At 34.9% G+C, this 144179-nt stretch overlaps 2 protein-coding genes and 1 pseudogene across 5 annotated transcripts; 1 reads left to right on the top strand and 2 right to left on the bottom strand.

Annotated features, from left to right (window-relative positions):
* Window positions 1-1116: 1116 nt before the first annotated feature.
* On the bottom strand, window positions 1117-64085 carry Pggt1b (protein geranylgeranyltransferase type I subunit beta). The gene is made up of 9 exons (XM_027941099.2): window positions 63912-64085; window positions 55500-55618; window positions 44650-44717; window positions 35865-36016; window positions 34569-34701; window positions 28394-28439; window positions 10944-11128; window positions 5762-5870; window positions 1117-3836 (listed from the first exon to the last, which is right to left on the bottom strand). Exons 1-9 carry the CDS (start codon window positions 64049-64051, stop codon window positions 3655-3657), a joined length of 1134 nt encoding a protein of 377 aa, XP_027796900.1. The 5' UTR covers window positions 64052-64085; the 3' UTR covers window positions 1117-3654.
* Window positions 64086-67079: 2994 nt separating this feature from the next.
* Window positions 67080-94478, bottom strand: Ccdc112 (coiled-coil domain containing 112). 4 transcript variants are annotated; one of them, XM_071612196.1, is made up of 10 exons: window positions 94271-94478; window positions 84271-84392; window positions 80086-80207; window positions 76801-76890; window positions 75050-75125; window positions 74296-74686; window positions 71837-72040; window positions 70344-70439; window positions 69056-69174; window positions 67080-68849 (listed from the first exon to the last, which is right to left on the bottom strand). In XM_071612196.1, exons 1-10 carry the CDS (start codon window positions 94385-94387, stop codon window positions 68819-68821), a joined length of 1368 nt encoding a protein of 455 aa, XP_071468297.1. In that variant the 5' UTR covers window positions 94388-94478; the 3' UTR covers window positions 67080-68818. The 4 variants fall into 4 exon arrangements, with proteins under 4 accessions (XP_071468297.1, XP_027796896.1, XP_071468295.1 ...); XM_027941095.2 differs by having other exon boundaries at window positions 71837-72253; XM_071612194.1 differs by lacking the exon at window positions 69056-69174 and having other exon boundaries at window positions 71837-72253.
* Window positions 94479-99100: 4622 nt separating this feature from the next.
* Window positions 99101-101321, top strand: LOC139705903 (52 kDa repressor of the inhibitor of the protein kinase-like; annotated as a pseudogene).
* Window positions 101322-144179: the final 42858 nt, after the last annotated feature.

The following is a 144179-nucleotide window of genomic DNA, read 5'->3' on the forward strand; positions in this document are numbered from 1 at the left end:
CGTGTTTATATATTTTTATCTACTGGCCTTCTTGACTACTTCTCTCTCTCTTTTTAATCCTATTGTACCTGTCTTGTCCACCCTGGATTCTAATTTCAGCAGTTTTTTGCAGTGTTGTCTTATTACTTTCAAAAAGTACACAGTATAAAACCCAGGCTGCTCTAGTGTAACCATCAGACCTTATCATATTGCTTTAAGACTCACCTGCCTGCAGATGGGACTCTGTAGAACTCTTCCCCATTTTAGCATCTATTCTCAGGTGGCCCACTGCACTTTGTAGTGAGCAGCTCTGCATACTGTCATAGTTCTCTAACTTGCAAGGCTCAGAAACCAGCTGCCTTCCTCACAGATGGTGAAACCACGTGAGTCAGCGTTTTATTCTTTTACTTGTATTATCAGGTTCATAGGAATTCCCTGCCATCTAGTTTTGTAGACAGTGTGTCTGTGGCTACCCCAATTACTCTGTCTTCTTATGGAGAGATTAAAAACTACACTGCTGCCATCATCTTCCCTGAGTTTACATTCTGTTAAGACCTTTATTGTAGATTAGAGGCTTTAAAAATAATTTTGTGATTATGACACTATAATTAAGAATATGCTGTATTTCAGGCACTATGCTAAGTGTTTACATGTAACACCTCATTTAATTCTTAACCAATCCTGTAAATTAAGTTTTAATATTTTCCTCATTTTACCAATGGGGTACCTGGGGTCCAAGATAATGCTGAACTGGCAGATTTGAGATATAAACCCAAACCACCTGATTCCAGAGCATCTTCTCATTAACAATCCAATATGATCAGGTCCAAGAATTTTCAAACTACATACCTCTATTAGCAAAATTTCTACTTGAATTTAGGTTACTTATGAATAAGAGTCTAAAAAAAATCCTCAATACATATTACAAATCAAATTTAACACACTATAGATAGTAAACAGGTTAACAGTAACTTCTACTATCTTCAAAAACAAAAACAAAAACAAAAAACCCCCACCAAACCAAAAACTGCTAGAGAAGAGAAAATTTAGACCCTGGGAACAGTTATTTGAGTTTGATCTTCATAGTTTTCTTCTCATTCCACCACTACTTCTAAAGAACCAAGTATATTTATAAAATATTGTATATAATTTACTTTATTAATCAATACTTTTCTTGTGAATTATTTTTAAAAAGTTAGAAATAGTCTTTCCAAAACTCACAACAGCCCAGTATTTTTTGGTCAGTATGTTTTGGTGAAAAGTGAACATTCACTGGCCTCTAAAGTTTCACAAGAAACTTTGTCTCTCAGTGTGTATCAATTAGAATCATTCTATTATTAATATTCTTTTGCTATTAAATTATTCAAGGAGTTAGAAAATATCTAACAGTTTTATAAATGACTTTTACATTAGAATTCACTTAACTTTCATTTATGAATATAATTACTATTAGTACTTTTCTTATCTTCTAACCTTGTTAGTGACTCAGGAAAAATGTGGGATTTCTACATACTCATAAAGCCATTATATACATGTTATTTTAACTCTCAACCTCTAATAGATGACTGACTTTGAGATACGGATATCTTAAATTGTGAGGATTTAAAAGCAACTTGAATAACTCATGGAAGAATAATATCTTTTGATAAGTCTATTTTTTTCCCTACCACTGGAAGATTTTTTTCTTCCTTTTGTTTCTGAAGCTGGGGATTGAACTCAGGGCATCACAAATGCTAGACAAACACTGAATCACTGAGCTACCCCCAGCACTATTTTATTTCTAATAAAATACATCTGATTTTGCAAATTCCAGTTTAAAACTAAACATACCAATGATTCTAATAAACAAATCATTTTTCCAAGTACATGCTAGGTTTCCCTTGGGAAGGGTTATTTTAGAATATTCTTGAAATTAGGCAAGAAATTAAATAAATTGAAAATATTTGTAATTCTTAAAGAGAACACAACTTAGTTTTTATATTGATGTCTGTAGAACTAATGATTCAACTTTTATCATTACCAAGATTAACTTAAATCTAGCTCCATTAGTGAGATTTCCTTCTTCATATCAGTATCAGACTCATATCTCTGAAAGTGACTAAGTGATAGATGTGATTTATTGACAGGTTGACTACTAATGTAGAGTCTTTACAACATCACCTTTGTGATTAGCTAATTCACTGAATTAATACAAAGTAATGAACAAAAATGCAACTCTAATTCTTATCCTCTAAATGGTTACATTCCCCTGCCACTTACCTGAAAATATAAAAATATAAACTACTATGACTATGTATGGAGCTGCACCATTGAATTTATTTGGGAGGTTCTGTTTTTGCATTTAAATTTTTTATTTAATTTGAAAAAGCTAGAAAATTATTTCAGGTCGAATATTCCTTATCCAAAATGCTTAGGATCAGAAGTGATTTAGATTTTCATTTTTTCCCCAGATTTTAGAATATGTGCATATACATAATATCTTGTGAATGAGACCTAAGTCAGAACACAATGAATTTGTTTCATATATACCTTACATAAATAGCTGAAGCTAATTTTATACATTTTTACTGTGTTTATTACATTTTCACTGTAATCTGTCGTAAGAGGTCAGATAATTTTCTACTTGAGTGTCATGTTGGCACTCAAAAAGTTTGGATTTTGAACTATTCTAGATTTCAGATTGTTGGATTAGGGATGCGCAACCAGATAGTTTGAAATAAGAACAGCTAATAACACACTGGTGTCAACAAAAATTTTAAATGGCTAAAAGTAACTATTAGAAAAGTATAATTTTCAGTATCATGAATCTTAGAAATATAAACAGAAACACTAAATGCTTTTCCTTCTATATAAGAATGTTTTCTCCCCCACCCCTAGAAAAGACAACTAATGATATGAGATTAAAATAAAACATAACTGGTAGTCACACCAGCAATGTCTACATATACATAAAGATCCACACAGCACAAAACTTTCTCTTTCATAATCACAATTAAATTACTCTTTCCTCAGTTACATAATAGTTTTCTTAAAACAATCTCCCTTTAGAAAACTATCTTATTAATTAGGCTTATTTACTTTTTTCCAGTCATTAATTTCATTTATATTGGCCGCATACGTTTAATTGGCACACTTCAGAATAAGATAAAATAAGCCATTCTGTAAAAAAAAAAAAAAAAAAAAAAAATTATGGGATCATCTGTTTTCAAAGACTAATCCCAGATACTTAATTCATTAATGCAATTTTTTTTAACATCAGCAGTCAAGATTTTTAAATGATCATTAAGTCCTCAACTGAAGATTATCAATGCTATATGAAGTACAAACTTGTTTTGAAGATTTGTGTTCACTTTATATAAGATACAATTTGTACTAGGAGTTTTAAAAAAGATAACCTACATACATACAGTTAATTTACCTCAAAGAACTTCTTAGAAATATTGTATAAACATTTAAGAACCACAACAGAATCCAATGTGGTTCAAACTTCAACAAAGATTTTCTTGAAACCTAGTACAAAGGTTACTGGCTCAAGACCATTTTCCAAAGTGATATCAGTATGAGTTTTGATTGTAAGACTCTATCCCTTAAAAAAAGAGCACACTTGGTTATACATGGCTTTTAACCTTGAGCTACAGTTAGGCTACAAATCCCACCCCCCTAATCTAAAATCAGTCATGTGGAGATATGTACATTCTCTGAGCACTGTTTAGAGTCCTTGTTTTTCCAGCTTTGATGAAGATCTCTAAGGCGTTCAGAAGTCCGTGTGCTTACATTCAGAGCAGGATGAACTTTACAAATTCCACTTTCCTCCATTAGTGACAGGCCACAGATCCCAAAGTATGCATGCAAAGCATCTGAAAAGAAGACATTTAAAAAATCCTAACAGGCATCTGTACATGCTACAAAATATTTTAGCTACAAAAAATCTACATTAAAATTATATTTTAAGAAAGGCAAAATACAGTTTTTGAAATGCTTACTTTCTCAGTTTCAAAAACCAATTAAAACAAATCGGATATTAAAATATTTTATTAATGAAATTATTAATAACTAAGAACAGTTACAACAAGAGAAGATGCAATTACCAATATTCTCTGAGAACAAAGAAAGAATAGCAGTAATATAAAAGACCTCTCACTTTAGTGGGTTTTTCCTTTTGCTTATTACACAAAATGGAAACAAATGCCTGTCACTCTATATTAGAAAGGAAAATAAGTCTACCTCTGAATCTAAGCAATACAGCTTACCCTCCTACCTTTAAGTTTTAAGTACGGCAATTCTTAAACCATATACTAATATTGTGTTAAATCTAAAAATAATGCATTCTGGAATGTTGTCTCATATTTAATTCTTCTATTTAGGATTATGTCAGCCATTCTAAAAATATCTGACCTGACCACAAACAAGCAAGCAAACTCACATTCTATTTGGTTACAATAACAATTCTTTTGTAGTGGCCTCACTACACTTTCACATCTTCAAGGGGACACCAATCTTCTTAAAAAAAAAAAAAAAAGTGTAGAGACTGAAATCATTTGTCTCCTGGAGCCTTATTTAAAAAATTCTGGGGCTGGGGATGTGGCTCAAGCGGTGGCGCGTTCGCCTGGCATGCGTGCGGCCTGGGTTCGATCCTCAGCACCACATACAAACAAAGATGTTGTGTCCGCCGATAACTAAAAACTAAATATTAAAAAAAAAAAATTCTCTCTCTTTAAAAAAAAAAAATTCTGAAAAGCTCAGAACTGTGTTGTTGTGGGAACATTATAAAAGAACAGTTTTGCAGTGGCCAAGATTTTTTCTTATTTTTGAACTGGCCAGCATGTATGACATTAAGATCTATTAAACTTCAAAACATCTTACCAAATCAAACTTCATTAAGCATTACTGCTTAGTTTTATTCTGGCTTTATTTCCTATAATTTTCAGACTAGAAATATTAAGCTTAATTTCCTTTGTACTGTTATGTTATTTCATAGAGTTATTTTAAAATTATAAGGCGCACAAAGCAACAATGAGGTTCATTTTTTAGAAACTAGAAAATTGTTCCAGGAAAAAAGGTGAAAAAGAAAGCATGAAAGTGTCAGGCTCAGCTTCACATTCCTGTAATTCCAGCTATGCTGTAGGCTGAGGCAGGAGAATTTCAAGCTTGAGGCCAGCCTGGGGAACTTAAGGAAACCCAGTCTCAAAATAAAAATGGCTAGGGGATATAGCTCAGTAGTAGAGTGTAGAGTACCTTGGGGTTCTATTCCAAGTACCACAGAAAGGAGGAGTAAGGGAAGAGGCATAATATACATATAGAATAATAAAAAATAGAATCTTATATTAATTAAATTAAAATATTTACAGATGAAGTAAAGCTTTTTTTTCCCCCTCAAAAAAATTTTTAAGTCAAAAAGAACAGAACTTGTTTCAAATCTCAAATAGTTTCTTTAAAAAAGTCTTATCTGTAGGTGATGACACTACCTACTTTAACTTAATAAGGTAAAGATGTATTTACTTCATAATAAAAGTCACTTTTTACAAAAGTTCCTTCCATAAAAGTATATAAAAATCTCCTCATGTCAAATCTGCTACTAGACTTACTAGAACTCTCTGGTGTATAGGCTCTAGAGAAACTGTAATCAGAGACACGGTAATCTATCTGTAAAAAACTCAATAGTTTTATAAATTTTTAAATATTTACACAAATGTCCAAGTTAGCAACTGATCTTTGTAGAAAAGAAGTTAAAGATCTACACAAAAAATAAAAACTATTCTGTATTCATACAGAAAATAATTACCTGGATGACTATCTGGCCATTTGGCAAATCCCCCTACAAGGCGATCTTGAGTTGATAAGATGTAATTTCTATTTTTCTCAAAGTTAGTGTATTGAAAAATTTTCAGAAGCTGAAATGACAAAATTAATTGATATAAAACTTTTATATTGGTCTTTGGTTCACATTTCAGGTATGCATCATTTAGATATGCTTTTCTCTAGCTAAGGCTCACAGAGGAAATCTCAGGACTTTTCAGCACTTAAAATTAGTTAGCTACATGATCTATTTTTTTTTTTTAATCTTCTTTGCAAAGTCTACTCTCCTTTTATTGATTTGCTATTTCCTTCTCTGAACCAGGTGCAACTAGGCTCTTTGTACCACATTAAGCTACATTCAAAACATAACTTCCTCAATCTACTCAACATAATCAGCCATTTAAAAAAGAACTATTTTATCTAATCATATTTTAACTTTTCTGATAGGCTTTTGATCTATTTGTTGCAAATAGTAACTAGAACTCAAAATATTAAAAAAAAAAAAAAGAAAGCAAAATCATGAACCAGATGCTAGAGATAGTTTTATATGAGAAAAGTAAAAAATTACAGCTCTATAGTTAGGAAAGATAAAAGTGAGACAAATATGACTGCAACATAAAAAAACTTTGTAGCTTAATGATTTATGTCATGGATTTATCTTCTCTCTGAAGAACCATTAAAAAGGAAAAAAAAAAAAAACTGTGACAGGCACAAAGAAGTGGTAGACAGTAGGTAAGGGTTCAAGAAATTTCTGAAGATGCAAGTAGTTTCAAGTGTACTCATAAATCAGAGAACCAGGAAAGATATTAGTGACTGATGAACAAGGATTATTTCTCAAAAAAATACCTTTAAGAAAATTATAATACAAATAAGAAACAAACTTACATATTTTGATTCAATGAATAGAATATAAGGAAAGAGACTGACACATTTCTCATTCAGTGGCATAAGACTGACACATTTCCCATTATTACCTAAAAGAAGAAATTTATACTATGGGGGATTGGGCCTGTGCATGCTAGACAAGTGCTGTAGCATTGAGCTACATCTCCAGTCCAAGAAATTATAATCCAATACAGTACTTGCTTCAACAATGAACAATATTTACATTGTCATAATAGGTGTTTATTACTGGTTTCCGAAGTGTAGAATTTTACTTATAGGGAAAACACAAAAGATCCGATAGTAATCACACCATATGAATAGTTACTGAATGTGACAGTTTTAGAGGGTAGGAGGAAAGTTTCAGAAGTAAATATAATGTAGTCAACAACAATATGCTGGAAAAAAAAGGGAGCCTAAATCCTAAATATTTCATAGCTAAAAGAAAACGTTTAAAGCTGTTAAGAAATCAGCATAGGCTGAACATGGTTGTGTATGCCTCTAATCCCAGTGGCTCAGGAAGCTGAAGCAGGAGGATCACAAGTTCAAATCCAGCCTCAGCAACTTTTATAAGATTAGGCCCTAAGCAATTTAGTGAGACCATATCTCTAAATAAAATATTTACAAAAAAGGCTGGGGATGTGGCTCAGTGGTTAAGCGCCCCTGAGTTCATCCCCTGGTACCAAAACAAGAAATAAATAAAACCAGCTTATAAAGTTACAGCAATGTCCACAAAAACTACAAAAGAAATGTCTAAAAGTGGTTGCTGAAGTCACAGCAAAAATCTTCAAGAGACCACAGATGGGACAACTGAAACATTGAAAAACATATAGAGGGGCTGGGGATGTGGCTCAAGCGGTAGCGCGCTCGCCTGGCATGTGTGCAGCCCGGGTTCGATCCTCAGCACCACATACAAAGATGTTGTGTCTGCCGAAAACTAAAAAATAAATATTAAAATTCTCTCTCTCTCTCTCTTTAAAAAAAAAAAAGAAAAACATAAAGAATGAAAACATTAAAATATATGAGTTCACAAAGATATTACAAAAAAAAAAAAAAACCCACCCCATTTCATTGGAAAACTTGAGGGGATACTAGGGAACCAACCTACTATGCCATACACTATTAAAATTATAAAGAAATAATCTGCCTTTCTCTGTACAAACTATACTCATGTTAAGGTAAAATTATTTATAAAGGAATGTTAATAAATTTAGAAGGAATGATAAGACTATCACTGTTTATAATCCCTTACTGACACAAGTGATGTGATATATTCAATAGCTGCTAAAACCACTCCATAAGAGTTGATGGGTATCTAAACATTAACAATAAATATCCAAATGCAAATTTTAAGAGCGATTCTATTTATAAGCATTTAAAATAATTAAATAGTACTTAGAAATAGATCTAGCCAAGGAGATGAAAAACCTATGCACTAAAAACCATAAAACATTTCTGGAAGAAATTAAAGACCATCTATATAAATAGAAAGACATCCCATGCTCATTAACATTGTCAAGATGTCAATACAACCTTTGGATATCTATATATATATACACAATCCCTATCAAAATTCCAGAAGCTTTTTTTTTTTTTTCTTTTTTAATAAATGGGACTCAATCACCAAAATTCATATGAAACTGCAAGGGGCCCCAACAGCCAAAACAATCCTAAAAACAATGGAAGTTAGAAGGGGTACATTTCTTGATTTTAAAACTTATTACAAAGTTTTAATAATCCTCACCTATATGGTTAATTGATTTGACACGGATGCCAAGACTATCAAAGAGATGCTGGGAAACCTGACATGTAAAAGAATGACATTGGATCTTACTTTATGTCATGTATAAAAATTACCTCAAGATTGACAAAAAGACTATTTATAAACAACTACAACTATAAAACTATTAGGAAAAAAAACACTAGGAAAAATCTTTATGACTCCGATTGGACAATAATTTTATAGATGTCAAATTAAAAAACAGATTAAACTGGACTACATCAAAATTAAAAATTTTTGTTCATTAAATTATTATGAACAGAGTAAAAAGGCAAGTTGAGAAATGGAAGAAAAAAAATTCAAACCATATTATCTGCTAAGGGACTAACATGTAGAATAAACAACTCTTGTAACTCAGTAACAATGATAATGTTCAACATCAGTAATTACTCAGGAAAAATAAATCAAAACCACAATGAGATAACCACATCAGACCCACAAGAACCAACTGAATGACAACAACCACCACAAAATAGAAGAAAATGTTGGTGAGGATTGTGGAATACAAAACAGGGCAGTTGCTGTGGGATACAGTTTGGTGGGTCCTCAAAAAGTATGACCCAGCAATTCAACTCCTGGGTCTAACATTCCCAAATATGAAAACAAGGACTCGATCATATATTGTACAGCATGTTCATAGCAGCCTTATTCACACAACCAATAAGTGGTAACAACCCAAGTGATCATAAAAAATAAGCAAAATGTGGCATAGACATATAATGGAATATTATTCAGTCATAAAAAGGAACAACAATTTGATATAAGCTATAAAACATGGACCCTGAAAACATATGCTAAGTGAAATAAGGCAGATAACAGAAGGACAAGTAGTCTGACTCCACTTTTATGAAGTAACTAAACAGACAAATTCACAGAATCAGTAGAACAGATGTTAGCAGGGGCTGGGAGAAGAGAATAGGAAGTTATTGTTTAATGATTTAATGAATACAGAATTTATGTTGTGGGTGATGAAAAAGTCAGTACAGATGGTGGTGATGGTTTTACAACATTGTGAATATAAATACCACTGATTTACATACTTACAAATTGTTAAACTGACAAGTATATATATTTCACAATAAAACAAGTAGAAAAACAAAAAAATTGATGGAAACTTAATGGAAGAAATCAGGATGGCAATTTTGAAGCCCTCTGATAAAAGGAGAAATAAAAGGAGAAACCACCAGATATGTGCTTCTTGATATAATGTAATGGGAAATATATACCATCATGGATTGGATATTTAATGATAATAAGCAATTGTGGCTGATTTTTTGGATGTGATGCTACTAAGGTTGTGTGTTTTGGGTTTTTTTTTTTTTTTCTTCTTTCATAGTGCTGGGGATTGAACTTAGGGTCTTGTGCATGCGAGGCAAGCTCTCGACCAACTGAGCTATATTCCCAGCCCTAAGGTTCTGTTTTTTTAAAAAGCTGTTTTCATTCAGAGATTATACTGAAGAATTTCCAGATAATATATCTCAGATTTGCTTTCAAATAATATGGTGAATGGGAGAGAAATAGGACAAGTATGGTTAAAGAAAGACTAGTTTAGGGATAAATATTGATAATGGTTGATGGATATTTATACAAAGTATACAGGAAAGCATTATATGCAAATACCATACCAAGTTGTTATCACTTGAATTTTATTAAGATGGAAAAATTTCAAGTAAAACATTCCCCCTAGTTTTGAGTACTTTAAAAAATTTCCCATGATTAAAAAATAAATAAAACTAGCACATGTGAGAAATAGCACTAGAAGGAGAAACAGACATTATTTCTTTCATTTTAAATAATTTTCTGTTCTAAATTTGTTTTAATCATATACATAAATTTTGTTTAAGGGAAAAAATTAGGATATTACATAGAAGATGAATACAGACTATTTATAGATTCTAGACTATCGGAACTAGGTGATACTTCTTAAAAGTAAAAAGCTATTTTTAAGATACATAAAACTTACAGATATTTATTGGCTCAACAGCTTCATGGAATTAATATAGTAAACTAATATATTAAAACTAAATATATTAAAAGGTAGTAAAGATGGGAATATATGACAGTATACAGTCTTTAAATAACAAAAAGTAAAAAGAGGCATGTCAATGAGTTTTGGAAGACTTAGACAAAAATAATAACAGAAAAACTTTAAAAAAAGATAAATCACAGCTCATTCCTTGAAAAACCATTTAAGATTAGTAACTTTCCATACAATCTTTACTGATACCACTTTCAGACAGATGCTTGGACTACGTGGACCTCTAGTCTGTTTCAATAACAAGTCTTTTTATGACAGTGTAATTACTAGAAAGTGATAAGTAACAAATGCTACTAAACTTTAAGTAGGTAATAGACTCAAGTTGTTATCACTTGAATTTTATTAAGATGGAAAAATTTCAAGTAAAACAGTAGTCTAAATTTAATAGCATTTAATGCACATGACTAAGATCAAACATTTTTAAATTAACATGAAGTCCAGGTTTCTCATTTTTATTATTTTTCTTACCTTTAGAGTTGCTCCTACCCAAAAAGAATAACAGGTGTCCACGGGTTTATTAGGTCTCCCATGATAACCATTTTGTTGCCTCATTATGCACCATCTCTTTATTCTGTTCAATTCTTTTTCTGAAAAAACTTCTTCTAGTTTTCCCATTAGACATAGTGACGCAATGCCACAAAAAGTAGATCCTCCTGTTAATCAAAACCACACAATGCTAAAAACTTCAAATTAAATACCTATAAAAACAGTACAAAATGCCTGGGGAGGGGGAAGAGTTAAATAATTCTAGAAAACAGTGAAATAAAATTTAAGTGACAATTGATTTCAAAATAATCACTAAAGTCTTTAGTGTTAATTTGATGAAACAGAGAGAATTTAAAATAATTTAAAGCTACAAGAATCATTCTGATTATGAGAAAAAGTAAGACTCAGAATAAGACTAAGAAATTTGTTCAAAATTACATGGTTAATGGCAAATTTGGAACTAAAATCTGGCGCTACAAAGTCCCTGTCCAACTAATCACCTGAGTCTAACCTTCTATATTTGTGAGTTCTTTATCCATGGATGTAACCAAATGAAGATCAAAAATATTTGAAAAAATATTGTGCCTGTACAGAACAGATTTTTTTCCCTTGTCATTATTCCCTAAACAATACGAAAACTACATAGCCATTTACATTGCACTAGGTATTATAGTGTAGACTATTTAAAGTATACAAGGAAAGCATTATATGCAATTACCACACCATTTTATATAAGAGACTTGAGCATCAGCATTTGCAGAGATCCTGGAACAATCCCCTATTTGTACTAAGGATGACTGTACTTACCTTAGGAAATGAAGTCAGTACTTTTCTAGAAAAGACACAACACTTTCCATTGGCATTATCTCTTGTTAACTCCAAACAATTTGAAAATACTTATTTTCCAATTTATTCTAATTTCACCTAGTGATTTTTTATTAATTTCAAAAATTTAAATAGATAATATGTCTCATCTCTTAACTTTCAAATCTTGGATGTATTCTCTAAGGAAAAGTGAGTATCACCTCTAGAAAATCCAAGGTGATAGTGATGGTGTGTGTGTTGAAATAATGGGGAACAAAATCTGCCACATTGTGCTATGTCCATGAATGAATATACCACAATGAATCTTGCTTATATGATAATAACTGACAGTAACAATTATTTAATCTTTAGAATCTTCCCCAATTAGTTGAGAGATGTATTCTAGTCTTGAGTGAATTAAAACAGAAAAGCAAAACAAATTTATCATAAGACTTTAGAATAATTTCTATTAAACAACCCACAATCATATTTCCTTTTCAATGACTAATTTTAATTTCTTCAAGAATTATTATTAAAGATAAACAAAAGGAAAAAAGAGGCACTTTAAGTATTACTCTCTAAACTACTTTTTAGGATTCTTTAATGAAAACAGTCACAATTCAAAATAAGAACACTTTATTTTTCTCAGTTTTTGGAAATGGTAACTCTAGAAGTAAATTTGAGCTTTAAGTATCCAGATGCAATTATTACAAAGTCTATGCTTCAAGCTAAAATTCATTTACCAATAGGTAAGCCACGTTCCCTTAAAAAGGGTCTCTTGTTTTTGTGAGATAACAAGCAAGACCTATTTGGTAGAGAAAAGCGATAGTGATGGTGCGTGTACTGAAGTAATGGTGAACAAAATTATGCTATGTCCATGTATGAATATACCACAATGAACCCTGCTTATACATATAATCATAATGCATTACAACAAATACTATTACTACTACTAGAAGGAAGATCAATCAGGAAAGAAGTGCAAGTGGAATCGGGGAGGAAGGAAGGAGAGGAAAGAGAAGGTATTAGGGAATGAGACTGATCAAATTATGTTAAGAAATGTATGGATATGGCATAATGAATCCCACTAATATGTACAATTATAAACCAATAATTTAAAAAGTCTCATTTCACATAAAATTCTGAAAACTAGTTCTAAAGTGGTAGTTTAAAAGTAGAACATTAGAAGATGGTAGAAAAAAAAACAAAAACTAGTAACATCTCATTAATAAGTAGATTAAGAAATATTATTAAAAACAAGCATAAGAACTTACATAGGTCAATAAACTCTGCATACTTCACAATACTTCAAGATTATATCATTAAGAGTATAATACTATCATTAAAAGTGTAATACTACAGTATGTCTCATAACAATGATCTTAATCATTAAGGAAAGGTTATGCTCTGTTCATTCATTTTGCCTTAGTTGAAGACATTAAAAATTACTTCTTTAAGGCACATAACAATAAGAGAATATTAAAGAATGCATAAGTAAATGAATAAAAAAAGAAACTTCTCCAAGTGAAATAATTTAAAAATTTGCCATGTGAAGTGATATGCTGCAGTTGTGGAGAATTTGAAGAATACCACAGTAATAAAATATTTCAGTTGGAAGGAACCACAGGTTTTCTCCTAACAAACATCTAGTCCAGTTCTTCCAGGTGCAGGGTGAAGTAGGAACTACAGACCTTAGTTCTGCATTCTATGATCTACTGACATTTTAACAGTGTTCACAGTTACAGGTTAACTTGCTGGCATAAGGTTTTACAGCTCAGTTTTAAGCATTCTTATAGCATTTGCATATACTAAGATATTGAAAAGAAACCATGTCCTCTGAAATGTGTCATTTAGGGTAGTCAACAATCAAATGGCTAGAGAAAATGAAATAAATAAGACACATAAACAAGTACATCATTTTGTACTTAAACACCACATGAAAAATGTAAAGTGAAATAAATTCAAGGGAATTGAATGTTGAGATAAAATTAAGAACAACGAGATTCCACATTTCTATTCTAGCTTAAAAAGCAGAGATTTAAAAAAAAAAAATCAGGGCTGGGGTTGTGGCTCAGAGGAAGAACACTCGCCTAGCATGCATGAGGCACTGGGTTCGATCCTCAGGACCACATAAAAAGAAAATAAAGAAAGGTATTGTGTCCACTTACAACTAAAAAATAAATGTTTAAAATAAATAAATAAAAAATAAAAAAATCCATGAATTAATTTATCTGAATTTTTCTATTATAAGTCTTGAAAGAAAAAAAACAATTTTATCCCTAAGAAAGTAGTTAAATCCAATTCTTTCAAAGCACATTAAGGAATTCTAAAACTATTCTACCATAGGAACATCATTTAAAATCACCAGATTTGATGATCATGGTCTAGGTTATGTCTGTTTAGTTTTTTGTTTTGTTCCATTTTGGGGGAAGGGGTTACTGGGGACTGAACATAGGAGTGCTTAAAAATTGAGCCACATTCACAGCCCTTTTTATTTTATTTTAAATTTTGAGAGAGGGGTCTCACTAAGTTGAGGCTGGCCTTGAACTTGAAATCCTCCAGTACTCAGCCTACAGTTGCTGGGATCACAGACATACACCACCACACCAGCTCTCTTAAGTTTTTCTGACAAACTATAGCTAAGCGAGTTGGACAAGAGAAGCTGAAGAGAAAAACAAAATTAAAAAACATAAATAATTTTTGGGGAACAAGGAAGAAAAGCACATGAAGAAACTAGGTTATTATCAAACTGTAGCAGATAATTTCCAAATTTGACATTCCAGGCTAGTGATGCAAAGTGGAATACAGGATGACCAAGTCATCGAATGCCAATTGGACAACTATAATGTACAGGGGTACACAAAGAAAGACACGAATAAAACATGATTACCTTACAATCTAGCAGCAAAGATGAGGCAAATGAAAGTACCATAAACATGATATGGACCAAGTGCTACAGACATGAAAAAGGGAATAATTGCTCAGGAGCAGTTGGGGACAAAAGACAATGGGAATTTTATAAAGGCGACACTGGAATAAGGCATAGAAACGTCAAACTCTTTGAATATTAAGAAAAAAAAACAAGGAGAAGGAAAGGAAAAAGAATATTAGCAAAGTTGAAAAATGTGCAAATGTTTAAAGAATACATTTTCTCTAAGCCTAGAGTGTCTGGAGGGATCATTCATACATGGGTCTGTAAAGCTAGAAGGAAAATGAGTTCTGGACTAAACTAAGGGACCTGAACACAGGTAGGACAGTGCTGATGGGAAAGTATGGGTTTATTAAGTGGGTTATGACACTCTGGAATAGCAAAATCTCTAAGAAAACTGACTATAATTACTGTGGTGGTTTTTCAACTTTGTTAAGCAAGAATTATTTTTCCAAAAACCCCTTCACTGTATGATCTGAAGTTAGAAAAATCTGAGTGAGATATGTAAAGCAGAAATGAAGCAGCAGTCATTACACAAGTTGTAGATGAAGGAGATAACAACAAAGGCAGAGGTGCTAGCTTTATTTTTCCAAATTCTTCTTTCTTTGCCCTGGTGATACCAGGGCCAGATACAGGAGTAATAGCCCTCCACACTTCTCTACTTATATTCATACCCAGGCAGAGGAGATATCTGGCTTTCTAGGTTCCCCTGTATGGTCTGGCTTGTCCACCTCTGCCAGTGTTCATGATGGCTTGTAGGTAACTTTTCTCTAATCCAGACTCTTAACTACCCCTTGTATGCTTTTCTCCATCTTCTTCCATAATTGTGTAAAATTGTATTCCTATAATATATCCCTTATTATTTTTTTAAATTTAAAGTTGTAGATGGACACAATACCTTGATTTTATTTATTCATTTTTATGAGGTGCTGAGGATTGAATCCAGTGTTTCACATGTGCTAGGTAAGTGCTCTGTCACTGAGCTACAACCCCAGCCCTCCTTTATATTTTAATACTAATAGTGGTTTTGTTTCTCTGATTGAACTCATTATTGAAATACCTACTCTTAGAAAGCTGGTGTGAGGATTATGAATGGAAAATGCAGAACAGTAACTGCCTGCTTAATAAATAATATTGCTCTTAATCTATAGATCTGAGATTGTAAATTAGTGACCTATGGGGGTGACAACTGGCTTAGCCAGCAAATTGAAAACAAAAAGTCTAGAAAATAAACACCCCAAATCATGGACTGCTGGCTTCTCTGAAAAAAAATCAGTAGATCTGGTGGTTAGTTATTCCACATTGCTGCCTAGCACTAACAGGCTTGTGAGGAAGAGAAGAATGATGGTGATTATAAATGTCACCTTCCCAGTTTTCCATAGTGGCTTTATTAATTTATAATTCCATCAATAGTGCATAATGGTTCCAGTTATACCACTCCTAGCTACACACCAGAAGAGAATGAAGTCAATATACAAAAGAGATACCATATACCCACGTTCACTGTGGCACTATTCACAATTGACAAGTTACGAAATCAGTTGAGGTACCTGACAGCAGAAAAATGGATGAAGAAAGAGATAGTGTGTACATGTGTGTGTACACACACACACACACACACACACAAATGGAGTATTATTCAATCATAAAGAAAAAATGCAAAATGGAGGTCACTGTGTTAAGTAAAATAAGTCAGACACAGAAAAACAAGTACACGTTTTCTGTTTTTTATGAAAACTACTTGTAGGTGACTTTTCTCTTATCCTCCAACTAGTCCTGAAACAAACAAACCTGAAAGTAATAAGAGGCATTATTAGGGAAGGGAAAGGGACAGGTAGAAGAGGTGGCAGGGAAGGTAGATACAATCAAAATATGCATGTATGGAAATTTCAGTCAAACCCAATAATCTGTACAATTAATATAAGTTAATAATTCAAAGTGTCCAGTGTAAGATGCTAAAATGGTAGTATAGAAGACGTGCCTGGTGAGCAGATGGAAAGGGGACCATGCAGCATAGAGGCAACAAATGCAGATTTGGAAACAGTTTTGGGTGTCATGAATGCAAAGGATTGATGAAGGTGTCTCCTTCACTATGTGCCCAGCGTGCTATAGGCTGGGTGAATGTATCAGTAGAAAAAACAGGCAAAAATCTGTTTTGCTAAGGCTCAAATTAAGAGGCAAAAGGCAGACAATAAACAGTTAAATACAGGTCAGTCATAAAATATTAGTGATATGGAAAAAAATAAAGCCAGAAAAGTGATTAAAGAATGGGGTAGGGCTGGGGATGTGGCTCAAGCGGTAGCGCGCTCGCCTGGCATGCGTGCGGCCTGGGTTCGATCCTCAGCACCACATACAAACAAAGATGTTGTGTCCGCCAAAAACTAACTAACTAACTAAATAAAAACATTTAAAAAAAAAAAAAGAATGGGGTATACATAATTGGCTTGCAATTCTAAATAGACCATGTGTATGTGGGTGGTTAACAATTTTAAATAAGGGGCTTATAACAAATATAGTTTGAACCAAGATCTGAAGGATGTGAAGGCAGGCCAGGTATATGCTGGATATATAGGATGGGATTGGAAGATAATGTATACAAGGAAGAGCAAGAACAAAAGCACTGAGATAAGAAAGATGAGGATAGGGAGGGATAAGATGGCAAGACAGAGGTACCCAGCATTCCCTGGTTCCTCTGTGGAGTAGAACCAATGTAACAGGTGTGTAGCTGTATACTGAGTTCAGTGACTGTGGGATACTAACTATTGGAATCCAACATCAGAAGAGTAGAAACTTTGTAAAATCCAGAGACTGGCGACAAGAGCGTAAGAGAAACAAAATACCACAGCACTAGCAGCCTGGCTCCATGGGGGGAGGGGAATCTCCCCTATCCAGAAATGAAGATGAAAGACAGTCCCAGCAAGTTCTGTTCCTGCAGCAGCTGGCACAAGGCAGGTTTATAGCCTAAAGACACAAAGAGGTATGGTGTCTGCACAGTGGGTTGACTTTGGAGAAGGAATTCACTATTATATTTCCCTGGGAATTCCCAGGGTGCCATTGATGTTTGCCATATAGAGAAAAGACCTCTGTTTAAGTCAGGGCTGCTCTGGAGGTCAGAAATTCCTACATATTTCTATCTCTGGGACCCTGTGATCACCCCACTACATTGCCCCAGCAGGTGATTATGAGACAGACCTGGCTCAGTGGAGTAAACAATACAAACCTGCTAAAAGTGACAAATGGTGAGGAATAGGAGCTACAACTCAGAAAACAGTGGAGGGTGCCACCCTCTAGAAACAGAAGATCAGACAGCACAGTCACACTTGGTTTCCCACAGGTGCCAGGATTGAGGGCATGTGTGCCCTCACAGATCCTGCTATCCCTCTCCCAGCACAGAACTCTGTGAGGTCCACTATTGTCCTCTACTTGGACACCCACAGAAGATTGCTGTGGCAATCACAAATAAACCATACATAATAACTCTTGGGGTACAGAGACTGAGAAGATTAGTAGAGAAAATTGCCAGGAACTGTCTTTATTCTACCTTAAATGGTTCAGCAGGCACCTGGCTGAGAGGAATTTCAATGGGCTTCAGCCATGACTCACTACCATTCTACACCTAGTGGACACTACAACTGAAAGGTAGGTGGGGCGGGGAAGGGGTGACCAATGCCCCACCCACAAGATGCTCAGCCCAAGCAAATCCAAAGAGAAATTTTATTTCATTTAAACATGGATACTCTCAGCTGAAAGAATTTTTTCCCCCTGTTGTCGTTTTGTTGGTAGAGGATCTAGTTTTTTATTTTTTTGGCAGTGCTGAGGATCAAGCCTAAGACCTCACACATGCTAGGTGGGTGCTCTGATATTAAGCTACATTCCCAGTCTAGGTGAGAGCATTTCTGCCCAGCTCCAGCTCTGACCCACATTCACACAAAGCCTTGGTGGGCACTTCAATGTAAAGAATTGGGGGGAGCTGGGCGCAGTGAAGTACACCTGTAATCCCAGCAGCTTGGGAGGCTGAAGTAGTAGGATCATGAGTTCAAAGCCAGCCTCAGCAAAAACGAGGTGCTAAGCAACTCAGTGAGACCCTGTCTCTAAATAAAATATAAAACAGGGCTGGGGATGTGGCTCAGTGGTTGAGCACCCCTGAGTTCAATTCTCTGTACCCGCCACCCCCCACCAAAAAAAAAAAAAAAAAGAATTTGGAGGAGAAAAGCCCCATGCCATCCTCAGGCCTACATAATTAGGAGGGATCTGAGGCCTGATGCACACATGTGCTCAGTAGTAGCAAAGTGGAATAACACACATTTTGCTAATACTATACCTACATGGGTCCTCTGCATTGGTTGATCTGTACCTTGTTTGATCATGCCTTGCTGACACCACTGGGAATGAGTACCACAGAAGGGGGCTGTTGTTCTGACTCCTGCCCTCTCACATGAAGTACCTGACCCATGCCAATGTCAGAAGACAAACACTTCAGGCCCTTTAACCACAACTGGAGCATCCCGTAACAGAAACCTTTTTAAGTAACAGAACCAATACCAGGAATGCCTTGAAGAAACCCCAATCACCTAATGGGGCCACCACTCCTATTGTGAGACTAACCACCTCATACACACTGCTGCCAACAAATACCTGCCTGAATTCCTTGAGGGTTCCCACTCTTGCAAAACCTGCAAAGACAGTGGATCTCTATGACTCTGATATAATATTGTGACCAAACTCACTAATCACAACCAAAAAAGTTATGCTACCCAGCTAGAAATAACTCAACATTACACAACAAACCAATATCCCAGGTAACATCTTCTGAAGAGAGCTGTTTATTAAGAAGGACATCCTGTAAAAGTAGTAGTGAAATTCATCTGAATAGGTGCACAGATCTCAACACAGAAACACAAAAGATATGAAAAAAAAGGTAATATGACACTTCCTATGGTTTACAGCTCTCTAATAACAGTTCGTAGATAACTCAATGATATCCAACACAGATAAAAAGTTAAATAATTTTTTAAATTGATTTTATTTTATTTTTTTAATACATGACAGCGGAAGGAAGATAATGCAGTTGATAAATAAAAAATTCGGTCAAAGAGAGATTCTAAAAAAAGCCAATCACAATCTTGGAAATGAAGTCCTGGTTAAGAGAAAAAATTTACTTGAAAACCTCAACAACAGATTAGATTAAGTGGAGAAAGAATATCAGGACTTGAAGATAGACCTTTTAAAATATTGCATTAAGACACAAAGAATTAAAAAAATGAAGAAAGCATTCAAGATCTGTAGGAAACCATTAAAAGATGAAATATCTAATTATCAGCATACCTGAAAAGGAAGAAATAAAGTTTAAGGGCATAGAAAATCTGTTCATGATGTAATAGCAGAATGGTATAATAGCAGAAAATTTCTTATATCATGAGAAAGACAGATACCTGGTAGAGGAGGTCTTTAGTATCCAAAATAAACATGACCAGAAAAGAACCTCATTATAACATATTGAAGTCAAACTTTCAAAATTACATAAAAAAGAATTCTAAAATCTGCAAGAGAAAAGTGCCAAGTCACATTTAAAGACAAACCCATTAGACGAAGAGCAGATTTCTTAAAGGCCAGCGGGCAGGTCATGATGAATTTCAAGTCCTGAAAGAAAATAACTACCAACCAACTTTACTATGTCTAGCAACATTACCTTTCAAAATTAAAGAAGAAATACTTTCTAACATAAACATAAACTATGGACATTCATGATCAGTCTTACAAAAGATGCTTAAGAGATTCTTACACCCAGAAGTGGAAGAAAGGTAACTACCATTATGAGAGTATATGAAAGAATAAATCCCATTGGAAGAGTAGATACACAAATGAGAAAGAACTCAGAAATCTTACACTGACACAGTAAACCATCAAACCACAGAGTTTAATAAATAAATAAATAAAACTAGAAGAAAATTAAAAAATATGTCAATAACGAGTCCATACCTTTCAGTTACCCTGAATAATAGCTTTAAATCTCCAATTAAAGACAAGCTGACTAATGGATTAAAAAAATAAGGCAAAACAAATATGATGCCTATAAGGAAACTCTACTCACTAGTGAGGAAATATATAGACTGAAGACAAAGGACCAAAAAAAAAAAGGAAGAAAAAAGATATCCAAGCAAATGGAATCCCAAAGCTAGCAAGACCAGTTATACTTCTACCCAATAAAATAGACATAAAGACAAAAACAGTAGAAAGAAACAAAGTTTACTATATAATGATCAAGAGAGCAAATCATCAGAAGATATAATTACAAATCTCTATGCACTGTCAGTTTATTTATTTATTGGTTCTTTTTAATGTCATGAATTCCATGACAGGGGAATTCATTTCGATAAAATTATACAAGCATGGAATATAGCTTATTCTAATTAGGAACTCATTCTTGCAGTTGTACAAAATGGTGGGATTCACTATGGTATATTCATATGTGTAACGTAGGAAAATTATTTCATATTCATTCCACTGTCTTTCCTTTTCCTATATCCGCTCCCTTCCCTTCATTCCCCTTTGTCTAAGCTATTGAATATCTATTCTTTCCCACTTCCCCCTTATTCTGGGTTAGCTTGTACATAACAGAGAAAACATTCAACCTTTGGGTTTTGGGGACTAGCTTATTTCACTTAGCATGATAGTCTTCAGGTCCATCCCTTTATGGGCAAATGTCACAAAGTCATTCTTCTTAATGGCTGAGTAATACTCCATTGTGTATACATGTATCACATTTCTTTATCCATTCATCTTTTGAAGGGCACCTACATTGGCTTCATGCTTAGCTGTTGCAGAGTACCACCCAATTTTATAACAAAATACTATTAGGCCTAGAAGAGAGATAGGCTTGAAATTAATAACTGGGGGATTTGAATACCCTGTGTCTTACCAATAGATCATCCAGACCAAAAACAAAATAACAACAACAAAAACACCAGAGTAATTATTCTAAAGATCAAATGGACTTAACAGATATTTTACAGAACATTCCACTCAAAAGCTCCAAAATACATATTCTTTTCAGTAGTGCATGGAAATTTTTCTAAAATAGATAATATATTAGACCACAACATAAATCTTAAAAAATTCCAAAAAAGTGAAATAATAATGCTCATCTTTTCTGATCAAAGTGGAAAGAAAACAGAAAAAGAGAAATTGTAAAATTACATATAAATGGAGACCTCAACATCACATTTTTGAATGAACAGTGGGTCATTAAGAGAAATTAAAGAAATAGTTGAATCAAATGTAAATGAAAACATAGGATATACAAAAGCAGTACTCAGAAGGTAGTTTACAGCTATTGTTCACATTAAAAAAAAAAAAGAAGAAAGAAATGAAAGATCTCAAATAAATAATGATGCATCTCAAGATCTCAGAAAAGCAAGAAAAAACCCAAAACCAGTAGAAGGAAATAAAAATCAGAGCAGAAATAAATGAAATAGAAACTCAAAGAATATAAAGGATCACTGAAAGATTTGGTTATTTGAAAAAATAAACAAAACTGACAAATCTTTAGCTAGACTAAACAAATGAGAGGAAGACCCAAATAAATAAAATCTCACACGATACCACAGATATTTAAAATCACTGGGATTATTTTGAGAAACTATATGGTAGCAAACTGGAAAATCTAGAAATGTACAAAATTTTGGACACATATGACCTACTAAAACTGAACCAAGAGGATATAAAAAGTCTGAATAGATCAATAACACATAACGAGATTGAATCAGTAATAAAGACTCCCAACAAAGAAAGCCCAGGACTTGATGGCTTCACTACTGGAACATACCAATAATTGTCTTTGGGGAACATTCATGTTAGTGTCTTTAAAAAATGAATGTTCCCCAAACTATTTCACAGATTTCAAAGATAGGTAACCCTTTCAAAATCATTCTGTAAGGCCAGCATTACACTGTTAACAAAACCTGAACAGGAAGCATTCAAAAATAAATAATATAACTATAGACCAATACTCCTGATTAACATAGACAGAAAAATCCTCATTACACATAATACACAGCAAAGAAACAAGAGTGAAGAGAGAACTTACAGAATTAACTGCATACAATATTATTACATATCATGATTAAGTAGATTTCATTCCAGTAGTGCAAGGATTATTCAACATTCATAAATCAATAATCTTAATACATTACATGAACAGAATAAAGGATAAAAATTACATGATCATCTCAATAGATGCAGAAAAAGCATTTGATAAATTTCAATATCCTTTAACAAATTAGGTACATAAGATTTGAAACTCAACATGATAAATGATATACATGACAAACACAGCCAACATCACAATGAAGAGAGAAAAGCATTTCCTCTGATAAATAAATATGAAATAAGAGAACAAGACTGCCTACTCTCACTGCTCTTATTCAGTATAGTACTAGTTTTACCTAGACAAGAGAAAGTTTTAACCAAGCAAGAGAAATAAATAAAAGGCATACAAATAGGAAGGGAAGAAAGTCAAATGAGCTGTTTGCAAATATTAAGATTCTTTGCACAGAAAAACCTAAAGACACCACCAAAAGCCTATTCATAGAATAAATGAATTCAATAAAGCAGGGGGATATAAAATCAACATATAATAAAAAGCAGCTGCTGGTTATGGTAGTACACACCTGAAATCCCAGCAATTTGAAAGGCTGAGGCAAGAGGAATGCAAGTTTAAGGCCAGCCACAGCAACTTAGTGAGACCTTGTCTCAAAAAATTAAAAAGGGCTAGGGATGTAGCTCAGTGGCAAAGTGCCCTGGGTTCAATTCCCAATACCCATCATCCCCCAACTCCCTCCAAAAAACTACCCAAACAACAGCTTTACTATATACCAATACTGGCTGAGCAAGAAGAAACCATGACAGTGATCCCATTTACAATAACCTCACACACACAAAATACCTAGGAATAAACCTAAGGAAGTGAAAGACCTATGCAATGAAAAGTGGAAAACAAGGAAGAAAGAAACTGAAGATACTCAAAGGTGAAAAGACCTCCCATGTTCATGAAAAGATAGGATATTGTTTAAAATGTTCACACTACCCAAAGCAATTTGCACACTGAATGCAGTCCCCATCAAAATACTGATGACATTCTTCACCTAATTAGAAAAAAAAAAACCCTAAAATTCATATGGAAGCACAAAAGACCTCAAATAGCTAAAACAATCTTGAGCTAAAAGAGCAAAGATAGAGGCATCACAATACCTGACTTCAAGACATACTACAGAGTCACAGTAACAAAAATGGTATGGTATTGGCATAAAAACAGACCAATGGACAGAATAGAGAACCCAGAAATAAATCCACACATCTATCGCTAATTGAGTCTTCACAAAGATGCCAAAAACATATACTGAAGAAAGAACAGCCTCTTTTGACAAATGGTGCTAGAAAAACTGGATTTCCACAAGCAGAAGACTGAAACTTGACCTCTATCTCTTACCCTATTCAAAAGTCAACTCAAACTGAATCAAAGTCCTTAATGTAAGACCTGAAACTCTGAAACTACTAGAAGGGACACAGGCGAAAAACTTAAAAGATACTGGTAGAAGCAATGATTTTATGAACAGAACTTCCAAAGCTCACGAAACAAAAGCAAACATTAACAAATAGGATTACATCAAACTAAAAAGGTTCTGCCCAGCAAAGAAACAAGAGTGGAGAACCTACAGAATGGGAAAAAAATATTTGCAAGTTATTCATCTGACATAAGGCTTATATTAGAATAAAGAACTCAAAAACAACAAAAAATGAGTAATCAAATTAAAAATATGGGCAAATGATCTGAACAGACTCTTTACAAAAGAAGAAGTACAAAAGGGGCTGGAGATGTGGCTCAAGCAATAGCGCGCTCGCCTGGCATGCGTGCGGCCCAGGTTCGATCCTCAGCACCGCATACAAACAAAGATGTTGTGTCTGCCGAAAAGTAAAAAAAAGAAATAAATATAAAAAAAAAAATTCTCTCTCACTCTCTGAAAAAAAAAAAAAAAGTACAAAAGGCCAATAAAATAAATGAAAAATGCCCAATATTATTAGCCATCAGGGAAATGCAAATCAAAACTACAATAAGATACCCATCTCATCAAGTTAGAATGGCTATTATTAACAACAAAAAATAATAAATGCTGGCAAGGATGTGGAGGGAAAGGAACCCTTATAACACTGCTAGAGGGAATGTGAACTAGTAGCTACTATGCAAATGAAGTCAGCATATAAAGCAGACACCTGCATGCCCATGTTTATAGTGGTACTTTTCGTGATAGCTATAAAGGGAAGCAGCTCAGGTACTCATTAACAGATACAGAAAATGTAATGTGTGTGTATAACACAGAGAGTATTATTCAGCCATAGAAAAGAATGAAATTCTGTCATTTGCAGGAAAATAAATGGAAATGGAGGACATTATTTCACTATTAAGCAAAATAGGTCAGGCACAGAAAGACAAGTATTGTATTTTTTCTCTCTCATATGGAAACTGGAAAAAAAAAAAAAAGATAAATTCACTTTAAAAGTCCTGAAAGAAAAGGGATTACTGGTGACTGGCAAGTGTATGGGGGACACGAGATGCAGGCTAGGAGAAAGTAGAAGGGTGGATGGATATGATCAATTTACTGTGTTTGTGTGTGTGTGTGTGTGTGTGTGTGTATGGATATATTGCAATAAATCCCATCAATCTATACAACCAAAAATTTTTATTAAAGAAAGGAAGTTAAAAAAGAAAAAAGGAAAGATGAACTGAAATTAAGAGGTATGAGGAAAAAAACAAAGATGGTGAAGAAACCACATACAATTAATTAGAAAGTTGTACAAAAGGAAGATGATATTTCAAGAAACAAGCAGGGAGATAAACATCTTCCAATGCTTCAAAGAACAGAAGATGAGAAATAAGCAAGACATACTGGATTTGAAAAGTAAACTTTAAAAGAGAAACTTCTTAAGTTGTTGAAGGCTTACATGGAAAATTAAAGAGTAAGTTAGATGTGATGGCACATGCCCGAAATCCCAGCAACTCTGGAGGCTGAGGCACCAAAATAAAAATAAATAAATAAATAAATAAATAAATAAATAAATAAATAAATAAATAAGAGCCATTTGCAAAGATGAGCAAATAGTATTTTTGGATCACTTTTCCAAAAAAGGATTAACAATAAGAAAAAAAATGGGAGAAAGCAATCACCTGATTAGTCTGGCAAATTGCAGGGCTTCGTTTTAGGAAAAAGTTTCATTTGCTAGCATAGATAGTGCTGAAAGAGGGAAGAAAGGCTATGCCAAAGTCCTCTAGGGTAGTACTCTTTTCAGCCTCACTCACCTCACAATATATAAAGTATTTGAAAATACCTACAATTTATGGAGATATATCAGGATACTGTGGCATTCTAATTAGGAAACTCTTTTTCTAGGGATTTAAGTCTTGAACCTACCAAGACAAACATATAGATAAAAGGCACATATTAGTTTTCTGGCATGAACTGCAGCACATCATTGATGATCCTGATGGCTACAACCTACTCTGGTCAAACCAACTCAAAAAAATGACCTATATGCCTCAGGAAGATTTTTATCCTGACAGGAGCCTTCTAAGAGTATCATGTTTGAGCAGCCCCTCTTTCATATCCCAGAAGACATAATTCCAATTTCTTGGAAATAAAAGTGTCTATCCCACAGGTCTCCTGTGCTGGTAAAATGTTTGCCCAGCTAGAGTGTTACAAAGAGCATTACAGCTGTGAGCTATCTTTTCAGAAATTTTTAGAGTCAGCCTATTTTCTCTTAGTATCACTACAAATCATATGGATGAACCAGCAATGTAACTGTTAAGAAAACCGGTTAAGACTTCCTGAACAAAGTCTTTTTTTTTTTTTTGGTACTAAGGATTGTACCCAGGTATGCTTAATCACTGAGCCACATCCCCAGCCCTTTTTAATATTTTATGTAGAGACAGGGTCTCATTGAGTTGTTAAGTGCCTTGCTAAGTTGCTGAGACTGGCTTTGAACTCATGATCCTCCTGCCTCAGCCTCCCAAGCTGCTGGGATTACAGACATGCACCAACATGCCAGCTGGACAGAGTCTTTAAATTAAAGACTTAACTTTGTTAAAAATAACTTAAATAGTTAAGTCTTAAAATAACAAAGCTCTTTCGTGTAGGATAAGTCTCAAGGACAGTATGATACCAGCTTGTTAAGAATGATCATGTGCTGAAGAAATCAGTTCTCTAGTTATGACCTTTGACATCACAAGCTCAAGATAATTCCCTCCAGAAAAGAAACATGTGACCTATAAAGAGGCATGATGACCATCTATACCTGTGCAAAGCACCCTAAAACTCCCCCTTGATATTCTATCGTAAGCAGCTTCTTCCCTTTCCCTTCCTATAAATTTCTCTGATACCTACCACCTGACCAGGGAAGCAGATTTGAGCTTATCGCTCCTGATCTCCCTGTTGGTGGTGCAATAACACTCTTTTTGCAATAACTAGTGCCATCAGATGGGATTCTATGTGCTTAGGCCAGTGAGCCTTTGCTGCTTAGTATATCTATCACCAGTTCCACCTACAAGCAATCGTGTATAACTTCAATACATACAAGAATTATGGTGCCAAAATTACAGTATGATTTCAGAGGAAAATCCAAGATAGTCCTCCACATACCCCTAGTCACACACACCTACAAATATCTAAGTTGAAGGAAGGAGTAAAGATGCAAGAGAAGGAGGAGATATCTGATACCACAACATCCTGGTAGATATGTAAGGATATGGGGTCAAGGAATATAAAATTTTTATATATGTTTTACAGTTTACAAGCAACTTTCCCCTTTATTTTTTATAATCTAAAGAAAGACAATTATTCCACTCTGTTGAGTTGAAGAGAGGAGCCAAGGTCACACAGCTGGTGCCAGGATCATGGTCTAAAGACTGATCTGTTCTTCCTATTCTATTATGCTAGCATAGGGATCGAGACAACAAATGAGCATATTTAAAAACAAAACAAATAAAAAACCCCAAAAACCTGCTGTGATGAAGAGAAATCTGGACGACTCCTTTTTAGAAAAGGAGAATGCAAGTTTATTTACTTCTGAATGGCAACTTCAATTTCAGAGAGTTAAAACTATTGATGTGTTGAGGAACTTAATGAGTATCATCTCACTATTTGACTTCTGCCAAAAGTGAGGAAAATTTGACAGAAGAGACTATTTATGTTGTTATTAAACCTATGTTAAATAGCAAAATGTTTTATGGCTATGTCTATGGATAATTATATTAAGGAACAAAATTTTCATCTTTTCATTGAATTTGATTCATGTTCTTTGGTCTGGTCTTTTAATATTATGCCCGAGAAAATAACCTGCTGTTTTCTAACAAAGGTCAAGAAATAATCCCAAGATATTTTCGTGCGGCTAACACTTGAATAAGTCACTAGAAAATATTGTATGAACACTAGTTTAAATGATCCCTTAATGAATGTTGACCCAAGAGGCTTCAAATAGGTACAATTGTATCTAAAGAAAGAAGCAGGAAAGCGACAAAGAAGATAATAAGGCTACATCAAGGTCTGAGACAAATTTCAGATTGTTCAAAGATAGTACCTTTCATATTGGCTATAACATGATGCTGTTTAAAGAAACAAAAGAAACTGCACATTCATTTAAGATGTCTTACCATGAGATTCAAGTCCAGCTCCCTGTGCCAGCCCATTGTCATAGGACTGAAAAAGAAAAATATTATTTAGTTTAATAGGAAAAAAATATGGAATAATAAATGACTAAAAGTTGCCATTGTGGGTTTTGTTTTAAAAATCTTTTTTCCTCGCTTTTCCTTTATAACTTTCAAAATTTGCACTTTTCTCCACAGAGAAGTAGAAGTAGGCATTTTCCAAGTAACTGATCTTTTATTCACTAAGTCAAATCACTAAATGCATACAATTCTGAGACTAGATTGTTCAAAGATAGTACTTACATATTCAGTTTTTACCTAATAAAGCTCAAACCCCTCCTTCTTTCCCATTTGCAACTACATAAGAGTTGAATGAAAATATAAGGATTTTAGAGTCATAAAACTTTATAAGCATGAAACAAATCTGTTGGGACAGTTTGGACTTGCTGAAGGGTAAGAATTGCCTAAATTTCAATCTCCCCATATTGTTACAAAAATCAAAACAGAATAAGAATAAAATTACAAAACTCAAACCTTAGCAAAGCAACAAGAAATTCTTAAGCTACAGATTACCAATTGTCTATAGAAAAAGAAATATCAAATTTCAGCAACCCACCTGTCAAATCCCTGATATACTTTTTAAAAAAATTTATTATTTTTTGATTTTTAAAAAAAATGAGAGCAAAATGCATTAAAATTCATATTACACATATAGAGCATAATTTTTCATATTTCTGGTTGTATGTTCACACCAATTTGTGTCTTCATACATGTACTTTGGATAATGATGTCCATCACATTCCACCATAATTGCTAATCCCCTGCCCCTCCCTTCCCTTCCTACCCCTCTGCCCTATTTAGAGTTTGTCTATTCTTCCCATGCTCCTCCTCCCTACCCCATTATAAATCAGTCACCTTATATCAGAGAAACATTATTTTTTTTTTGATAGGCTAATTCCACTTAGCATTATCTTCTCTAACTCCATCCATTTACCTCCAAATGCCATGATTTTATTCTCTTTTATTGCTGAGTAATATTCCATTGTGTATATGTGCCACATTTTTTTAATCCATTCATCTATTGAAGGGCATTTAGTTTGTTTCCACAGTTTAGCTACTACAAATTGTGCTGTTATAAACACTGATGTGCCTGTGTCCCTGTAGTTTGCTGCTTTTAAGTCCTTTGGGTATAGAGAGAGGAGAGGGATAGTTGGGTCAAATGGTGGTTCCATTCCCAGTTTTCCAAGAAATCTCCATACTGCTTTCCATATTGGCTGCACCAATTTGCAGTCCCACCAGCAATGTATGAGTGTATCTTTTTCCCCACATTCTCGCCAACACTTATTATTGTTTGTCTTCATAATAGCTGCCATTCTGACAGGAGTGAGATGAAATCTTAGAGTAGTTTTGATTTGCATTTCTCTAATTGCTACAGAATGATGAACATTTTTTATATATTTGTTGACTGATTGTATGTCCTCTTCTGAGAAGTGTCTGTGCAGGTCTGTGGCCCAATTATTGATTGGGTTATTTGGGGTTTTTTGATGTTTACCTTTTGAGTTCTTTATATACCCTAGAGATTGGTGCTGTATCTGATGTGTGAGGGGTAAAAATTTGCTCTCAAAATGTAGGCTCTCTATTCACCTCACAGATTTTTCTTTTGCTGAGAAGAAACTTTTTAGTTTGGGGCTGGGGATGTCGCTCAAGCGGCAGCACACTCGTCTGGCATGCGAGCGGCCTGGGTTCGATCCTCAGCACCACATACAAAAAAAAAAACAAAGATGTTGTGTCCGCCGAAAACTAAAAAATAAATATTAATAAAAAAAAAACTTTTTAGTTTGAATCCATCCCATTTATTGATTCTTGCTTTTAATTCTTGCACTGTACTCTTTACAAAGCAAGAGTGATTTGTGAAAAATCACAAGAAAAATAAGGGGGGGAGGGTGGAGGGGGATTATGATAGGCCTGAAATTCGCCTAAAAAAAAAAAAAAAATCACTGCCTAAAAAAGAAGGCTCACCTAATACCAAAAACACAACAATTCTTGCTTTGCATAGTTCCAATATGTACAAATTCCAATTACCATACCTTTAAAACTAAAAATAATTCAACTTCAATAAGCGTATTAACTATAACTGCATAAATTATAAATTTTTTAGTCCGCATGTCATTACATAAATAACAGATATATATCATAACCAGTGACAAATTACAACCTCCTTTTCGAAGTCTGTTAGTAATTGGTCATTGCATACTGTTCAGTTCACATAGTGAGCATATGGCTGTACTGTTTTTTTGTCCTTTAATGACAAACTCACATGCTGTTTTACAAAAATGCATAATGAAAAGAAAGGATTAGCCACAAAAAAGATGAAAAGTACAGCAAAGAAATAAAAAGCAATAACATTGTAAATAAACATGAAATCAAATAGTTACAGAAGAAATAGTTGTCACTCAAAATTTGAAAATGCTGCTGCTTGAGAGGTTCTAGATATGCAATCACAAGAAACAAATGAAAGTGAAATATCAACATGAGTAAGGAAAGGGGTTGAGATGAAAAGGATAAAGATGTTCTAGAGAATTGCTGCTGGAAAAAATGCAACAATCTCAGAGATATTTCACAACACCGAAAACACAAAGAACATACTTAAAACTCTGAAATGTGGAAGGGAGTATGACTGTTGGCCTAGACAAATTAAAAATTGCTCACTTCTTATAATTACTTATGTAATGAGAAGGCAAAGTGTTGTTCAAAGAGAACACTTTAATTCTCATATTTCTAATGTTTTAAAATTACAGTGTACTAAATATTAATTTTATTATTAAAAATTCTGCATACATTTGTTCCTGACAGTAAGATTTTCATGTTTTGGCAAAAAAATTTTAAAGGTCATAGAACAATTACCATTTTCTCTACTGATGATTAAAATCACTTTGCATAATTTCAGTTTGCATGGTTATCATTATGGTTTGGTACTTCTATGCAAATCACGGACAGCCTAATCTGAAAGAGGCCTGGTAAAATGCAGCACTGAATATAGCGAAGGGATTTAAAATGATTCACAAGTCAAGGTGGCAGTTCTCAAAGGGCATGATTTTTGGTGAAGAAAGTCAAAAAGGAAGAGAGGCCCTCTGAAGATCAGGTAATAAGGAAAACTCAAAAGAACCCGAGAAACAAGAGAGAACCTCTTTTCTGCCAGAAAGAGCACAAAACACACAACCCTTTCCCTGCTACTAAAATGAGTTATCCACCTCAGAAATCATACTTAGTTGCATTAAAAAGTATGTAAAGTAGAAATTCTTTTAAGAAAAATAATCCATGAAATTACTAAACACAAAAGAACATACATAAAACTGAAATCCCTCACTTTTTTTTTTTCTCCAAAAAATGACAACAATGGGGAAAAAGAAACACCCAAAACCAGGCCTTCAGCCTGATTTTGTATAGATCTTAAAAAAAATGGTCCATTTCACTCATAATAAAAGAAATGCAAATTAAAAATACACTGACATCATTTTCAACCACCAGGATACAAAGATAAAAATACATTCTATTGGCAAGGCTGTATGAAAACAGGCATTTGTCTACATTGGTAGGAATACAAACTGGTCCATCTGCTTTGGAGAGAAAATGAGATATATCTAATAAAAGTACACATATATTTGTTTAGCTTTTGTTTTTGTTTTTGATACCAGGGATTGAATGCAAAGATGTATAACCAGTGAGCCACATCCTCAGCCCTGTTTTATTTTTTATTTTGAGACAGGGTCTTGCTAAATTGCTGAGGATGGCTTTGGACCTGTGATCCTCCTGCCTCAACCTCCAAAGCTGCTGGGATTATAGGCATGTACTACTGCACCCAGTTTGTATTTAGCTTGTGATCAAGCAATTCCACAATCACAAATTGATCCTGAAAAATACACCCCTAACAAAATACATAAACATACAAGCATGAAGTTATTAATTATAGCACTGTTCAGTGCTCTATATGTAGATTATTTGAAAAAACTATGACATATTTACCCACTGGAGTAATATAAAATTGTTAAGAATGAGGAAAATCTCGATGAACTGACAAATGATTTTTAAGGTGTACTGTTCAGTCTACAAAAAATAAACTACCCAAACAAACAAACTATAGTATACTATACTTCCAGTAAAAAAAAAAAAAAAAAGAAAGAAAATATACACGTCTTTTCATCAAAGGCAGAGAGAGAAAAGAAAATCCAAATATTAATGAGAATGGTTACCTATAGTAAATGGGAATAAGACGTTAAATCTGGGGGTTAAGAAGGGTTTGGAAGATGGAAATAATGAGTCAAACTTCTATGACTCTACCTTTTTTTGCTGTGACATTCAGAACCAAATTAATGCTTCATGTTAATAAACAAAAACCAACAAATTGGAGGGCAGGGTGCAGAATGGGAGGAATCTAAACAGAAACAAACTTAACTGGTATTAGATTAGAATCTGAAGTATGTATATGAACTTGTGATTTTTAATAAACTGATAAAAAGACACAGAATGTGTATACAGAGGGTATCTACATATGCTTAACTAAATGTATACATGTCTGAACTCTGCATGGTGAGAGAGGGCCTAAAAGCAACGATATCCCAATACTAATGAGCATACTTGGTATCCATATCCCTAAATATCACCCCCCAATACAAACCAGGGGTCCATGAAGAAATTACCGATTTCAGGGCTAAGACTGGGAAAGTAAACTTGGAATAACTGTGTCAGAAAGCAAAAGGTCCTTGAAGAATGAGGAAACATGTCAAAAGGGCATCGAAAATGAGTCAGTCTGAAAGGTTCTCATTAGTCAAATCTGAGACAATCCGAGCATTAAAGTAAATAATGGTAGTAGCAATTATATTTCACTAAATAAAATAAGAATCTAGAGTCCATGAAGTACCAAGAAATCAATCTTACTGCCTTTATTTCCAAATTCTTGATGGAAGAGATGAGGCATACTTTATTACGGAAGTTCTCATACACTACCAATAATAATCTAGTCAGTGTCATCAACATAACTCACCATACTTCTTCTAATATAGGTGATGGCCTTTTTCATATCCATGCCTGACCAGTTATTCAGTCAGTATATAGCAAATACAGGAAGCACAATACACAAATCACATGTCATTTTCACTGCCTTCATGAAGTAGTAAATGAAGGTAGTGAGGAGATTTTTCCCAAGAGAATTTCAATTACTATTTACAGAATAAATACTAGGGCTAGAAAACCATTAATGCATATTAACAACATTAATGGATAAAATACTAACTACAAAGAGAAAAATGTTAACTTTACAGAGAAACCAAGTGGGAAGAAATAAGGCAAATTAACATGGCTTACCTCCGAACACAATGCACTGCGAAGACAGTATTATTTCTGGACCATTCATGCCCAAAATGCATATACCTAACCTCCTAACATAAATCTCTCTTCCTTTTAAAAAATTCCTTTAAGGATCTTTTCTTTCTGTATCCACAGCTTTTAAAAATTTGTGCTATAGTAGATCCTATAAAATCTGAGCCACAGTTACATATTCAGTTAAAACCAATTCCATTCCTCTAAGAACTTAAATTTTCATTACAAAATACTAAAATGCCAACTAAAAGTTAAATTAACAGTCTTGAAAATTCTAATTTACAAAATTTAAAATCTTCATATTTGGGAAGCAAATATGGAAACCTGGAAAGCAGCACTTCTACTTCCCTCAGGTTTGTTTCTTCTCTTTTTAATTTTAATTTAATTTAAATAAATCAACAATATATTTAAAAATTCACTATTTCATTCACACTTCAATTTTATATTTGAGATGGAATAGAACAAAGAATAATTATGGCTGAGACTAAGCATTCCTTATTATCACCAATAAAAAGATTAAATTACACTGTGTGAAAGAACAGCATTTTTATTTTGGTATCAGCCTTAAAATAAACCTTGTGTTACACACACACACACACACACAAGTATTAAATTTTAATGGTCAAGGAGTCGATCTGCTCTTTAAGACTATTTCTATATAGTGTTCTGATATAAGAAGTACCAAGAAATCAATCTTACTGCCCTTATTTCCAAATTCTTGATGAAAGAGATGAGGCATACATTATTACGGAAGTTCTCATACACTACCAACAATAATCTAGTCAGTGTCATCAACATAACTCACCATACTTCTTCTAATATAGGTGATGGCCTTTTTCATATCCATGCCTGACCAGTTATTCAGCATATAGCAAATACAGGAAGCACAATACACAAATCGCATGTCATTTTCACTGCCTTCAGGTACAGCACAAAAACTGAAAATAAAACCGGTAAAGTGATACTCTATTAATGCTGGACTACAATTTTTTTTTTTTTTTTTTTTGGCAAGGGAGTTAGAAATACCTACTCTTGTGTCTTACAGAAATATCTATCACTCATTCAGAAACCATGTTCTACTTGTATTACATAACAGGATTATTAACCTGAATAAAATAAAATGATCTCTAAAATCAACATTCTACTCAAAGTTCTGGTTCCTGGAATACACTACCATATTACCTTTTTCCCAGATGCTACCATTCAGAATAAGCTTATTTACTCCTATAGGAGGCAAGCTGCAATACACTATTTTGAGAATTAATGGCAAAAAAAGTAGAAAGGAAAACCTGAGTCCTATTTCCAAGCCCATATTTTGCTTTGGGAAATTTCTTCTAAATGTATATACAGATAATTATTGATTAATCATATTGTTTTAACTGTTACACAGCTAATTAGTTTCTGACATGTAATAATATGTGTTATAAACAAAGATAAGGTATCAGTAATTGAGTTCTATAGTGAAATATTAATCATACATTCTGGCTGAAGTATTGTAGTATTTCCAAAATTTCACTTTATTCTACAGGTCTACATTAATTTTTTCCTTCATAAGGAGCAGTGTTTTAAAAAATTCTGACAGGAAAAGAAATATCAGTAGATGAGCATAAAGATGTAACAATACATCAGGATTTGTTTGCAAAGTCATCCTTAAACTGCATCACTTTGTCACTTTTGCAGACTTAAAAACTGTTTTGATTTAAAACTCTTGGAAAATTCTTTAGATACACTATATAATCTACCAAATAATGGTACACTATTTTTTCTAGCCTTTGAAAATATCATGTTCATCCATTTCTCCTATATCAATATTTTTAAGAAATATTCAAATAAATGTATACTTGCCTCCAAATATCAATTTTTCCCTTTAACAGGTAAATTAATTAAAAATAAAGAGATAAGAGTTATGCTATTATAAAATTACTTTTATTTTCATTCACAAAAAAATTCCTGGATTACTTTTTGGATTAAACACTTAACAATGTATTCAATAAATTTTAAGTAGTTCTAAGAATAGTACACGATCCTCTAAAGGTCTAGTTAGTATTATGTTTTTTTAAATTCCAAAACAAACAAAAAAATAACAAGAAATGACTCATACCTTCCATCTTCCAGCTGAAGGGCTCTCAAGCCTGCTAAGCAAGCTTCTTTATTTACTCTGCTTAAGTCATCTCCAAGAATAACTAAACATGAAAGGCCAGTGTAGGTCATTGCTATGTGGCCACTATCATAAGGATGAGCTGTTCCAGGATTCTAAATTAAAAATATATTAATTAATAAATTGAAATTAAAACTTATTTAATTAATTAGTTTGACATGAGGTGTTAATAAACAGTATAATTGAATGTTATATATACCAATTTGTATACACAACTGAGAAAAATAAACTTCCATTAATCTTCCCCCTCCAGTACTGGGGATTGAACCTAGGGACACTCTACCACTGACCTATATCCCCAACCCACTTTATTTTTTATTTTGAGGCAGGGTCAAGACTAGATCCTAACTAAATTGCCAAGGCTGACCTTAAATTTGTAATCCTTCTGTCCAGGACCTCTGAGTCACTAGAATTATAAGTGTGTGCCACTGTGCCCAGCAAACCTCCATTTTTATATAAGTCTCAGTATAAATATGATCACATACAATTCAGGCAACACAATATTTAAATTTATCTTAGACCCCTCAAAAGCTTTATGGAAGTAGTTATGATTCTGAATAACCCAAATTATTTGAACTTCATATTTAATCTATTTTATTACTTATAATTTAAGTCTTTTTGGGAAGGGGATTGAACCCGGGCCTCCCACATGCCAGGCAAGAGCCTACCATTGAGCTACATCAACAGCCCTTTTTATTTCATTTTGAGACAAGGTCTTGCTAAGTTGCACCAGCTGGCCTCAAACCAATGATCCATACCAGGCTTGCACATAGTCTTTTAAACAGAAAATATTTAGCTCGCCTGCCAGGTAGGGGAAGGGTGACCACCGACAGAAAAGGCCCAGTGGCCAGCGGCGGGACAGAGCTTCCAATCACTCCTGCAAGGTAGGCGGGCCTGCGACCCACCGGCAGAAGAGGAGCAGCCGCCTGCTGAGAGGCTGAGCCGCCCCCTCCCCCTGCGCCGGCATAGTAGAGGGAACTGGGACCAAACACAGAGCAGGCCCAGCGGCCTGATGAGGGGCAGAGCCGCCCCCCACCCCCCTCGCCTGCCAGGTAGGGGAAGGGTGACCACCGACAGAAAAGGCCCAGTGGCCCGCGGCGGGACAGAGCTTCCAATCACCCCTGCAAGGTAGGCGGGCCTGCGACCCACCGGCAGAAGAGGAGCAGCCGCCTGCTGAGAGGCTGAGCCGCCCCCTCCCCCTGCGCCGGCATAGTAGAGGGAACTGGGACCAAACACAGAGCAGGCCCAGCGGCCTGCTGAGGGGCAGAGCCGCCCCCTCCCCCCCGCGCCTGCAAGGTAGTCGGAACTGAGAGCACCATCAGAACAGGTCAGACCTGCAACCGAGAGACAGAACAGGCCCAGTGGCCTGAGGAAGGGTAGAGCCGCCCCCCCCCCACGCCTGCAAAGTAGGCGGACCTGCGACCCACTGGCAGTACAGCCCCAGAGGCCTGCAGAGGGGCAGTGCCGCTGCCTGCGCCTGCAAAGTAGGCAGAACTGCGACCACCGACAGAACAAGCCTAGCGGCCCGCAGAGGGACAGAGCCGCCGCCCGCGCCTGCAAGGACGGCGGACCTGCTACCGACTGGCAGAGCAGGCCCAGCGGCCTGCCGGCGTGGTAGGCACATTGCCCCAATTGGCGGAGGGGCAGAGCCGCCGCCCGTGCCTGCGAGGGAGACTTTGCAACTATACAAGACCAATATAAATATATAGGGGGAAAATTCAATAGCACAACAGTTTCACCAAGAAGAAAGGAACGCGAACAGTATGAAGAGACAAGGAAAGAAAGGACCACAAGCATTGCAGGTCAACTCAACTTTAGAAGAGGTAATAGCTGCAGCTGATGGAATGTCAGATAAAGAATTCAGGATATACATGCTTCAGATGATCTGGAGTCTCAAGGAAGACATCAGACAGCAAAATCAGACAATGAAAGATCACTTCAACAATGAATTACATAAACAAATCCAAGAAGCAAAAGATCAACTATACAGGGAAATAGAGGTTATAAAAAACAAACAAACAGAAATCCTAGAAATGCAGGAAGCAATAAGCCAACTTAAAAACTCAATTGAGAATACTACCAGCAGAGTAGAACACTTAGAAGACAGAACATCAGACAATGAAGATAAAGTATTTCAACTTGAAAAGAACATAGACAGCTCAGCAAGACTGTTAAGAAACCATGAGCAGAACATCCAAGAAATATGGGATAACATCAAGAGACCAAATTTAAGAGTCATTGGGATACAGGAAGGAACAGAGTTTCAAACCAAAGGAATGAGCAATCTATTCAATGAAATAATTCGAGAAAACTTCCCAGACTTGAAGAATGAGACAGAACCCCAAATCCTAGAAGCCTACAGGACGCCGAATGTGCAAAATCATAAGAGACCCACACCTAGACACATTATAATGAAGATGCCCAACATACAGAATAAGGAGAGAATTTTAAAAGCTACAAGAGAAAGGAAGCAGATCACATTTAGGGGTAAGCCAATCAGGATAACAGCTGATCTTTCAACACAGACTCTGAAAGCTAGAAGATCCTGGAATAACATATTTCAAACACTGAAAGAAAATGGGTTCCAACCAAGAATTGTGTTTCCAGCGAAATTAAGCTTCAGGATGGAAGATGAAATTAAAACCTTCCACGATAAACAAAAGTTAAAAGAATTTGCAGCTAGAAAACCATCTCTTCAAAACATCCTTGGCAAAACATTACAGGAAGAGGAAATGGAAAATAACAATGAAAACCAACAGTGGGAGGTAGGACACTAAAGGGGGGAAAATAATCAAAGTGGAAAACAAACCATGTTTAGTAACATAAATAAACAAATATGGCTGGAAGAACAACCCATATCTCAATAATAACCCTAAATGTTAATGGCTTAAACTCACCAATCAAGAGACACAGGCTAGTAGAATGGATCACAAAACAAGACCCAACAATATGCTGCCTACAGGAGACGCATTTGATAGGAAAAGACATACATAGGCTGAAGGTGAAAGGTTGGGAAAAATCATATCACTCATATGGACTTCGGAAACAAGCAGGAGTATCCATACTCATATCAAATAAAATAGATTTTAAGCCAAAGTTAATCAAAAGGGATAAAGAGGGACACTACATACTGCTCAAGGGAACCATACACCAACAAGACATAACAATCATAAATATATATGCCCCAAACAATGGTGCAGCTATGTTCATCAAACAAACTCTTCTCAAGTTCAAGAGTCTAATAGACCACCATACTATAATCATGGGAGACTTCAACACACCTCTCTCACCACTGGACAGATCTTCCAAACAAAAGTTGAATAAGGAAACTATAGAACTCAATAACACAATTAATAACCTAGACTTAATTGACATATATAGAATATACCACCCAACATCAAACAGTTACACTTTTTTCTCAGCAGCACATGGATCCTTCTCAAAAATAAATCATATATTATGTCACAGGGCAACTGTTAGAAAATATAAAGGAGTAGAGATAATACCATGCATCTCATCTGATCATAATGGAATGAAACTGAAAATCAACAATAAAAGAAGGAAGGAAAAAGAATATATCACTTGGAGAATGAACAATAGGTTACTGAATGATCAATGGGTTATAGAAGACATCAAGGAGGAAATTAAAAAATTCTTAGAGATTAATGAAAACACAGACACAACATATCGGAATCTATGGGACACATTGAAAGCAGTTCTAAGAGGAAAATTCATTGCTTGGAGTTCATTCCTTAAAAAAAGAAAAAACCAACAAATAAATGATCTCATACTTCATCTCAAAATCCTAGAAAAAGAAGAGCAAAACAACAGCAAAAGAAGTAGAAGGCAAGAAATAATTAAAATCAGAACTGAAATCAATGAAATCGAAACAAAAGAAACAATTGAAAAAATTGACAAAACTAAAAGTTGGTTCTTTGAAAAAATAAACAAAATCGACAGACCCTTAGCCATGCTAGCGAAGAGAAGAAGAGAGAGAACTCAAATCACTAACGTACGGGATGAAAGAGGCAATATCACAACAGACACTTCAGAAATACAGAAGATAATCAAAAATTATTTTGAATCCTTATACTCCAATAAATTAGAAGATAGTGAAGGCATAGATAAATTTCTTAAGTCATATGATCTGCCCAGATTGAGTCAGGAGGATATAGACAACCTAAACAGACCAATATCAATTGAGGAAATAGAAGAAACCATCAAAAGACTACCAACTAAGAAAAGCCCAGGACCGGATGGGTATACAGCAGAGTTTTACAAAACCTTTAAAGAGGAACTAATACCAATACTTTTCAAGCTACTTCAGGAAATAGAAAAAGAGGGAGAACTTCCAAATTCATTCTACGAGGCCAACATCACCCTGATACCTAAACCAGACAAAGACACTTCAAAGAAAGAAAACTACAGACCAATATCTCTAATGAACCTAGATGCAAAAATCCTCAATAAAATTCTGGCCACTCGGATACAAAGGCACATCAAAAAAATTGTGCACCATGATCAAGTAGGATTCATCCCTGGGATGCAAGGCTGGTTCAATATACGGAAATCAATAAATGTTATTCACCACATCAATAGACTTAAAAATAAGAACCATATGATCATCTCGATAGATGCGGAAAAAGCATTCAACAAAGTACAGCATCCCTTTATGTTCAAAACTCTAGAAAAACTAGGGATAACAGGAACATACCTCAATATTGTAAAAGCAATCTATGCTAAGCCTCAGGCTAGCATCATTCTGAATGGAGAAAAATTGAAGGCATTCCCTCTAAAATCTGGAACAAGACAGGGATGCCCTCTCTCACCACTTCTGTTCAACATAGTTCTCGAAACACTGGCCAGAGCAATTAGACAGACGAAAGAAATTAAAGGCATCAAAATAGGAAAAGAAGAACTTAAATTATCACTATTTGCAGATGACATGATTCTATACCTAGCAGACCCAAAAGGGTCTACAAAGAAACTATTAGAGCTAATAAATGAATTCAGCAAAGTGGCAGGATATAAAATCAACACGCATAAATCAAAGGCATTCCTGTATATCAGCGACAAATCCTCTGAAGTGGAAATGAGGACAACCACTCCATTCACAATATCTTCAAAAAAAATAAAATACTTGGGAATCAACCTAACAAAAGAGGTGAAAGACTTATACAATGAAAACTACAGAACCCTAAAGAGAGAAATAGAAGAAGATCTTAGAAGATGGAAAAATATACCCTGTTCATGGATAGGCAGAACTAACATCATCAAAATGGCGATATTACCAAAAGTTCTCTATAGGTTTAATGCAATGCCAATCAAAATCCCAACGGCATTTCTTGTAGAAATAGAGAAAGCAATCATGAAATTCATATGGAAAAATAAAAGACCCAGAATAGCAAAAACAATGCTAAGCAGGAAGTGTGAATCAGGCGGTATAGCGATACCAGACTTCAAACTATATTACAGAGCAATAGTAACAAAAACAGCATGGTACTGGTACCAAAACAGGCGGGTGGACCAATGGTACAGAATAGAGGACACAGAAACCAATCCACAAAACTACAACTATCTTATATTTGATAAAGGGTCTAAAAGCATGCAATGGAGGAAGGATAGCATCTTCAACAAATGGTGCTGGGAAAACTGGAAATCCATATGCAACAAAATGAAACTGAATCCCTTTCTCTCGCCATGCACAAAAGTTAATTCAAAATGGATAAAGGAGCTTGATATCAAATCAGAGACGCGCCGTCTGATAGAAGAAAAAGTTGGCTACGATCTACAGTCGGTGGGGTCGGGCTCCAAATTCCTCAATAGGACACCCATAGCACAAAAGTTAATAACTAGAATCAACAAATGGGACTTACTCAAACTAAAAAGTTTTTTCTCAGCAAAAGATACAATAAGAGAGGTAAATAGAGAGCCTACATCCTGGGAACAAATCTTTACTCCTCACACTTCAGATAGAGCCCTAATATCCAGAGTATACAAAGAGCTCAAAAAATTAGACAATAAGAGAACAAACAACCCAATCAACAAATGGGACAAGGACCTGAACAGACACTTCTCAGAGGAGGACATACAGTCAATCAACAAGTACATGAAAAAATGCTCACCATCTCTAGCAGTCAGAGAAATGCAAATCAAAACCACCCTAAGATACCATCTCACTCCAGTTAGATTGGCAGCCATTATGAAGTCAAACAACAACAAGTGCTGGCGAGGATGTGGGGAAAAGGGTACACTTGTACATTGCTGGTGGGACTGCAAATTGGTGCAGCCAATTTGGAAAGCAGTATGGAGATTTCTTGGAAAGCTGGGAATGGAGCCACCATTTGACCCAGCTCTTCCCCTTCTCGGTCTATTCCCTAAAGACCTAAAAAGAGCATGCTACAGGGACACTGCTACATCGATGTTCATAGCAGCACAATTCACAATAGCTAGACTGTGGAACCAACCTAGATGCCCTTCAATGGATGAATGGATAAAAAAAATGTGGCATTTATACACAATGGAGTATTACTCTGCATTAAATAATGACAAAATCATAGAATTTACAGGGAAATGGATGGCATTAGAGCAGATTATGCTAAGTGAAGCTAGCCAATCCCTAAAAAACAAATGCCAAATGTCTTCTTTGATATAAGGAGAGTAACTAAGAACAGAGTAGGGACGAAGATCATGAGAAGAAGATTAACATTAAACAGGGATGAGAGGTGGGAGGGAAAGGGAGAGAGAAGGGAAAATGCATGGAAATGGAAGGAGACCCTCAGAGTTATACAAAAGTACATACAAGAGGAAGTGAGGGGAAGGGGAAAAATAATACAAGGGGGACAAACGAATGTCAGTAAAGGGGGCAGAGAGAGAAGAGGGGAGGGGAGGGGAGGGGAGGGGAGGGGGGATAGTAGAGGATAGGAAAGACAGCAGAATACAACAGACACTAGTATGGCAATATGTAAATCAATGGATGTGTAACTGATGTGATTCTGCAATCTGTATATGGGGTAAAAATGGGAGCTCATAACCCACTTGAATCAAATTGTGAAATATGATATATCAAGAACTACGTAATGTTTTGAACAGCCAACAATAAAAAATTAAAAAAAAAAAAAAGAAAATATTTATAAAAGAAATAAAAATTTTAAATAACACAAATGTAAATTAAATACTAAAGTGTAATCATACAAATATTTTTAAAAAATACACCTGAAAAACTAAATCATTCTGTTCCTATATAAAGTTTAATTATTTGAATCTCTACTAAAACACTAGCACTTTGGATAGCAAAAAACAAAGAAATGCAAATAGAAACTCAAAGTACTACAATTGAAAAACTGGAAATAGTGTTAACTTGAAGTATGTAGATATTTAGAGTTCAAAGGGGTATTGCTTGCAAAGAACATTTTATGAAGCCTACGTTCTTACACAAGGACAATTATTAGACTAATAATTGGACAAAGATAAGAAATAAGACTTAAGAGACTCATTACCACAATATGGGTGGAATTAATTTGACCTGATTGAACTGTTTCAATAAAAGTAACTATGCTGATGTGATTCTGCAATCTGTATATGGGGTAAAAATGGGAGTTCATAACCCACTTGAATCAAAGTGTGAAATATGATATATCAAGAACTATGTAATGTTTTGAACAACCAACAATAAAAAATTTAAAAAAAAAAGTAACTATGAACAGTTATCAAATACAAAATGCGTGACTCCTTATAAGAAATCCTATAAAGACCTTGAGACTTGGCATTGTGATAGATAAAATCTGAATTAAAAAACAGTTATATTGCCAGGTGCATTATGCCTATAATCCTAGCAACTTGGGAGGCTGAGACAGGAGGATTTCAAATTCAAAGCCATCCTCAGGAACAGCAAAGCACTAAGACCCAGTTGCTAAATACAAAACAGGGCTGGGGATGTGGCTCAGTGGTTGAGTGCCCCTGAGTTCAATCCCTGGTACACCCCAACCCTAAAAAGTTATGTCAAATAATTCTATATGCCACAATACACATACAGTTTTATAATTAATTTCAAATATTCAGCTGATCCTACTAATTGGTTATTTTAAAAAGAACACTTAACTTGAAAAATGTAAAGTTTCCCATTGATTTCTCAATTAAGAAAGTTTTCCTTTCTGGAGGAAAGTCTGGAGGGTGGTGGTATAAATCATTTATAGAGAGCTTGCCTTTCAAGTTTCAGACTCTGGGCTTGATCCCCAGGACCCAAAAAAAGCAGGAGGTGAGGAAAAAAGGTTTATGTTTTGGTAGAATGAAAGTATATTCTTAATTCACCTTCCCATAGTCTCCTTTTTGTTTGTTAGTACTGCTTCAAATACTAGAAAATTAACACCATGACTTAATTAGATGACTTTCTTGTATAACAACTTTCTATGGTTTCCACACAGAATAAGTCAGTATAGTGTTTAATAAACTTTAAATCCAAGTGGTCACAAATTAGTCACAATAATAAGAGAGGCTTTAAAAAAAAAAACAAAAAAACAAAAGACATTTCTGTGTTTATGTAATTCTTACAGGAAGGGGGATACTGTTTTCCTTTAAGAGGTTTCAGTTTATAATATACATTATTAAATAGCATTTAGCCTGATTAAAACCTGGAAGCCTGGTTCTTTCTGAATAATTTCTTAGTCTTCTTTCTCACTAAAATCTTCCTACATCCCTTCTCCTATCTTCTGACCCAAAGAGAACTAACCTTTGATGGATTGAACGGAATACCCAGGTATGAAGAGCCTCGGAAACCACAGCGATTTAGATTTGATCCTAGAAAATAAAACATATTTTAAATACACTTTATTTTGGTAGAATCTAAAGCAGTTTAATTATACAATCTTTTAGTAGAAGAGTGTTTTAATACCAATCTTTGTCACTGTCTCCATTTTCATGCTAGCTAACGTTAAATGTTTACCATATGCCTTGTCCCTTCTAGGTGCTTTATGGGAATGCATTGAGGACATTCTATTAAATACCACTTAGAGACAAAATAGTGATTTCCTAGTATGTACCATTTATTTATAGCCTATCTCACTGTATACAAAATACTTTCATACTTCTGTATGACCATTTTTCATTTTCTCAACATATTCAATCCCACTATATATAGAAAAAGAAAACAGAAGACCAAAGGTTAAGACATATTCAAGATCAACACAACAGGTCTAGAATCCTAACTTCGCACTCGGTGTCTTTTACTTTTTCTATTTTGAATTGCTTTTTTTTTTTTGCAGACAGGACTGGGAATTGAATTCAGGGGCATTTTACCACTGAGCAATAGCCCCAGTCCTTTTTTTATTTTGAGACAGGACCTCACTAAGTTGCTCAGGGCCTCAGTAAGTTGCTGAGGCTAGCCTCAAATTGTGATCCACTTGTAATAGCCCTCTGAGACACTGGGATTATGGTATGAGCCACTACATCCAGCTCAGTGTCTTTTACTTTAACTGTTTATTTACATAAGAGTAAGCTAAAGGTACAAACTTCTCTAGAGCCACAGAGGAAAAATATGTACTATGTATTTAGTATTAGGCCACTGTTCTAGGTTATGGCTTTGAAGCATATAAAATACTATAAGTTAACACTTAAGTCTCTACTCATTCAAGGTATAGTTATTTACAATTTTTTTCCTGACTAAACATTTTCATTTTTCAAGATATCAATGGAATATAAGTTGGGAATTTAACAAAACAATTGCATCCATAATAATTATGGTTTTGATAGCTATCAGAAAATAATTCTGACAAAATGTATCAGCAGATAATTAAGAACTAATAATAAACTAAGCTGATTTTAAAATAAGCTCTGATGTGAGAAACTGCTTTCATATCTCTTATAACTAGTACCTGACTAATTCAGAATAACTGTTTTTCATTCTCCTGCTTCTTCAAATCAGGTACTGTACTTGATCCAGCTTTCTAGTCACTTATAAATTCTTTGGACAAATTAGGAACCACTAAATTTAAAACTCTACATCAACTATCTTCCCCATTAGTCTTTTTATTTATATAAGATATTTATAGTGATAATGACTTTAGTAAACATGGTTCTCTTATTTTGCTGATGACTTAAACTGGTAAGCCATTAGACTTGCCAATGTGTAACTAAGTCTTAAAAAACAACTATACACTCTGACCAAGTCATGATTTATATCTGAGAACCTACTTCAAATATAAGATCATAAGCACAGAAATGCTTACTGTAGTGTAATAATGGTGATAATCTAAAAATGACATAAAAGTCCAACATATCAAGTCTATCATGCTGTTATCTACTAAAAGGAACATTATGTTCCTATTAAAAACAATTATTAATAAAACTATACAGCAACATGGAGAAATGTCTATGATCAAAGTAAGAGAAAAAGCAGGATACAAAACTGTGTCTGCATTATTATTTTTATAATGTAGCAAATGATAAATTTTTCAACAAAGCCTGGAAGGGAATAAACAACACAATTTAACTGAGTAGGATGATATGAACAAGAGTGTATTTTGTCCTCTGTATTATTTACCATTTCCATAATCAGCGCAAACTCAGCAACTGTAGGCACTTACTATCTCACAGTTCTGGAAGGGTAGAAGTCCAACATAGGTTTCACCAGGTTAAAATCAAAGTGTTGGCAGGGCTAAATTACTTACTAGAGGCTCTGTAGGAACAATCTGCCTTCAAGCTCATTCAGGTTGTTAGCAGAAGAAAGTTCCTAGCAGATGTGGAATTAAGGTCTCTGGCTATGGGCTAGGGGCCCCCTGTAGTGCCTAGAGACCCTCTTCCCATTTCTTGCAAATGAATCCTTACCAGAGTCAGCAATAAAACTCAAATCCTTTCCATGGCTAGACTTTCTCTTCTCCCTTTCACTACATTTTCTATGACTGACTCCTCAGGTGCTCATGGGATTATACTGAGCCTATCTGTATATATTCATCTTCCATGAATAATCTCCACATTTCAAGGTCAGCTATTTAGTATTACCTTAATTCCCATCTGCGAAGTTCCTTCACAGCAGTTAGATTAGTGTTTGACTGAATAACCGGGAAAAAGAATCTTGTGGGGTTGCTATCTTTAGAATGTAGTCTAACACAGCTCCCAGGTTGAGTCCCTTTATACTAATGTTTTAATCACTCTCAAGTTGAATGAGGGGCAGTGTCAAAAAGTATATTTTCCTATACGATATAAAATCAGTCCCCCTACCCCATGCCACTTAGGATTGCCTTTCTAAAGATTCTCCTTTCAAGCTACCAACCTGTTCAAACTTCTCCATAAAAATCTGATCCCATTTCTACTTTTGATGGAAGAAATCTCTAATTCCATCTTTTGGGTCTGAGTTTATGCTCTCATTAGCAAGCTTATATTGATTCCCCTTCTGATTTTGACAATTCTGCAAGGTGTTTTAGAGGCATACATACAATAAAAATTCAATAAAATATTTCTAAGTAAAATATCACTTCTTTAGATGTAAATAAATAATGGCATTTGCTTGCTCATTTCTGAATTCAAGCGTGCTTACACTAATAACATTTTGAAAAGCAGAAATGGTAATGCTCAAAATGCCATCATAAGGGTAAGAGACTATGGTGTGGACCCTTGGAATCAAACTCAGAATCTTGTTTTTCCTAGCACTATGTTCTATGGGCATGTAGAACAACCTCTTTGAGTTAGTTTCTTCCATTTTGAGCTAGGAACATTGCAAATATAACTCTTGCAAGGTTCTTGGAAGGGTTAAAAGAACATGTTTAGATTGTACTTCAGCAGTGACCAAGGCTTAATAAACAGCAACCATTTAATATCAATTATATTTTATCAAAACTGAAACAGGAAGAATTAACAGCTTGTGTGTATGTGTGTGTGTGCGCGCGTGAGTGCCAGGGATTGAACTCAGGGACACTCGACCACTGAGTCACATCCCCAGCCCTATTTTGTAATTTATTTAGAAACAGGGTCTCACTGAGTTGCTTAGTGCCTCACTTTGCTGAGGATGGCTTTGAACTCCCAATCCTCCAGTCTCAGCCTTCTGAGCCAATGGGAATTAACATCTTTTATCACAATTTATCAAGGAAAATATCTTGAAAGTAAAAATGCCTTTTCTTTTCAAAAAAGGAGAGTACACACTAACACTATGAAAAAAGCATTTATAATCTTAAGCACCAGTCACGGTACATGGGAAAAATGAATATTTCTTGCCTTCTTCTAAACTGTCTTTGGACTACAATGCTAGAAAAATGAAATTGTTTATTTCAGTATAAATAACAGCAACAAAAAGAGATCTTAACACTTAGGGAATTTGACTAAATACCTAAGAACCCATGAAAAATTATTGATTACTCCTAATTCATTCTAATTAAATATTTTTGTAATGGTGCTTATTAAGAGGTCACATTAATTAATATTATACATACATATATATATATATATATATTTTTTAGTTGTTGATAGACATTTATTTTATTTATTTATATGTGGTGCTGAGAATTGAACCCAGTGCCTCACACATGCCAGGCAAGTGTGCTACCACTGAGCCCCAGTCCCAGCCCAAGAGGTAACATTTTTGCTACTTCAATATCATTAGGCACTCCTGATTCCTGTCAATGTCTGTCGGCTACTGGGCTAGCAATAGTTCTAGTAATCTTACCTTTTCATGATATTGAGTAAGGTATAAAAGCAATTCATTCTAATTTTTAAATGAATGCATACTCCAGGTTAAGTATAAACTTCTTTGGAGGTTATTAATAGCACCATCTAGTGTTCCTACTCAACAGCAGCAAAACAAAGTTCTTTTCTGTTGGATCTGTTTCCCCACCAGAATCAATGATAGATTTTGAAAAAAAAAAAAAAAAAATAGATTTTTGGGTTCTATTTACAAATGTGGGGCCTGGAGAATCATATTTTAAGAAACAATCAATAACCACTGATTTAATGAATGCATTCTCTACTTTCCAGTCTTTATAAACTAGTTCATGCAACATGGAAGTTGTTCTCGTGGCAATCCATCATTAAGTGACTTGCCAGACACTTGTAATATACAGTGGCATATACCTGTAATCCCAGTGGCTCCAGAAGCTGAGGCAGGAGGATCATAAATTCAAAGCCAGCCTCAGCAACTTACTGAGGTCCTAAGCAACGTAGGGAGACCTCATCTCAAAAATAAATAAATAAATAAAAAGGCTTGAGGATGTGGCTCGGTGATTAAGTGTCCCGGGGTTCAATCCCTGGTGCAATAAATAAAATAAAATAAAATAATCCAAGTGATTTAAGAAAAGTGAAAGTTGGGTAAATGGAAGAAGCAACAAAACTGAGAATTTATGCATGGATGCAAATGAGTATGTGTGCTTCTGTGTAAATAAGTAGAGGGGTGTATTATTGAAGAATATGATTTTAGCTATCAAGTCTGCACATGAAGGACAATTATTAAGCCGACTCCTGCCTGATGTCATATCTCACTTTAAAACTTAAGAGTTTTAAATAATAACCTCCACTGTATATCATGCATTATAAGGTAGTACACGTAGATATTCTTAAAAAAAATGGTTATACACTTATAGAATAAGAATTTAATGAGAGTTAAACAAGACTTATTTCAATCAAAGGAGTTGCTTTTCTTAAGAAGTAGTGTATTTACCCTCTCACAACTGTTCTATGAAAGATAAAATAAAAACACATTCAAATTATACTTAGGTATTTCAATAAATAAAGGGGAACTCTTGGTCTAAAATATCACCACATTATTAAAAATGGTGGTTGTGCTGTTTAAATGTAATTCAAAACCTGATTTGATCATGTTCTTAACTTTCTGATTTCTATTTTAAAAGTTAGCATTAAGCAAAAAGAATTCAAGTGGGGAATGTGGCAATGTAATTTAAAAATGGACATTAATGTTTTATGAATATATAAATAATTCTTCACATCCCCAGAAACATAAGATTTCTTTAAAAAAAAAATTTTTTTTAGTTGTAGATGAACACACAGTATCTTTATTTATTTTTATGTGGTGCTGAGGTTCGAACCCAGTGCCTCACACACATGCGAGGCAAGTAATTTACCACTGAGCTACAGCCCTAAGATTTCTTAGTAAGAGGTCACATCTTACTCAACTCCTTGTTTAAGAATGGCAAGACAGACTCAGATAAGGTAATTAGTTTTAAAAAATGATATTTTTCCATATCTTATTTTCTAGATATTCAAAGATTAATTTTAGGATCAGATCAATTAAAGAGAAGGTAGGTGACAAAACTTAAAAGTATTTCCTTCAACAAAATAGCACATTGAGAATTTAGAATTGCATGTGGGCTGTGAAGGATCTGTGGGATGTCCCATCAGACATGACTAGAAAAACTGAACATTTACCTTTTAATATTCAACCTGCTTATCTATTATTTCCAATCACTTAATACTAATATATTATGGGATTTCCTAATGAAAGATATCAGATATATTTTCTTTTAAAGCCATAAGACACCGAGTTCTCATGATAAAATCCGCATCTCATAGAAAAATAAAAAGCATCTACTGCATTTAATAAAAATACCAAAGAACTAGAAAATAGAAATTTCATTCCAGTTTTGCTTCTGACATTAATTAGCTGTGTTACTGTGGATAATATCTTTATTTTCCTCTGGAAAATATCTCTATTTGAGAAGGTATACTAATGGGAACACACAATTCCTAGCCTGATTCCTTGTGTTTCCTAAAACTTTCTCCTGAGGTTGATAAGAAGGCCCGATGCTCTAATGGTCTAACCACACACTTATTACCAGGTTGCCAGGAAGATCTTTATAATCCTGGAGTTAAGTGAAAACCAGGGTTCATTTTGATTAAATATTGACAATGTCTGAAGGTGTCATACATAATAGTCTCAACTAGGGACCTACATGCTTAAACAGTAACTAAAACAGCACTGAGACTTCGAGTCAAGAGCCTGAGATATCAGTTCAAGTCTATCTCAACATCTGTTTAAGAAAGGTCTTAGGCAGTTATCTATGTACTTAGCTTCTTAATTTCCTCTTTTGGGTGAGTGAAAGAACAAATCTGATTATTTCAGTGCTATGAAAATGATAAAATATTTTAAAATGTACATCATTTCTGCCATTAGCAAAATAATCAGTATTTGTCTATAACCACATAATTTTTTAGTTTCTACCTGTTTAATTTTCGTTGTTTTGAAGAGAGGTCAGGCTAAGGCTTTTTCTAACTTAAAATTTTAAATACAAAAAGACACTGTACACAAACAATGAAAATATATAGAAAAAATTAAAGTATCTTCTCTTGCTATATCCTGGCTCTGCGCCCATCTTCCTACCATCCACAAAATTTTTCTATGTATGCATTTTTGTTTTCCTACACATTTATACTCATAGATTATTAAAAAAAACACATCTTTCTCTCTTTTTATTTTTTTAAAAAACAGGGTCTCTATATTGCCCAGGATGGCCTTAAACACCTAGGCTCACATGATCCTTCATGTATTGACCACCCCTGCTCTTGTGCATGTTTTAAATTAGGATTTGATTATATATGATGGACAGAATTTTATCAGTACATATACAGATCTATCTCAATTATTTTACTATTATGCAGTATTCTTCACTGAGTTATGGTTTAATGGTCCCCCCCACCTTTTTTTGTACCAAGGATTGAACCCCAGGGCACTTAATCACTGAGCCACATACCTAGCCCTTTTTATTTTTTGAGATAGGGTCTTGGTCCCCGTAAATTGCTAAGGCTGGCTTTAACTTGCAATCCTCTTTCAGCCTCCTGAGCTGCTGGGATTATAGGAATGCACCACCATGTCTGGTTAACTGTTCTGCTTTGATGAACATTTATTTTGCTTCTAATTTGTTACTGTAACAAAATATCAAATAAACACTCTTCTTAGTTTCCCCAAAGTTAGTAACAAATTCTCATAAATTTGGTGATTTAAGCAACAAAGATTTATTCTCTCACAGTTGTGGAGCCCAGAAATCCAAGATCAAGTGTTGCTTCCTTCTGGAGGCTTTGAAGGAGAAATCATTTCATGTCTTCTGACTAGTGGCGGGGGCATTCCTTAGCTGTTGATGCATCACTCTAAACCACCTGTCTTAAATAGCCTCCCCCTCTGGTTTCATCTCCCTTTTCTTTCTCTTGTAAGACACTAGTCTCATTTCCAGATCTTTACCATAATTATATCTGCAAAGATTTTTATTCCAAATAAGGTTACATCGTGAAGTTCTGGGTGAACAGAACTTATCAGGCCAACGTTCAATCCACTATACATGAGAATATGTCAGATGGGATAAAAAAGAATTAAACTGCTAAACTGCATTTCAAAATTCTGTAATAATTTTTATTTCCACCAACTGAACATTAAAGTGTCTTCACCCCACATCTTTGACAACTCTTAAAAACTTTTGCTAAACTGATGTAGGTAAAAAATAATGTAATACCATTATTTCATCTGCATACCCCCAATTTCTAGCTATATTTTAATCATCTTTTCATGTATTTACTGATTATCTGTACTTCTTCTGTTAACATGCTGTAAGTTCTGTCATTTTCTAAAGGATGGTGTGCCTTTTTCTCTTTGCTCTTTAAGAATTCCTCCTGGTGTGGCTACTAATTTTGTTATAGCCACAATCTCCTCCATGTCTGTCACTTATATAAATTATTAACTTTCACTACAGAAAATTTCTAAATATTTATTTCGTCAAATTGACCAAAATTTCCTTTGGGATCTCCAGGTTTTGTGTAACATTTATGTTTTTAAATTCCCTAATTTTTTTTTTTTTTTGGTGACATCACAAAGTAGGACAAATAAAGGACTATAAATTGCAGAGTTTACTCAGTTTGCAAATGCTTTATGAATGAGAAAATATTTGAGGAGCCAGATAATGCTCTGGGCATTTATAATTCAGCTAGAAATAACAAATATTTTAAGTAGCAATGCTTAAAGGAAAAAAATTAGCAAAGAGCTTCAAACTGATGTAACAAATGAAAATGACAATACAACAGGAAATAGAATTTCTCTAATAGGTCTTCTAAATCACAGTAAATTGCAACTCTAACTTCAAAAGATTTTAAGCATTCAAAAGAAAACCACGCACTTTCTCTCAAAACACATTTGTGACACTCATTTCAAGAACTGCTTATAGTTGTTCATTCCCTTACTGCATTATGTGAAGAGGCCAGTTTATCATTACACCAATGATAGTTGTTTATATGGTTCCTAGCTCAGGGATTTTATGAAAAATATTGCTATAAACATTCTAGCACATATCCTTTTGGTAAACATATTTTCATTTCTTTGAGAATATACTAGGAGTGGAATTTTGGGTCACAGGATGTATAATGTTCATAACTACTGCCAAATAGTTTCCTTTCTTTTTTCTTTTTTGGTAGTACTAGTGATTGAACCCAAGTCTTTGTACATGGTAGGCAAGAGCTCTACAACTGAGCTACATTCTAGCCCTAGTTTTCCAAAGTAATTATAAAACTCCTACAACAATCTAAGAGTTCCAGTTTGTGGTATTCTTGTTAACACTTTTCATCTTTCCCTTTTTAAGCTATTCTAATAGAAATGGAACAAACAAAATTACTACAGATGCCAAACCTAAATAATAGTAAATCTCTTAGAACAAAGATTAAATAAATGAAAAAAAACCATGCAGTCTTTAAAAAGCAACAACAACAAAAACCACTTCATTTCACTAATAAAATGCTAGGGGGAAGTAAACACATACTAAATAACAGATCAAAACCCAGGTCAATCATGGAGTCACCAAATAATCTTTAAAATCAGAGGAAAATATAAATTCAGAAGATAGGAAACATGACAAGTAAGTGACTAATTATCTGGAAACTAATGGATGGCATAAATTCTCTCACTAAAATGTTATGATCCATATTATGCTACAGAGACAACTGTCACTTTATTTCAAGAGAAAGAATCAGCCGATTTTTAAATAAAAGCAATACTAAAGTATGTTTCAATAAAAAGTCACAGAATAGCTTTTTTATGTGCTACAGTGTAACTACTTATCTTCACTATGTAAAATACATTAAAGAAACTGTAGTCTATAATTATGGCATGTAATTTTAGGGGGAAAAAAAAACCAAGCTGAATTTGTAATACTATCTTACATCTGTGTAACACTGAACTTAAAAAAAAAAAAAAAATTCTAGACTTTCACTTAAAACTATGTAGAAAAAAAAAATCCTGGCAAAAATGGAAATCCATAAATTACTTCTTTATGCAAGTTACTAAGACTACGTATGACCGGTTTCAGCCACAGGTTCCTAGAAACTAAGGACTATATCTTGTAATTTATCACAAAACTCTTCTATAGATTTAGTTGAGTATTCTTAACAAAAAATTCAGTAAATCTAACTTACCAACATGTTGAAATCTATAACTACTGACCAAATTATCATATATACTTCTTCATGTAGTTGGTGGAAAGTGACTTATTTATATATTATTCTGAAAGATCTAGTTCTAAATGCTTAATTTTTTAACAAGAACTGGTAAATATGTATTGATTTTTTAAATTATGTAAAAACAAAAGCTATGAACTTCTAGAACAGAGTAGAAAGCTACAAGCTACATTCAAGGTCATCTCTCTCTCTCTCTTTTTTTTTTTTGGTCAGTGTTGCAATCAAACTCAGGGCCTCACAAATGCTAGGCAAGCAATCTATTACTGAATCACATTTCCACTCCAAACCTCTTTCTAAATAAAATTTTAGCTTACTTCTCCAAAGACCATTGGATGAGATTTATACAAGTACTTCAATCAATGAATCATATTTTGAATTGATAAATGCTGGCTTCCACAAGTAAAGTGGTGACCACTGACAAACTGCATGATTTCCTGAAAGTTTATTTGCTTAATCTTTTTTGGTACACATATAGTGCTGGAGATCACAAAAGCTAAGCATGCATTCTGCCACTGTTGGATCATTTTAAAGTTACACTTTCTAAAATGTATAAGTTACATCTGTTAGGGTTTTTCTTTTATACTTAAGAGAGTATCTAATAGAGTTTATAAAATGGGTATATTTAGTTTATCATGTAAATTAGGAATTTTGAAAAGATAATCAATTTTTTTTTTGTTTTAAGAAGTATAAAAATGAATGACATATAAGTAAGAGCTCTAAGAAACCATTTAAAAATGCTAGTTAAACATGACCAGAGACTGAAATAAAACTTTTTGCTTGCAGAGTTTTTCACTGAAGAGACAAAACGAATGGCTAGGAATGAAGACAGTGAATGCTACAGAATTAATCATACATAAACACTGAATACAAATAATCGGCAAGCAGTCATCAGTATGGAAGTGTACGAAATAATGCAGAGCTACAACTGTGACTCTCTAATCTCTGACGACTCTAAATTGTTCTCTCCAGAGATTACTGATTAGACTTGTTAGGTGTTGTATCTCAACAGAATGGGAATGCCACATTACAAGGGAAACAGGTATACAAAATCTGTTAATATTATATAAGTGAATATAAAATTTACTAGTTCAACACATGTTATGTCAGGTACAACTAGTCACACTAAAAATAAAATGCTAAAAACTCACTCACTGTCTTCTGTGGGAAGGACCTGAAGGGAATAAATCCACTCTATTATATCATCTTTGTTCACCACATCTAAGGAGTCCAACATATCCAGCCCGGAGAGTGCAAAAAATGCAATTGTCAACCTAAAAGAAAAAAATGTAAGATTCCACCTTAACTATCAAACAACTGAACTCTTTATGGCTCAAAAAAAAAAAAAAAAAAAAACTCATTTAACATTTAAACAATTTAAGCAGTACTCTCACTTTGTTAAAGTAAAATAATAAGATAAATTCCCCTCCCCACAGTTTACCTTTAATAATTAAATAGTATCAGTCAAATCTTTAGTTTTTTTAAAAAAGGGACCATTTATGGGCTAAAGAAACCAATCCTCAATTGAAGCACAAGTGAATCTAGCATATAAACAACACGAAGACTAAGCAGATTTAGTATAAATAAGCCAAAAACGTTAGGAAAGTGTATAAAAAGGTCAATTTCTACTAATTTGCCAAGCGGAAATGTGCTTTATAACTTAGGCTTACTTCTTAAGGAATATACCAATTATAAATGTGATTCCTTGTGAAAAAATATGAATTTTGGAAAAGAAGAAATACTTTAAATACAAATGCATTTCAACTCCATTTTTCCAGCAAGGAACATTATTTGATAAAATAAAAAACTATATGGCAATGCCATTCTCCTCCAAGACTGTGCACTAAATCAGAACTCTAAAACTTGTGCTTTTGTATAAAAGTCAGCATATTAGTGTTTACTTTTAACATAATTTAATTCCTTTGAAGTTGAGAAAGTCTATAATGTTGCTTGATTGAGCACCATTAACTCATTTCCACAGTTTAATATCTCTATAAAAGTTTATTTCAAATTATCTGGCATAATATTGTATACCAAAACCATCTGATGCATGCTGTAACATTTTGGGAAGGTCCCAAGAGAAAATTAAGCCTTCATGCCATAAGCCATCTGTATGTAATACATTAACTATGCATCTAGGATAGAATTATCTAGAATGGTATTACCAACTTTAAGAGAAATGAGCAAACATTCATCTCTTTTTAGAGCGTAATTCTCTCTCTGATCCCTGGTTTAAAAAAAAAAAAAGGCTGGCATCTACTAGGTAAGAGAAGAAATCACAATAATTTAATTCCAACTAAACCTAACAGGCAAAAACTAAAACCAAGGATACTGACATACTCAAGAAAAATACACATTTGGGAAAACTAATATTATTTAGAAACTATTAGCATATATTGGATACCGAACTAGAAAATTGTTAATGTATCAATTTGAATCTAACAACCCATTGAGATCCATCTAATTAAGGTTATTTACCTGCATAAGATCAGGATTAAATTAAGGGAAGTGGATCCCTTTTGTGTAGCAAACAGTGCTATGCTATAATTCAGAGATCAAACTCTGCTGTCAAATGAGCTACATTCAAATTCTAACTCGGCCAATAGCCACATGACTCTCGGCAGGATACTTTACCTTTCCTAAGTTTTAGCTTCCAGTAATGATATAAATCATCATTACACATCACAGAGTTATTGGGCTTACCTGTCTACAACAAGCACTCAATAAATAGAAACCATCATTATTGATGTCTATCCTAACATGGAGGGAAAGGAATAATAATAACCTTAATATTTAATCAAACTGTGTTACAAGCCTTTTCTCCAGGTCCTTGATTGGCAACCTTTTCCCCTAAAGGCAGGCTCTTTTCCAAAACAAAATGATTCTTTGGACACTGGGGAAACCTCTAACATAACAGCAACTGAGTTTGAAAATCACTGTTTGAAAATCACGTGTTTTATGTGAAAAGGTCTACTTTTTTGGTGATATTACTTAAAATATTTATTGTTAACAAATAAAAGACCTGAAATACTATTAATGTTCTCTGACAGTTTTAACAGGGTTTTCAGCTTTGGTATAACCCATAAAGTAAATAATCATGATTAGATAAAATTGATATTGAATAATATAGTTTATTAAAGCATTATTATAGAGAAAAGCAAAAGGAGGAGAGACATAAAAGTTGAAAAACCATGAAGGACTTGAGGTTGGAAATGGATAAAACAAAGATCTTTTAGTCAGTAAAAGCTATATAGTAAGAAAACATCCACGGGGGTATAGTTAAATGGTTAGTGTTTGCCCTGCATGCTGCAGACCCTGGGTTCCAACCATAGCATCTTGAAAAAAACAAAAGGCTATAAAAACAACTTGGTATTCTTTTCTAAGTTAAAAACTTCAGAAATTATCAAGACCATTTCTTTATTTTTATACTGAAGACAATAAAATCCAAAGGATTAAATTAGATTTCTATGCTTTGGTTAATCAATTAAAAGGAAATCTGAGTCTCAGTGCAGTATTCTTTCCCAAAGAGGTGCTTCTCAAAACTTCTGAACATTAGAATCAGCTTAAACAAACAAAAAAGGCTGAAACACCACAACATAACCTAAAAGTCCAGGCCTCACTTCACAACTAAATCAGAATCTCAAGGTGGAAGTTGAGGTCTGGGCACATTTTTGTTTTCAACTTCCCAGATGATTTGAATGTGCTGCCAGGTTTCACAGTGGTTCTTTATTAGAGCAAGGCTGCTAATCAAGCAACTACAGGAGGATGCTACTGTCATCTTTTGGGTAAAGGCCATGGATGCTGCTGAAGTCCTCCAACACCCAGGACAGGCCCAAAGAACAAAGAATTCTCTGACCCCTAAATGTGAACAATGCTGAGGATGAGAAATTCTATTCACACTGTTATCTGAAGGGTTAAATGATCTTTTGTTTTACTTGTTTCTGGAAGCATTTCATTTATATTCAAGTATCAAATATAATAAATCAGTCATATGGTAGTAAGGAATCTTAAAACCTTGCATACTTATTAAAGGCTCCTAAAAATCCAGTATTTTTAACTCAAGGTTGAAGGTTTAAGTAGAAACTCTAAAGTTTTTGGGATTAACATACCTACAGTGAATTGCTTATGTTTATAAATTAAGTCCCCATCACCAGGTGGAAGGAGGAGGAGAGAAAGGGGAGTAGCAAGATATGAAATTTATAATTATGTTATATGCATGTACCAGTATTTAGCAATGAATTCCACTATTAGGTATAGCTATAATGTACCATTAAAATACATAAATGAATAAATAAATGAAGTAAGGCCCCATCAGAAATGTTCAGTTAATGACTGGTACACAGAACCAAGAAGGTGCTTTGGAGCAAATGCCCAGCCTCCCTCTGAGACAAGCTGGTAAAGCATTCCTTTTCTGATAATCTCAGAATTCTCAAGTAGCCCTAAGTATTTGTGAGGGAAAGAATTAAACAAGTTGTAAGAAATACAAATTTATTTTTGACTGTAGGCCTCTGAGAGAAATAATATAGGGTTAATGGTACCCAAATGACTGCTACTTGGCATAAAATCTGCTGGTTAACCTAATTCTGTCCGGATGTATAGAGGAGTAATACTTGCCAATACATGCACCCAAAATCAGGTCAACTACATTATTTTTACTTTATTACTTTTTCTGGAGAACATTTGTTTCCTTCCTTTCTTTTCCTATAACTGAATCTCTGAGTTTGTAGCTTGAAAAGCTGAAGCAAGCAAGCCACATTCCATCCATCCCCTGCTCCTACTGGGAAATTTTTACACACACACAGAGTTTATCTTACCTGGGCAGCAAAGTTGCATTTCCCACCCTAAATAAAATCTGCTTCACCATTGAATCAATTCAAAGATGGGATAGATGAACCAAACATTTCCAAAAGACCTCATTTTTCAAGATTAAGTCTGGGTAATGGAAAAAAGAATTTAGTCACAGTGATATAAGCAGTGTGCTGCCAGGCCAGAGCAGTGAGTGACAATTTGGAAATATATTGAAAATACTGATTTATAGACGTTGATTAGCTTCCCAAACTTTGGATCACTTGCTTTGTTCCTTTCTGGTACAACCCCTTAACTTTCCTTTACTGGTATCTCCAAGATGGACTGTATTTCAGCATAGGTCTCAGGGTAGGGCTATGGCTAAGTCATACTGCAGAGTTCCAAAATTATAAATAAGCAGCTACATTAAGAAACATACATTAAACTGATAACAGTGTCCGTAGAGAGCCTTTAGAGGACACATTAAAATCAATCATGAAGTTAAAATACTAGCACATAGATGCCCCAATACTTTAAAATGAATTACTGTAATAGTGCATGATTTCTAAAATTGTAAGCATTATTCATTCATACTTTATAATGGCTGACTCATCTGTTAAATATGTTTAAGTATAGTCACACAACGTTAGAATTACTCAACATGCAAAATATCTTAATTACTCCAGAAGAAAGTTACTAAAAACTAGTATAGAACTAGATTTCATCACAAAAATGAATAAAGCTTCCTAACTTAAGCAAGTTCTATGATACATATATAGAAATCATTCCTTTCTAAATTTGCTCCTTTCTGCCTTTCTCCAAACCAGGTGATAGTTCCAATACTGGAATCCTGAGATGACAATTCCTTCTTCATCCCTTACTTTCTATTCCTATTTCACATTTCAGCACCTTCTCTCCTGGACTACTGCAACAGCTTCCCAATTGATATCCCTGGTTCTGGTCCTGTTTCACCCAAAATACTTATCATTCTCAAATCACATGATCACTCTGAAGTGCACATTTCTAATCATTAAGATCCACTGTTTGGTGAGTTTCCATTACTCACATGTGATATCAAATTTCTGGACAGGGCACACAAAGCCTTCAATGATTTGGTCCACGTTTACCTCTTTAGGCTCAATTCCTACTACACTTGCCTTACATTTTGAACCAACATTAGTTATCTACTCAACACCCAGTTATCTGCCTTAACTCTTACTGTCCATTTGCAATATATCTTTTGGTGGGGGGAACCCACAAGCAAATCACAAAAACACCAAAAAACTCTGGAATACACTCTAACAAAATTTAGTTTGGGAGTTATTTCTTCCAGGAAGCCTTCTCTGAGTTCCTCTCTTTTCAGCTTGAGCTAGTTAGGTGCTTCCATTATGCCCTGTGAATATTGCCATCATTGTATATAGAAACTCAAAAGTGTGGTCAAGGGATCAACAACATCAGCAGCACTTGGGAATTTGTTGGAAATGCAGCATCTCAGACACCACCCAGACCTATGCAATTAGAATCTGCATTTTAACAACATCTCAGGTGAGTCATATGCACATGAGAATTGGGAAGCACAGGTGTAATAATCTACTGAATACATTTTTCTCCTATCAGATAGTCTCAAACTTCAGCATACATCAGAACTACTTGGGATGCTTGTTATGATGCAAACTCCCAGGCCCATGTCTAACATAGTAGATCTGGGGAGGGGACCAGGAACCAGCATTTTTATAAGCACCCTAGGGCACTAAAAAAGAGCTTCCCACAATTATGCTTTGAAAGAAACACTGTTAGACTGTAATATAATGGATATAAGAGAGGAATTGAAAGGATATTGTAGTTGCAGAATGGTAGGCAGCAGAGAGATTAAACACAAGATACACAAAAAGTAGGTAGACTGTAAATGTGTCATAGAATAAAAACTGCCTAAACTTTTCCTAAAGAACAGCTAGGTCAAAAAAGCTTTATCTATACAAATTTTTATTATTCCAGTACAAATGGTAATAACTCAAACAACAAAAAACTCTAAACTACAGTCACAAAAAGAGCTGTTAATTGACAACGCTTACCATCTGAGGTTAGTCACTTAACTAGAAATTACCACTTTTCCAAGGTTAAAAGAAAAACCTCAGATGAAACAGCAAACACTATACTTATTTTCATGAAGCAAATGTCATTAGAAAAGTAAAAAATCATTTATTCTTGTCATACTAAAAGAAATAGGAAATGGAATAATTTTTCCAAAATACAGGGGCAGAAAATAATGTCTAAATATCTGGTCCAATATTTGCCTTACAAGTCAATGTTTCATATTTATCTGCAAAAAATAACTGAATAGAGAACACCTGAGTCATTGGCTTAACACTGTATTCCTGTTACTAGATACCTAGTAGTCATTCAATTAATGCTTGTGGAATTGAAGTGCAATACTAGGTAAGAATTGTGAGCCCCCCAATACATTGTTTTCATCTTAAAACTCTAACATAGTAGAAATTTTGTGATCAGTCACCTTTGCTTAAAAGGTTAAAGCTTCTTCATAACCATCTTAAAATCAATTATGAATCACACACATCACAAAAAGACCTTAATGATAAATGAAGGTAAAAACAGTACACAGGGAAAGAGAAACTAAAAAACCAAAACTAACTACAAAATCTGATACATTGTTACCTTTAAATATGGCTACTGAGTGAGCATAGGAAAACTAAAAATGATTAAAAAAATTCTATGCAAGTGACAAAACACTAAACATAAAAAGAATACAATTAATCCCTCTTAACCATTGCAACAATGGTATCTATTCTCTAACATACAACATTTGGTGTAGAACCTACTTAATAAAATTTTACAGTTTATTTAATAATTTTTAAGTCTGGCAATTTTTGCTGTTTTACTTATGTTGTGAGCAGAATTACACAACTTAATGCCAACATGCATGGTTTTGTATAAGCTGGAATTTTATAGATCAAACATAGTGGCATCTTGAAAATGTAACCACAGAGCTATAAGTAAGCAAAGCTGGACTATTTAAGTCACAATGTAACAAAAAAATATAATTTTTTAATCCAAATTCTCTGAGTTTTCATAAGATCAATCCCCATAAATTTGATCTATTAACATTTTAAAACATTTCATATCACTACCAAATGGACTAAGTTTTGGATTTCTTTCGTTTTGTGCATGGTGTTGGGGATTGAACCCAGAGTCCTATGCATGCTAGGCAAGCACCCTTACCATTGAACCCAGCCCTTGAAATCTCAATTTTTAAGGTGTAGATATGGGCTCTGCTAGCCAGTCCTACAGATGGAGAAAATAACATAAATGACATTATACCTTTTCAAGAATGTGTTTATCCTTCTAGGCCCAGCTCACATATTCAACAAATATTTCTTTACTGCTTATTATATGTCAGATACCATTCAAGGCACCAGTGCAATGCAGTCTCACAGGTCTTGGTGAGACGATCCAAATTGCTCAAACAGAAAGAAACAACAGCCAATGGCAAATATGGTGACCGAGCACTTGAAATGTGGTGGTTACTGGAATAGGGGAACTGATTTTTAACTTTGACTTAATTGACTCAAAACAAAACAGTAAAATGTGTCTAGTGGATCCCTTATGGGACAGGGCAGTCCCAAAGTGTTGTAGAGGTAAACAAGATAGAAAAAAATCCTACCTTCATGAATTTACAATTTGGTGTGACCCAAAGTTAGTAAATAAATCAACTAATAAATACATGTCAAGTGGTGATCACAGAGGCCTCTCTTAAGAAAACATGGATTAGGTACATGCCCTTCTATACGCTCCCATGAACTCTACACTAATATACAATTTTACTGGAACTTGTCTTATTTAGCTGTATTACAATACCTACCATAATATATATATATAAAACCAAGTAAAAGTTCTTTTAATGAATTTGTAAATTTTAACCAGATGAAAAACAGTTTTAAAAAATTAAATATATATATATATATATATATATATATATATATATATATATATATATATATAAATATATTTTTTGACCACGTGTGCAGAAGCAATCTGTAATTCCCCAAACTAACCTAGTAGTACAGTACTCAAAATACCAATCTGTTTCTTCTCATCCAGTCCCATGCAGTTCTGAAACCTCACTTTAAAACGCAGCAATGCGGAGCCAAGTATCACCTCTTCCTTTCGCTTTCTCAACCCCAGCTTTACTGTGAATCACATTCCTTAGCTAACTCTAACTTTACCAAAGGCAATTGCAAATTCACTTTAACGAAATGTTTCACGCAACACTGCACCTCTTTTGTTTACCATTGGATTTACAATTCCTGGAAAGTAAATTTCTACTCATACCTTACAGGCTCGCCACTGCTCCTACACACCAAAACTACATTTACTTCCAATTACGCGTTACTGACTACAGAAGAAAGAGAAGCATAGGAGCTTTGTGTTTTCCTTTTATAACATAAATAACGAAGCAAACTGAATCAAGGGATCTGGGAAACGAGTGAAAAGGAAGCTCAGAATAAACAAAAAATGGCTGTGTAACAAGACGGAAATTCAGGATTCCAAAAAACCTTCCACTTAGAGCTTTCCAAATCTTTCAGCCGTACTTCGGAGGTGCAAGGGTGACTGCAATTCCGCCTGAGACTGGTGGGAGCGGTCAGAGTCGCTGGACTGCAGTGCGGCCCCCTGCAGACGCCCAGTTCTCATTCCAGCCCCTCCTCTGCGTCTTTCCGAAGGGGCCGGGCTGCGCTGTACGCACTCCAGACTGTAACCACGAATTACCTGCTGGTCTCCAGCGAAGAGTAGCGCTCCGGCAAGACCTGAAGGCAGCGCTGGAAGAACCGCACGTGCCTGTCCCGCAGGAAATCCAGCCGCTCTCCCTCACCGCTACCAGGAAGAAGCTCATCCTCCGTGGCCGCCATGCTGCCCCGGAAGTGATGTCCACCGCGACCAGGAAGCAATATTCGTAAAAGGGTGATCAAACCCTAATGACCCGGATGTACTGGGTCACAAACCAACTAGATGGTGGGAGCCCTATACTGTAGACTGCAAATGTACAGCATTTTCTACTTTGAGCGCCCAGAGGTTCGCAAATAGTTAGGTCTTGTAGAATACAGCCTGTAAATTCGTTAAAACTTTGGTCCTAGTGGGATATTTGGGAGGAAGGGCAAGTACAAGAGCTTCAAGTTCATTTAGCCAAAGTACAGGCCCTAGAGAATGTTAAGAGGTAGATCTGAAAATAGGGATGGATCAGCATAAATTTGCTAATAGAGTCATTTTTGGGGGGTGCAGGGTGGGGGTTAACACATTTTTAAGCTTAATAGGGAAACTAAACCTAATTAAAATGGTGGATATAAACATGCTTTTTATGTAATTGCGAGCACTACAGAAGTTGAGATTTACCTAACTTTCTTTGGAATGACCAGAATCATTTAAAAATAAATGTATAAGGCTGGGGGTGTAGCTCAGTGGTGGAGCACTTGCCTTGCACCACGTGAGACCTTGGGGTTGATCCTCAGCACCACATAAAAATAAATGAATATTGTGTCCATCTACAACTAAAAAAAAATAAGTAAATGTATAATCTTCAACTTACCAAAGTTTGATGTAGTGATTTTTCAATAGAAATCATACTTTAAATTCTGACACCACCTCTCCACAACCCAGCTTAGCAATATGTAAGGCTGGGCCTAGGGTTGGGAGGCATAGTCAGTCAGGACCAACCAACACTCTTAGGGTATTAAAATACATAGTGTAATATTCATAGTAGTGCCAAGCTAGTATGTATCAAATTAGGTGTATTAATTGCATTAAAAAAGGTTTATTGGAATGTAATCCTATCATAGAGCACTTATATATATGCACTATACACACCTTACACAAAACTTACGTAATCATTTGTGAGACTGCATTTTTTTTCTTTCACAAATCTTACATATTTAACACCTGTGTCCAAGTGTCATCAGGAGTCATTGTTGCATCAATTCTCAACAGCAAAATAAGCTCAACATATTCTCCAATCAACCATATACTAAAGACAGAAATAAGGTGGTTCATTTTTCAAAAAATGGGGGTTTAAGTTACCTCTACTATGTACTTTTTCCTTTAAAGATTCATGAGGCAGAGGCTGGGGTTGTGGCTCAGTGGTAGAGTGCTCACCTAGCATGTGTAAGGCACTGGGTTTGGTCTTGAGCACCACATAAAAATTAAATAAAGGTATTGTGTCCTCCTAATATATATTATCATTATTATTATTATTATATATGATTCATTCATGAGACATTCTTGGGGAAGAGAAGGATCAAGTCTAAACAGCGTCTTTAAAATTAACTTTCTTATTAGAAATTTGGGTATACTTTTGTTAGCTTTCTTAGAAAATATTTTATTTAAAAATGTGCCTAATGGCTGGTGTTTTATTTATTCAACAATTGAAGGCTCCTTGAATGATTTTTGCTACTATTAACTACTTATTCACAGGCATTCCTGCATTTCTTTAATAAATAATGCATTGACAAACAGCATGATGGTCCCAGTGTTGACCTTGGTGCTTTGCTACAAATATAAAGCTCACAGTCCTTGTCCTTCAGTCATGACAGGAGTTTTCACTGTTATTACAATTAAGATCTCCCACACACGACATACAACACATACATAGATACCTGAAGATGTTAAAAACTGAATCACAACACTGATTTAATTTACTAGAATCAATTGTGCATGCTCTATACATGATTGGCAATTCTCATCAACATAGTCCTTAAATTAGGGAAGCCAAATATTTCATCTTGTTCTTAAGCTCAAGAGCTAGCAATTTAGTATGAAATTGAAGTAAAAGGTTGCTATGCTGGACTCACTGAAAGATATAATACATCTCCTAAGTAAGTAAAAGCCTTTTCATGAGTGACTCTGACTATACAAAATGTTTGGTATATGTACCACAGAATCTAATGCCACTGTACATAATTAACTAAGTACAGATAGCTCAAATCTTATGACACAGTATCTATAAATCAATATTATTTAGCCATTAAATGATAATGTTGAAGCCTGGTAGGGTGTCAGTGCATACCCAGAGAGTTGGTAGTCTGAGGCAGAAGGATCACAAGTTTGAGGCTATCCTAGATGACTAAGAGAGACCCTGTTTCAAAATTAAAAATAAAAAAGGGCTGGGGATGTAGCTAAGTGGCAGAATGTCCCTGGGTTCAAAAATCCCAGCACCAAAAAAAAAAAAAAGTTAAAATTATGTGGAAAATATGTATAATGTATTAAGTGATATGTGCCTCCATGTATCTGTTGTAAAATACATAGTTATATTTTAGAAAACTGTTGTCTTGGAATTATAGATGCTTTGTAACATTTCTTTAGTGTTTTCTTTCTAAACTTCTTATTAATATGCTATTTATTTATTTATTCTAATCAGTTATACATGACAGCAGAATGCTCTTCGATTCGTTGTACACAAATGGAGAATTTTTCACTTCTCTGGTTGTACCCAAAGTAGAGTCACACCATTTATGCAATCAGTCTCATTCTACCATCCTTCCTATTCCCATACCTCTCCCTTGCTCCCCTTTGCCCCATCCAAAATTCCTCCACTCATCCCATGCCCCGCCCCCCATTATGGATTAGCATCCACTCATCAGAGAAAACATTCACCCTTTGTTTTTTTGGGATTGGCTTACTTTGCTTAGCATGATATTCTAACTCCATCCATTTATTATTAATATACTTTTAAACCAGTGTAAGAAATGTATATTTGACATCTCATCAATGAACCTATAACTAAATACATTTTAGATTATGTTTATCTACATTCTTTTTTTCCCTAGTCTGAGGACTGAATTCAGAGCCTTGTGTGTGCTAGGCAAGCACTCTGCCATCCTACATTCTTTACGCAGGGATCTATATAACAAATTCCTCCTTTACTTCAAATTCAGTCAGAAAGACTGATTTTCTTCAGAGAAACATCCATACTTTATTAAAAATAAGTAAATAAATAGGTAAATAAAATAGAACAGGGTTGGGAGTATAGCTCAGTAGGGAAGCATGTGCTTAGCATGGTTGAGGCCTTGAGTTCAATCTCCAGCGCTGAAACAAAACACCCCAAAATAAACAAAAGCCACAAGAAACACATCAATCATAATGCTTAGCTTAGATGTAGGAAACTGAATGCTGCATTTGTGTACAACAAAAAGCAATGGAAGAAAGATTTACTTTTATGTATCTTGTAGCTGGTTCAGTTCTGTTGTTAAATTCCCTATCTTTCACATTTTATTTTTGAACTACTTCAAATCATCTAAAAGACTTATGTGGAACAAATAATATAGGTACAATGGACATTTCCAATTAAAGATTGTTTGAATTGGTTTTCTCATAAATACCAATAACTATACAATTAGAATTCTATTGCTAAAATTTGGAATCTACATACTTTGAAATATTAACTGGTATACTGGAAAAGGTTTTGACCACTATGAGTCATTTAGCCCATCTGTAACAAAATTAAAAGATACTTTAAGGGCTGGGGATGTAGCTCAAGAGGGGGCACGCTCGTTTGGCATGCACGGGGCGCTGGGTTCGATCCTCAACACCACATAAAAATAAAATAAAGATATTGTGTCCACCTAAAACTAAAAAAATAAATATTAAAAAAAGATACCTTAAGATAAAATTATAAGAAACAACTTTTTGGTAGTTTTATGAATACAGTAGGTTTCCTATAAGATGAAAACTAATTAGGGTTAGGATCTAAGATTTTATAATATGAAAAGTTGAATTCAGTAAAATTGTGTTTTCATTTATAAAAGTTTAGAAATTTAAAAATAAACTCTTTGGACCAATATATTTGCCTAGCAATTTTGAAACATTTTAAATGCTACCTAAAAAAAAGTATTTTAAAGCTGGCTTATTTCAGATGATATTTCAGAACAAAAAGTTCTATTTTGAGGCAAACAGAGCAGAAATAAAACTGCATTAACCAGTAAGATGTGAAAGACACAAAGATTTTATAAACATATGAAGTTCAGAGAGAGTGAATGGCAATTGGGAATAGCTAAAGGAAATCAAAAGGATGATAGCAATAATACAATTAATAGGGAATTTGAGGTGCAAGGTATATTTTAAAAGTATTCTCTATATAAAACAATGCATGCTTCAAACAAATACAAAATGTTTATTACACAAAAATGTAATAACTGACAAACTACCAATCTGTTAAACTTAGAAAAAAATACTAAGTTATTTCATAACTCTTCAAAAAAGACACTTTATATTTTTGTTACTTAAGCTAACTTACTTCAAAGTTATAAAAAATTACAAAATTTTGGTTTAAAAAATGTCTTTCTATGATTACCCCCAATTTATTTTGCTACACATGACAAAAAAAAACAAAATATCTTTGAAATGTTTTGAGTATTTAAATGGAATAAAGATTGAACATAAACTTATTTAAATAACTTTTACATCAATAACAGGCCAACATACACCTTAAATGTCCTCTTAGTAGAAGCAGGAAATACTAATGACAATGCTGCATGAAACTTAAAAATATCTCTCAATTCACGTACAGCACAATAATCAATCTGGCTAAGCTAGTACTATTTAAAGAATATGGTTAGTTATTCTCTTAGTATAACTGAATATGCTAATATCCTCAAAACATAAATAGCAATTCAGTTATCTCACATTTTCTATATTCCTTGTCTCCAGGTTGGAATAGCCCTATGAAGAAAAAGAGAAAAGCAATTACAAATACAAGAAAAAAATTTAAAGACCTAAACACATCTAATTACATGTTAACTGCTAAAAATGTGTATAGATTTACTTTATCAACCTCATAACTAAATATAATATAGAAATTGTATAAAATATAAACATGCAGCTATGAAATTTCTCTAAAGTGACCATCCCTTCTAACTCCTTTTTACCTATGTGGGATATGTAGAAGTGGCCCAGAGCCTGTTGGTCCTATATTTTTGGTTCGTTCTTTCCAACCTTTGGTAGGTTTGTAAAGCCTAGAGGGATCTCTACTAACATTATTTTCAACCTGCAATCAAAAGCAAAATAATGCCAGTTAACTTATATGAACTAAGTTTGTATTTCAATGAGTAAGATCCTTAGTAACATAACATAAAGCAGTTTTAAAAAACATACTTGATATCAGCTAAATGGTAATAAAACTGTTAACCTGTTCAGTAAACTTCTAATTTAAACTTCTAAAATAAAATTTGGACTACAGCAATTTACTAATAAAACATTAGTCTATTTTTTTAGTTCTATTATTTTGTTCTTTTTCTATTTTTTCTCTTTCTACTATGAGAAAAAATATAATTTTTTATATAGCTAAGTTTAATATTGATATAGCCAGACAATAAATTTATGATAAAGTGAATCCTCTGCTTAATCCTTAGGGGTCATCAATGTCTTTAGTTCTGAGTATTACCATTGAGATTCAAAATGCTCACAGCTGCCACAAGTATAAAAAACAGGTTCATATAGAAAGGATTAAAAGAACAGCAAGTAGGAAGAGAGAGATTTCAGGGTGAAAGAAAAGGTTACTTAGAATGATAGAGGGCTGGGGTTGTGGCTCAAGTGGTAGAGTGCTCGCCTAGCACATGTGAGGCACTGGGTTCGATCCTCAGTTTTAGGTGGATACAATAAAAATATTGTATCCACCTAAAACTAAAATAAATAAATATTTTTTTAAAAAGAATGTAAAATGATAGAATTCAAAAGATAGTTTTAAAATCATATGCCTGTTTTCTAATATATAAACAGGAAATTTAAAGTATTTAAGTATAAAAACCATAAGAAGAAAATATATATGATGTCAGTATGCTTATAAACCAAGGAATTAAGATAGGAGTGGGAGGGGAAAGGTTGATCAATGAATACCAATTTATAGTTAGGAGCAAGCGCTGGTGCACAGTAGTAGTCAATAACTGTACATTTCAAAAAGTTAAACGAAAGGATTTTCAGGCTGGGGTTGTTGCTCAGTGACACAGCACTTGCTTAACATGTGTGAGGCACTGTTTTCGAATTTTTCAGTAGTTTTGTCATAAAGAAATGAAAATACTTGAGATCGCTGTTTAACCTGATTTAACTTTACAGAATGTATGTATGTACTGAAATAGCACGTGGCACCCCATTAATACGTATAATTTTTACATTTTCATGTAGTTTCTTTAAAAAGAAATTAACCTCAGTTCACAGTACCTTTTCTTTTAATTTTGCCATTCTTCTTTGTTTTTCTGCCTTTTCATCTTCCTTTGCCTGTCTGTCTAGAATTTTCAATTCAAGTTTATGTAAATCCTAAAAAAAAAGATTATATTAAGAAAATGAAATTAACCTGAATTTGTTTACAATTTAGTTGTTGGAAAATAAAAATAAATTACCTTAACTATCAATACTCTTTCAATATTAACCTTTTCCAACAAAGGCTAAAAACTTTATTTGTTCTACACATAACTGTAACATGTACATCCTTTATGTATATTTTTAGGTGTCACTTTAACTTGTTTCACTTTAAGGTTCAACCTAAAATTCCTTTTCTCTCTCTCTCTCTCTATATATATATATATATACATACACACACACACACACACACACACACACACACACACACACATTTAGTTGGAGACAAACACAATACCTTTATTTTATTTGTTTTTATGTGGTGCTGAGGATGGAACCCAGTGCCTCACACACACATGCAAGGCAAAATGCTCTACCAACTGAGCTACAACCCCAGCTCAAATTCCTTTTCTTATAATACATAAGTTAAGCCCATTTTCATTTATCAATACAGATATGTCTAGTTTTAGATTATTAGTTTTCTTTTTTCTAAGTCTTTCATTATGTGCCATACTTAACTTTTTGGGGAGTGAGAAGGCATGAAATCTTTTATTATTCAGAAAGAATTTTATAGGTAGACTAAAAAAATGAACTAAAATTTCTAATATGAATGTATTTGTCTATTATTTATCTTTATACTTCCACTATTTTTTGCTTTATTAATGTTGCTGCTATATATTTTGATGCACATAATAATGCATAAGTTACATGCATAAGTTGTATCTTACTTGCACCCATTTGCATTTTAAAAACTCTGCTTTGTCTTCATACTTTTTGGACTGAATTCCACTTTGTCTTTACTAACATTTTTTCTGGTATATATTTGTTGAAAACTACCTACAGTCCTATCAATTAGCAATAACCTAAGAGTTTTTTAACCCATTAAGTCCCAAGGTTTCAATTCTGCAAATATAATTTCAAAGTTACCATAAGTGGTATATTTGCTGCTTAATTTAAGTTTTATAGGCGTTTCACATCTGGGATGATGAGACAAAATAGAATAAGTATATATCAAGTATCTATAGTACACCATGCTGTTACACTCTTCCAAAATGCTATTCATGGTATTCCCTCTACTAGGAAAGATTTCTCCCTCTAAAATCAACCCAAGCATCACCTTCTTTCTCTCATAGCTGTGGGAAATATCCCTGTATCCACCTCCTAAAGTTCTCTGTCCACACCTCAATCATTGCATAGTGGAATCTCCTAACCCACTAGATGTTAGATAGCATGGCTTACTTATTTAGTATGGTAATGTGAAGCACAGGTTTGATATATAAGACTTTCTCAACTTTTGCTTAATTGAATCTTGAAATAATACTTCCATGTATTATTTAGGAAATATATTTACTCACTCTTTCTTGAAACCTGGAAATTTCATCAGCAGCAGTTTTCCTTTTATCTGCCTTTTCTGCCTTTTCTCTTATCTCCTTTTCAAGCTTCAAAACTTCTTCCTGTTCTTTCTTCTGCTGGGTATAACTTTCTAGTAGTAATTTTAGTTTAAACTGGCGTTGACGTTCTTTCAGCTGCTTTTTCTCTTTCTCTTCCTCTTCTTTTAACTGGGAAGAAGCACATTTCATTGACATTTCTATACTTTTCTGTTTTTTCCAAGCTTCAACTGCCAATTTCTGTTTCTTTCTTTGTTCTTCTTTTTGCTTTTGATTATCGTCTGGTTTATTATGAAAGGGCAAAGGTATGTTGTCTACCTTTTCTTTTAACTTGAAAATTTCCTCCTTTTTTTGCTGCTTTTTACTTTTCCAATTCTGAATAGACTAGATAGTTAAAAAAAAAAAAAGACAGCAAAAGAAAAATGTTTAAAGTAATTTAAAATACAACTACAATTCCATCTTTCTAGAAAAAATAACAATTATAGGATGCTGAGTGCTTAGGGTTCTAAGTTCTGTTTTATTTGAACCAATAAATTTTTTTTCTACTTCCATTTAAAAATATTACCATTTTAAAACTCTGACTAGTAGGTCATTCTTTTGGCCTTCCTTTTCCTGTCTATATCCTTAGGTTCACAAGGACTGTACTTATTCTCCTCTTTACCTGCTCTGTTTTCATGGGCAACATCCCTTTCCTCTAATCATTTCACTTCTGCTTACAAATTCTTTTTCTAGAATAAGCCTACATTCTGAGTGATTTTTTCCCTGGTCAAATATCAGAAGAGGAATAAAAATGAGGTAGTTTAAGAGTAAAGAGCCCTGAAGTCAGACTACCTGGAATCAAATCTTGTCTTTGCCATTTACTAGATGTGACCTTGGATAAATCACTAAACTACTCTGTTTTCATTTTGCTCATCAGTAAAGTAGCAGATTATTATGCATGGGTATTGTGAAGACTAAATAAGGCAGTATCTGGAACCACAGTGCTTCATAAGTGTAAAAAAACAAATAATAAAATAGTTCAATATCTGTACATATTGGTTATGGAAAGATTATTTAAAATTCTAATGGCCTTCTCAATGCAACATAGGACATAACTGCTGCATTACCTTCCCCCCAAGTCAGGAAACCATTGTCATCTCATCATATACCATTCATTCATTAAATCCATATGGAATGTATATTATATACAAGGCAATGGGACAGTATCCATAGATGATTAGACAATACCAAATACCATTTAGTACAATGCACTCAAAGTGACAATCCAAAAAAATATCCAGGATTCATGACAATGTAAATCAATTCACTTCTGCCTTCAATGAGCAAATTTTTTTATGGAAAAAAATCAACTAAATTAAATAATGTGCTTACTGGGTAACTGATTTTCATGCAATCGCCTTATCTCATTGTAAACTAGTAAGTTTACAAACTAATATCCAGTTCATGGACCAAGTTTGAGCAGCATTATTCTTGGGGAGATACAACATGAGCATGCCATAGCACATCATTAAAAAAAAAAAAAAAAAAGTATAAACACCGTGTTAGTGAAAGTGTGAGGAGGACGACTATGTTTGGGTGGACAAGGAGAAGGCAGTATCTGCTCTGCGCAGATTTTGATAAGCTGAGCATTGAGGACAAAAGAATAGAGGCACATAAAGTAAGAACAAGATACTGGAGGGCACTGAAAAAGTTCAGAGTATGTCTGAAAATGGTAAGTTATCTTCATTCACACAAAACACAGGCTATACTAAAGGAAGTGGAAGATAGAAGTGTTAATCTTCTCTTGAGTCTCTAAAAATGACTTACAATTCAAAAATATTTCTTAAATTCCCTGAATCAATCTCCCTACATGCATTTAATTTAAAGGGTGGGGGGACAATGACAACAACAATGAAAAATGTAGCTATATGAATCAAAATTTCCTTGCTGCTCCTTAGGTGTGTCATCTGTTGAACAGACATGCATTTTTTTGTTAAACAAAACAAGTTAATGTTCATCAGAGCTGAAGGCTGCAAAAACAAACAAAAAACTTCAAAGAAACTTTTAATACTTAAAAGTACTTTCTCCTCTGCTTCTTGACTTTCTATCCAAGATAATGTGGCCTTTGCTGGTAAGATGATTTTCAAAAGTCTGGGTAGATCTGAATTATACAGTTCTAGGAAATGGACACAAAGTGTTTTGCCTACAGTTATTAGTTTTAATGCCCCTTGTGTAGTTTCTTAGGGGTAGAAATGTTTGGCCTTGAGGAAGCCCAACTGTAGTTCCATTAGGTAAAATTACTTCTTATTGGCTCAGTTTCATCTTCTGTAAGATAGGGTAAAAACAACTACAAACATACTTAACAGGGTTGCTACAAAGTTAATAATAAGTTTAGAACAGTGCCTAGAACAGAGAAACATACAATGAATAACAGCTATTATTATTACCTCTTTTTTTCTTTCCTCTAAAGCCAGAAATTTTTGATACCAATTCTCATGCTGTTGAACTTCATCCTGTGTTCTTCCTGGAAGGTATTCAAGAACTTCTTCCACAAATGCTGGCTTCCCTTTATGTTTGTTTCTCACCTTTACAAAGTTCTGGTGATCATAGTCATCCCAACCCCCTTGTCGCCCTCCTGTTTGCTGAAGGAATTTTTCAAAATCTACCACTTCTTCTGGAAGAGTACTTGGTATCACTTTGTCTACAGGAACTTTGCTTGAGATTGCTCTGAAAGCTTTCTCTGTTTCTGAATTACCCAAAGCCCATAAGTCAATTTTTCTTGATATGGCATTCAACTCATTATTCGTTGTTTTCTCTTCTTTAATAAGCTCTTCATATCTAAAATTTTAAAAAGTTGGAAGATAAAAATCAAACCATTTTAATATTCCAATTTCCCTCAAATTCAATTATTCCTGATTCTTCATATCGTCTTCCCTAATTGACATTATTAACATTTATAAATCTAAGCCTTAAGTTTCCTCAAAGATAAAAACAATCTTTCGATTCTTATTTGACATTTTATAGTGTCTAAATATGAATGAAAATTTCCTAAATAAACCCTAAGACAAAAGGAGAGGTGTTATATTGCTTTTGTGTAAGATTCAAATACAAACAACAATACGGTTGTATACAACAAACTAGCGGTGAGTTACTGAAAACTAAAGGTCCGTGATTTTATATTAAAATGAGCTTAAAACATACATAAGCCTTTGTTCTTCTTTAAAAGTATTAATTGCATTTTCAATTTCTTCCATCATTTCTCTGAGTTTTTCAACAACTGTGAAAAGAAAAAAAAAAAAAAAACAAAGCCATGAACAAATTATTTTGTTATATTTCAGTATAGCTGAAAATTAAGAATTTTGTCTTAAAAATTAAGACAAAAAAGTAGAGTGTTTCCCTAATTTAAAGATACTTCTTGGCCTAAGGAATTAATAAACCTTTGCTCAAAAGTAAACTTTTATGATTGCAATTTTTTATTACAAATAATTTTCCTATGCATCCATAGCATTAAATGTTGTAATTAATATTAGTTTTTACAAAAAAATTTCAAAACATACTGTTGTTTGACTTGCAGTTTTCATTTATTAAAATTTTGCAGTTAACAAAATATTGTGATTAACTTTTCACACACATTACTATCTCATTTTTTCTGTGTCTATATATGGCTACATCTATTGTAATTCATTTAATCCACTCTCCAATTGATATTCTTTTAAATATATACAATACCATAGTAAAAATCCTTGCATATATATTTTAGCACGCTCAAATAAGTGCTCTTAGAGAATAACTGATAAAACTTGAAATGCTAAACAGAAAAGTTTACAATATGCTAGATACTGTCATCTTGTTCTTCAAAGATGCTATACCAATTCATTGTTTCTGAGAGAGCCCCTTCCTATATACTTTTAACCATTTCCAAAATGAAGCAAAAATTTATCATCACTGATTCAGCTGACATTTTTGTGATCATTAATAAGCCTGAGCATTTTTATATGTATTTTGAATTCCTGTATACCTTATAATCTTATGCTAATTTTTCTATTAGGTTGTTTATCCTGGTTGCTCTAATTCTGGCATTCTACGTATATTATGGATGTTGGCTTTTTAAATTATATATTGTTAATACTTTTCTAATTTGTTTATCACATTTGCTTATAGGTTTAAGTTTTTTTTTAAGTACTTTTTTCTTTATATTCTGTTCTTATCCTTCTAAACATAATATGATTATAAATATGTTAAACCATGTTCTATTCCAATATTTTTGGTTTTATTAAATTTAATGAATAATAGCTACACTCTTCATAACACCATGAGAACTGAAAAAAATGAAAGTTTGAGTAATTTTCCTAAAATTTAAAATTACATAACAGATGACAGATCAAGGGTTTGATCAACATCTGTCTTAGTCCATAATCTTGAGCACTTTCCTTTATTGCTTTGAACCTTTGGAAATCAATGTTGATATAAACAAGGAGACAAGGATACAACTTTTTCCCCTAAAACTAGCATTTGCCCCAATACAATTGAACCTTTTCTTACATATTTGAAATGCCTCTGAAAGGTAATTATTTCAAAAAGCAAATGACAGAAAAAGCACTAAACCAGAAATCAGAAGTCAGCCTTATTTTTCCCCCTTAATTAACTCAATCTAAACTATCTGTACCATAAGTTCTCTACCTTACAAATGACAATAATATAAGGTATTCTACCTTATAATTTTTAAGGATTTGATAGCACTCTAAGGATTAAAAAAATAAAAAGCTTATATAAATGCCAGATACTACAGTTCTCCAAAATGACCTTATCAATTCCCAACCAATAAAGTAGGTATAGCTTCATTAATGCCAAGTAGGAAAATAGACATTTCATATTAGAAAAGTATAAATTTTTCTAATGAGCAAGAGGAAAATATTAATATGTAAAAAACTCTAACATTTGAATTTACTTACAATCAGGTGTAGGCTTCACATCTTTTAACTGATACTGAAGTTTCTTCACATTGTTATGTATTTTGGCCAATTGTTGCTGGATTTTTGCTCCTGTAAGGAAGAAATACATATTGTAAAATTACTTTGTGACAAATGTAGTTGCATTAGGATTCGACACATAAGACTGATCACAATCATTTAGCAAAAGATAGTGAAGAACAATTAAAGAATAAAAGATGTTTATATCAAAGTCATCTGAATATTTTAGGTACCTTTTCTCTAAATAAAGCATCTCTTAATTTTCTCCAATATTTAAAAGCATAGTGTGTTACATTTTATTATACACGTGTGCCAAGGAAATGTCTTTTTTTTCCTTCTGTGGAGACTGAATTATTGCACATTGTTTTAAATGCAAGATTAGAATCTTAAGCTTAGCATGTTTTGTTCTTTAAAATAATTTTTCTTTCTTTCTTTTTTTGGTAGTAGTGATTGAACCTAGGGGCACTTTACCACTGAGCTATATATCTAGTCCTTTCTATTTTTTATTTTGAGATAGTGTCTTGCTCAGTTGCTGAGGGCCTAAATTGCTGAGGTTGGCCTCAAACTTGCAATACTCTTGCCTCAGTCTCCCAAATTGCTGGGATTACAGACAACACCACTGGTCCTGGCTAAAAGCATTTTTTAACTTATTGTAATTTATGGAAATAGAATTTGCTCTTAATTATATTGTGGGAATACTAAAACTGTCTAGCCAGTACTAATTCTATGGATACTTACAAACTCCCCATTGAGGTTTAAATTAATCTAAATGCATTTTCTAAGACAAAGGTGAGTGATACCTAGTGGTGTCACTGTCATGCCCCTAAAGAGGTCCCTCAGGTGCCATTAAGTGGTTATCTATGATTCAGGTGCCAAGCTCAACCAAAGGAATATCCTGAAGTAAAATGTTAGGCCCAGAATAAAAGTCTGGAAAACAGGTTAAGACCATTTTCAAATGGTCTTGATCAGTAGTAGAAAGACTAGATTCTTCTTTCATATTCTTTTCTGAAGTAGTAATTTTCTTTAATACTTATTTTTTAGTAGGCTTATGTTGTAAATATTCATATTCATGGATACATATTCATATAACAGTAATATTATTATCTTATCAGCATTGGGTACTTTATGCACCCTCCTCTTTTTGTTTTTACAACTTTGGGGGGCGGTACCAGGGATTAAACTCAGGGGCACTCCCAGTGAGCAACATCTCCAGCCCTATTTTGTATTTTATTTAGAGAAAGGGTCTCACTGAATTGCTCCGAGTCTCACTTTTGCTGAGACTGGTTTTGAACTTGTGATCCTCCTGCCTCAGCCTCCATGGCCACTGGGATTATAGGTGTGCACCATTGTGCCCGGCTGTTTTTGCAACTTTTGATAAATGAGCATGAAATATCAAAAGACTCTGTCCTTAAAGGCACTCTATTTTATTTATTTGCAATGTTGGGATGGAACTCAGGACTTATATATACAAGGCAAGCACACTATAATTGAGCTATGCCCCCAGCCCTGGCAATTATTATTATTATTAATATTATTAATTTTTAAGTTTATCTACAGTCTTAGAGCCAGGGCTAATATCCAGAACAAGGCTCCGAATATTTATATGGCTTTGTTCTATTTTTTAATTAACATCTGAGTGTTCCATAAAAGACATTTTATCTCATTTATTTTATATAGTCTTGATCACTATTGAAACTTTAAGTCAAGAAACTTCTCTAGTAAGTTTAAATAATTAGGAAAGAATTTTTTGTTGTTTTATTAGCTTGATCAACTATAGCAAAAATCACTACAGGGCAAACAACCGTATTTTATTTATCCATTTGGAACTGATACTCTGCATAGCCAAAGAACAACAAAATATAAATTCAGGCTAAAACTGAGGCATGGATATTTGTAATAAGGAATAGGTATTTCTGAGTTATGATCTATGAAGTGGAAGTTTCTAAATCTTTATACTAAAACAACCCATTCCTTCCTCTCTTAGGTATGTATAAAGTCTTAATAACAAAAGGCAAAAACTATAGAAAAAGGGAAAATAAAAAGATAAAAACAAAGTTGTCTCTAAAAAGAGAAAACCAAGCGGCCTTTTAAAATGCACAAACTGAGATACTCTACTTAAGAACATAATCAAGGGGTTGGGGTTGTGGCTCAGCGGTAGAGTGCTTGCCTCGAATGTGTGAGGCACTGGGTTCAATTCTCAGCACCACATATAAATAAAAAATAAAGGTCCATCAATAAATAAAATAAATAAAATTTTTAAAAAAGAATATAACCAAGACATGAAAGATTAGCTTCCCACTTGCCTGCAAAAAAAAAAAAAACACTAAGAAATATTAATGAATATTAAATCAGCAAAGTCTAAATTTCTGTATGACTCAAAGAAGAGAGAACTGGAAAAGTGGCTCTCAATATTAGATCCTGTTGTCATTCCAATAGAAGAAAGGGAATGATTTGTCACTACCTGACAAAAGATGACTTCTAAAAATAGTATAATTTTGTATTGAGGAAGAGAAAAGTTAGTTATTAGGAATTTATTTTAATTGGTGATAAGAGAGTACCATGAATAATCTAATCTCTACATAGTAAGTCAACATGTTATAAATCTTAGCTAATTGATTGATAACCATTATTTTTCCTATAAGCAATGCTAAATAGCTTTTCTATTAAATAGATTTCTCAACATAAAAATTTAACTTTACAGGGTATTCTCATAGAATTCTTTAAGCCTAGCATTTACTATACAGTTGAAATGATTAATTTTCATAACCACCAATAGAACACATTCACCATAATCTATAAGGCACTTTCTTACATATTATCTCTATCAAGGTAGAAATGGTAGGTTTCAAAGTGCAGATGAGGAAACTCAGGTTTAAATAACTATGTGACATGCTCTCCTCATAAAGTACAGATTGTAAATTTGCTAATACTTACTGAGTCCAGAGGTCAGTTTATAATGCCAGGGTGATGAGCTAAGATCAGATAGCTCAGGAACCAATTTTTTTTTTTTTCTTTTCAGGAAATTTTAATAGCATTTACTAATTTGTCAACCAAAACACCAAAACCCTCTCTTTCCTATCAAATTGAAGAAATATGCTTAGAAAACAATCCAGTTAGAATGACTAAACAGTGACCTCAGAGAATAAACACATGTCACTAAAAAGACAAACTTACTACCAATACAGTCAATGCACAAAGACAAAGATAGGGAAAAACTGTAACTTTATTTCACTCAACAGTCTTTAGTTTATCATGAACTCAACTTACTTTCTGTTTTCCTGCTGTTAATCAATTTATTTTCCAATTCTTCCAGCATACTATGCTCAATTCTGAAGTCACTTCTCTGGTTGTAGAAATGACTGTGTTTATCTTTTTCTATGATAATAACTCTTTAGGAAAAGAAACAAATGGTATAAATATGATTTAAATATATTTTAACTGTTTAAAATATGAAGACACTCAAAATAGATTAATTCACTTAAAAAGAATGTAATTACTTAGATTAATGAGATTAAGGAGTCAAAAGAGTAGATAGGAATAAGTTCAACCAAAATCAACTGTATTGAATTGTTACTTAAATTATAAAAATGATAATTTAAGAAAATGTGGATATATGAATTTCCTTTGAAAATACACAGGACTTTGGCTATGGATTCCATTTCAATCTTGCTGGGGTCTGAAAAGGGCTGTCACTGCTTTTAGTAGTAGATACTGTTAACTCTGTAACCTTAGCCAAGTCATTAACCTCATTTGATATGACTCATCTCATGGCTAACAGGATTAATAACAGCTCTTTACTACCTAACAGGGCTATAATTAACATCAAATGAAATAAAGTATGTGAGGGATTTTTGTACAATATATAAATATGTACTATGGAAATTCAAGTTACTGATATTAATACTAAACTTCAAGAGGTAAACAATCTACAAAGACAGGAAATTTAGTATATTTCAAGGATATTGTCTTCATTCATTACAAAGCTTCTTTCATCTTATTATTGCTCTTTGGACTTAGTCCATCTATCAGTAAGGAGTTCTAATTGCTAATTTGAGCCCTTGGATAAAACAAAACAAAAGATATACTATTAAGAAATTTTTTTTTGATTGGGCAAAAAAATGAATTTTGTTAATGTTAGTTTTCTTTCTCTTACAAAGTGGAATATGAATATCTCTTCCTTAATCCTGGATTTAATGAATGTTGGGGTATCTCTGGCCATTGACTAATTTCATATAACTTGAGGGGCAACTATCAGTCTTTTCCACCTTGCTATACAGAGAAAAATTTACTATTTATGAGGCACAACAGGAGACTGCCCCAGGCCCTAAAGGCAGAGGGGATTATATCTCAGCATGTGTGTTTAGGAAGCTTGTGCTGTTTGTGAGAGGAGGCAAGAGGTGGAACAGAAAAGTTGAACAGACTCATTCCACATGGCATTTCTAACAGATTGAGGGTCACTACTGAAGTCCTGTGTGTTAAGAACTGGGAATCCCATGAAAGCTCTGGATGGGGAGCAGGGATAATATTATGATCAAATAGAAACGTCTGCCAAGGACATAGGATACAATATGATAGTGAGTTACATGTTGCTATTGCTAGACTAGAAATACTACCATGTAAAGACATTCAAAATGTACTAATGGAGACAGATTGCTAAACATATGAAAAGATGTTTAAACTCAAATTAGGAGAAATGCAATTAAAACTGTATCATAAGAACACTGCATATCTATCAGATTGGCCAAAAAATCACAAGTTTAAATAATATATTCTAATGGTTAAAACTGTGGGGAGACAGATCTTCTCATACATTGTAAATTGCCTATGGATGGCAATGCAACAATATTTACCACATTCATGAATTCATATACCTTTGACCCAGCATTTTCTCCTAAGAATTTATCCTGAAGATAAACTCACACACGTGCAAAATAATGTGGACCTATGAGGATGCTGCAATTAATTACAGCATTGTTTGTTACAACTTACACATCCAAAAATTTAGGACAGGCTAAATAAGTCATGTTACACTCAAATGCCAGTATATAATGCTGCAGATGTCCCATGTACAGAATAGGAAACCTCTCCAAGAAGACACTCTTTATAACAATGTTTTTATATAAAAATGTCAAACATGCCCACAAGTAGAGAAGAGTAAATTGACCCCTCATTTACACTCATGATGTGCCCCTCATAGCACGCTGACTCAGTAATTTTACCTCTCCTTTCATCTATTCTTTCTTTCCTTTGCTCAAGTATTTTGAAGTAAATCCTCTATGCAGTTTTTCTCCAACATACTACCATGTGCATCTCTGTAAATTAAGGATATTTGATATATATAACTACCATGCCATTACAGAACCTGACAAAATCAACAACTCCTTTGTGTCTAAGATATACTCTGAAGTTAAAAAAACCAAGATGCAAATCAGTATGTAGAGTATGCTACCATTTACATAAAAAGGGACAAATGTGAATATATATTTCCATTTCCTAATAAACACATAAAATCTGTGGAAGAATAAACAAAAAAAACTAGTACTACTGGTTGTCTGAGGGGAGAGGAACTAGGGGTGAAACTGAGACTTTCTATTGAGTACCCTTTGATATTGTTTAGAGTTCTGAGACATGTGAATTTATTTCTTACTCTAAGAATAACAGAATGATGAAACAAATTGTTTTTTCCTCAGTATTCAAGAAGAATCGAATAGAAATACATTGAGTTGCTGTATTATAGACCTTCACCTTTTAGTGGACATTATGCCATCTAAAAATAAATACAAACCAGAAACCCTAACTAGAGTCCAATTCTACCTAGAGTAATGCATTTTAGAAAAAAAATATAAATAAATAAATTGTATTTTCTTGAATTCTTGGTATTACAGAGATTATATTTACATTTTTCAAATATATTTTATTTTATAGTATAATAATAAATTATATTATCATTAACCAATGTGAACATGCTATATATTAGGTTTTCAGAACATATCCATCTGACACACATAGTGTTTGAACAACATTCTCCCATTATCTTTACCCCTAACCTTCACGCCCACCTCTGTTATCTACCCCTCTGGTCTGTTTTTATAAGTTCAACTCTTTTAGATTCCACACATAAATGAGATCATGCCATGTACATCTTTCAGAATTTGACTTGTTTCGTTTAGTATAATATGCTGAAAGAACAGATCTTACATGCAAGTGCACAGTAACTATGTGAGGTGAGGAATATGTTAATTAGCTTGATGGTGATAATCATTTCACAATGTATACATATATCAAAACATCATGTTGTATACGTTAAACATATACTATTTTTGTCAATTATAAAGCTGGGGGGGAGACAAGTATTATATAAGGGTAGTAAGAATTCAATCTTCCAAAGCTACAGATGGTGTAACTTTTCAAAATTCAAATAGTATATTTTTTTCACTGGTAGAATTTCTGAAGAGAACTGTCACTAATTCTGTTCCAGAGTCTATTCCTTACAATAGTTTCCTTTTCTTGAGTTCTTTGGTAAATGGATAGTGTCTAAATTCAAAGCAGTATGTTTATAAAAAACTATAGGGTAGAATAGGGCACTTTGAGTTCTAATTATTACCATTCTTCATAGTTACATCATGATGCTGCAGACAACAATGAATATTCAATGAATATCACTGCTTCTTCAAGGAATAAATACATATAGTATATACTAACATTTAAACAGAAACATAAACAGAAACTTCTCAATTTCATCATAATGTACAGAATAGATCTGAGAGGAACAGAGATCACAAGTTATTTTTTTAAAAAAGTTAACTCAAAAGTATAGATTTTTCATGAAAACTAGCAACTACTTGCCTCAATGAGATATACTGACAACTCAAACAGGCTTTCCTGAAGAACAGCACTGGTTAGTAAAAAGAACAGTGGCTTTCAGAGTGGCTGAAGCCACCCATAAGAGTCACTAAATCAAACATTTACCAACTAAATAACCTATGGGAAGATATTTACTCTCTATAATCACCCTTGTTTGCAAAATAGGAAAAATAGCAATTTAAATACATGATGTTTACTTATAAAGCACTTTCATACATATATATTTTAAACCCCCTCAAATTATTCACTTATTCAAAAATGTTTACTGAATGTTTACTTGCAGTTGTAAATTGAAAAGGTACTCAATCTGTTTATCTAATATACAAAATTTAAAAAAGCAGCTGTTTTGTTTTCCTTAAAATAAAAATTGAAAGTGGTAATAAAAGATAAAACAATTCCACTTATAATTTTTATATTAAATATTGTATTACCATTTGTCCATTCATATCTGCCACTTTCTTTGTTCTATTTAACTGGTGAGTGACTAAAATTTTCTAATAATATGGGATTTAGTAGGTGAAATTGAATTAATTTTATATTGTTCATAATAAATTTACTAGTACTGTTATTTGGACAAAACATACTTACTGATTCTTAAATTTTTCTGCTGTGCGTATGAATTCTGCTTTCTTAGTCCGACTAACTTTCTGCTTCCAATTTTGAAGCTGAAAAGGACGAATTCCACCCGAAGTACTAAAACAGCCATCATTCTGTATAAAAAATAACAAGAAATTATCATCCATAATGAAAGTAGTAAGAAATAACGTGAAATTATTTTTCGACACTAAAACATCAAATACTGGAGTTTATTGAGTTCGTTTTAAGGCTAATCTAATTTTTTTAAAAATACATTTTGTGGAAGAAGGAATTTTTATCTTAAAATGATAAATTAATAATAATAATAATAATAATAATAATAATCCAGAGATTATTTACAAAAAAGATCTAATTCATTTACCAGTCATTTGTCACCTATAGACTGAACACTATGTATGCTATGACAGGGGCAGCATTAGACACTAGGGAAACAATAAAGATCCATCCTAATATGGCCCCTCCTTAAAGTCTATTGAAGGGAAACAGATTTATAGAGAAAATATGAAACAAGCAATAAAAACAAATAAAAATGCACCAACTGTGATAAGTGCTATTAAGGAACTAGTATTAACATGGAAAAAATTAACCTAGGCTTGCTTTTCAGTTAGAATAGCTGCAGGGGTTCTATTTGAGGGGGTGACATTTAAGAAAGAATGGAATCAGCCATGCCAGAAGCAGCATGGAATGGTGTGCCAGGTCTACAGATCAGCTGTATAAACTTGCAAGAGCAGGAAAGACGTTGGCCAGTTCAAGCACAGAAAAGGCAATATGACATGAGATTAGTAAAGGTAGGGGGCTTGATGGGAGATGAAAGTCAACAGGGAGGTACACGCCAAACACACAGATGGGTTAGGTCACTGAGTGAATTTTACTGCAGGGTTTTGAACAGATAAATGCATGGTAAATTTAATTCTTTAAGAAAAAAATTCTGGCTGTTTTGGGGGAATAAATCAGTGGGAAGTGTGAGGGTGGGTGAGGCACGAATGGAAGCAAGATCAGTGGAGTAGCTGATGCAGCAACACAGGCTTGGAATGAGTGTCCAGGACTACCCAGGTGACAGAAATTAAAAGAAGTTAAGAACGTTAGATTTATTTTGAAGGTATAACCAAAAGGGATTGTTGAACAATGGGATGTGAGAGATTAAGAAAAACGGAAACATAGGTTCTATATTTCTAAGAGCAAGAACAAAGTAAAGAATTTAGGAAATATTTAAAAAGTTGAGATATAATTCACATACCATAAATATCCATTTAAGACATACAATTTGGTGGTTTTTAGTATATTCACAAAGTTGTGCAACCGTCATCACTATGTGGTTCTGAGATATTTTCATCATGCCAAAATGAAGTATTATACCCATTAACAGTCACTCCCCATCTCCTTCTCCCAGCTCCAGGCAAGCATTAACTTCATTTTCTAACTATGAATTTACCTATTCTGGCTAAATGGACTCATACAACATGTAACCTTTTCTGTCTGGCTTCTTTCGCTTAGCACATTGTTTTCAAGATTCATCCATGTGGTACCATGAATCTGTGCTCCATTCCTTTTTGTGGCTGAAATGTGATGCTTTATACAGATCCACCACATTTTGTTTACCAACTCATTGGACATCAGCTGATGGACAATTGGTTTCTTTCTACTATTTGGCCAATACAAATAATGGTACCATGACCATCTGTATGTGAATTTAACTTGCCTATTTTTGTAGTACCGGGGATTAATCCCAGGGCCTCAAACACGCTAGGTAAGCACTCTATCACTGAGCTACACAACCAACCGTTTCAATTCTCTTGGGTAAATAGCAGGATTTCTGGCTCATAAGGTAGCTCTATTTTTTAATTTCCCATTTAAAAATCTGGGTTGAGGGCTGGGGATATAGCTCAGTTGGCAGAGTACTTGCCTTGCACGCACAAGGCCCTGGTTTCAATCCCCAGCACCACAAAAAGACAACAACAACGACAACAAACAGGTTGCCCTTTTATTGTTGAGCTGGAAGCATTCTTTTTATTTCTGAATGTAAATATCTTACTATATATGTAATTGGCAGATTTTTTTCTCTGAGTTATCTATTCATGTCTTTAGTAATGCCTCTGATGCACAAGGTTTTAGTTTTCTGAAAAACTGCCAAACTGTTTTCCACAATGGCTGTATCCCACTAACATTCCCACTAACACGGCATAAGGGTTCCAATTTCTCTGTACCCTCACCAATTCTTGCTATTATCTGTCTGTTTTATTTTAGCCATTTTAATACCTGTGAAATAGCATTTCACAGTGGTTAATCTTTGATTAGTTCCTAATGACTAATGATGTTTCACATCTTTTTCATATGCTTATGGGACACTGCTCTTGAGGAATATCTATCTACTTAAATCTTTTCTCATTGTTTTAGAAGAAAATAACTTTAATTAACTCATAAACAATAATATCATGATTGGTTTGAGGCCACACAAACATTTGCATAGTCCTCAATTTTATACCATCTCAATGAACTCTATACATTTGGAACATCCTCTTCCATTGCCATTCTGAAAACTTCATATTTTCACTACCAGTTACATTTTTATGCTGAAGTAACTTGGTCATCAGAGCTGATTTTCTATCTCTTCAATTTGAATTTCTTGATTAGATTAGTCTATTGCAAGTCTGCACTGCCTCAATAACTCACTGAAATCATTACAATGGCTTAACATTACCTTGGTTCTAGGAATAATTCCCAAACTATTTTATCTCATAAAAGCAAATGCCACCAAATTGCTGCTGTTGTGCTTGCTCAGTTCCCCGGACTCCTGGTAAATAAGGTCACACTCTGAGGGCCCAGCATTATTTCTTCCACTATAGTCCTTAATGATGGTTGGCCCTATGTGTGCTGGACAGCAGTGTACATTGCCTCACCAAGCTGCAGTTACCAGATGGCATCAGACTTTGCTGGGAGGTGCAGCAGGGAGGTGCAGCAGTGGGGAAGTCAATGTTGCTGGTAGCAAAGCTGCTGGTGCCACCCAGGGAGCAGCTCTCTTCTGAGGGGTCCTCTGGCTGAAGGGCCACATGAGAAGTGTGACTTTGGCTTTCATGAAGCATTACATATGCAAAGTGGCGGGGTGGGGGTTGGGGGGGAGCCTGGGGTTGTGGCTCAGAGGTAGAGCACTCACCTAGCACATGCAAGGCCCTGGTTCGATCCTCAGCACCACATAAAAATAAATAAATTAAATAAAGGTATTGTGCCCAACTACAACTTAAATAAATAAGTAAATAGTGGCATAGAGTCTAAAAAAAACAAAGAATCTAGTGGCTTCTGCCTTTTCTCGTTTAAAAAAAAATAGGCTACATGTCATTTTATTGTTGAACTGTTAGAGCTGCTTATGTATGTTCATTTTTATGGGAGGGCACTATTTTAGATTGAGCTCCTACACTAAGTCCCCAAAGACCAGACCAAACCAAAATGGAGTCATTTATGCTAAGTGCTGCATAATCAAACTGAAACTCTAAGGAAGGCAGTAGATCCTCAAACAGACTACTTTTTCCTAACATTCACAGCAACCAATCAGAAAGGCTTTACCAGTCTTCAGGGAGTCAAATAAGTGAGTCCTCTTTAACTCTCACAAGAAAAGTAAACTGAAGCAACCTGATGTTAACTAATATGCTTTTTTTCTCTTGTTTTCTAGTTCCCACCTTAAAAGAAAAACAATAACAACAACAATGGAACACTGTTCTGTGAAGCCCTGTGAGAGTTCTTATTTTGTTTTATAGAACAAGATACTGCTCCAATTCATGAATTGCAAATAAGTCAATATGATCTTTAAACTAGTTGTGCAATTTTGTTTTAAGACCTATATTGTAGACATAAAACCTTTACAAATTTGCAAGTATTTTCTCACATTCTCTGATTTGTCTTTTCTTTTTTGGTACTAGGAACTAAACTAAGGACCATGTGCATGCTGAGCACACGCTCTATCATTGAGCTGCACCCCCATGCCTCTTCACTTTCCTGATAATGTCCTTTAAGGCACCAATTTTTAAATTTTAATGGAGTACAATTTATCTTACTTAAGTTTGGTTTGTGCTTCAGATTTCTATAGAAGAAACCACTGCCTATTCAAAGGTCATGAAGATTCATGCCTATGTTTTCTCCTAAGAGTTATATCTCACATGTTGGTCTCTATTTTGGGTTATTTTTCATATATGGTGTGAGGTAGGAGCTCAACTTATGTATGCAGATATCCAATTGTCCTAGTATCATTTGTTGAAAAGACTATTCTTTTCTTACTGAATTGTGTTATTGAAAATCATTTTTCATGCCCACAAATGTAGGTTTATTTCTTGACTCTCACTGATCTTTATGTCTATGCAGTACACATTGGTTACTGTAGCTTTGAAATAAGTTTCAAAACTACAAAGTGTGAGCACTCCAACTCTGTTCTTTCTTCTAAGCTGTTTTTACTATTTGGTAAATAATATCCTGCATTTTCTGTATGAAATTTAGGATCAGCTTGTAAATTTTTTTTTTTTTTTTTTTTTTTTTTTTTGCAAAAAAAGGGCAGATGGGTTGGATTCTCTGGAGACTATACCATTCTTAACAGAATAAAGTCTTCAGATTCATAAACATGAAATATCTCTTTATGTAAGTCTCCTTTAATTTCTTTCAAAAATGTTTAAAGTTTATACTTCTTTCATTAAATTCATTTCTATGTATTTTACTCTTTGTGATATTATTGTATTTTCGGTCATTCCCTTACTTCCTGTCTCAATATGTGACTGTTCTCTCCCTCTCACACATGCTGTCATGATGCCATCTACCACACTGTGACACAGGCTGGCAGGCCCTTAGGAGAGGCTGGGGATGACTTATCTTGAACTTTCAGCCTCCAAAATAGTGAATTAATTATAAATATTTTATTCAATAAGTACCTAGCCTCAGGCATTTTGTTAATGGCAACAGAAACAGAATAATATGCCCGGGGTTTTTGATGTGCTAATCTTATTGAGGATCCCTCCTATGTATTCAATTGCTTCTTGGAGCTTTCAAATTTTTTCTTGTTTATATTTGAAAGTTTTGATGAGCTCCAACAATGTGTTGGTTAATGTTTTTCATCAAATCTGGGAAGTTTTCTGACATCACCCAAATATCCATTTCTTTGTGTATATTTTGTTTCTGTTTCCAAAATTCTCATTATTCATCTTAGTATGCTTAATGGTATTCCACAGATCTCTGAGTCTTTATTTTTTTTCTTCTTCTTCTATCTATCTATCTATCTATCTATTTATTTTTCCTATTCTTCAGTCTGGATAATCTGAATTGACCTATCTTCAAGTTTGCTGATTCTTTTATTTGCCAAGTAAACCTGGTATTGAGTTTCTCTAGTCAAGTTTTCATTCAAGTTCTTGTACTTTAACCCCAAGATTTCTATATGATTTTTCTTGTAATTTTTATCTCTTTATAGATATTTTCTATTTGGTGACATATTATTCTCATATTTTCTTTTAGTTTCCTTTAGTTCTGTGAATAAATTTAAAATAAATTATTTGAGTCAGGTGCATTGGCACACCACCTGAAGTCCCAGCTACTTGGGATGCTAAGGTGAAGAATCACTGGAGCCATAGTTTGAGATGAGCCTAGGCAACACTGAACACTGAAATGCTATCTAAATAAATAAACAAATTAATAAAAAGATAAAATAACTAAATATGGAAAAATAATAAAGTAACTGATATTAAGTCTTTATCTAGTATATCCAGTATTTAGTCCTCCACTTTCTGCTTTATTACCCTGTGTGTGAACTACACTTCCTTATTTCTTTGCATGTTTCATATTGTTGTTGTTGTTAAAAATTGGACATTTACAATAATTAAATGTGGCAACTCTGAAAACAAGATTCCTAAGATTTGTTTTGTTTCTGTTTGTTTACTCACTATTCTGAATTATATATTCTTTGTTGGGTATAGCACTTAAATTTGTTTGGCTAGCGAGTTGTCAGTAATAAGTGATCATAAATTTCCTGAAATGCTTTTAAACAATAAGTCCTAGTCTTTGCTATCTTTGGGTAAGGGGGTCTGTTTGCATTCTGGGGCACACCTTCAATACTCAGGCAGGAAGTTTACAACTTTACCTCAGCCTTTACTTTCTTTCTACATAGAACTTCAAGGTCAGTCAAAGATGAGGACTCAGGACTTTCTCAGGTCTATCCTTCCCAGTGTGATGGTGCAGGCCTATAATCCCAGTGGCTCGGGAGGCACAGGCAGGAGGATCATGAGTTCAAAGTCAGCCTCAGCAAAAGTGAGTCACTAAGCAACTCAGTCAGACTCTGTCTTTAAATAAAATACAAAATAGGGCTGAGATGTGACTCAGTGGTCAAGCGCCCCTGAGTTCAATCCCCGATACCCCCTAAAGAAATAGAGAATCTCAGATCTATCCTTATGCTTCCTTTGCCTCTGTAACAAATTTATCATAGATTCGTCTACCACCAATTTACTAGTTTAAACATTACAAATTTATTCTCTTTCAATTTCATGATGTGAAACTGGAGGACATTATGCTAAGTGACATAAACCAGACAGAAAGAAAAACACCTCATGATTTTACTCAAATGTATAATCTAAAAAAAAGAGTTGATCTCATGGAAGTAAAGAGCAAAATAATGGTTACCACAGACTGGAAGGAACTGGGGAGAAAGGCATGAGAAGTGGTTGGTCAAAAGGTACAAAGTTAGGATGGAAAATGAGAAATAAGTTTTGAGACCTATTACACAGCAAGGTAATTTCAGTCAATAAAAAATGAGTAAAATAAAGGTATTGTGCCTATCTACAACTAAAAATAAATACATATTTTTTTAAAAAAGAATACATTTTCAAATGTATTGCCACAAAAAATGAAGTGAGGTCATATGTAAATGGGCTCAATTTAATCCAGATTTACTTCCAGATTTGATACACATATCAAAACATCACAATGTATACTGTATGTCTACAACATAATGATTTGTTCATTAAAAATAATCTTAATAAAAGAAAAATAAAATCAAGGTATGGGCAAGGCTGCATTTCTTCTGGAGGCTTTAAGGGAGGACCTATTTCCTTACCTTTTTTTTTTTTTTTTTAAACATCTTGGGTCTACCTTTACTCCTTGGCTCATGACCCCTTCCTCAAATCACCCTATCCCCTTGCTTCCATTATCACATCTCCTATTACTGACCGATTCCCCTGCCTCCATCTTAGAAAGACCTATGTGATCGCAATGGGTCCCATCAGAAGGTCCATGAAAATCTCCTTATTTTAAGATATTAATCACATCAGCAAAGACCCTTATGATGTATGCCCTGGGGAAACATTATTCAGCCTACTACACCTGAACATACACATAGCCCAATGCATACGCATGACCTTTTAAAGAAAGTCCATTTTGAATGACCATTTAAAGTTTGAGAAGAAATGTAGTTATTAATGAAAACCTAATCTAAGCAGTCAATGGACTTAAGATCCAGGTCATTAGAGAAAAGATCACTAGAAATAAAGCAGAAGACACAGTCCTATCTTGGTATAAAACCAGCAACATCATAGTTAGAGGTACTTCCAAAAAACTCATAATTCAAAACTAAAATGATCAAGTGAACAAGTTCCAGGATTAAGAGAGAAATGGCACTTAAGAGAAGGTTAAAAGATTTGTGGCCTTCAGTCTTGAAAGGCAGTGGCTGAATCATATACAAGCATCAAAAAGCATAGATAGGGCACCTTATTACTTTTCATATAGGTGAGATATTTATGACATTCCACACCTCAAGGAGATTACAAAGTACAAGATACAATAGTTCTGAAACTTCAGAGATAATTATTCCAGAATAATTTAAGAGAACTGTGATAGACTGAATTATTTCCTCCCAAAATTTAAATGTTGAACTTCTAGCTCCACAGTGACTATATTTGGAGAGCAACTTTCCAGAGATAATTAGTTAAATGAGGTGATAAAAGAGAACCCTAGTCCGAAAGGACCCATACCCTTTTAAGAGGAAGAGACCTCAGATACATCTCTCTCTCACTCTTTTTCTCTCCCTTCCTCTCTCCCTCTGCAGGCCCACAGAGGAAAGGCCCTGTGAGGATACTGCAGGAAGATAGTTGTCTACAAGTTAGGACAAGATGCCTCACCAGAATTCAATCTTAATACACCTTGTTCTTAGACTTCTAGCCTCTAGAACTGTGAGACAATTAATTTCTGCTGTTTTTGTCACCCAATCTGTGATACTCTGTTATGGAAACCCTAGGTTTCAGATATCTTTTAGATACTTCTAATATCATAAGATTGTCAGAAAAAAATATCAAGAAACATTAGCTGGTTTCAGTATTAGTGAGCAGGAATATTCATTAATGACAAATATTCAGGTTTGGAATTAGTACAGCAGTGATTCTAATTTTTTTAAGCCAAACACACTTGACGATTTCTACATTCCTGCTATGATTCTCAGTTATGAAACTATGCCTTCCCTAATAAAGTGGTGGAAAGGTTTATAAAGCAAGGTTTTTCAATCTCAGTACTACTAACATTTTGAACCAGATAACTGTTGGGGGGGAGGATGTCTTCTGGCCTCTACCTATTATGTTAGCAGCACCTCAAAACTTCTTCCCTTTTGTCACAACTAAGTCTCTAGAAATTGCTAAGTGCTCTCTGAGAACTAATATAATGTTTGAAATAACTCTATAGGTTATATGATTCTGATGTAGTCCCTGGGGCAAACACCACCTCTGAGAATCACTGTAGTAAACTCACGGGCTTTGTCAATAACGATATTAGGTAGCTTGTAAAAAACGTAAATCAGGAGGTAAAACAAGCTATGAGAATTTAGAGAACAAATCACATGGAACTGAAAAGTTTTCATGGAGAAAGCCAGCAATATAGACAAACTAACAGGACCATACATGTTTTAGTCCATATTTAAAAACATTTGCTCTATTTTGCATTTTTATATTTTTTTTTTTCCTGATGCACTTGATCCGGAGTTAGAATAATAGAATCACATAGAACATGGGAGAAAATTTGCCTGAGGTGGATTTCCTGAATTGCAAAGCTGAAAAGACACTGTATTTCCTTTGAGGATTAAAACTATAGAGCCTGTCCTCAGTTCACAACAGCTTTCCTCCAGGTTTGCGCTGATCTACAAATATTTGGGAAGCGCCTACTATGTCCTAGGCACTATAAAGTGAGCACGTTTTAGGTGCTGGGAATATAATAGTGATTTCAAAAATTTCTGCCTTCATGGAGCTTACATTCTCAAGGAGGCGGGGGCGGGGGAGAATGAAAAAAATATATACTATATCATATGGTAATTAGTGCTACGGAGAAAAACATAAAACCGGGAAAGGACGTTGGGTGTAGTGGGTATAAGGGGGAATATCTAGTTTAGAGGGATAAGGAATAGTCTCGTTAAACTGATGGCAACTGAAAGGTACGGTTGTCTTCGCTGTGGAGAAAATGGTCCTTAAGGCCGTTCTAGGAAACACCTCTGCCTCTTATCCTCCCACATTTTGTTCCTCTTTTTGTGTTCCTAGCACCTGCACAGTAAAAGACCTGGCGATGATTACTGGATGACGAGTCTCCCTCCAACCAAGCTTCATGTCAGGGTCTCCCCAGACAGAATGCCCACAGTTCAGGGAGAAGCGTATTATTTATTATTAGTACCCATTTTTAGAGAGAAAACTGAGCAGCCCAGACATTTTCCTATCATACAACTAGGAAGCGGCAAAGCCCAGGGCTTCCAACCCGGTGTTCCTCGACTTCAAAACTGCAGGGAGGCGGCTTATAAAGGCTGTTAGACGCCCATAACAACAAAGAGCAACGCCGCCGGGCGTGCCAGGCCTCCACCAAGGGACGTGAACACGGCACCTCCCGGGTGGCGCTGCAGAGGACACCTGTTCTGCCGGGGCCAGAGACGTGGTCCGCCCCCGGGGCCTACATCCCCGAGCCCCACGCCCGCCACCAGAGCGGCTTCCAGACGTCCTCAATTTACCTGTTGCGGTGCGGGCGCCGCTCCCACGCTGGTCCCGGTGGCCGCGCCCGCCCCCGCAACCGCCCCAGCTACCGCGGTGGCCGCCGCAGCCGCCACGACCGTAGTCAGGGCGGCCATGTTTCCTCCCGGAGCTGCTGGGGCCTGGGGGGATTCTAGTCTCCGCAGACTTTTCCTAGAGCAGCCACTGGGATGGGCGGAATTCAGTGCGGGGCCGAGGCGCTGGGCAGGACCCGGGGCAGGGTGGGGCAAGACGCGGGGCGGAGCACCGTTGTAGGGCGGGGCCGAGGTGTGGGGCGGGAGTGTGGGCGTGGTTTATGGTAGAAGGGGCGGGGTGAAGGGCGGGGACCGTGGAGAGGTGGGGCCAGAGTGTAGTATACTGTGGGGGCGGGATCGTTCTGCCCTCTTGCGGTTTGTATAACCTTTTCAGATGCTGGTATCTGGCAGTGCCCGTTCAACCCTATACCTGCCAAGAAAGTCTATTGTATTGCATTGTATTCCTTGAATTTTATTCATGCCATGCCCAATATATATTTTTTTCACAAGGCAAAGCTGCTTTTTAGTTTTCTACTACAATAAATGCTGATGAAAATGAATGCAAATGAAAAAACACTGCAGATAGGTTCTAGCAATATATTTTACATTTTCTAAGAAAAAAATAAAGAATGCCCTTAAAACAGATATCAGAGGCAGAAATGCTATGTTGCATTTCTCGGAGTTGGTCAATGAAAAGAGATTCCAAAGACACTGTACTGGGAAGCTGAAAAAAAAAGTCCTGAATGACTCCTTCAATTAAGGCAACCCGTGGCAGTGCATCTAGTTTCTATAGGTTCTACCTTTTCTTGGTTTAAATGAATCCATTTATCAATCGTTCCAGGCCTTGGGAATTCATCCCTCAATGATACATACAAGATTTCTTCTGTCATGACTTCTAGGAAAAAATTGAAACAAGTAAACAAATTGGGTCTTTGCTGAGCAATTATTTTGGGCCAGCCTATTATAAATGCTTCGAGTGCTTTCCCATTTAATCCTCACAAATAACCTAGTTATATAATGTTGATTATCTTTTTCACAAATAAGTGAATAATCAAGACCACACAGGAGGAAGTTAGCCTGACTCCAGAGAACCCTTGTATACATATTATAGTGCAGTTATATAAATACTTCTGGATCCCAGGAGAGAGACTAAAGCCAGATATGAATTTGGCCTTCATCTTCATATAGGAGATACTTAAAATAAGATAGAGAGTACTCCAAGGAATACATAAACTAAAATCTGATAACTGAATCTAGGTCCATCTAGTGTAGATGTCGACAGGCTGGAGGAGAAGACCTAGAAGAAGCCTGTGAGGAGGAAGGAAACCTGCCTCTGGAAGAAAGTGTTTCAAGGAGAGAAGGGTCAACTGTGTGGTCTACTATCGGGAGACTGAATGAGAAGAGAACAGAGAAATGAGAGTTGGGGTTGGCAATAAAGAGGCCATTGTTTGGCGTGCCAAGAGCAGGGCCCACTGGGTGATGAGGACCAAGGCCTGGCTGAGTGGGTTGAGGAAATAGTGGAGGAGAGGTGGTAGAAATGTTGTGTATTGACAACTATTTTGATGGATTTGAGGTAGAGGGGATCAGATAAATTAGGTTATAGGAGACAAACCCACCTAAACACAGTTATCTCATGCTAGACAAAGGCACTATCAACATACATTGGAGAAAAAAATAACCTCTTCAACAAATGGTGCTGAGAAAACTGGAAATCCATACATAACAAGATTGAATTAAACCCCTGTCTTTTGCCCTGCACAAAATTCAACACCAAGTGGATCAAAGACCTAGGCATTTGACCAGAAACGCTATGCCTACTAGAAGAAAATGTAGGCCCAACTCTTCATCATGCCTGCTTAGGAACTGACTTCCCTAACAATATTCCTAAAGCAGAAGAAGTAAAGTCAAGAATCAATAAATGGAATGGTATTAAACTAAGAAGCTTCTTCACAGCAAAGGAAATAATCAAGAATATAAAGAGAGAGCCTACAAAATGGGAGAAAATCTTTGCCACTTGCACCCAGGTGCAGCATTAATCTTCAGAATGTACAAAGAACTAAAAAAATTTAACACCCCCAAAACAAATAACCCAATCAATAACTGGAAAAGAGGAACTGAACAGATACTTCACAGAAGAAGAAATACGGTCAATAAATATATGAAAAAAAAGTTCAACCTCTCTCAATTAGAGAAATGCAAATTAAAACTACACTGAGGAGCTGGGGCTATAGCTCAGTGGCAGAGCACTTGCCTGGATTAGATCCTTAGCACCTCATAAAAATAAACAAATATAATAAAGGCAGACTGTCCACCTACAATTACAAAAAAAAAAAAAAAAGTTCTGGGGATGCAGCGCACTCAGTGGTACAGTGTCTCTGGGTTCAATCCCCAGTATCAAACCAAACAAAAACTGAGATTCCATCTCCCTCCAATCAAAATGGCAATTATCAAGAATATAAGTAGCAGGGGCTGGGATTGTGGCTCAGTGGTAAAGCACTTGCCTAGCACGTTTGAATCACTAGGATCAATCCTTATCACCATCTATAAAATAAATAAAAGAAAGGTATTATGCCCATCTACAACTGAAAATAAAAAAAGAATATAAGAATGTTGGCGAGGGTATGGGGAAAAAAAGGTACACTCACACATTGCTGGTGGGACTGCAAATTAGCGCAACCACTATGGAAAGCAGTGTGGAGATTCCTCAGAAAACTTGGAATGGAACCATGGTTTGATTCAGTTATTTCACACTCGTTATACACCCAAAGGACTTAAATCAGCATACTACCATGACGCAGCCACATGAATGTTTATAGCAGCTCAATCCACAATAGCTAAACTATGGAACCAACCTAGGTACTCTTCAATAGATGAGTGGCTAAAGACAATGTGGTATATATAAACAATGAAATATTACTCAGCCATAAAGAAGAATGAAATTATGGCATTTGCCAGTAAATGGATGGAACTGGAGACTATCATACTAAGTGAAATAAGCCAATGTTCCCCCTAAATCAAAGGCCGAATGTCTCTGGTATGCAGATGCTAATATACAATAAGGAGGGTAGGAAAGAACAGAAGTTCATTGAATTAGACAAAGGGGAATGAAGGGCAGGGGAGGGGAATAGGAAAGACAGTGAATGAATCCGACATAACTTTCCTATGCTCACATAGGAATACGTGACCACTGCAACTCCACAACATTTACAACCACAAGAATGAGTAGTTATGTTCCATGTATGTATAATACGTCAAAATATCCTCTATTGTCATGTAAATCTAAAAAGAATAAATAAATAATATATTTTTTAAATGAGGTAATAGCTGGAGGAAGATGTGCAATCAGAGGAGGGTCTTTGTTGTGGCTATTTTGTACTCCCATGTAGGGGATTGGTTCAGTGTATTTGTCTGCTGTTGGGAATGACCCAGCAGGGAACAAAAATTTGATGCCACAGAAAAGAAAGGTGATTTAGACCTCTCCAAGACAAGACAAGTCTAGAGCACAAGCAAAAGTTTTGATTTTTGATAGTGTCAGGGACTCTTCCTGATAGTGGTTAGGGAAGAGAGCTTTGTACACTGTCCAAATTTCTGTATTTGTTAGTCCAGAAAATCTTGCAACCTTAGGGGAAAATAAATCAATCAGCAATTTGAATCAAGTGATGTTTTGTGAGGACAACATTGAACTGGATAGTATAAGGAAAACAGAAAAAAACACGAAGGTACTCTCTGAGTTTAAGGTTATTAATGATTTATTAAGATGTAAAATTTTAAAAATCAATGAATCTCCTACGCAGAAAACCAGAGCAGGCTTTTGTGACGAGCAGACTAGATAGCTTCCTGTGTCCTCACTTGCAGATCCTCTCAGTGGTCATAGCTATAAATATATAGTTCCTTTTTTTTTTTTGCATTTTGTACCAAATTCTAATTTCACATGACAGGTTTATCTTTCCCTGACTTTTGTTGTTTGTTTGTTTGTTTTTAAACAAAATTCACATTTTATTTAGATTAAAATATACAAAATTGATTTTCTTCACCAAAATAATAGCAATATTTTCTGTATTATTTCTAGATAAACTGAAAAATATTTATTTTATAGGTTTTGCTTATAAATCAAGATGATGCAGTAGATGTAGTCATGGAAAAAGAAAACAGACAAGTTGCCCATATCAACATCCTCTGATTCTGTCTTGACCATGAAGCAGAAAATGAAAGTGTAGGCTTATGAAGATGTAGGCTCAATAAAGGAACGTAAATAGCAACAACCAGATGTGGAACAACCAAGGCTAGCTCTTCCACTCAAACTTTAACTGTAACGTGTTCTTTAAGTTCTTGATAAAGACAAAATCTATACTGAAATCTGTTTGGTGGGCTCACAACTCTGGTTAATTCCCTTAATTGTCCATTACAGATTTTAACACACTTAAAACTCCTAATAGTTAAAGGTCAACAATGGGCTTCATCGTAACATTTCATAAGATGCATTCTTTTCTTATACCTCCTCAAAATTTACTTCTTCAAAATTCATAATAATGCCTAACAACTGGATCCATGGTAATAATACATTTTATAATCTAAAAGACTTAACTGAAACAATTCCAGAGTACTACTAGCAGAGGTACTTTCAATGGGGTCTTCTGGAAGAAATGTGGTACTTCCAATGGGGTCTTCTGGAAAAACAGACAAGTTTTCAAAGCATGAGAGCTCAAACAGGTGCCATGTACATAAGTAGATTACCAATGGCTAATGTATTCATGAGAGGCTGATCAACTAAATAAACATTATCGATTATGTGCCAAGCACTTTGAGACCTCTATGATCTGTAGAACTAAACATTTTGCAGAGGTATCATAAAACTAAAGAATGATTGGGTTATTTTATTTCTCAAAATTAATTGTAGAAGATACTTGTGAAGTCATTGGGTGCATCTTCATAGGATAGTTCTTCAAGATAATGCAATACCAATAATATTTGATCTTACCAGTCATTTGAACAATCCACATAATAGACACAGAAAAGGAATAAAAGAATTGAGTGAAGATGAAATCAGGACACTGAAACAGAAAAAAATCGACAAAACTTCTGAACAGGAACAAAAACATAAAGAAATAAATAATAGCAATGCTGAGAACCCCAGTGCAGAAGAAGGGGTGATGAACAAGATGAAGATATTTTGCCTTTAACCCTTGAAGAGAAGGAAAACAAAGAATATTTAAAGTATTTATTTGAAATTTTGATTCTTATGGGAAAACAAAATATACCACTGGATGGGCATGAGGCTGATGAAATCCCAGAAGTTCTCTTCACTCCTGATAACTTTCAGGCCCTGTTGGAGTGCCAGATAAATTCTGGTGAAGAGGTCCTGAGAAAACGCTTTGAGACCACAGCAGTTAACACATTGTTCTGTTCAAAAACACAGCTAGAAGCAGATGCTGCAGATCTGTGAGAGTTGCTTTTGGGAAGAAATCCTCAGGGAAGTGAGAGACTTGCACTTCTTTTCCATTATCACTGACGAAGTGGTGGACATAGCAGGGGAGGAGCACCTTCCCGTGTTGGTGAGGTTTGTAGATGAATCTCAAACCTGAGAGAGGAATTTGTGGGCTTCCTGCTTTATGAAGCTGATGCAGAAATTTTGGCTGTGAAATTTCACACTACCATAACTGAGAAGTGGGGACTAAATATGGAGTATTGTTGTGGCCAGGCTTACATTTTGTCTAGCGGATTCTCTTCCAAAATGAAAGTTGTTGCTTCTAGACTTTTAGAGAAATATCCCCAAGCTATCTACACCCTCTGGTCTTCCCGTGCCTTAAATCATTGGCAGAATCAGTGCCTGTGTTTAGGGTGTCTATTGCATTAGGAACAATTAAGGAAGTTTATTCTTTTTTCCATCGATCATCACAACTGCTATTAGAATTTGACAATGTAATTTCTCTTCTTTTTCAGAACAGTGAAGAAATGGGTAAAGAACTGAAGGAAATTTACCATTCTCAGGGGTCAGGCAGGCATGATGCTTTTGAAATTTTGGAGGATCTCCTGCAAGCACTTGTTTTAGGTTTAGATGGAATGAATAGTGACACAAATGTTAGATGGAATAGTTGTATAACTGGTTGAGCATTTGTACTCTGTAGTACAGTAATAGATTTTGATTTCATTGTTACCACTGTTGTTCTCAAAAATGTCTTATCTTTTACAATGTCTTATCTTTTACAAATAAGATGTCTTATTTGCCATCAGCAGCTTAACTGCAGTATTGCATTCACTCAATAAAGTAATGGAAAATATTGAAGTTTATCATGAGTTTTGGTTTGAGGAAGCAACAAATTTGGCAACAAAACTTGATATTCAGATGAAACTCCCTGGGAAATTTCGTAGGGCTCAGCAGGGTAACTTGAAATCTCAACTAACCTCTGAAAGTCACTATAAAGAAACCTCAGTGTTCCAACAGTGGAGGACATCATTGAGGGTATTAAAGATATATATTCAGAACAGCACCTCAAAGGTCTTAAATGCTTATCTCTGGTACCCTCAGTCATAGGACAGCTCAAATTCAATACATCAGAGGAGCACCAAGCTGACATATACAGAAGTGACTTGCCTAATCCTGAAACGCTTTCAGCAGAGCTTCACTGTTGGAGAATCAAATGGAAACACTGAGGGAAAGATATAGAGCTTCCATCCACCATTTATGAAGACCTCCATTTGCCTGATATCAAGTTTTTTTCCTAATGTATATGCCTTGCTGAAGGTCCTGTGTGTTCTTCTTGTAATGAAGATTGATAATGAATGCTATGAAAGTGGACAAAAGCATTCTAAAGCATACTTGAGGAACACTTTGACAGACCAAAGTTCAAGTAACTTGGCTTTGCTTAACATAAATTTTGATATAAAACATGATCTGGATTTAATGGTAGACACATACATCAAACTATATACAACTAAGTCAGAGCTTCCTACAGATAATTCAGAAACTTTGTTGAAAATACCTAAAAGACTTTTAAAATGGACTTTCTCTTATATTTGATATTTGGAAGAGAAGCCATAAGGTATACGCAGGTCACTTGTTACTGAACGTCTTTACCTACAGGCCTCTCATGAATACATTAGCCTTCGGTAATCTGCCTGTATACATGGCACCTGTTTGAGCTCTCATGCTTTGAAGTCTTTTGTTGTTTTTTTGTACCAGGGATTGAATCCAGGGGTGCTTAACCACTAGGCCATACCCTCAGCCCTTTTTTATATTATTTAGAGACAGGTCTCACTAAGTTGCTTAGGGCCTCTCTAAATTGCTGAGGCTGGTTTTGAACTTGCAGTCCTCCTGCCTCAGCCTCTTGATCCACTGGGATTACAGGCATTCACCACCACACCCGGCTTCCCTGACTGCTTATAGATTTGCATTCTTTTCTTCTTACACTGAAAATTCTGATTACTTAGAATATCAACAAGTACATTTGTTCCCTTTATCTTGCAACAATCATGTAGTTTCAGATGAGTATTACCACTACTAAATCTACTAAGTGAACCTTAAGATCTGTTCACAGTTCTTTTTGTCCTTAGGATGTATCCTGTACAGGATGGGCAGTCCAAATATCGTGTTTAAATGTTTTTTTTTTTTTTGATACTGGTCTTCTCTTTACATAGCTAGGGAACCAATTTGATAAGCAGCTCAGTTCTTTTGATTATGCTTTTGTTTGATTTCAGTAATTTATCTTTTTTGTTGTTGTTTTCTTTTTTACTTACCTTTAAAATAAATAAAAATATATCACATATATAAAGTCAAAACTATACAACAAGGTATCATTTTGTTTTTAAGTTATTGAGAATCAGAACCAGTGCCTCACTCACGCCAGGCAAGTGCACTATCGCTGAGCCCCAGCCCCAAAAGCCCCACAAGATACTATGTTTAAAGAAGTCTTGCTCCTAAACTCATTCTCTCCACACCACTTAAGCTAATTCTCTATGAGTAACCATTTTTATTCATTTCTGGCTCATTCTGTTAGACTTCTTTTTTCAAAAAAATTTTTTTTAAATATACATATGAATTCTTATTTTTCTTACAAAAATGTAGCATAGCCAGGCTCAGTGGTGCATACCTACAATCCCAGTGACTCAGGAGGCTGGAGCAAGTGGATTAAAAGTTTAAGACTAGCCTGGGTAACCTGTCTCAAAAAAAATAAAAAATCGTGGGGATGTAGCTCAGTGGCCCTGGGTTCAATTTGCCATACTAAAGAGATGAGGGGGAAAAGTAGCATGTTGTGTTAATTTTCTAGTGATGCTGTAATAAAGTACCATAAACCAGGTACTTTATTCTAAGTACCTGGTTTCTTCTAAGAACAGAAGACATTGATCCCCATAACTTATGGGGCCAGAAGTCCAAAACCAAGGTGTCAGCAATATGATTTCTTCCTGGAGGCTTAGAAAGAAGATCTGTGCCATGTTTGTCTCCCAGCTTCTGAAGATTGCCAACAATCCTAGATGTTACTTGGCTTGTGGAGCAATCACTGCAATCTCTGTCTCCATTTTTGTATGACTTCTCTTTGTGTGTCTTTCTGTCCATATTTTCTTCTTCTTATAATGATACCTTTATTATCCAATATGAATTTAACTTGATTATGCCTGCCATTAAGGTCACCCTTACAGGTATCAGGGGTTAGGTCTTCAGCATAGTTCTTTGGGGGACACAATTCAACCAAGAGCACTTATTATATATAATACGCCACACCTTACATTTTTTATTTAACAATGTATCCTGGAGCTCATTTACTATCTTTCACAGAACTTTTCCTCAATTTTTTTTAAAAAACAGAAGTGTAATATTCTTTTTTTTTTTCAATTAGTTTTCTAATAGATGTTTGGGCTATTTCCAACCATTTGCTGTTGCAATTCATAAGTATTTTATATTTGGAAAAATTTGTCTTTAGTGGAATTGCCAGTCAAAGGATGGCTGTAAATGCAACAGGTCAGATGCTGCTAAACTCCTCTCCATAGGTGTTGAACTATTTAAAAAAAAAAATTAAGGTAGGAAATTTTTCTCTTTTTTTCCATATTTTTTATTGGTACATTATAGTTGTACATAATGATGGTACTTGTTGTTACATATTCGTGCATGTACACAATATAGCAATGTAATTTGGCTCATATCACTCCTCAGTCCTTCCCTCTCCCTTCCCACCTCCTCCCCCTTGCTCCCTTTCTTCTACTCATCTCTCTTCAATTTTCATGGGATCCCCAACCCTCCACCTTTCTTTTCCTTTTCCTCTCTAGCTTCCACATATGACAGAAAACATATGACTCTTTACTTTTTGAGTTTAACTTATTTCATTTAATATAATGGTCTCTAGTTCCAACCATTTTCCTGCAAATGACATAATTTTATTTATTTATTTATTTATTTATTTATTCATTTTGGCTGAATAAAACTCCATTGTGTATGTATGCTATGTTTTCTTTATCCATTCACCTATTGATGGACACTTAGGTTGGTTCCATAGTTTGACTATTGTGAATTGTGTTGCTATAAACATGGGTATGCACATATCTCTGTAATAAGATGATTTTAATTCTTTATGATAAATACCACGGAGTGGTACAGCTGAATCATATGGTGATTCCATGCCTAGTCTTATGAGGAACTTCTATACTAATTTCCATAGTGGTTGTACTAATTTACAATCCCATAAACTGTGTCAAAGTGTTCCTTTTTCTCCACATTCTCTCCAACATGTATTACTATGTATTCTTAATGAATTTTTGTTTTCTTGTGAGTTTCATTTTTCACATTTATTGTATTGGTCAGCTTTTCATTGCTGTGAACAAAATACCTGTCAAGAATAACTTCGAGGAGGAAAAGTTTATTTTGACTCATGGTTTCAGAGGTCTCAGTTCATGATCAGTTGACTTCATTGCTCTGGGTCTGAGGTGAAGCAGAATAACCTGGTAGAAGGGCATGGTAGAGGAAAATTGCTCAGTTTATGGCAGCCAGGAAGGAGAGAGAGAGAGAGAGAGAGAGAGAGAGAGAGAGAGAGAGAGAGAGACAGAGTGTGTGTGTCTGGGGACGTAATTACAGTCTCTGAAGCCATGCCCTCCAGCCACACCTGCCTCCCTACAGTAGTCCATTCAAAGTATTAACCCAACAAATGGTTATAGTTCTCATCATTCAAATTTTCTCACTTGTGAACATTGTTGCATTGCCTAACACATGAACTCTTTGGGGAAGATTCCTAGATCCAAGCCATAATATTTACATATCTAGATTGTTTGGATTACATTCTGGTATCCATTGTGAAATATTGATCCAATTTTACTTTTTCCCAAATGGTTATCCCAACAACATTTATTAAAAAGAACATATGTTCATTTATCATTTTTGGTGTCATTGAACTTATCACATATAATTGTTTTACTTCTGAATTTTCTAGTCTATCATTCTTTGTGTCTATGTATTGATGAATGCATACATTTTTAAATTATAGGGATTTTATAAATGTTCTAATAGTTTATAAGACTAGTTCCTCTCATTGTTCTGCTTTTCCAGGTTTTACTACTTTTCCTGTTTGATCATATTTCATAAGAACTTCATAATCCATAGTCAACTTCAGGGGAAAAAATGGACACTTTTGATTAGATTCTCATTAAATTTATTTGTTAACTTGGAAATATTTAACATGTATGTATGAGGTACAGTTGTTCTATTGATAAGCAAGGCATGCCTTGTACATTTGTTTAAATCTACTTTTGCATTTTTCAAATAGTAAACATTTCATTTTATTATTAAATTTTAAAAATCTTTTTTATTGCAGCTATAAGTGTGTTTTCTCCTTCCCTTATATCTTCTATCTGGTTATTCTTTGACTACATTAAGACAATTGTTTTTTATTTATTAAATTGTTATATTGTTATTCTATAAATTGTTATTAAATAAATTGTCTTAATTATGGTATTATTTTTATAATAATTCTTTTAGGGTTATATATTATCTGCAAATGGAGATCATGTTATCTTTTTCTATCCAATTCCATTCTTACATTCTAGACAGAAAGAAGGCTGTCAAACTTTGGGCAGCCCTGAGATTGGATCATGAGACAAGGATTGGTTAGAGGGGGTAAATTATTTGGAAAGTGATCTCAGGAAGCCAAATAAATGATAGAGAAGGAAAAGGAGATAGTAAAGGGGGAAAAAATCAATAAAGAGAGGGGTGGGCAACTAGGGCTCACTCTAGCCTCAGATCTTCTGGGGAATCTTACAGAACATTCCTCATAACAGTCCCCCTAAGAGATGGGAAGCTGAACGATTTACCTGTCAAATTCCAAGCCTCCTTGATCAAAGGTTGCTGTGGGGACATTAAACACAGCATTTACAGGCTGTTCCACACATGACCAAACAGGCACCTAGGGAAAGCTGTTAGATCAAGAAGTAGGGAAAGAAGCTTGGGTACAGGTGGAGGCAGGACACCTATAGTGTCTGCTAAAAAAGCAGAGAGCAAAAGGAGTGTGACAGCTAATCTGTCCCCCTTGCAAAGCTTTCCTAGGAGTTCTCCCCAGTGTCTTCCACTTAGATATCATTAACTGTAGCTGAGTCACATGGCCACTCCTAGCTCAAGGCATCCTGAAAATATCTCTAGATTGTAAGGAGGATGAATGGGTGCCAGCATTGCCTATTGGTCTTTTTAATTGTTCTTATGTTCCTTGGCTTGGTCTTTAAGTATAAGCCTGTTTTTCCTCTGATCAAGTCTACTTTTCACTAAAACATTATTTGAAAATAATAGTTTATTTTATAGCCAATTTTACTCCCCATCAGTGTATTTCTTACCAATCCTTACTTATTTTTTTGATTTTTTATCTGTCATTGTCTCCTTCTATTTATGTTTCTTTGTCTTTTTTTTTTTCATGTATCTCCTGTAATTCTTATGAATGTTGATGCTCTGTTATTTAGTGTATAGAATTTATAACTTGGATCTTCATTGTGGATGGTAACTGTTCTTTTGGGTTTGTTTTTTGTCTGTTGTTTGCTCTGAATGTCCCCTTATCTGAATAGATCTGGTAATTAACTGATGACCCTTTTTATCTGCATATATCTTTTCTTTTTTTTTTTTTTAGAGAGAGAGAATTTTTTAATATTTATTTTTTAGTTTTTGGTGGACACAACATCTTTATTTTATTTTAATGTGGTGCTGAGGATAGAACCCAGCACCCCGCGCATGCCAGGCGAGCATGCTACCGCTTGAGCCACATCCCCAGCCCCTTATCTGCATATTTCTGGCACACCTTTTCCAACCACCTCAACATTTTAAAATCACTTTGCTTGGCCTGTCTCTCATATGGAGCGTATTATTGAACATTGCTTCATGACCAATGTGTTTGTCAAGTCATGGCCTTGACTTAAGTATAATTTTAAATCAAAAATTATACATCTGGCTTACTGTCAATTTTTTTGAAAAACAAACAATTCCATATGTACTGTCACCAATCCCTGACTTTCCCTTAGCTCCTCAAACCTGCCTTGGAGCTGAAGTATCCAGTAGGAGGGTAGTGAGTGCAGCAGGGAGGTAGGTCAAGGAAAGTGAAAGAAGAAACTGTAGCCATTTTCTCTACTGCTGGTTACTGTTTTTGATCCAGGAATGAAGAAAAGCTTTCAAATCAGATATGATGGTTTCGATTTGGGCAACACTGACTTTTCAATACCTGAAAACAAGTAATACCCAAAGTAACCAGAAAAAGTATGAGCTCCATCAAAGATATTATCTAGGGACAGGAAAGAGATGGCCAACTAATGAAGCTTAAAGAACCATCAGGAGGAGGGGAAAAAAAGGGCTATTTTCCAATTATAACCAAATAAGCTTAGTCCAATTAATGAATCTGTTACATAGTGTTGTTAAGTAGTGACTTGAAGTGTTTTACTGAAGGATCAATCCAACAAGAGAACAAAATAATATGCTGAAATGGGTGACATTGTTCTAGAGAGTTATGCAAAAATCAGATATATTCTTATGCCTGGGCACTGGGTTTGTTTTTTAGAATAAGCCTTAATTTTCAACAAAATATTTGTATTACTCTTGCATATACACAAATAAATGAATGATTTTGTCGTGCCTTCCAGAATTCACCATTATAAATTGTCAGGGCAGTAATAAATTGCTTTATACTGACTTTTGAGAACAGACTACAAGTTAATCAATATTACTTACATATGAGGCAATAACCCTCTCTGCAATTTTCTCTCTCAAATAAGGACAATAGAGCTCCTCTATCAACCTTTTACTCACTGTTTCCATACAAGGCATTTAATTGTTTAAGCCAAACTTTATATTTCTGAACACTAAAAAGAGAAAGTAATTTAGAGAGTTACCACTCTTTCAACTTTGATTTTATAGATCCTTGGTAAAGTCGGAGTTTTCTAACCAGACACTCTAACAGACTAAAGGTCCCCCCGGGGTGGGCCAAAGAGATTTATTGTTCAATAACAACTACAACAGCCACAGCAACAATAGGGAATCTTTGCTCCAAAAGTAGCTGAAAAAACAGTTTGAAGGCAGGTCTGCACAAAAGGGAAAAAATGCAAATATTTATTTAAAAAATAATAATCTCTACCATCTCATTGTCTATACTGTGCAAACATTTTTATCAGTGTTAATAAATCATATTTGGTATAAATAAATATATTAAGTCTGAGGGCCTTTGTTAGTAAACATTCTAAGCTCAAATAGCTAGCACAGGGTAAAGCCAAAAATCAAGCCCAAATGTGATTTTATGGTTAATACTTATTTTTCTCAACTACAAAACCACCAAGTCTATTTTCCTTCTTTCGAAAAATAATAATTCACTGGAAACCAGTAGAAATCAAAGAAGACAATAAATTGTGTTTGAAGGTTGTTGGTTACTCTTTTCTGTTAGTTCCAAGTTTATATTCCTCAGATCAGACTTAGAAAAATGAAAAATCTTCAGGGTGGATGATAGTTTTATGAGTACATCACTCAATTCCAATAGAGTACTTTTCGTATATGATGAACATGAACCCATCGTTTCAAAATTAATTTCAGAAAAGTTATTGTAGGGTCATTTTATTTTATAGTTAGATAGAAAATTAAACTTATATATCATCTATATTGTTCCCTGGATTTAGGGGAAATTTCTCAGAAACGTCTAACTCTTACGTACCAAAGAATTTTCCAATTAAATATTTATTCTTGTTTGAGAATGTTAAATCAAAACCAGATCTGTATAAAAATGTAGAAGTTAAGAAATCATATATCAAGGAAATTACAAAACACTAGAGAGCTGTAGGGACTTCAGTAATGAAGGAAATTTTTTATAATTATTGTTTATTTATATGAGTGGCTATACTAGCTGCTTCTCCTTTTAAGAAAGAAATGTTTATTGTCAGACAACCTTATTCTCACTTTGCTTAGGAGCCTGTGCAAGAACACCTTAATCTCATCCAGTTGTTGTTCCCACAAAGTATCCTCATCAGTGGGAGCTATAGATGGGTCTTGAGTAGGGACACAATGCACAGGCAAGGAGCCCACCTGCCTGCCTTCAGACTGGCCCGTGACCTCAGGTTGTGTAGCAGTGAATTCAGGAGCTGGAGCATTCCATTCATCCTGAAATTCCTCCTTGGTATGAGTTTCTTTTGATGAGGAAAAAAACAATCAATTATTTTTAAAATCACTGCTTTTGGATTTTTGTTACATATAAACTCAGATAATGCTTACAGATACTGTTCGTTTAATACTAACTAGGTCTATAAAATACAACAGAAAGTAAACATATAGTGATGGACATAATTTGGAGCCCAGAAACATTATAGGGCTTACTGCCATTGGTAGGAAATCAGCAATTATGAGTTTTGTTCACCAGGGAAAGACTGCAGATACCAAAACAGGTTGCTGAGACAGAGAATCAAGAGAAGGAAAGTGGAAGTGGATGTCCCACCTGATTTGGACATGCAAGGCGCCAGTATAGATACATTACTCAGGAGGTGTTATAGATGAGTCTGAGGAAAGTACCTGGTAAAAACCTATTATGGTTTGGAAATGAGGTACCCCCAACTAAAGCTCCTGTGTTAATGAAGGAAGGGAAATAGTTAGGTTAGCTGTAACCTAACTAGTGGATTAATCCTCTTGATGGATTAGTATTTTGAATGGACTAATGAGGTAGCTGGAGGAAGTAGATCACTGGGGGCTGCCTGTGGGTCCCTGACTGTTTTCTCCTCTCTCTCTCCTTCCTGGATACCATGAGATGAGCAGCTTTCCTCCGCAACATCCTTCTGCCATGATACTTTGCCTCATTTGGGCCCAGAGTCTTGGACTCAGACAACTATGGACTGAACCTCTGAAACTGTGAGCTCAAAATATACTTTTCCTCCTCTAGGTTGTTCTGGTCATGTAGTTTGGTCATAGTGACAAAAAGCTGACTAACGCAAAACCTTAGTGGAATCAACAGGAAAGGTTTTGGTATTGTTACAAATATGTAAATACGAGCATGTGTTTGACCTGGCTGCTGGTCAGTGTAAATGAATGAGAGATAATGAAAGGTTCCTGTTTGTTTACTTCCTCTCCCTATCAATATTTCTGCAAGGACTGGTTTTTAATATGGGAGGAAATGGTGTTCACTGTCTTGGCAGAGTTTGAAACTGTAGCTATCAGAGATCTATAGCAGAATTGCTGTTTTTCTCCTTTAAGACTGTCACATAATGGGAGGAGAGGCTAATTAGATAAATGTGTAAAGAATAGAGGTTTTCAGTATAGACTAAATATTATACAGATTGAGTACCCCATCTGAAAACCCAAAACATGAAATACTCCAAAAAATTTCAGATTTCAGATTTTTTTTTTTTAAGGGATGCTCAACTGGTAAAGTCTATGCAAATATTCCCAAATCTGAAAAACTCCAAATCTGAAAGACTTCTGGTCCCAAGCATTTTGGATAAGGGATACTCAACCTATGTTTTAGAAAGTGGACTGATAAATACTGACTCGATGCATTCAAATTGAGACTGCCTCCTTTCTTCCTCCTCCACTCCCTCCTCCTCTTCCTCTTCTTTTTCTTCCTCCTCCTACTCGTCCCTCTCTTCATTAAAACTTTATAGTTATGCATAGTAATTGGGTTCATTTTGACAAACTCACACATGCATGCAATTCTACTTCAGTTCATGATTCTTCCCTTTCCCTCCCATCTTCCTTCCCCTCTCCCATTCTCATTCCTCTAGTCTACTTGACTTCCTTTCACTCATCTATTAATTTATATTTGATTGGTTCTTTATGTTATCCTATCCTTCCCCCCACTCCTTTATTTTTCTCTAGCTTCCACATATGAGAAAAAAACATTTGAACTGGGAGTTTCTGAGTTTGGCTTATTTCACTTAGTATAATCTTCCTTCTTCTTAACATGAAGTATTTACCAAAACTGACCTTATATTTAGGCCACAAACCCCTCAATAAATGCCAAAAGGCAGGAAAAATACTTATAATTTTCTGATCACAAAGCATATCAACTGAAAATAAAAAATACTATTTTAAAACTCTAGAGTCAAAGAGAATGTCAAAAACTAAAATTATAGTTTAATTTGGAAACATTGATAACATTACATACTAGTATTCATGGGATATATCTAAATCAATGCTCAGAAGAAATTAATCACTTTTCAATAATTATGTTAACAAAATAATAAGTGAATTAACCACCCAGCTCAAAAATAATAAGGAAAAAAAAATCAACAACCAAAAAGGAACTATGAGCTCCAGAGCTTCACAGTTAAAAAGTAGAGAAGAAAAAATATATTAAGAAATGTGAAAGAAAATAGTAAAACAAAAGTTAAAAATGATGGTCCCAATGAAGGTAAACTACTAGTTAACCTGATCAAGAATTAAAATTAAGACAGAATAAATATATATAATCAAAAATACAAAGGAAAATAATGGAATCATAGGACACGATTTTGCTCAATCATCTGTAAATAAATTCTAATGTCCACATGAAATAAATAATTTTTCTAGGAAAGTCCAACTTACTAAAATTGATAAATTAAAAATCTAAATATAAGCTATTAAAAACCCAAGAAAAGGTTGTCAAAGAGGTAGAGTCCCAAAGAATATCCAATTTAGAGGGCTTCACAGGCTAATCTTACCAGATCTTTATGAGATAAATAGGCTCTGGTGCTTTTTAAATTTTTCCAGAGCAGAAGCAAAAGAGGAAAACTTCCAAATTATAATAAAGCAACATATTCTTGTTAACCAATACTGACAGCAATAGCAAAAAAGATAGAAAATTATTGACAAAAATCACTTCCCAATATTGATGCAAAAAAATGTTTACTAAAGTTTTAGCAAACTAAATGCAGCAGCACCTTAAAAGAATTGAGAAAATGTGTCATCATCCCCGGCCCAGGATCTGCACAATGATTTAGCACTGTGATAAATGGTTGGTGAGGCCAACTGGCTTACTCAGCATCTATTACAGTCTTTTTAGTGTACCATGCTATGCTATAGAGGTGGGAATGTTCAGGATCTTTATTTCCCAGGTTCCCTTGCTGCTGGGGTCCTCAATGTAAATTCTATTTGTCAATCAAATCTATGTACTTGTGTAAAACTTGATTTCAGAACTCAGCTAAATACAGCAGGAGATAGCAACTGGGGTATCTATTTTGCTGGGGGTTGGGGTAGCAGACAAGGTAAGATTCTGGAGCTGACAGTTCTTGCCTTGGTTTCCTAATCCAGGGGTGACAGATAAGAAGGTGTGTTTCTGAAACTAATAATTGTGGTGGCAGGTTCTGGTTCTCATATCACATAAAGATGGTGTGCTTAGAAGCAAGTAGATGGGAGCAAGACTTCCTGACTCCAACAGAGGGAGCAGGTTCCCTGAGGGCTACTTCTGTAGTTCTGAGGATCCTAGCCAACCTGCTTTCAGTTCACTGCTGATTCACATGTAGTTGATTTGTTATCTTAAATCCCTTTCTTTTTTCTGAAACGGAATCTGCCTGATAAAATTGATTAAAAGAGAAAAAAATTATACATTTTTCCAAATATGATAGAAAACAGTTGATAAATTTTAATGTCCACACTTGATTTAAAAAAAAAATCAATAATATCAAAAGCCAGCATTTTGCTCAATGAAGAAATACGAAAAACATTTCCATTAAAATCAACAGCAAGACCTTTACGACTATAGTCATTACTATTATTTAGCATAGTTCAGGGCAACCAGAAAATAGAGAGACATAAGAAATATAAACAAGGGAAGACAGGTACAATGATCACAATTTACAGATAAATGAATACTTGGAAATTTCTTGAATTTCTGTAAATTTATTGTTACCAATATGAGATCTTGTGAGATGAATGGATGCAAAATTTGTCTCTCCCAAACTGGTCATGGGGGCTCACACCTGTAATTCTAGGTACCCAAATGTCAAAGGCAGGAGGACTGTGAGTTTAAGACCAGTTTGGGCAACAGGGTGAGACTCCCCCATTTAAAAAAAATCTGTTACTTTATTTTTAATATTTATTTTTAGTTGTTTTTTTTTAGGTGGACACAATTTCTTTATTCTTTATTTTATGTAGTGTTGAGGATCAAACCCAACGCCCCGCACATGCCAGGTGAGTGCGCTACCGCTTCAGCCACATCCCCAGCCCCAAAGTCCGTTACTTTTATCTATACAAATAACCAGTTAGAAAATAATGAGACTCAAGGCCCAATTTGACATAGCAAAAAAGAAAATACCTAAAAATAAATTAAAACATAACCTCCATTCTAGAAAGGAACTTGTATCCCTGTTCACTATTTTTTAGAATAAATAAAAGAATATAATAAAAATATAAAAATTAAATTTATTTATTTACTTATTTATTTGTTGTGGTGCTGGATAGTGAACTCAAGACTTCCCACATGCTAGGCAAACACTCTACTACCACTGACCTATATCCCAGCCCAAAATACAAATTTTAAATAGAACAGCAGATCTGTAACTTGTATGAAAAAATAAACAAAAATACTCAGAAATTTTCAGGAAGAAAATTAATGATGATGGGAACACATTCTACCAAATATTCATTGGAACATACACACATACCATAAATGGAAACAAATACAAATTTAATATATGCTAAAGATGATACTTTAAGTAAGTTACTCTTTAAAAATTATTTTAAGTTAGTTACTTTTTCAGCAAAGACATCTGCAATTTCATATCCATGCATGTCTAAAAATGCTTTTATTTAACTTAGACCAGGAGAGTTTGGCTCAATTGTGAACATTATACAGAAAGAAAATTCTGCTTAGAACACTGAAGATATTGTTTGCTTGTTTCTTTCTATTATTGCCACCAAGAAATCCTGTGTGAATCTGATTCTTATCCAGCTTTAGCTAATCTTTCTTCATTTTGGAAGCTCTGTGAAAAACAAAATAAAATCAAGTCATTTAACAACTACTGCCAGAGGCTTGAGCAGGACTCAGAGCCTGCCAAATCTACTTGAGCACTAGGATATTCTCTCTGTCAAATTTTATTCCATGATGCCTATTTATTGTGAATAATAGAATGCCAAAAATATGAGCAAAATTAATCTTAAGCCAATTCAGCTCCTAAAGATTTCTTTGAGATTCCTTTCTTAAACTATATAAAATTGCATTTCAGTTTTTATCCACCAGATGTCGCCTAAGAAATAGTTTTTAAAAAAATATGGACATGCTGTATCACTGTCTATATCTTCTTGAGTTTGATCTAAAAGACGAGACTCAAGAAGATATAATCCACATACCTACTTTGAGTAGTTGGAAAATGTATCAATATTGACATGCTGGTATGAGTTAAAATTTTTATAGCATAAAGGAAAACAAATATCTGAATTCTTTTAGGTTTTCTAACTGCAGTACATTTCTTACCAAAAAAAAAAAATATGGACAATATATATATATATATATATATATATATATATATGCAAATGAAAGACTTTTTTTTCATCTTTTATGAAAAAAAAAATTAGAATGTTCTTGTTATATCAGTAATAGAAATAGGAAGAAACATAAAGGTTAAAACCCTGGAAGATAAATAAAAACATTTACTCTTGTATTTGGATTCCCAATACAATCTACTGACAGCCTCTTAAAAAGATTCAGTTTCCAAAATTTGATACTTAATCTAAGAATTATTTTTTATACCTATATCCCAGCCCACTTGTAATTCTAGATACTCAGATGTCAAAGGCAGGAGGACTGTGAGTTTAAGACCAGTTTGGGCAACAGGGTGAGACTAATAGAATAGTTTTTAATAGAAGTTAATAGAATAGTTTTCAATTATATAAATATTTACATTATACAAAGAGTTAAAAAAAAAAAACTCTAGGGGCCAGAGTTGTGGCTTAGTGGGCATAGCGCTTGCCTAGAATGCATGAGGCACTGAGTTTGATCCCTTGCACCACATAAAAATATGCAAATAAAATAAAGGTATTGTCTCCATCTACAACTAAAAAAAATTTTTTTAAAAAACTCTATTACTTATACCAGAATGTAATCCAAAAGAACAGAAACTAACAACATTGGTGTTCTGTAATCATTTATCCCCTAATATGTCTGAATACCTGTAAATTGCATGGTCTGGTTCCTGACCACCTTATCTACCTCCTTATCTTTCTCTCCTGATCCTCCAGATACTCTATACTTCTTTCAGCCTCCAGAATGTGTCAGTTTTCCTTTGTTAGAGCTTTATCAGGAATGAGCCTTTAGCCCTTTCTTTATCTTAATCATAGTGATCTTTTAGAGACAGTTGAAAGTTAGTTCTCAGGGAAGAAGACTTCTTCAGTCATCTTCACCCCCATCTAGATTTGTATCCCTTCTACTCTACTTTTTTTTCCTTCACAATCCTTGTTACCTTTTGTTATCTCTTTGTGTGATGATTTCATTAATGTCCATTCCCTCCAAGAGTAACCTCCATGGTGCACTTCCATGTCTCTACTACCCAGCACTTAGTCCATCATAACGCCCAATAAATGTTTGTTGAAGGAAAATACTACTGAACACAGATTGTAATGTTTATGTTCCTCCCTCTATTAGAGTGCAGGCTCAGCAAGGGATGAGATTTGGTCTGTTCACTGTTGCATCTCCATGCCTGAAACAGGCTCATCCTAGTCACCAATTAATATTTGTTAGACAGATGCATGAATAAATAAATGAGTATATATTTTCATATTTGGACAAGTATTTGAAATGGGAACTAACTTTAGAAGTGTCAGATAGAGGATAGCTCCAAATACAGGAGCTCCAAACATGGCAGCAGTTAAATGTCTTAACTACCTTTGTCCACTGGGGAACGGGAATGGAAATGACAAGAACACTGCTTATCTATTAGGCAAGTCCTAGGAGAAATTACATTTCACTCTTTTTTTAAAGTGGCAATTTATTTTCTTATCACCCTTATTCACTCGTTCAGGAACCAATAAAAACATGATCTTGAACCCTTTCATATGGTGTTCATCCTTCTTAGGGATTTTAGCTGGGATGATACGGTAGCATTATTGACAGTTTCTCACAGGTGGGTGGAAGCATGGATTAGCTCTTCCACCCAGGGAAGGGGCTGGATAGGGGATTTTTCCAAGTACTGCCACAACAAGGCAAAGGAACCACAAACTTCATTCATTCATTTAACAGTTTTTATGTTGAATGATCATTATGTGCTAGTTAAATGCTAAATGCTAGGGCTGCAAAGCAAAATGAGATATGATCCTTGCCCTCAGAAAGCTTACTATCTTAGTGGGAAAGACAGGCCAACAGAGCCAACAGCTGAAGTCCTGGGTGGTTTGTATAAATATGATTCACAGGGTATTACAGAAATATACAGCTAGACATAAAGTAGAGCTGAGGTAGAGAGTCTTCCGTAGGGCTTCCTTAAAGAGGTGTGTGACATTCAAGCTTATTTTTCAAAGACCAGAAACAATTCATTGTAGTAATATGGGAAGAGAAAACAGCTTCTTAGAAAATAACCAGAGGGACAACACAGAGAAACAAGACAGAATAGCTTGTTTAGGGAACTAGAGAAAATTCAGCCTGGCTATAGCAAGGCATGAAGTCATTTGATGTGGAAGCTGGAGAGTCACAGTGAATCTGACAGAGCTGACAACTTAATTTATCCACCCCCACTCTCAAAACCCAATCCCCTAATGAATAATTCCTTTTTTGCACATAAGCAAAAATAATTTAGAGATAGTAGGAAAGAAGTTCCCAGCACGAGTGACAGTTATGGCAAAAACAGTCTTACAAATCAGCATGAACTTCTATTTCCAGTTTCCAAAGGAAATTAAGTGAAGCTGGTCATAGAGACCAGACAAAGATGCTAGTAAGGAAACATTGAATCTGCAATATGATGCTATTGTCGACTGTTTCCCTTAGAAACCAGAGCCTAAGGGAAAAGCATCTGTGCTGCCACTTTGGAGGGAAGGTGCAATCCCAGGGAAGCAAGAGTAGGGGACAGGCAAGTGACACATGGCCAAATATGAGGGAGGCTTAAACCAGCCTCTGGGTTGTACGAGTATAATTTTAGTACTCTATCTCATGGATGTGATCAGCAAGGCAAAATGAACTATTGCATCTCAAGGCAGACCAAAGGGAGAAAGGAAAGGAAAGCCAATTTATCTGCCTCTCCCTCCCATTTCCTGTATTTCACTGGTCAAGAGTCAGCCTATAGGGCATATTAACTTCCCTGGAAAAGTGTGACCCAAATTCTCAAGGCAATCTAGGCGAAATGAACATGTCATATTTTTGGACCATTCATTACCTTCAAGCCCATTTTATATTTGGTCAATGTTCTAATTTCTCAGAGTTTGCTCTCCAAAGAGGAAGTCAAAAACTCTCTTAACTTCTTATATGTGAAGGTATATAGTCCAGGTTCTGCCAATCAGTCCCACTGGATTGAGATTTCCTTATGGACATGTATGCGGCATCTCACAGAATCCATCATGACAGGTAGAGAGAGCAGTGGCACCCCCCAGAGACCATGGTCAGAGGTTCTATGAGTAGCCTTTAGTGTCCATCCTGGTGTGGGGGAGGGAGGACAAGGGCTGAGCTGCATATGCTCAGGGATGGTAATAGTTAGCACCCACATTCACTCACTAACTTACTCATTTGCCCCTGGAGCCATCCAGTTGTGTGACTGACACCTGGCTCCTGGTCTCAGAGCATCCATGGTTGGCTTTCTACCTTTTGCTGAGATTCTGATAACTACCGACAACCTTTAGTAAAATTTTTTTTCTGCTTAAACTAACTAGAGTAAGTTTTATTTGGGGGGGGGGGGGGTCTGAAATCAAGAACTCTGAAAGATTCACATAACCTAAAAATAAATTTTGAGTTGTTTTAAAATTATGCCATATTTCTAATCCTTGATCTGTTTGTCTATGTGAAACACTTCATAATTTCCTACACCACATTCCTAGAATCATGGGGTTCTAATATCTTAATCAAAGGAGTATCCCTTCAAAGCCGATTTTATTTTATCACTTCCTTTGTCTTTGAGCAAATTTTCATATTACATCTTTTTGAGGGAACCAAGTTTCTACTGAAACTAGAAAAAGAAGTCATTTATTTGGGCTGAGATGTCTTTGTGTCAGTCATTCAGTGAGTAGGGCCAAAAGGGCACTTTTGGGAAATTTTATTTATGTGAGAGACAGGTGAAGGACCTGCAGGCTATAACCTAATTTAGTCAGACACTTCTGGTACAAAAAAACAGTGACCTATAAACCAGTACTTTTTCGCAATTTCAAGGGAAATGAGGTCACTATTTCCAGCCCTTATTTTACTCTCTGATCTCTTAGCATTGAGCTATGTCACGAAGTTCCTTTTGATAAGATTAATTAGCAAATTTGTAGGAAACACCAAATATTTAAGTCAAAGCCCATAAGAATCTTCAGAAAATGTAGCTCCTTAAAGGGTCCACTTATGTTCCTGGTTTGTAGCAAATGTATTATTTATACCAGAACCGCAAATTACTGAAGTTTTTATGTTTGTTTTTTTTTTCCTTTCAGCAATTAAAAAGAATCTGGTGGAACTCTCCTTTCATTCATTGTAATTTCCCTAGAGTGGAAGGTCATAATGGTCAATGGGCCACCAGTTTGATTTTTGATTTGGAACTATTTATTCACCAAGGATGGCTGAGTGAGCCAATGAGTAAGTTACTGAGTGAAGGTGGGTGCTAAGTGGTGTTTGATATCAGCACTACTACTATCCTCCTCCAAATTTATCATATGCTACCCTTTAGGTGAGGCTAGCAAAGAAACAGAGCTCTGTGTTAGGTTTAGGTGTAGCTGATCAGAAACAATTTAATGCAAAATGCATTAGCTGAAAAGATGGTCCTAAGTAGTTCCAAAATCTGCCCCAAATAGAACATGTAGAAATATATATTTTAAAAATAATCTTTATTCATCACAAAAGGGTAATATAAGCTAATCATACTTGTAAATTCATGTTTAATAGTTTTATAAGGATTTGTTTCTTTAAAGCTAACTATTTCATTTCTGGAATGTTCTGCTTCTCCCATTGTTTCTCCCATCCCACTCTGTCAATGGTGCCTTGAACAAGATCAAGGCTACTTGTCCTGGTCTACAGAGATGAGCTCCTCCCCTCCCCCGCCCCACTGGGAAACATCTTTAGGAGGCATGGCTGTTCTTTAGTTGGATAGATCTATTCCTTAATGTTCTGATCTAATGCTTAAAAAGAATTCAGTCTGAAAAAAAAGGATAGGTCTTATAGTATCTGGCTTTACTTTTTTTTTTTGGTTTAATATCGAATGATATTGCAAGTCTACTTTCATTGGATTCTAAGCCTTAATTTAAAACCCCATTTTCAGTGGGTAGTGGGACCGACTACTGTATCTTTCTTTTTCTCCCACTTAAACACAAACATTCATATAGCAAATCCAAACATCAAAGAGCATGTGGTGATGAGTCAGTTGGCATCCCACTCTTGGTACCCACTCTCTTAATCCCTCATTCCTGCTCTATAGAGCAGCTATTATAAGTATTGTTATTTTATGTGTGTGTGTGTGTTTGTGTATTCTCTCTTTACAAATATTTCTGTATTATGTACATTGTTTACTCATACTTTTTAAACAGTTCTAAGATAGAACTCAGGGCCTCACCCTTGCTCTGGAAGTGCTCTACCACTGAGCTACCTATCTAACCCTTTTATATTTTCTTTTGAAATAATGAAATAGCACCTCATTACATTACCCATACTGGCCTCAAAATTGCCATCCTCCTGCCTCAGCCTCCCAAGTAGTTGGGTTTACAGGGTTGCACCATGATACCTGGCTTTTAAAAGTTTCACAAATATCTTAGAGATAATTCTACACTAGTACACATGATTATTCTTTTTTAGTTAATATGTAATGTTTGATTGTATTAGAGAAATTGATAATCTCTCAACTAAATTCTAATTACTGTAGTTTTCCCTAGTCTCATATAATTGTCAACTAAAAAGTAATTATGAGGATGGGATAGTATTTAATATTACACAGATAGCTTTACCTTTCTATTAAAATTCCACTTAGGGGACTGAAGGGTACTTTGCAAAAAAGCAAAAATAGTTTTGTTTTCTTGGGGTTCTACCCTATTCTTAAGACCATTTTTTAAAGGAAGACTTAAAACTCTACTTCCCTCAAATACTTTTTGTCCTCTTGGCACTGATGCTTTCTACATGTCAATCTGTAAGGGGTGGTTTTATATTATTCCCAAGTTCTTTTGATGGAATTCTGTTTCCTAGTCTCAGTCAGGGTTAGGTGACAAGGAAAACACAAAGGTCTGAAGGTAGACTAAATAGAAGCCAAGCTGTATCTTCATCCTGCTCTAAGAGCGTCTTTCCCTCATAAAATCTAAGCTTGGAATTTCTGTTGGCATCACGTATAGGTAAACCAATCTTATCTTCTGGTCCATTCCTTTAAAGTTGATAAGATTTTTTCCTAATGGGGTCACTAGGCATTGCAGCAATTGAGAGCTCTGTCAAAGTCACAAAGTGACAACAAATGGAATCTGCTGTGTTGCCCTTACAGAGCAAGGGTGAGGCCCTGAGTCCCATCCCACTACCACCAATCAACAACCTACAATGGCTCACTCTCATCTTACCGCTAGATATGATGGCAAGAAGGAGAAACTAGTAGAAATTCTACTCGTTTCTGCTACTACCAAACCTCACAAACCTGTAACACCATTCTTCACAAAAGAGTGAGCCAAGAGGATAAAATCTTAACCATGAACAACTCTTCCTTGAAAGAACCAACAATATCACTTTTAGGCATTGTGGCAGAGATGGTCAATTGCCTTCCAAAATGTATCTTTCCCTTCCATAGGTAGAATAGTTTGCGGGCAGAGGCTGCCCAATTAGCATCAATATTTCTTAACTGGTTGCATTTAGGTATACTGATTCTTACCAGTAGTAGTTGAGTAGAGGTAATGTATGTGAGCCAGAGAGATTACAAGGCTGGTGTTTCTCCTTCACTTTTTCTCCAAAAATCTGACTAGAATCCAACAAACAGGCTGATTTTGAGAAAAGGCAGAATTTCCTTTTGCCTGGGTCTCTGAATAGATCTGTGGAACAGAGCTGTTGCTCCCTCTCCCATCTACTGGGACTTTACATAAGTAAGAGACTAAACTTTCACTACGTTAAGCCACAAAGACTTTATCTGTTATATCAGCCAGCATTTGTTAACTCATGTAGGTATCTACCATAGAAAAACTCTGGCATAAAGGAACATATAGCACAAGAAAACCAATGATAGCATTGTTCATTCTGAGGGAAAAATGGAATGTGGTTTATTCAAATAATGAAATACTATGCAGAAAATGTGTAGGTCTGCAATGTATCAAGATAGAAAAGTCTCAAAAATAACTGGGAGAAACAGGTGTATTACAAAAGGATATGCACAGGCTGATGCAATTTAAATTTTTTTAAAATACCTGAAACCATATAATATTGTTTATATACATATACCTACATAGAAAAATTAACAAAACACGTATGGTAAAGATATATTCTGGCTAGTTGTTGACACTAGGGAAGAAAATGGGTGGGGTAGTGAGTGAGGGGAAAAGTTAGCAAAATTGTAGCTTTTATTAATTTTTTAGAGGTAGGCTCTGGGCATGGTTAAATTTTAATGTTAGGGTTTGAGGAGTGTCTCAAAATAGCACCCCTCTTCCCTTCTAGGTTCTGGAACAAATGAAGTCAGAATCAGAAATATGGATATTACTAGTTCTATAGATAAAGAAAATGTGACTCAAATCTGGAATTTCAAATCCTGGAGATATAGAGAGACAGGACTGCTCATCCAGTCACCAACAGGACTAGGCTTCCCATGGTCCTCTCCTAAAAAAGCTTCGAAACTTAGCTTGTCACATGGCAGAAAGCAATCTGGAGCATACTTCCTGCAGGCAAACATGCTCTCAGAGAGGCTGAGGCTGTAGCTCAGCAATAGCGCACTTGACTGGCATGTGTGAAGCACTGGGTCCCATTCTCAGCACCACATATAAATAAATAAAATAAAGATAGATCAACAACTAAAAAAAAAAAATTAAAAAAACTTGCTCTCAGAGGAAGAGGAGAGCAGGGGACAGCCTGAAGCATGAGTAGATCATGTTTCCGTACTTGCCAGTAACGGAAGACCTACTATCTTCCATGAGCACAAGTGAATTACACAACTCCAAAAGACAGGACTGTATTCATAGCTGAGGTCCCTTTACAGAGAAGGAAATCTCAGGAGTACATGCAATGAAACCCCATTTCACCTCAACAGTTAGCATCTCCTTAATCTTGGAGGTGGTTATATAGGCATGTGTTATATTATTTCTCAATATTATTTATTTATTTATTTATTAAACTTTTAAATTAGACAATTCCTTAGCCTAAATTCCTCAAAACTTTGCTTAAAAGCCCTCTTTTGATGCAGAAAGCATTCTTCAATTACTTCATTTGCATTAAGAGTCACAGTAAAACAACAACAACAAACAAACAAACAAACAAAAAACACTAAACAAATATCTTTGCTGGGCACTCTCAAAATGAGATCTTCAAATGCCCTGGAGTTTGTCCAAAAGAGCCAAACACTTCTCTTTAGGGAAAGAGCCAAATGGACCATAACACCATCTTGATTCAAATTGAAATGACATGTCTCAATCAAAAGAGGACTTACTTAGTGTGGTGGTTGAGTGCTTATGGACTCCAGAGTCAAACTAAATTCAAATTGAGCTCTCCCACTGACCTTCTAGCTACTGTATAAGGAAGAACACAATTTCTAGTTAAAATACAACTCCATAGACTTTGCTTCTACCCAGGTAGAAGAATGCATTTCGGAAGTACATTCTGGATAGTTCTACTAATTGTTTTGTCACCTTATTGCACTCCAACTACACATTGCTCCTTGACTGAAACTAAAGATTTATTTTTTTCCTCAGCCTTAACAAAAAAAAAAATTAGTTGTAGGGTACAAATATTGCTAGTTCATTCATTTGCTGGTCAGCTGTATATTAACTCTCTATTACATACAAGGGGAAATTCCAAACTTTATCAGAACTTATGTTCTAAGAAGGCAGATAGACAATTATCAAATAAGCAAATAAAGAAGCAAGTAATTTTAGTTAGTGATGGGAGTCATGAATGAAGTAAAACAGGAAGATGTGATGGGGAGTGTGAGTAGGTAATTTGGGGTAAAAGTTGGTTGGGGAAGTACCATGTAAGTCAAGACTGAGTACATAAGCAGGAACCATGAAGATGTGGGGAACCTGTGAAGGAATCTGTAACCATGTGGGGAAGCAGTGTTCAAGGCCGAGAAGAACACAAGTGCAAACACCCAAAGGCTGAAGCACACTTGGCACACATTAAGAATGAAAGAAGGTTTATGTGGTTGGCCCAAGTGAGTAAGGGAGAGATGGCAGCAGATGAAGGTCAGAGAAATAGACAGAGTAGGATTGTGGAATTTTGATTTTTATGTTAAAGTGATAGGCTACTGGAATATTTTAGTCAAAGGAAGAGCATCATCTGATTGGTGTTTTCAAAGATCACTCTGCATGCTGTCTGGACAATGGGTTCATTTTAGCCTTATACTTTGGGCCATCATCAATTCATCCAGAAGTTCTACCTAGGTCTATGCAAGAAATATTATTTTCAATTTTTTGAAAATTCAGATGAGTAAGATCTCTTCCATTATTTTTCCTCCTCTTTAGATTTGACCTCCAGAAATAGCAGGGTCTTTTTAGATAATAATCTTTCCCATCTCTCAAGAATATGCTCATAATGACCTAGGATACAGAGAAAATCAGACCATTGCTTCCTTCTTTCCTGATGAACACATTTGTTTTTCTGACCTGGAAAAGCCATGTTGCAATTATGCCAAAAGCCAAGACTTTTGGACAGGTAAGCTGTACATGATTAATTATAGTGGCTTGTTTTCTCTGAAAGTAGAAAGTTTATTCTGTGAGGCTACTGACCTCTTGCCACAGGCCTCAGTGACCAATTTTATGAACTTTGGAATTATAATTGAAGCATAAACTATTTTAAGCACAAACTGTATTAGGTTTTTAGTGGATGGAACAGATCTGTTCTTCAAGACATCAGAGCAAACTTTAATAATAACAATATCAACCATAATCAACACTTGCTGAGCACTTCGGTTTTGCCAAGCACTCATCTAAATCAGGCCTTGGCAAACTTTTTCTGCAAAGGACCAGATAGTAAATATTTTCAGTGCTGTGGGCCATATGGTCTCTATGACAAGTATTCAACTCTGCTGTTGTAGTGAGAAAGCAGCTACATATAATATATATATATATATATATATATGAGTAAGGCTGTGTTCCATTGAAACTTTATTTCCCAAAATAGACAGTGGGCTAGATTTGGTCCACAAGACATATTCTGATGACTCTTGATCTATATAACTGACAAGTGTTAATTTATTTGATCCTCCAATAACCTTGAATTGCAGGGGAGGAACCTGTGACAGAGAATGATCTTGTAATTGGCTCTGAATGGTGTAACTCAGACGTGTAGAGCTGAGGTTCCACCCACACAGTGTGGCTCTCAGAGCTGAGCACAGACTCGCTGAAAAGATACCTGGGCCAAGGCCATGCCAATACAGTTTTATAGGTTTTTCTGTTTTGTTTTTTAAGCTCTAAAAATGCCTACCTTAGAGGATTGTTGGGGGAGAATAAAATGTTGGGGAATGAAATGAATCAACGGTACAGTGCTTTTGTCAGCAGGGTGCTTTGGAGGAGTTGTCACATCACTCCACATTTTAAAGTCCTTGTGGTATATTTGAGAGTCTCTGGGCTAGTGGAGACATCTGTGACTGGGCATGAGTGATGGCCTTGACTTTTCATACGAGAGTGATAGTATTATCAGTCTAAGAATTTTTTTGTTTTCCCTACATACTTCACGTAATTATTGTGAGGATCCAATGGAATGGGAAAGATACAGAGAAATGTGGAGAATTAAGAATTTCTGGGATAACAAAAATTCTGTAGCACATAGTGTACATACAGTGAGCAATTTATGCCTTATTTTCTTTTTCTAAAAATATGAGTTTGTGTGTGTTCTTTAACAACCAAGCTGGGATCTATTTTTAAGTTTGAATCAACTGAATGTTCTAAGAGAATTAATTCTTTAGAACTCTGGAACACACTTCATGTGCTTGATCTTTATTGATTTTTTACCTCTTTAATTTTACAAAAACAATATGGTCTTCATAGCATTCCAGGGGTATTCAGAATATTTTCATAACTAGAAAATAAAAAGCAAAGTGAAACCGAAAGATTCTTTCAATGTCCACTAGTGAAGAGCATAAAAATAAGGGCTGTAACTGGGTTGTCTCAAAAGAAAATCTGAAAACCCACAAAGCAAGTGGGGTTTTGTCCTTTCTTTCGCTTTACATTTTTTATGTAGGAAGCTAAAAAGATTGATCTCAGAAATATCTTTTTTTAAAAAATCAAAACATGCTTAGAAGTAAAGGAAGTGTCTATATAAAGAGCAAACAGAAATGAGGACAACGGGTGACATAGTTTCATGGACTGCAGAAAGGGTCCATAATCAGCTGCTGTATTTATGACTTAATTAATAAGTATTTGCTGAAAACTTACATATGCCAGACACTGTAGTGGGTGCTGTGGAATATTAGAATTTAAAATGCCTTCCAAGCACTTCCTGGACAGTCCATCTGGGAAATAAGTGAATCATACATGAAAAGCCTAGAGAGTGGACAGAAAGGCATGTGTTTAATGATAATGGGTGACACTTACTGATTCTGGGTGAGTCACTGGGTAGAGAGGCTTGCACATGTTACTCATTCAATCCTCACTATAACCTTATGAGGTTACTGTCAGCATTTCCATTTCACAGACCAGAAAACTGAGGCATAGTTAGAATACACCATGTCATTTGCAACAGTCTGATTTTCCCTGTTCACTGAAAAAGCCTCTCTCATTTACATTACCTTTCTTGTCTTGAGGATGGAATGGACAGTTCTGTCTCTTACAAATGTTCAGCCCAAGCTAGGAGGCAGCTGTAGGATCCAATGCTCTCTGGCAGGTGTGGCACTGAGGCTTAGCAAGCCACTACATATTGAGTTACCAGAGCTTCAGGAAGCAGAAATTAGAACCAAGATCTTGGACACTCTAGAAAGCTTTATATCCATCGCCATTGTTTTCCATATTCATTTTGGCCACAACCCTTCTCCCCTTTATTTTTTTCAAACATTTTATACTAAATAAGTGGGGAAAAAAAAACAAGAAATTGCTTTGATAGGACAGGGTGGGGAGGAGTCAGTCCCACTCCTGGAGGCCCTGGAAGACTGACAGGTAAGCAGTGCCTGCATGAAGCCCTGCTCACTCTTATCTTGGCTCTGATCCAAAGAGGCACACAACAGTTATCCTCCTGGAGAGTTGTGCCGAGAAGACAAAATTAGTGTCCCAACGAGAACAGTTCTTGGTAAGCTCAGATGCCCAAACAGTCCCACCTCACCTGTCCCCATCTGCTTACTAACACTAGGATTCCAGAGAGAGTCTATGTTAAAATGCAGGTACTTTTTTTAAAAAATAAAGTTTAAGCTGTCATAAGTCATTTGCACCAAGATCTAAGGATCCTGAAACATTCATTTAATAGTGGGGAGAAAGAAGAAACTGTGGAGAAATAAGCAAAAGTTTGCCCATTCGAGGCAACCAGGGGGCAAATAAATTAAATTAAACTCGCAACTTCACAACATCTCTGAGCTCCAGCCTCTGGTGTCGATTTTGTGGCCAGAAACCTTCATGTTTGATTCAAGCCAGTAAAAGCTTGTCAGAGCAGAGGCAGCTCAAGGCACAAACCAGGAGACAAAGCATTTGTCTGAGCTCTTGGACAGGACTTTAAATAGAAAACACAACGGGTATGCTCAGATCAGAGAATTTGCTAGGGAGCCTAGGACATCTATCCACTTCTTAAAACAGGCAAATCATTTAAAATAGATTTTATTGCTTTCAAAACCAGTTTGTATTCTTTGGAAGCTTGCTTTCTTTGGCACCATGTAGTTTTCTTTTGGTTATATAGATTAAAAGATTATGATAAATATATTCAACACAAAAAAACCCGAGTTATACATTTTCAAGAGAGGGAACTTTCACCCTTGTGTTTCTGATGTGAGTCTTTGATATTCTGCCAAGATTTGATTTTGAGCCATTAATCCATTAAAACTATATAAAAAATCTATGGCCTCTGCTCCTTGACCTATAATAGGAGGCATTCAATAGAAAAACTAACATCATAGATAATGTTTCACAAGAACCCACAGGCAGAATTTAGGGTCAGAAATTCCCTAAAGAGGAAAATTCCCTAGAAAGTCTCTATATAAAGATTCTTGGTCAGTATCTCTCTTTGGACTATTCTATAACACTCATCTTCCCTTTTTTTTTTTTTTGTAGAGCTGAAAGAGATTAGAAGAGAATGTTAGACTGAACACATCTGCTTTCCTCTCCAAAGCCTTTCAATTACCAGGAGATATATATATATATATATATATATATATATATATATATTTAAAAAATTTTTTTAAGATGTAGATAGGTACAATACCTTTATTTTATTTGTTTATTTTTATGTGGTGCTGAGGTTTGAACCCAGTGCCTCATATGTGTTAGGCAAGCGTTCTACCACTGAGCTACAACCCCAGCTTTGTATGTGTATTTTTTGAGAGAGGATTTCATTAAGTTGTCTAGACTGGTCTTGAACTCTTGGGGTCAAGTGATCCTCCTGCCTCATCCTCCCAGTAGCTGGCTCTGTAGTTATGTGACACCATACCGGCTTAAGATACATATTTTTAAGCTAAATAAATATTTAATAATGATGGAAAACATAATGATTGCCATTAATTTTGTAGAAATTTTGAAAATTCTCCAATAGAAAGAGAATAAGATTAGACTAGAGAGGAAACCACAGCTCAAGACACTATTGCAAAGTACTGCTGCAGAGATGGGAGATGTTCTGTTAGGTGGTCCAAGTTTAGACACCCTGGATCCAGATCCAGGAAAATGAGACATACTCACTATTGGGAATTTCTGACTTATTTGAGGCAATGCATCAACAGCTTTATATGCATGGTCTTCAACCAAGAATTCTATTTCCATATATCTTCCCTAAGGAAGAAAATACATACATGCACAAAGAATATGGATAAGATATTCATCTAAGAGTGATTGAATTATGGTATAATCATGTGATACATTCATAACAGTGAAAAAATATGTGGCATATATTAAATATCCTATACCAGCATGCAAAGATCATCAAGATTTTATATTTTCCAAAAGTTTTTTAAAAGTAGTAGATCAACCCCCAAATTCAGTCCATAACATCATGGTATACTATTCAGACATTAAAAAAAAAAAAAAGGATGAAGTCCTGTCCTTTGTGGAGATCATTATGCTTAGTGAAATAAGCCAAGCACAAAAAGATAATTATTACATGATCTCATTTGTGGAATCTAAAAAAGTTGATCTCATAGAAGTTGAGAGTAGAATGGAGATTAACAGAGGCTGCGGAGAATGGAGAGGGGTGGGGATGGGACTAAGTTATGGTTAGGGTAAGAAGTTCTGGAGTGCTATTACACAGTAAGGATGGCAGTAGAGAGCAACTAGGTACTGTACATTTCATAAAGCTGAAAGAAATGCTTTCGAATATTCTTGACATAAAGAGATTATAGACGTTTGGGAGACAGATATGTTTATCCTGATTTGACGATCACATAATGTATACATGTATCCAAACACACATAGTACTTGGTAAATATGTACAATTTTCATGTTTTTATGTATCAGTTAAAATAATTTAAAAATTCCAATGGCTATATTTCTATATGAAGATCTGTAAACATTAAACATATATGCATGTCAATGTAAATAGGTATAAATTTGTCTAAAATGAGATATATCAAACTATTAACATGATTATCTTCTACATATTTCCATATAGTTTGAATTTCAAAATATTAGAATATATTTATGTATTGTTCAATTTTTTTAAAAAAATGAAAGTTCTTAGGACATAGAGGGAACCAATATCTCAAACATCTAAGATGCTATATTTAATGAATTTCTAATTAATAAAGTTCAGGTACCACATTACTTCCTATTGTGCTTATTGTGAATCTCCTTATATATCATACTCTAAAAAAATTATGTGATAGTACTTTGACTCAAGTATCATTTAGAACAAATTGGTCTAGAATTAAGGAGTGTCATTTTCAGGTCAGAATAAGGTAAAAAGTCAAAAATGCTGAATCTCACAAATAAGAGTGAAGACATGAGAACAACTGTCAGATAAAAATCTTGCCTGGAACTCATTTTTTTACTCTGATCCATGTGGTTCTATGCAGGAGATTTTATATAGGTTAGAAATGTAATAGAAATGTTTATGTAAATTTAGAAGCTAGTCACAAATCCTTAGACTTTGGCTTCAGTTTATCCCAATATTTCCATGTTACACTTCAATTTCATTTTTCAAAGAAGTGTTTTTTTTTTCCTTTTCTAAAACCTAAGCTGTGTTTTAACATGTTATTCATTATATATCAATGATCTCATTACTTCTATTGCTTTGGGCTTGTTTATTCTTGTTTTACTAGCTTCTTGAAATGGGGACTTAGATTATTGATTTGACATCTTTCTTTTTTTCCTAAACTATGCATTTAGTGCTAGGACACCCACCCCCCACCTCGCTCCTGGCACTGCTTCAGCTCTGCCCTAAACATTTTTATGTTTTGCATTTCCTCTTTCATTCAGGTCAATGTATTTTTTAAATTACTTTTGAGACTTTTTCTTTGATCCATAGATTATTTAGAAGTATGTTGCTTAGTTTCTAAGTGTTTGGAGATTTTCCTGTATTGATTTCTAGTTTGATGCCATTGTAGATATAGAATACACTCTGTATTATTTCAGTTCTTTTAAGTTTCTTGCAGCCTATTGTATGAATCAGCTGATGTATGTTTGGTGGGGACTTGAAAAGAATACCTGTTCTAATGTGGGAGTTATCTTAAATGCTAATTAGATCTTATCATATTCATTTTCTATATAGCTGTTCTCACAATTGTTGAGAGAGGAGAGTTGAAATCTCCAATTGTAATTATAGGTTTATTTCTCTTTTCAGTCATATTAATTTTTGCTTCACACATTTTGCAGCTCTGTGATTTTGGTGAATATATATATATATATATATATATATATATATATATATAATTGAGACATTTTATTCATGGGCTTACTCTTTTATCATTATAAAATGTCCCTCTGTCCCTGATAATTTTCTTCATTCTAAAGTCTACTTTATCTGATGTTAATGTAATCACTTCTACTCTATTTTGACAAATGTCTATATGATGTGTCTTTTTTCAGTGGTATATCCTTTTACTTTCAGCCTGTATTTGCTGATATATTTGAGGTAAGCTTCTTGTAGATAGCATGTAGTTGGGTTATGTTTCTCAATCCATTCTGCCAGTGTCTTTTAGTTGATGCTTTTTGACTATTTACGTTTTACATAATCATTGATGTGTTAAGACTGAACTCTTACATTTTATATTTTGTTTTCTCTTTGTTCTGGTTTTTGTTTGTTTTGCTTTGTTTCCATTTTATTTTTTCTTTCTTCCTATAGGTTACTTGAACATTTTTCAGAATTTCATTGTAACATGTATAGTTTTTTTCAAGTGTACCTCTTTGTACAGCTTTTTTAGTGGTTGCTCTGGATAAATATTATCAAATGATGTTGTTATTCTTACCAGATTGTTAAGTGCAGACATATCACATGACTTTAGTCCCCCTCATTTACATTACAATTATTTCCTTTATATACATTTAGAATCATACCAATATCATATTTGCTTCAATGCTCAAACATAATTCAGAACACTCAAGGGGAGAAGACTCTGTTCATTTTCTATTTTTCTCTCTGTTCAAATTGACTAACTTCCATTTTTCTTCTGTTTAGTCTACTGATTCTTCTTTCTCCTCCACTCTGCTGAGTATTTTAACTTTATTATTTTTTCTCTTCATATTTGAATATTTTATTAATACAAATTTACATTTACATTAAATTGATTGTAAAATTGTCTTTGCTAAATATTGTTTAACTTCAAGTTAAAAAGATGCAAAGTTTTTTTAAGAAAAATCTTACATGCAAATTAAACATAATTTTGTTTTCTTTTTTTATTTTGTTCTACTTAGTTGTATATGAAAGCAGAATGCATTTCAATTCATTGTACACAAATGGAGTGCAACATTTCAATTCTCTGGTTGTACATGATATAGAGATGCATCATTCGTACAGTCATACATATACCTAGGGTAATTATGTCCATCTCGTTCCACTATCTTTCCTATACTCACAATCCTTCCCCATCCTCCCCTTTGGCCAACCCAAAGTTCCTCCGTTCTTCCCATGACCACCCCACCTAATCTGATTAGCATCCACTAATCAGAGAAAACATTTGGCTTTTAACTTTTTGGGATTGGCTTACTTTGCTTAGCATAACATTCTCCAACTCCATCTGTTTACCTGCAAATGCCATAATTTTATTCTCTTTTAGTGCTGAGTAATAGTCCATTGTGTATATATACCACAGTTTCTTTATCCATTCATCTATTGATGGGCATCTAGGTCAGTTCCACAGTTTAGCTATTGTGAATTCAGCTGCTCTAAACATTGATGTGGCTATATCACTATAGTAAGCTGATTTTAAGTCCTTTGGATATAAATTGAGGAGTGGGATAGATGGGTCAAATGATGGTTCTACTCCAAGTTTTCTGAGGAATCTCCACACTGCTTTCCAAAGTAGTTGCACCAATTTACAATCCTACCGGCAATGAATCAGTGTATCTTTTTCCCCCATATCCTTTCCAACACTTATTATTGCTTGTATTCTTGATAACTGCCATCTGACTGGGGTGACATGAAACCTTAGAGTAGTTTTAGTTTACATTTTCTAATTACTAAAGATGTTGAACACTTTTTCTTATATTTTTTGGTCTCTTGTATATCTTCTTCTGAGAAGTTGCTGTTCAGTTGCTTAGCCTGTTTATTGATAGGATTGTTTGGGGGGTTTTTTGGTGTTAAGTTTTTTGAGTTCTTTATGTAGTCTGAAGATTAGTGCAGTGCTCTATCTGATGTGTGTGTGGTAAAAATTTACTCCCATACTATAGGCTCTCTTCACCTCAATATTATTTCTTTTGCTGACAAGAAGCTTTTTAGTTTGAATCCATTCCATTTACTGATTCTTGATTTTATTTCTTGTGCTCTAAGAGTTTGTTAAGGAAGTTGGGGCCTAATCCAACATGATGAAGATTTGGGTCTACTTTTTCTTCTATTAGATGCAGGGTCTTGGGTTTAATTCCTAGGTCCTTGATCCACTTTGAGTTTTGTGCATGGTGAGAGCTAGAAGTTTAATTTGATTTTGCTACATATGAATTTCTAGTTTTCCCAGCATCAGTTGTTGAAGAGGCTATCCTTTCTCCAATGTATGTTTTTGATGCCTTTTTCTAGTATGAGATAACTGTATTTATATGGATTGGTCTCTGTGTCTTCTATTCTGTTACTTTGGTTTACATGTCTATTTTGGTGCCAATACCATGCTGTTTTTGTTACTATTGCTCTGTAGTGTAGTTTAAGGTCTGGTATTGTGATGCCTCCTGCTTCACTTTTCTTGTTAAAAATTGTTTTGTCTATTCTGGGTTTCTTTTTTTTCCAAATGAATTTCATGATTACTTTTTCTAGTTCTATGAAGAATGTCATTGGGATTCTAATGGGAATTTCATCAAATCTGTATAACAGTTTTGGTAGTATGGCCATTTTAACAATTAACTCTGCCTTTCCAATAGCATGGGATCTTTCCATCTTCTAAAGTCTTCTTCAATTTCCCTCTTTAGTATTCTATAGTTTTCATTGTAGAGGTTTTTCACCTCTTTTGTTAGATTGATTCCCAAGTATTTTATATTTTTTGAGGCTATTTTGAATGGGGTAGTTTTCCTAATTTCTCTTTTAGTGGATTCATCACTTATGTATAGAAATGAATTTCATTTATAAGTATTGATTTTATATTCTGCTACTTTGCTGAATTCATTTATTAGTTCTAGAAGTTTTCTGGTAGAAGTTTTTGGATCTTCTAAATATAAAATCATGTCGTTGATAAATAGTGATAGTTTGAGTTCTTTTCCTATGCATATCTCTTTAATTTCTTTTGTCTGTCTGCTTGCTCTGGCTAGAATTTCAAGGACTATGTTAAATAGAAGTGGTGAAAGAGGGCATCGTTGTCTTATTCCAGTTTTTTTGTTTTGTTTTGTTTTGTTTTTACTCAGGTCACATGGTCCATGTAAGATCTGGCCAGGAGAATGGGGGTTGAGTATATGCTGATGGTTAATCTTCTTGCTTAGATAGTGGCTAGAAACATAGATTTTATACCTACTGCTTAAATTTCTATCCTGGCTCCAAACCTGGCAACTATGACTTTGGACGAGTTACCCTTCCTCTTTGATTTACTTCTTTGTAAAATGCTGGTTACTATTGTTGGGTTTTCCCCAACCTAGTGCTTTTCATGAGTGCACAGAGTAATTGTGGTGCATCTTGAAGATACAGTTATAGCTTTCTGAAATTCATCACTCTCCTTTGATGATTTTTGGACAGAGGGAATAAGAAGTTAGATGTTTAAATGATCATGGTAGAAAGGGTTGGGAAAGTGATCTTCCCTGAATAATGAGTCTTGAGAGTGGGAGGGAGGAGATGGGCAAATGACTGACCAGTTATACATTAGAGAGGGCAAAGGAGAAGAGGTATGTATGGAAATTCACAGTTGTTTGGTAGATTGAAAATAACCAGAAAATTGTGTTCACTGTATTTTAAAATATTGTAAGAAACTTTGAATGAACATCTCACACAAACTGTTCTCTTGTGATGAAATTTGGGCAAGCTGTGGAAGAAGGCTTTTCTCTCTCCGCAGGCATGGGGAGGTATGGTATTATTCATTCAGAAACAGAACAGAAGGGAGCTTCTCTCCTCTCTGGGCTCTAGATCAGTTTCCTTCCCCCAGGTTCAGGAAGTCATTCATTCCATGTCCTTGTTTCCATGACAACCTTTTCCCTCTCAATTGAGGATGCTCTGGAGATGTCCAGCCTCTAGATAACGTCTTGAAAGCCGACTCCAGATAACAGTGTTTTCAGTTTTGCTTTTTTATTTTACTTGATGACCCCCCTTCTCCTCTTCAAATAGACTCAGGTTTTAATTGGACACACTGTTTGAAGCCAGGATCAAAATAGGAGCAAAAATTTTAAAAATTAAAAAAATCCCATTAAAACATTTGAGGGATGAATTTGTATACCTATTTTTCCCATCAATAAATGGTACAACTTAAAACCTGACTCACAGCTACATACTAACATTTTTCAATATTGTGAGATGATCTGGGCGTTCAACCTTACCTCACCATCCCAAATGTCTGTTGCTGAGCCTGTTCCAGGGTTTTGCATGGATTTGCATAATGAATAGGGAACTTCTTTTAAGAACACCATTTCTCTCCTGGAGATACTTTATTTCTTAGAAACAACCAACTGTGAATAGGATACGATACCCAATGTTATAAGGCCTGTGTTCTGGGGAGGACTGACTGCCATCCTTCATTGGGCACTTCCACATGCAATGTTGAATCATGGGTGATCATAGAGCATTATCGATTTTTCCTGTTTATGATTCTTCTCTTCCTCATTCAAGGCGATATTGATGTTGTGATTTAACATAACTATAACCTGAAAATAGAAGGGCTGCCCTTCCCCCCTGTAGTCCTGGTCTTCTCTACCACTGTTCTACATCTTATTTTGAAAAGCAAATTTTTATTGTGTAAAAAAGGTTAAAAGTAGTTGCTTTGTGGCCTTAGATATGGTCTATTTTAGAGAAGGATCCATGTGCTGCTGAGAAAAAAGTGTATTTGAACTTTGGTGTATGAAATATTCTATCTATGTCCACTAAGTCGAAATTATTTATTGTATGATTTAGTTTTATAATTTTTTTGTTTGTTTGTTGTTTTTAGTTTTTGTTTGGAAGAGCTACCTAGTAGTAAGAGAGGTGTGTTAAAGTCACCCAGTATTATTGTATGGTGGTCTATTTGATTCTTGAAATTGAGAAGGGATTGCTTGATGTACGTAGAAGCAACATTATTTTGGGATGTTCCATTTTGGGGGGCACAAGTATTTATGATTTTTATGTCTTTTTGATGTATAATTCCCTTAAGCAGTATTAAATGTCTTTATTTGTCCCTTCTGATTAACTTTGGCTTGAAGTCCACTTTATCTGATATGAGGATGGAAACCTCTGCTTGTTTATACAGTCCAGGTGAGTGATATTTTTTTTTCCCCATCCTTTCACCTTCAGTCTGTGGATGTATTTGCCTATGAGGTGAGTCTCTTGGAGACAGCATATTGTTGGGTCTTTTTAAAAAACCCAATTAGCCGGTCTATGTCTTTTGATTGATGAGTTTTGGCTATTAACATTCAAAGCTATTATTGAGATATGATTTGTATTTCTGGTCATTTTGGTTTATTTCTCATTTTTAATTTGACTTAAGTTTCTCCTTTGGTTGACTATTCCCTTAGTGTAGTTCCTCCCTTTTCTGATTTTCACATTTTTTAAAAAAATTTCATCCTCATGGAATATTTTGTTGAGAATGTTCTGTAATACAGGCTTTCTAGTTGTGTATTCTTTTGACATTTGTTCATCATGGAAGGTTTTTATTTCATTTTCAAATCTGAAGTTTAATTTTGCTATATATAAAATTCTTGGTTGGCATTCATTTTCTTTCAGAGCTTGATATATATTGTTCCAGGACCTTTTAGCATTGAGGGTCTGGATTGAGAAATCAGCTGAGATCTGAATTGGTTTCCTCCTATATGTAATCTGATACACATAAACCAATGGTACAGAATAGAAGGCATTGAGACAAACCCACATAAATAAGGTTATCTCATACTAGACAAAGGTGTCAAAACACACATTAGAGAAAAGATAGCCTCTTCAACAAATGGTGCTGGGAAAACTGGATATCCATATGTTATAAAATGAAATTAAACCCCTCTCACCCTTACGAAACTCAACTCAAAGTGGATTAAAGACTTAGGCACTAGGACAGAGACCCTGTGCCTAATAGAAGAAAAAGTAGACCCAAATCTTTACCACGTCAGCCTAGGATCTGACTTCCTTAACAAGACTCCTAAAGCTCAAAAACTAAAATCAAGAATCAATAAATGGGATGGTATCAAACTAAAAAGCTTCTTCTCAGCAAAGGAAACAATCACAAATGTGAAGAGAAAACCTACAGAAGGGGAGAAAAACTTTGCCACATATATCTCAGATATGAGTATTAATCTCCAGGATTTATAAAGAACTCAAAAAGCAACACCAAAAAAAAAAAAAGACCTAATCAATAAATGGCTAAAGAACTGAATAGACACTTCACAAAAGAATACAATTCATCAACAAATATATACAAAAAGTTCAACTTCTCTAGCAATTAGAGAAATGCAAATCAAAACTACACTGAGATTTCATCTCACTTCAGTCAGACTGGCAATTATCAAGAATACATGCAACAAGAGAAAGGTACACTCATACATTGCTGGTGGGACTGCAAATTGGTGCAACCACTCAGGAAAGCAATATGGAGATTCCTCAGAAAACTTGGAATGGAACCATTATTTTACCCAGCTATCCCAATCCTTGGTTTATACCCAAAGGACATAAAATCAGCATACTACAGTGACACAGCCACATCAATGTTTATAGCAGCTCATCTCACAATAGCTAAACTATAGAACCAACCTTGGTATCTCTCAACAGATGAAAGGATAAAGAAAATGTTGTGCATGTATACACAATGGAATATTACTAAGTCTTAAAGGAGAATTAAATTATGGCATTTGCAGATAAATGGATAAAACTAGAGACTATATGCTAAGTGAAATAAGCCAATCCCCCCAAAACCAAAGGCCAGATGTTCTCTTTGATACGCAGATGCTGACTCACAATAGGCGGGAGAAGTGAAGGGATAGAGGAGTGCAGGTTCACAGGTTTGAACAGAGGAGGATGGGGGGAAGGGAAGGAGGATGGGAATGGCAAAGACAGTAGGATGAATTGGACATAACCTTCCTGTGGTCATATATAAATACACGACCAGTGTAACTCCACATCACGTACAACCATAAGAATAGGAAGTTATATTCCATGTATGTATGATACATCAAATACATTCTACTGCCATGTATAACTAAAAAGAAGAATTTTTTTTTTTTAAGAGGCAGAACCAGGGTGAATATCCAGCTTTCTACAGTCATATTACTGCCCCTGACTCTGTTCCTGGAGTTGGAAACTGGCTCTGTGACTGCACAAAACCCAGGAAATAGTCACATTATTCAGAGAGATCTTAAAGTGGCACAGAGGTGGTGATTAGTGTCCAGGATGTCTCATCATTTTAATGACTATTCTAAGTTCACCACGTGTAGATGGCCTTTTTTTCCTCATGCATTTGATAAGAAAAAAAGGATGGTGAACAGGGCATAGTCCCCCCACCCCATCCTTAAGATTATTGTCATTAAATTTTTAAAAACAAGAATATCAGCTACCATTTGTTGGCAATATATACTAAGCTCTATGCTAAGTACTTTTTAGAATTTACTCTTCACAGTGACCCTCTGCTCTAGGTGCTATTATTCTCTCTCTCTTTTTTTGTTTTTGCAGGAACAAAAATGTTATGAAACTTGTATGCACTACACAGCCAATAAGCAGCAGAGACTAGAGTGTCACTTGGCTCTAAAGTCCACTGACGTCCTACACTTTGGACTCAATTAAGGAAAGTTCAACAACTACTGTGAGTAGAGATCCAGTGCTGTTAACCCAGAGAAAACTTTAATCTCCTTGTTTACTGTTAAATAAACAGGGTTTAGTAGCTGTGGCTTTTATCTGTTATACATTCTCTTTCTTTCTGAACACCAAAAATTCCCCTTTCTTCATATTCTTTCAAGCCCTTAACTGTCTATTTGATATAAGGTCAGAAGACATTATCTTATTGCATTTGAGAGTTGTGCTGGCTTTCACATGCATAGCATACAATCTATACTAAACTGTGTCATTCCTAAGGCATTCCAGTTAGAGCTGATCTGGTTATCCCTGAACACTTAACTGTGAGTGGGCTGTGGATAATGATTACACATAATAAATCTCATGTGCTCTATTCAGACTTCACATATGTGAGCTCAGGAACATTTGGTCCCCACATCACACATGCTGTAAATCTTATAGCAACAGAGGATTAGTCAAGTGCTCCAAGTAAGAAAAATCAAATTTGCCTTCCATCTTAGTTCAGTTGGGCTGCTAAAATAAGATATCAACTGTGTATCTTAGAAACAATAGAAATTGGTTTCTCACAGTTCTTGGATTTAAGAAGTCTAAGATCAAGGCATCAGCAGGCTTGATTCCTGGTGAGGGCCTTCTTTATAGATGGCTGTTTTCTATCTGCAACTGCACAAGGCAAAAGAGTTGAAGGAGCTCACAGGCCCTGCTCCTCATAACACTAACTTGGAGGGTTGGAATTTCAACAAATGAATTGTGGGGGATATAAACTCAGTCTGTTGCAGGGATTTTCTTTTGCAATGTAACTTACTGCTCATGTAGATGTTGCCAGGCTGCCGCAGTCCGGCTGCAGCAAACTAGCGGGGGGGGGGGGGGGGGGGTGGTGACGAATAACTTGTGTACGTTGATACAGCAGGAGTAGGAGCCGTTTATTGCAGGACAGGAGCAGTATTTATACATTCCACACAGCTTATCTAATTAGCATAAACTAGATACATCAGTCAACCAATAAGGAATCTCCACACTTAATGGCTCACTTTTGTTACTTCTCAAACCACTCCCTCTGGCATTTTGCCAGGCACCATCCAGACTTGTTTACGAACTCTAACATTCCCCTGGCAAAATGCCAGGTGTTATTTTGACTTGTTTACAGACTCTAACACCAGGCCTTCTTTGAATCACTCTGTATGAATTACTGATGCAAGGAACCAGTGTAAGAAATGCTAATACTCTGGCTATCACTACCACAGATAGAAATTTCTGTACATCTGACCCAGGAGTGTTGTGTCTTTTGTCAGGATCCATTAAACTATGGTAGGCTAACTTGTTTAGGTTGAAAATAGCATCAACTCTCAGGTACTTCCTTCACAGTTCTTGACAATAGCTGTTGTTGTTATTATTATTATTATCATCACCATCATCATCATCATTATTATTTTGGTGCTGGGAACTGAATCCAGAGCCTCTTCCATGCTAAGCACATGGTGTAACTCTATCACTGAGTTATACCACCAACCCTTTATTATTGTTTTTATTGTTGCTAACCACCATTTATGAAGTAGCAAGTTTGAAATCAATGAACCAAGTTCTGTTCTGATGTAATATATGATCTTCTTTAAGCCCTACCACATTGTTGGGAATTACATAACATTATCCTCATTTGGCAGATGATAGTCCTGAGATTCAAGAATCGTTGTTGGTTGCTTTCCTAGTGCCCACTTCCCCTTTCTCATTTGTACTCTGACTTTTGTTCTGGTATCCACCCCACTCTCCTTTTGCAAGCAAGTTGTCTTTTCCTCTAGCTGTAGTGGTAAGCCTGACCCCTTTTCACATATGGTAGTTTGGGTCTAGACTTCAGTTATGGGCAAAAATATTCAGTGAATCGTAAAGTAACTAGTCCAAGGACTCAAAGCAAGAAAACAGCCACAGAATTGAAAGTTGGGTCTGCCTGACTTAAACGTTCCTGATCTTTCTAATGCCTTATGGTGCTCTCAAGTACCAAATAAACATGAAAAAAATATTTAAAATTTTAAAAAGCTGTATTCAAATTTTGATTATTTTCTCTGGGGAGCTATTGCACAGGATGGTGACTTGAGAGAACAATTATGTACAGCACGTTTCAGAAAGCTAGAAGAAATGATTTTGAATGTTTTGGCCACAAAGAACTGATGTTTGAGGAGATAATTATGTTTAACCTAATTTAACATTACACAACATATACATGTATTAAACATTACTGGCACCCCATGAATATGTACAACATGTTTCATGTGTTAGTTAAAATTTTTTTAAAGTTTAAAATTTGTTTATAATTTTATTAGAATAATAAATAAGGAGACAAAGAATGCTTAGAAAAAAAGGAAGAGGTCAGTGTTAATGTGTGTGTGTGTGTGTGTGTGTGTGTGTGTGTGTGTGTGGTGCTGGGGATTGAATCCAGGGTCTTGTGCATGAGAGGCAGGCACTCTACCTACTGAGCCATATCCCCCAGTGTTAACTTTTTGTACGTGAATTGAGAGTTCTCCCCACTTCTCCTAAAAGCATACTCATCCAGCTTAATAATAATCTTAACATAAAGAAAAATATAACAGAAAATATCTGATGTTCTAATTATTTCCTGCAACAACTGGTGGATCTGACAGCTGAAGTCAGATTAGATGGCCAGAAGTCTGTCCCAGGTAAGGCCTCTCACATTTACACCAGGCTTGCACAGGGAGAATTTTCATCTTACAGTCACCCCAAACTCCAAGCAGTAGTCACTGTTTCAGAAAAAAAATGACTTGGATTCGTCATATTTCTTTGCTCAACCAAGAACCAATGTAAATGAAGGCTATACATTTGCATCTACTTTAATTGACAGTTTTTATAGACTCTTCCTGTAATTTGTCATAATGTATACACTTACTTTGATAGAATATCTGTACATATTCAGAGCTCACCCACTCAAACATGTTAAAGAGTTGAGAAGTCCTCAGAAACTTCCATTTCAAACCCTCTCTGTGAGAGCACTAAGACTTACAGAGGCCAAGTGGGGAAGGCAGAACAATGTAAAAATATCTGTAATGTTAGCAAGCCAACATCTTTTAACTGCACATTTTGATTTTTGAAAATATACAAAAGTCACTTAATGTCAAATATTGTGAATAAGAAACAGGGGTGGGGTACAGATCCAGTTGAATAACAGCTGATATAACGAGTAATGAGTAAGGATCTGTGTTTTGGGCTTGGTTAAATCTATTGGTAGCTCAAAAAATAACTTAGAAGGAAATATTTTTAAACTACATTAAACAAAGGCAGCAATGTTTAGAATAAATCCCAAATCTCGCAAGGTTACACCTAATTTGGACTTGAATTGCTAATTTGCAAAATATTTGGAGATATTTCCTTTTTTTTTTTCACGATTGGTTTCTAGCTTAATTCCACTGTGATCACAGAACAAATTCTGTGACTTCAATCTTTTAAAATAGTCAATTTTGGTAAATGTTCCATGTGCCCTGGAAAAGAATGTATATTCTATTGTTATTAGGTGGAGTAGTCTTGGCATGTCAATTAGGTCAATGTGTTAATCATGTTTTTTAGACCCGATATGTGCTTATTGGTGCTACTTTCTATTTAGTTTATCAATTATTGAAAGAGAAGTTGAATCTCACACTAGGGCTACATGTTACTTGATTTCTTTTGTTAGTTCTGTCAATTTTTTCTTTGTAGTAATTTGAAGCTATGTTGCTAGAATTGTTATCTCTCTCTGGTGGAATAATTCTTTACTATTTTGATATAATCCTCTGTATTATTCTGAGTCCAATCACTGGTTAAACAATAGAAGTTTAAAAAAATTAATAGGCTTAGTATAAATTTACCATTCTCTGATAAGTTACAGAAAGATATAAGGAAACTCAAGATGGTACCCTAGGACTGAGAAATCACCCAAAAAGAGACAAACTTGGAAAGAGCAGAACTCACTGGGGAGGAAGTAATCTGGCCTTTTGAATCTCAGGATTCACTAGTTTCCATAAGTTAGAGCTGGTCTGCAATCACTGGATATATAGGAGGTGTTCTTCACGTGCAAGTTGGGGCAGGGGATATGCTCTGGTGGTATGATTATGCAGAGGAACTATGGCCTTGGTAATTCCCAGGCCACAGGTAAACTGCCTGGTGGCCTGCACAGGGAGTCAAGATACCAATGCAGGCAGGAGGCTTTGAAGGTACGGATTTCCATGTCAAAAAGGCCATGGGAGCCAGGCATGATGGTGCACAACTGTAATCACAGCAACTCAGGAGGCTGAGGCAGGAGGATGGAAAGTTCAAGACTGGCCTGGGCAATTTAGTAAGACCCTGTCTGAAAATAAAAAGGGTTGAGGATATAACTCAGTGGTAGAGCATCCCTTTCAATCCCCAATCAGTACCATTAAAAAAAAAAAGGTTTTCCCTAGACCACACTGAATGTCCCTTCCTTCTATAATATGCCTCTATCATTGTCTACTGAGAATGCTTTATTAACATCATGCTCATTATAAAGTGGAGATAGTTAAAGGAATTCTGTCCACTATACAAAGCAAACTGCATACCTTTTTATCTTAAATAATCCTTTTGCCTTTATATCTACTTTATCTAACAATATAGCTATACCAACTTTTGGTTAATATATGTGTGGTAAATCATTTTTTATTCTTTTAATTCCAACTTTTCTGTTTTTTTTATATTTTAAGGTATGTCTCATATAAGTTGCATAATTGATTTAGCATTTAATATAATTATTGATAGATTTACCTTACTTTTCCTTTTTTACAAATTGTGCTACTCAAAGTTTCATTTCTTCCTTTTCTTGTTTTAGATTGAGTAAATTTGTATTTTTAAATTTTTTTCCATTTCTTTTACTGGCTTGTGTACATGTTTTATTTTAAATACTATTCTTCTAGTGGTACTGTAATTAATAAAATATCCATCCTTGACTTATTACAGTCTACAGTAACAATTAGTTCTTTTATTACTTCTCAGATGTTGATGTTAGAACACTTTAAATTTTTTGTTCTCGTACCATCTTTTGTTACACATTTTACTTCTTCATGTATTTAAATGTTATGATTTTTAGTTGAGACGATATTCATTTAGATATGCCCTTCTCATTGCTCCTCATCCCTTTCTACATTTTAGTTAAGTTTATCTAAGGTAATTTTCCCTTTGCCTGAATAACTTTAGCCCTTCTTATAGTGCAGGTGTGTTGGTGATAGGATTCTCTTGTATTTAATTTGTCTGAAAATTATTCTGTTTTGCTTTCTTTTTAATTTTTTTTACACAAATGGATCACCTTTTTTTCCCTCTGGTTATACATGATATAAAGTGACACCATTCGTGCATTTATATCCACACATAGGGTAATAACGTCTGTCTCGTTCCATCACCTTCCCCTCCACCTCCTCCCTTTCCCACCCACCCCTCTGCCCAATCCAAAGTCCCTCCATTCTTTCCTTGTTCTCCCACCCACCCACCCATTATGGATCAGCATCCACTTATCAGAGAAAATATTTGGCCTTTGTTTTGGGGGATTGGCTTACTTCGCTTAGCATGATATTCTCCAACTCCATCCATTTACCTGCAAATGCCATAATTTCATTCTTCTTTAAGGCTGAATATATTCCATTGTGTATATATACTACAGGTTCTTTATTCATTTATCTATTGAAGGTCATCTAGGCTAGTTCCACAGTTTAGCTATTTTGACTTGAGCTGCTATAAACATTGGGGTGGTTGCATTACTGTTTATATGCTGATTTTAAGTCTTTGGGGTATAGAACAAGGAGTGGGATAGCTAGGTCAAATGGTGGTTCCATTCCAAGTTTTCTTAGGAATCTGCATACTGTTTTCCATAGTGATTGCACCATTTTGCAATCCCACCAGCAACAAATCAGTGTACCTTTTCCCCTACATCCTCACCAGCACTTATTGTTACTTGAATTCTTGATAACTGCCATTCTGACTGGGGTGAGATAAAATCTTAAGAATAGTTTTGATTTGCTTTTCTCTAGTTGCTAGAGATGATGAACATTTTTTCATATTATTGTTGATCAATTGATTTCTTCTTCTGAGAAGTATCTTCTCATTTCCTTAGCCCATTTATTGATTGGATTATTTGTTTTTTTGGTGTTAACTTTTTTGAGTTTTTATATGTCCTAGAGATTAGTGCTCTGAGATGCATGTGGTAAAGATTTTCTCCCATTCTGTAGGCTTTCTCTTCACGTTATTGATTGTTTCCTTGCTGCAAAGAAGCTTTTTAGTTTGAGTCCATCCCATTTATTGATTCTTGATTTTATTTCTTGCCCCTTAGGAGTCGTGTTAAAGAAGCTGGGGCCTAATCTGACATGATGAAGATTTGGGCCTACTTTTTTTTCTACTAGGTGCAGAGTTGCTGGTCTAATTTCTAGGTCCTTGTTCTACTTTGAGTTGAGTTTTGTGCAAGATGAGAGACAGAGGTTTAATTTCATTTTTTTCCTTCAGTTTTGAAGAATGTTTGTAATTGATGTTTATTTCTAGGTTAG

Source organism: Marmota flaviventris, chromosome 5 (assembly GCF_047511675.1).
Source record: "Marmota flaviventris isolate mMarFla1 chromosome 5, mMarFla1.hap1, whole genome shotgun sequence".
NCBI lineage: Eukaryota > Metazoa > Chordata > Mammalia > Rodentia > Sciuridae > Marmota > Marmota flaviventris.

Excerpts from the sequence above, each read along its gene's own strand:
- Pggt1b (XM_027941099.2), bottom strand. The coding sequence starts at position 64,051 with ATGGCGGCCACGGAGGATGAGCTTCTTCCTGGTAGCGGTGAGGGAGAG. Across the intron at positions 36,017-44,649 it reads TTCCGTTCAATCCATCAAAG|AATCCTGGAACAGCTCATCC; the intron begins GTTAGTTCTCTT and ends TTTTTAATTTAG. Across the intron at positions 11,129-28,393 it reads AGCTGGACTTGAATCTCATG|GAGGATCTACTTTTTGTGGC; the intron begins GTAAGACATCTT and ends TTTGATTAACAG.
- Ccdc112 (XM_027941095.2), bottom strand. The coding sequence starts at position 94,387 with ATGGCCGCCCTGACTACGGTCGTGGCGGCTGCGGCGGCCACCGCGGTA. Across the intron at positions 72,254-74,295 it reads TAGAGGAAAGAAAAAAAGAG|TCTATTCAGAATTGGAAAAG; the intron begins GTAATAATAATA and ends TTAACTATCTAG. Across the intron at positions 69,175-70,343 it reads TGGCAAAATTAAAAGAAAAG|GTTGAAAATAATGTTAGTAG; the intron begins GTACTGTGAACT and ends TTTTGATTGCAG.